We start from the raw sequence: 137473 nt of genomic DNA on the forward strand, positions 1-137473 counted from the left end.
AGGTGGGGCCAAATCCCTATGTGGCTGTTTGTGAAGCACAAGTCTGCTGCAGCTGACAAATCCTACCACCAACAAGGCCACATACGCTGTCAACACAGTCCTGTTCCATGCATGTTCCCTGACCCACTGAAGAGGACTCAGTTGCCCCACTGCGGAGGCCCCACACACTCCACCATCAAAGTCCCATGCCTCACCCACACCCTGCCCTGCAGAGGCAGACCCATTGGCCCAGCTTCAGAGGTTCCAGACACCTCACCTATGTGGGTCCACAAGTTTCCTGAGGACTTGCTGTTGCATGTTGTACTGTTCCTAGGCAGGCTGCCTGCCCTGGCTGAGCTGGAATAAATCAGTGCTCTAGTGGGTGGGGCAGACCCTGGGCTAACAGACCAGGTGAAGAAATCCAATGGAGTCTACCAGCATCTGTGTCAGCATGCTTGCACTAGGTCACAATAATGGCTGCCACCAATGTCTCAGCCCTGGGGAGGACTCACCTCTCACCAAGATGCACTCAGAGCCTATCAAGTGAGTCTCTTTTCACCAAAGGACTGTATACCTTTCTCTCTGGTGATATTAGGTTGCTTTCCAAAATGGGTGAATTTGTGCCTGGGGCATTTCAAAGCAGGCTTTTTTTCTCCTTATGTTCAATAGCTTTTCTGGGGGTATTTCTCATTGTCCCTTTTTTTCTTTTTGAGGAAGATTAGCCCTGAGCTAACATTTGCTGCCAATCTTCCTCTTTTTTGCTGAGGAAGACTGGCCCTGAGCTAACATCTGTGCCCATCTTACTCTACTTTATATGTGGGATGCCTGCCACAGCATGGCTTGCCAAGTGGCACATAGGTCTGCACCTGGGATCCAAACCAGCAAACCCCAGGCTGCCAAAGTGGAACACGCGAGCTTCACCACTGAGGCACCAGGTCAGCCCTTCTCATTGTTCTTAATAGCCAGCAAAACCAGGTATTATGACACTTGTCTCAGTTGTGCTGAGTTCAAAAACTGCTTATTGTGGTAATGCTCCCCAACTCAGGTCCCCCACTGCTCCAGGGAAGGCTTCATACCTTAGGATTGCTCATGGCCAGCCGTGAAGTACCGCAGCTTGGGGGTGGCTTTTTTCTCTCCAGAAAGGAAATTCTGCCTCTTCCACCTCAGCCAGCCCCGTCCCTTGTTGTGAGGGCACTTTTTACCTGGTTTTCAGTTCTCTCTCAGGAGTAACTGTTCCAAGAGTAGTTGTAAATTTGTCGCGCCCATGGGAGGAGGTGAGTTCAGAGTCCACCTATGCTGCCATCTTGACACTGTCCACTATCATGACTTTAATACTGTATTACACAGAAATCCCACTCAAGAGACAGAGAGAGAGAGAGGGAGACAGAGGGAGAGAGGAAGGGGAGGAAAGAGATTGGAAAGGATAAAACAGAACTGTCATTGCTCACCAAGGATACAGTCGTCTCTCTAAAATACCTGAGAGTGTCTACAACCCTGATATTAGTACTAATAAGAGAATTTTAGCAAAGTTGTATATAAAATCAATATATAAAAATCATCAGTGTTCTTATAAACCAATAATTAAAAAATGGGAAATATAATTTTTAAAAGAGATACCACTTGCATCATCAACAAAAACTATAAATTACCTAGGAATAATTCTAACAACAATGTACAAGACATTTGTGGAGAAAATTATTTAAACAATTACTGAAAAGAATTTAGATAAATTTAAAGAACTTTTATATAAAGACTATATATCCCCCAAATTAATGTACAAAATCAATAAATTACCAATAGATTTTTTCTCACATGATTTTTCGTCTAATTCTAAATTTAATATTTAAAAATGTCTAAAACACTTTTGTAGATAAAGAGATTATAAAGAATTAATCTTACCAGATAGACTCACTAGAAAGTCAGGTGATTAAATGAGCATGATATTGTCACAAGGATAGACAATAGACAAATGAAGAGACAGAGAGCCCAGCCACAGATCTACACATATAGAGAAGCTTGGTATATGATGGAGGCATCGTTACAATCAGTGAAAAATGGCTACTCAATGAATGATGCCTATCCAGAGGGGAGGAAAACTGTATCCTTGCCTTATATGAGGCACAAAAAAGTACCATCCAGAGATGTTAATGTTTTGAAAAGAAACATTTAAAACCTGTAGAAGAAAGTACAGAGAACATTAAAAACACAAAGTGAAAGGAAAAGCCAAAAAATGGGAAAAGATTTTTACAACACATTATAACTAAAAAAAGATTAATATCCATAACACATAAAGAACTATTTAAGTTGGTAAGAAAGACGAACAAAGGATATTTACAAACAATTCACAGAGAAATAAATCTGAACAATAAATATGTGAAAATATGCCCCACCTCACTAATAAACAAAAAAATGCAAATTAAAATGACAGTTAAATACCAGTTCACAGCAATTAGATTGCAAAACATTAAGGCTGATAAGACTCTCATTCACTGCTGTCAATTGGTACACTATGGAGAGCAGACTGGCAATGTCTATTAAGTGAAAGATATGGATACGAGCAGACACTAGCAGCTCTGGGTGTCTGCTCTAGAGATACTCGCAAACATGCTCCAGGAGACATATATACAAGCATCTTTTCTAGATTCTCAGTGTCTAAACTTTCATGACAATTGCCTTGATATGGGTCTTTTTTCATTCATGTGCTAGGTCTATAGTAGACTTTCTTAATCTAGAAATTAACGTCCTTAATTCTTGGAACTATTCTCATATTATCTCTTTGATAAATTCCTTTACTCCAAAGACTTACAAATATACATTCGTCAGTAACAAGGCCAGGTCCATGCCTGAAAACCCTACAATACATAAAGTCCACCAGCTGATAATCTTACCCACAGTTTCCAATCAACTACCTAGTGCATCATTTATATAGAAAGGCAAGGATTATGGATATTTGAGGAAAGTCTCCAACATGAAAAATAGAGACAAACCAAACAAAGAAAAGAAGGCAGAAGAAAAGAGACAATGCAGGAGGAAAAAATAAGCTCTTCCCCTGGCAGCCAGTGAACTGGGAGCTGTGCATGGGACTTGGGGTCTGTATTACTCAGGGTTCTCCAGAGAAATGGAACCAATAAGTTATATCTATACATCTCCCATATACATATATACTGGTTCATCCAAGTGTGGGGCTGGCAAGTCCTAAATCTGCAAGGCAGGCTGGCAGGCTGGAATTCCAGCAGGAGTTGATATTGCAGTCTTGAATCTGAAAGCAATCTGGAGGCAGAATTTCTTCCTTTGTGGGGACCTCAGCTTTCTTCTTAAAGCTTGCAACTGATTGGATGAGGTCTACCCAAATTATGGAGGATGATCTGTTTTCCTCAAAGTCTACTGATCGTAAATGCTAACCACATCTAAATGATACCTTCACAGCAACATCATGACTGGTGTTTGACCCAACAACAGGGCACCAGAGCTTAGCTAAGTAGACACATAAAATTAATCATCACGGGGTCTCACTGTTGTTTATGTTCCACATCTCAAACACTTATACAGCACTTACTCTGCATTAGGCACTTTTCTAAGCACTTTATAAATCCTCCTAGCAAATCATGGAGATATTTACTATCATTAGCCCACTTTTTAGATGACAAAACTGAAGCACAGAGTGTTAAGATTATACAGCCGGAGTTGCCAAAGGTCCAGAGCGCATATTCTTAACTTTCAGACCATGATTTCTCTACTGGTGTCAGTCGGCAATTTTTTTTCTCTAAAGGGCCAGGTAATATATATTTTAGACTTTGTAGGCCATGTACAGTCCCTGTTGCATATTTTTCTCCTTCTTCTTCTTCTCCATCTTCTTTACAATCCCTTAAAAATTTGAAGCCACTCTAAGCTTGTGGTCTGTGCAAAAAACATGCCCAGGGCTCACCCTGTGAATATTTTAACCTAGAAGGTGTGGGTACCTGGCTGTTACCTGTGTTTTTAACGTGCTCTGCAGTGATTCTGGAGCATGCCAAAAGTTGCATGGCAGCAGGCAGTCCTTCTTTCCTTCAGTCATTCCACAAATATATTCTGAGCTTCTGTTTGGGACACACAAAAGTGAACAAGGCAGACGTGATCCCTGCCTTGCAGAGCTTTCAGCCTATCAGAGAGACAGATAAACCAGTGCTTTAAGTATTCAGCAAACTGGAGGGCCTTTGTTGGTGAATAGACCTGGAGCTTCAGGGAAACACCTTCAGAAAAGTAATCAGGCGAGAGGGAGGCTTAGCCCAAGCAAGTTGCATTTCTAAGGTGCGAGGGTCATCTCCAGGCTGAGGGGATTTCCCATCTCCCAGTTGTCTACACATGGACTCTTCCAGCTTTCTGCTGGTCTCCTGTGGGCTTCATATAGTGATTTAAAGCTATTATTTTAATACATGGGGTTCTCAATTTTTCCTTTCAGCTTTGCTGTTCAACTTGATCTCCATTTCAAATCTGCCTTAAGCCCAGAAGTATCATGGTATAATGTGAAAAGAATTCACTACGGGGGGAAGTAGTGAAATGGCTGTCTCAGTAAATTCATAGAAAATGTAGAATTTAAATTAGAAATACTTCATTTCTCCTCCTGTAACTTAACTTCCATGCCTCTTTGAAAGTCCTTATATTCTTATCCCTTTTCTTTTGGTTCTGAACAAACCAGGTAAAATGACCCATCACAAAGCTGCGTGAGGGTCTTGTGAAGTTGGTGTCTAAGCAGAGGAAAGCTGATCTGCTTTCCAAGTATCTGGTTACATGTTTCTAAACCCCCTGCTTTCCCCAAGCTACCCTGACACTGGGGTCTCTAGAGGCAAGCTTTGAAAGTGACCAGCTGCTCTTTTCTACTGTTACGTGTTAATTAGAGTCACCTCTTAGTCTCATCCAACAATAGAACAGAAAGCAGACATGGAAAATTATTTCATTTGACCTCATTTTAACAGATGTGGAAAGTGAGGCCCAGAGACAAAAGTGACCTCACTTTCCTGGATATATTTCCTAAAGAGCTGTGTGCAAATCAACTTTTTCTCAACTAAGTATTATTTTTCCCTTGACTTCAGAGTGTTGAGCTTACCTTATTCTTTTATATTACTGTAAAAACTATGAGTGGTAATGACATTTATCATGGCCCAGCTGCGTCATAGAACCTGGCTCCATTTGGTTATCCCTGTGACCTGACCATTTATTCTTTCATCTGTAGTGTTCTCTTGGCCATTAGTCAGAAAGAACAACCCCAGGGAAGGTAGCCAGTGGCAAATGCAGGACACACTACATCTATCGCATGTTACTTACTTAACATACCAGCTATGAAGGAGCCTCCTTTTTGTTCTCCTCTTCAGCCTTGCTGCTTCCGTAGTAAACACCACCAAGGAAGTCTTTGTTCCATCTCACCAATTAGACTTTCAAGACTGTTGGCTTTTCTTCCATATGATCTCCTCATTCTCACCTTTTCTCCATCTTTTACTGTGACTACTATTGCCTGTTTTTCTCAAAATCTCAAATTTCTTTACAGGTCTACTCTTAAAGCCATCTTTTCTCAGTTCAAACCATGCCTTTCTCTTGCCTCAACAGCCTTTGCCTTCTGCAAGAAAAAAAATAAACTTTATCAATGCGTGTATGTCTCCTCCCCTTCCTCTCCCTTCCAATTTCTTCACCTTTCTAAACTGTTCATACCTGAGCCTCATTTGTTCCTTCCATTTTTCTGATCCCCAGTTACAGAAAAACAGACAGACTCTTAGAGCTGGAAGGGAACTAAGAGATTAGCTGGTTCAATCCCCTTATTTTACAAATGAGGAATCTGAGGCCCCAAAATAGTTCATGACAAGCACAATTTTAGGAAGGTAATTGGTGGAAGCAGGACCAAAATTCCAGTGTGTGTCCTGACTGCTACTCTGTCCCATCAGTGACTGTATTTAGAAGGGTAGGATGCACTGGGTAAGTGTGGGATGCTCTCTCCAGATGCTCTTCCCACACCCCTGCTCAGAATCATTGACCATCTCTAATTTATGTCAATACTACTTTTCTCTTTTAGTAGAAGGGGTCACTGTCACCTTTTCCCATTCATTCATTCATTCAACAAACATTTCCAGGTACCAGGACAGGCTGTTGGTAAATAAAGATGAATGTGAAAAATGGCTCCTACTCATAAACAGTTTACAGTCTTGGTGAAGGTTAGGAGGAGGACATAGACATGTAAACAAATAATTAGGAAACACAGTGGAGCCCAGCAGGTATGTAAGGCAAGCCAAGTATCTTAACAACCAGAAATTGAGAAACAACTTAGGCCTGAAACTACAGGGAGTGTTCCAGGAACTGCAAGTAGTTTTGTGTGGCTGCAGAATGGGCTTCCTGAGGAGCGGACGGGGTGGGAGCAGATGTAAACCTGGGAACGGGAAGAGGACAGATTACAAAGGCCTTGTGGAGCATGCATAGGAATCTAGACATTATCTTGCAGGATATCAGGAGCCTTAAAGGTATTTAAGCTCTGGAATTACACGTCCAGATATGTATTTTACAAAGATTACTTTGGGGGCAGAGTAAAGAATGAAAGGGAAGGAAGTGAGACAGGAGGCCAGGAAATAGATTAACAGGCTACTGCAATAGTGAAAGATGATAAGGGCCTGGATCAGGGTGGATGTGACAACCAGCAACTGAAGATATATTTAAGAACAACTGAAGAACTTGGTACGAATTTGGATGTGGAAGCATAATAGGGAGAGAGGAGTTTGGATAGCTCCCAGGATTTTGATGGGTGGATGAGTGGATTTTGGTCTTAATCACCAGAAAGCACAGAAGGGAGGACAGATTCAGGAGTAGGAATGAGGAAGGAAAAAAATTGACTTCAAGCTTGAGACACCTGTGGGACATACAGGTGAGGATATGCCATTGATATCAGAGAGTCTCTCAAGAGAGTGATCCTGACTGAAGACGCTGATTTGAGAACCTTGTAACAAAGACGATAACTTAAGCCATGGAGAATGAGACTATCCAGTAGAGAGAGGACTGAGGCTGAATCCTAGAGAATGTCAATATTTAATGTGCTGATAGCAGGAGAGAATTTAAGGAGGAGACTAAGAAGCTGTTGCTAGAGAGTGAAGAGAAGAGCTAGGACAGCACGGGTCATGGAGGCCACAAAGAAGAAGTTTCAGGAAAGAGGAGGTAGTCATGATGTTGTGCACAGCTGAGAGGCCAAAGAAGAAGAATAAAGTCACTCAGAACCTCAGAGAGAACTCTGACACTGAGGTGTTGGGAGCAGAAGACCAAATGCAGTAGATTTTGGAGGGGTGAGAAGTGAAGATAGAGAGTCTAGACAAGTCAAGGAACTCAGCCATTAAAAGGAGAAATAAGAACACTAGCCAGAGGAGTGTACAGGCTGTGTTAACAAGTATCTCTTAAAGCAAACCCATGCTCTGTCCCAGAAAAATTGCCCTAAGATCTGCATTTCCCCAAATCACAGACACTTAACTAATGATAAAGACAATTGTGGCTCCCATCATCAAATGTAATGGAACGTCACAGGTCTCTGAAAGGCTAGTAGTATCCCTTAAAAACTTCCCAACAGACAATGTTTGAAATTCCCATTTAAAATTTGATCTTTACCTTCTTTTAAAAAGAAATTACTCTAGTTTGATCTACGGATCCAAAGAACTCCCAGTCAAAATCCCAGCAAGTTATTTTGTAGATATCAACAAACTGATTCTAAAGTTTATATGGATAGTCAAAAGACCCAGAATGGCTAACACAATATTGAAAGAGAAGAACAAACTCAGAGGACTGATACCTAATGATATGAAGACTTACTATAAAGCTACAGTAATCGAGACAATATGGTATTAGCAAAAGAATAGACAAATGGATCAATGGAACCAAATAGAGAGCCTAGAAATAGACCCACGCAAATATATTCAATCAATTTTGGACAAAGGAGTGAAGGCAATACAATGAAGAAAAGACAGTCCTTTTCAACAAGTGGTGCTGGAACAACTGGATACCCACATGCAAAAAAAATGAATCGAGACACAGACATTACTCTTCCAAAAATTTAGCTCAACATGGATGAGAAAACGAAAGTGCAAAACTATAAAACTCTTAGAAGATAACATAAGTGAAAATCTAGGTGACCTTGGGTTTGGCGATGCCTTTTTAGATACAAAACCAAAGGCATGATTCATAAAAAAAATAATTGATAAGCTGGACTTCATTACGTTTAAAAACTTCTGCTCTATGAAAGATATTGCCAAGAGAACGAGAAGACAAGCCACGGATCACGAGAAAATATTTGCAAAACATCTCTCACAAAAGACTGTTATTCAAAATATACAACAAACTCTTAAAATTCAACAAAAAGAAAATAAACAGCTCGATTAAAAATGGGCAAAAGATCTGAACAGACACCTCACCAAAGAAGACTTGCAGATGGCAAATAGACATATGAGAAGATGCTCAATGTGTCATTAAAGAATTGCAAATTAAAACAAGATTGAGATACCACTATCTCATTAGATATTACAATGGCAAAAATCCAAAATACTTATGACGTGATATGCTGGCAAGGATGTGGGGCAACAGAAACTCTCATTCATTACTGGTGGAAATGCAAAATGGTACAGCCACCTAGGAAGACAGTTTGGCAGTTTCCAACAAAACTAAATACACTCTTATCGTACTGTCAGCAATCACACTCCTTGATATTTACCCATAGGAGCTGAAAACTTGTCTACACAAAAACTTGCATGTGAATGTTTATAGCAGCTTTTTCATAATTGCCAAAACTTGGAAGCAACCAAGATGTCCTTCAGTAGGTGAATGGATAAATAAACTGTGGTACATCCATATAATGGAATATTATTCAGCAATAAAAAGAAATGAGCTATCAAACCATGAAAAAACATGAAGGAGCCTTTAACGCATACTACTAAGTGGAAGAAGCCAATCTGAAAAAGCTACATACTGTATGATTCCAGCTATATGACGTTCTGGAAAAGGCAAAGCTATGGAGACAGTAAAAACATCTGTGGTTCCCAGGGGTTGGGGGCGGGGGGAGGGATAAATACGGTGGAGCAGAGAGGACCTTTATGACAGTGAAAATACTCTGTATGATACTGTAACGGTGGATGCATGTCATTAGACATTTGCCAAAACCATAGGCTGTGCAGCATCAAGAGAAGACGTGAACCTTAATGTAAACTATGGGCTTTGGGTGATAACGACGTGTCAACGTTGATTCACCAATTGTAACAAACGATGTGTCAACGTTGATTCACCAATTGTAACAAATATAGCACTCTGGCGAGAGTGGGGGAGGCTGTGTGTGTGTGAGGGGCAGGCAGTGCATGGGGACTCTCTGTAGTTTCCACTCAATTTTGCTGTGAACCTAAAACTGCTCTAAAAAATGAAGTCAATTTTTTACAAAGGTAAACAAAAATTTGAGAATAAGTCAATATTAAAAGCAATTACCTGAGCCAGCCCTGATGGCCTAGTGGTTAAAGTTCAGGGCTCACTGCTTCAACAGCCTGGGGTTCACTTTCTGGTCGTGGAACCACACCACCTGTCTGTCAGTAGCCATGCTGCGGTGGCAGCTTACACAGAAGAACTAGAAGGACTTACAGCTAGGATATACAGCCATCACTGGGGCTTGGGGGAAGAAAGAACAAAAAAGCAGTTATCAAGGGAGTAGACAAAATGGTAGAGTTATTTTGTCCTAAGTGGTTGAGTTAATATTGATTTTCCAACTTCTCTATTTTCCTAAGTGTTTTTGTTTTATTGAGGTACAATTGACAAATAACATTATATTAGTTTCAGGTGTACAACACATGATTTGATATTTGTATATATTGCAAAGTGATCATCACAATAAGTCTAGTTAACATTCATCCCCATACATAGTTAAAAAAATTTTTTTCTTGTGAGGAGGACTTTTAAGATCTCCTGTCTTAGCAACTTTCACATTTATAAGACAATATTATTAACTATAGTTACCACGCTGTACCTTACATCCCCACAACTTATTTTATGGCTGGAAGCTTATACCTTTTGACACCCTTGACTCATTATGCCCACTCCCCGTCCCACCAACCTGCTATTCTCTTTATCTTTGAGTTTGTTTTTTGTTTTTTTTCTTTGATTCCATATATAAGTTAGATCATACGGTATTTGTCCTTCTCTGTCTGACTTATTTCATTTAGCATAGTGCCCTCAAGGCCCATCCATGTTGTTGCAAATGGCAAGACTTCATCCTTTTTTACACCTGAATAATATTCCATTGTGTGTGTGTATGATATAAATATAAATATATATACACACACATATACAGACATATATATATATCTCTCTCACACAGATTCTTTATCCATTCATCCATTGATGGACACTTAGGTTATTTCTTGTTATATTATATTCAAACCACATGAAAACAAACATCCTCTGGGAGAGATAGCAAAATTAGTCTCTTCAGTTATGTGTCAATACAAATTAGCTAATGGGACCATTCCTGGGGAATCAGGTTTGATTTGGAATAGGAGATCAATAGCAGAGTGACCTGCCAGAGATTACATGTTTTATTTGTTCCTCTTTTTTGGCCAGAAAAGCTCCCATGAAACATCTGGGACCCTCTGATGTTAGCTTTTCCTGGAGGAGGGTGGAGCACCTGAAATAACCAACAGTCACTACACACAGAATAATAGATACACAGGAAATGGCCCCATTTTTCGGGGGGAAAAGGTGTGGTGGGACCTCCCTGTCCCCCTTAAAAAGGCAAAAGCCTCATGGAGTGGCTGAAGGGACCTCAGATGGGTGGGTGAAGGAAGACTGGTCTCATTATCCGAGGAAAGCAGAAGGAGACCCTTCTTATTTCAAGAGCTTAAAGAAAAAAGATGTCTTTGCTCAGAGGGAAGACTGGGGAAGTCCAGGTTTGAGTCTCTGAAGTAAGTGCTTTATGCTCCAGCACAGCATTTCAGAGCCCAGATCAACAGCTGGAATTGAGGACTCAGACCCATGGTCTCGCTCTGGGACTGCCTCTCCCGATGTCTTCTAGGCCACCAGTGTACTCCTACCCAGGCTACTCCTGAGACAAAACATCCTCACACCTTCCCTCTTGTGCAGGTCTGATGCCTGACCTGTCTTGGGGCAGCAGACATGACTAGTCCTGGTTAGTTTCTGCTGCAGGAGACAACCTGCTCGAAACAACTAGAAACCCTGGTGAGCCCCACAGAAGCGTTCCTCAGATACATTTTCTGGAGAAACTGACTCTCGAATACTTTTTATCAACTTTATTGAGATATAATTTAGATATCATTTTTAAGTCAATCACACTGAGATGCAAGTTAGATACGATTATAGTAACATAGTTTTCATTCTGTGCTTTTGTTTAGATGATTTTCATTTTGATGATCGCCTGGGTGTAGCTTGTGAATGGATACCGCTGCATGATCCCAGTGGTCACGCTGTGTTTGTGTTCACTTTTGGAAATCTCCATGGTGCCTTATTAATTGCCTCTCATCGCCCATCAGTTAAAATCAATTTTGGAAACTAGACAAAGGGACCAGATTGGGATTCAAATACAATGCTTGCTTTAAGCAGAATGAATAAGTCTCAGAAGCCCTGTCTTGGGCCCCGTAATGGGGAGGAGGCTGGTTTCGTACTTCCTGGTATTACTGATAGATGGGTGGGAGGCCTGAGCACCCACACTCTGAGAACAGATGTGGCACTTTATTTCCACTCTGAACTGTTGTTACACTTGGGGACACTCTTCGGGATCTTTTTAACTTGGGAAACTTTGTGCAATGCAAAACTTTTTTTCACCATCGGCATAGTAAACTCCATCTCTAAACTGGAACTAGGGCTATCATTACTATTTGGCTCTCATCATTAAAGATAGGCCCTAAACTCTTAGTCATTCATGCATTCATTCATTCGTTCATTCATTCAATAAAACATTATTAAGAGCCCAGTATGTGTCAGGGACCATTCTGGGTTTTGAGGATACAATGGTAAGCAAAACCAGGCAGGATTTCTTACAGTCTGATGGGAGACAGAGATTAAGCAAATACACAAATGAAAATATAATTGCAAACCACATTAAGCACTTTGAAGGCAAGAAAAAGAGCAGTTAAGAAGGGGACATGATCTTGTTCAGGGAGTCTGTGCTGGTTTCCCTGGACTAGTAAAGTCTGAGCTGAGATATGAAACAAGAGTAGAATTTAACAGGGAAGGCAAAGGAGGGAAACAGCATCCCTGGCAGAGGGAGCAGCACGCACAGGGCCCAGTGAGGGAGCCTGATGCTTTCAAGGTGCTGAGAGAAGGCCAGTATTGTGGGAGTTCAGGGCGAAAGGGGGAGCTGGGAGAAGTGGGAACTGGAAAGGGAGGCCAAGCCAATACCTCCAGACTTTGTAGTCCATGTTAAGGAATGTCCTCTCCTAAGAGCAACTGGAAACCACGGAAGGGTTTTAAGCAAGAGAGTAATGTGATCACCCGGGTTGCAGTTTGGAGAGTAGATTGCAAAAGGGAAAAAAAAATAGGTATAAGAAGCCCGGTTACACAGCTACACAGAAATGCAGCAAAGAGAAATGGAGTTTGAAAGAACATGTGAGACAGAGGTCATGTACGGGATAAGGAGCCGTAGGGTGTAGAAGGGTTGAGAATGCTTTCTGGGATTCTGACCTGTGTAACTAGATGGACAATAATGCCATTCGCAGGGCAAAGCATAACCTACATTTATTATCTTTTTTTCAAGAAGGAAAGAAGACCAAGTTTGGGAGAAAATTGTGAGTTTAATTTTAATATGTTGATTTTATGATACTTTTTTTTCCAGTAACTAAGTGTAGATATTGAGTAGACAAGTGGATTATATTTGAAGTTATGGATTTTTATGAGATGGATCAGGGAGTCAATATAGATTATAGAGAAAATAGAGAGTGTATGTAGAACCTAGAGAGATGCAAGAATTTAATGGTCTTGGTAGATGAGGATAAGTCTGCAAAGGCACCCAGGAATAAGATGACACAGAGGGAGAGTGGGAGAGTGTGGTGTCATCAAATCCAAAGAGAGAGGACTCAGGAATGAGAGAATGGTCAAATACGTGGAAAGGTCAGGTAAGATGAGGACTGAGAGTTGTCCACAGGCTTTAGAGACATAAAAGTCATTGCCAGCCTTAATGAAAACTGCTTCAATCAAGTGGTGGAGTAGAAGCCAGATTGGAGTTAACTGAGCAATGAGTGGGAAGGAAGGTAATGGAAGCTGTGAATACAGACCACTCTTCCAGGAAATATGGCTGGGGAAGGAAAATGGTCAACAGCTGAAGATAAAGGTCTATTCAGAAAGGCTGCTGGTTTCTTAAAATGAGAGAATTGATATTTAAATACTTATGAGATAGGTTTCTGTCTCTGCCCAAGATGGAGTAACTGACCAAATTTACTCTCCCGCCTGAAACAACAACAAAATGTATGACAAAAATATAAGGGAAAATATATAACAACAAAATATAGGAAACAAGGACAGAGAGCCCTGAGAGATGGAAAACAAATGAGGTGAGCCATATGACTGCTCCAGTTTATGGCCTGGAGAGAGTTTCCAGGCCGTGGTTCAGGGATGGGGAATTCAGGCACCATCAGGTGGACTCCCTAAGTTGAAGAGACAAAGCAGAGATTCAGGAGAAACAAGGCAGCTAGAGCTGGCACGACAGAGTACTAAAAAAGAGAATGCTGTCCGGAGGGAGAACTTCAGGAAGCTGCAGTCTTCCCCCTTGGGTGTTCAGTAGAATACTGATTATTTACAACAGTATCAGAATTATGAACTATTTAGGGATAAATCTGACCAACAATATGAAAGACTTGGACGCTAAAAATTATAAAATATTGCTGAAATAAGTTAAAGAAGACCTAAATAAATGGCGAGATATACCTTGCTCATGGGTGGGGAGACTCAATATTGTTAAGATGTCATTTCTACCTAAATTGCTCTATAGATTAAATGCATTTCCAATAAAATCTCAGCAGATTTTTCTTTTGAAATTAACAAAGTGATTTTAAGATTCATATGGAATTGCAAAGGACTCAAAATAGCAATAAGATTTTGCAAAAGAAGAAAAAAGTTGGGGAGCAAATGCTCTCTGATTTCAAGACTCATTATAAAGCTGCAGTAATTAAAACAGTTTGATATTGGCATAAAGATAGAAAATGGATCAATGAAAGAGAGTAATGAGTGTAGATATTCATCTGGATATATATGGACAACTGATTTTTGACAAAAAATGTAAAGGCACTTCAGTGGAATAAGGAAAATGTTTTCAATAAATGGCTATAAAATAATTGGATATCCATATGTAAAAAAGAGAGAGAGAGAAAGAAAGATTAAAGAAACGACAAAGAACTTTGATCCATTCTTCACATTTATACAAAAATTAACTCAAAAATGGCTCATAGACCTAAATGTAAAATCTTAAACTACAAAATTTCTAGAAGAAAACATAGGAGAAAATCTTTGTGACCTTAGATTAGGCAAAATTTTCTTAGATATGACACAAAAAGCACAATCTATAAAAGAACAAATTGATAAATTTGACACTGTCAAAATTAAAAGCTTCTGCTTATTAAAAGACACTGTTAGAGAATGAAAGGACAAGGCACAGAGTGGGTAAAAACATTTGCAAAGAATATATCCGATAATGGTCTTGTTTGTAGAATATGAAAAGAACTAAAAAAAAAAACCCCTCAATAATAAGAAAACAAACAACCCAATTCAAAATGGGCAAAAGGTTTGAACGGACATTCCACAAAAGAAGATATACAGATACCAAATAAGCACACGAAAAGATGCTCAGCATCATTAGTCACTAGGGAAATGCATATTAAAACCACAGTGAGAAACCACAACACACGTATTAGAATGACTAAAAGCGAAAAGAGTGACCATCGCAAGTGTTGGTGAGGATGTGGAGGAACTGGAACTCTCACACTGCTTGTGGAAATATAAAATGTTACAGCCACTTTGGAAAACAGTTTAGTGGTTTCCTGAAAAATTAAACATAAGCTTACCCTATGATCCAGCCTTTCCTAGCTATTCACTCATAAGAAAAGAAAGCAGAAGGCCACACAAAGACTTGTACATTAATATTCTTACCACCTTTATTTGTAATAGCCAAAAACTCAAAACAACCCAAATTGGTTGTCCACCAGTTGGTGAATGGATAAACAAATTTTGGGTTTTACACGCATTAGAATACTGCTCAGCAATACGAGAGAATGTATACACAACATGGATGAATCTCAAAATAATAATGCTGAGTGAAAGCCAGACAAAAGCAGAGTGCATACTGTATGGTACCATCTATATAATCTTTAGAAAACACAAACTAATCTCCAGGGACAGAAGGCAGAACAGCGGTTGCCTGGGGGAGAGGGGCAGGGAGGGACTGGAGGACAGGATTAGAAAGGGGTGTGAGGAAACCTTTTGGGGTGATGGACATGTTTACCATCTTGATTGTGGTAATGGTTTTATATGTATATATGCATGTCAAAACTTGTCAAATTATACACTTTAAATATGTGAAGTTTATTCTATGTCAATTATGCCTCAATGAAGCTATTTAAAATAATATGTGACAGATGCAGAGATTGCAGAGGAGGGAAAGAGAAGGTATAATCTATATGATAAGTATCTGAAAGCTGGAGGCGGGGCGTCCAAAACACAGGTCCAGGAAGTAATTTTGCAGCGGGGTGGGGATCCTTCTTCAGTAAGAGGAGGAAAAAACGAGGCTGGGGACATAGATGTGTATGTTTGGTAGCAGGGTGTTGGGGGTGTCCCATCTGATGGCTTCTTTTTTAATGGAAAGTTGGAGGCAAAATCATCTTCTGAGAGTGGGGTGGAGATGGTTCTAAATAGTCACTGTAGATGAAAACAATGTGTCTAGGAAAAGGAAGAGTGGTTTCCAGAAAGTGTTGAGGACATCGCTATGGTCACTCAGCATAAACGAATAGTGGTACCCCTCTGACCTTCCATGGGATTTCCTCCAGCAGCAATCTGATGCCCTCATGCAGAAATGGAGAAAGTAAATAGTTAATAAGTTCACACGGGGCTAGAGATTTTGCTAGACAGCAATGGCAGAAAGATAAATAGGGAGGAAGTTCAGGGTAATGGAGCATGAGATCTAAGGTGAATAAAGAGTGAAAGGAAGAAAGGAGAAAGCTAATATTTTCTGAGAAAATAAACCTATGGAATGGAGGTTCTGATGGCATCTGAGAATAGTTGCAGGGGACATAGTTGAATTAAGAGTGTGAAGAGTTTAAAGCTGTGATCAGAAGGCCAGAAAGTAAAATTCTTGAATTAGTCATTTTCAAGGTAGGTATGTTTTGGACAGTGACAAGGTTCATGGTGTGACTGTTGAGGCAGGACACTGAGGGTGACTTGGGGTGGAAGTTAAGAAAAGTCCACCTGGTGTGTTACTGGGAAGATTGTCTGGATTTTGCTGTTTGCATAGCTGGAGCATCATTTAACGTGTTCTCTGTCTCTTTATTTCCTGTACATTGATAACCTGATGTAGAACCTTGATCGGATTCTGGTTTGATTTCTTTTTTCTTTTGCAAGACTCTTTCATAGGTAGGGATGTGTATTTTATCAGGACATATATAATATCTGACTGTGTCTCTTTCTGTGATACTGGCATATATTGGTGATCTTCACCCAGATCCATTAATTCGATGAGGTTCTGAATGGTGACATTCTAATCAATTGATTTGTTGTCTATTTACTATCTTCTACAAAGAGAAACATCCCTCATCAATTATTCAGTTACCTGGAGCACAGTTCATATAAGATAAATGTTTGATGTTTTCTCTTGATCAGTTTTTTAAATTGTGAGTTAGTTTTCCAGTAACCCTCCAAAGGTGATGGATTAGTTATATTTTTAAAATTCTGAACACACGGATTTATACATATTTGACGTGCTTTGATCCACTGCAATTATTATTCTTACTGTCATTCACATTGTCCCATTTTATTCAGTGGAAGCCCCTTCACGTCAGCTCCTATGTCCCCTACGTTCTTTGACACGATCTTGTGGTGTTTGATAGTTTCACTGCTTTCTGGCTCGACAAGACAATCCAAGCCAAACTTAGGCAGCTCCTGCCCCAGACCAGGAACGAGCCATTTCCAAAGTGTCCTGGTTCCTTTTAGTGGGAAAGAGAATTTAGAGACCATCATCTAGGTGCCCACAGTTTTCTCTGCCGTAGGGTTAACCATTGTTTCTTGGTCTTTTCCAAACGCAGAGCTAGGAAACACTTTTTTTTTTTTTAAGGTAGAATACATCATGAATTCATACTGATGCCAATCACTTTAACGTTCAGGAAATAATATGTCAATTTACAAATAAATTGCAAGTGAGAAAAGAGATGGAAGGTAAACCTCTAGATAAAAACAGACTTAGTGGTTTTACCAGTTTTTAAGCTCAGACTTAATGCCTTGATTTCAGCCAAAAAACAGCAACACTTCCCTACCTGGTCTTCCAGAACCGAGATGGCTGCTTCTTAAAGTCGAGAAGGTCAATACAAGAAATTAAGAATCAAAATATACTTACCAAACCTACTAAATTTCACTCCTTAATTTTATTGACACAAATATGATACAGAAAATATTGAGAATCACAAGTGAGACTGGTTTGAAGAACACCGGAGAGATTTAACTGGATGAGGAAGGCCAACGCTGAACCTGGCAAGCGGAAGACCGAAGAGAGGTGTAAATTTATCAAGCATGGCTTAGGAGACATGGACACCCAAAACTCCACCTTGGAAATAAAAAGAAAAGATTTCACCCTGATCTAGAATTTAAAAAAATAGAATGTGGAATGGAGACTCAGTTTTCACTTTGGTTCATTAAATCTAAAAGGCTATGAAATTATTAGATAGTATGAAAAGCTTCCACGTTTCCATTTACGTGTACGGTGGAAGGAACTACTGTTCTGCTGTCAATCCTCTGCCTACTGTTTCAGCAGCAGTAATTTAGTGTGATGTACTCGAAATCAAGTTTTCCACTGCTGAGCCTTCACTGTTCTCTTGAGAACTAAATTGTTTTCTCCATGGTTTTGCACTTGACTTGCTGAAAGTAACTGACACGTGCCGGGGTAATGATGGATTGGAAATTACCCAAATTCCAAGGATAATTATTAAATCTTGCTTAAACGCTAAAAAGGTTAAAAGCTGGGCATTTCTCTTCATGTGTTCCCATTCACCGAAAGAGAGTCAGATTCTTTTAGCTATGAGAATGTGACCGCAAATAACTTTAAATTGGTGCTGTTTATTTCAGCATATGTAAAATAATATGTAAAAATTTGAAAGATCCATTTTGAGCACATATTTGCAAATCTTGAAAAAAGTCAAAAATAAGAGAAATTGAACATTGGAAACTCACGAAAATTTTCTTATGCTATTTCTATAAATACATTTGTTTCACCTTTCTGAATAAAACTATCTGCCTTTGGAGCACACTTTGTATCAGCTGGTGTTTTAAACAGTTAGAACCCGACACTCAGTCTAAAACAGGCTGGATTCTGGAAAGTAAGTCTTGTATAGCTGTCTCTGTGCAGAAGCCTTTTTTAGAAATATGCACTCATTGCATTCTTTGATTGCCATGACCACACAAAGGTGTTCTGGAGTCCAGAAGGGCATAGCAGCCTTGATAACAAAAGTAAATGTTTGCCATCCTTAGAAAGCAATACAAAGCAACCAGCTTCAACACATCTCAAGCTTTGGTATGTGTGAATGAATACTCCTTGCTTCATAGCTGCATGCTGAACATCTGTTTTGATTGTACATTGTATCTGTGCTCTGATTCACAGTGACTTTCTCATATTATGGAATTTATTTGCATTGAACACAAACTGTAAATAAAAAGAAATAAATGGCTGGAAGAGAAACCAAGGGGAAGACGAGGAGGGAGAAGAGCGGGAAAAGGAAGACTAGCTCTGGGGTCTCTGAGGGGCGCCAGTAAGATGTTCTGGATGCCAAGCCAGCGCTCCAAGGCTGGCTTAGACTTCAGAGGTCACTCTGAGAACTGCTGAAAAACAGCAGCATCCATGTTCAGGGCTAGATCAGAGGACTCCGCCTTCCAGGCAGCTTCGACCAGGGGTCAACCAACTTTGCTTTGTGCCCCTCTCACTCTAGGGTGGAAGCCAGTGTCCCCTAGCACTGCTTGCCACTCCATAGTGAGGATGCTGTCCTGTAACTGTGCTTCAGACATGAGCTTCCCTCTGAGTCTCCTCCAGATGCTAGCACCCCTTTCCGAGGTCACTGCACATGATAATAGTCTCCCACACCCCCGACTATTCCCGAGCATCTGGACACACAATAGAAAAGGTGGGAGGGGGACTGGAACTTGTTGCTGGCATGAGTGGGTAGATGGAGGGCTTGAAAATTCACACTCGAGGGGTACACTGAGGTCTATCATCTGCACCCCACACTGTGAGGGCATGCTGTGAAAGATACCCCAGTTTCAGCTGTGTGGGAGCAGGGGCAAGGGCATCTGCACGGAATTTGAGGGACCCAGGGGCCTGCCTACATTCAGATCCGGCTAAGTCAACTCAGCCTTCTTCTAAGTAAGCACAGGCCCAGTTTGGGGAGGAGATGTATTCCCAGCCATGTTAGTTAACTGAGTTACTTCACCACATTCTCTCAGCTTCCCCATCTCTGCAGTGGAGATGGTAATAGTGTCTACTTCCTAGAACTGCTGGGATGATTAAATATGATGATGTAAATAGTCTTTATTACAAGGCCTGGTGTATGGTCAGAGTGCATAAAAAGACACCGAACTAGGTCTTGCTGCCTTCAGCAGAGCGATGTGTGTGTTTAAGGAGCCGGGTGCTTAGGAAGAAATGCCACCTGAAGAAGGGAAGCCCTGGCAGAACCAGGATGGTTCAGATCAAGGATGCTAAGCGAGGATCCCAAAGGGGCAAGGACTCAGCAGCCCGACATGCCTTCAAGTTCTTGGCAACCATTTTGAGCAGGTGCACGGCCGCCGCTCAGCCTGCCCCAAGCGGTATGCTGTCAGCAACTGAGACAAAGCAATGAACTCTAGACCCCACGGTCCTGCAGGAGAGATGACACAAGTCTTGACGAACACAGTGAATTCAAGGCAACTCTGAAGGCCCTTGTTACATTCTTGAGCTGTGGGAGAGGCCGCTGCTTGGGTTTCGGTTGTTCTTGGCCTCCTCACTGACCTGGGGCACTATTTCCTCCTCCTCTCCTCTCCCCAATTCCTCCTTACCTTCTTTTTAAAAAATGTTTAAAGGGTTTTCTCAGTGAATGATCTTATTCATAAAGCAGGCGTGATGACAGTTCGCAGAGCTAAACGGGCACTTAACTGTGTGTCTAATAAATCTGCAACAAAAATAAACAGAAGGGAAGAGGGTTCGGGAAAGAATGGAGGTCAGGTATGAAAGGAGCCTGTCACGGTGATTTACCACGGCCCCCTCAGCAGGCAGAGTCTGCCCCCTCTCCTTCTGGTCGCTGCCGACCTGGAGATACCAGAGGCAACAGCAGAGCAGCCAGGTAGCAGTGGCTCCAGGGCACAGCTGGATGGGCTTAGGCGGGTGGGGGGAGAGGAGGCAGGGAAGGCCACCACATCCACTGCCCAACCCTGAAGCACGGAGGTAGAAACAGGCTGGAGCCGCTGCCCTTCAGGATCCACACCCAGATTACGAATGGTATGACCAGGATCTTTCTGCCCTCCCCAAACCACCCTCCACCCAGGATTTGGGTGACAATCTGGGATTAGAGGCATATTCAAGTGAATCTAGCAAACACCTGTTGTCCCAGTGCTAATCTCCCTTCCAGGGGCACAAGGGGCCTACCTAAGACATTAACCCTGTCTTAGCAGCCGAGCCTGGTGGGGACAGGCTTAGGGATGTATCTGCCATGACTCACCTTCCTTGCCCTGAAAGAACGCCATCTCACAAGGCAAGGGCAAGCGTAAGGACTAGAGAAACCTAGCTCCCAAACTCGCTGAAGTGTCAGTTTCTTCAACAAGATTTTGTGAGGGTGGGGACATATTACTCCCCGCCACCCCTCCCCCAGCACTAGCACAGTGCTAGTCACAGACAGATGTTGGGGAAATACGTGTTGACTTGAACTGTGGCTAACACTGCTCATGGTGGTAGAAGTCCCAAGGACTCTGCTTTCCAAGGGCAGAGGACTGCACTGGCTTCTGACCCTGCCTGGCTTGGGGCCCTCTCTCAAGTCACTGTCATCTTTCCCAGTGTCCCACTCTGCAAGTGGGAAGGATGTCTTTGGCTACTGCCCATCCCAAGGTTTTAGATTTGCCTTCCACCCACAAAGCTGAGCCCCCAGGTATGACTATGAGCTTCCCACCATTGCCCTCCCAGCCATTCATCCCAGCCATGAAGGGATGAACTCATCTCCCTTCAGCCACCTCCTAACATCACCTCAGGAACCAGGCCAAACAGCCTCATCAGCACACCACTAGCCACCAAATAAGATTTTGGCTTGGATAGGATTTTAGTTTTTGTTTTAGACAAATGCCTCAGTAGGAATGGTCTTCCTCCCAGGCTGCCCATTGCAACATTGCCTGTGATGTCCTTGAGGGAAAATCTTCTGAGGACATCTTCTTCGGAGCCCTGTTAATACCTTTTCCCAAAAGGAATTAGCAAAATGGGGGAAAATTGACCCTTGGCCACCAGAGCCTTCAAGTATGGGCTCCCCATCACCCTTTGCTCTCCTTGTCCCTGGGGAAACGGGCCCAGCAGTGCTTCCATCGGGTGTTGGGAACGTTTCCACAGATGACAAAGCTATTTTGCTCTGCCTTCCCTCTTGCCTCTGAAAAGTGCTGGCAACCCTAAGCCCAGTAGCCAAGGAGTGTGGTTCTAACAAAGGTCAACGACCAGGAGAGTTGCTTCATGATTTCGGGCCTCAAGGCTTCATGACAGTAAGCTGTACCCGCCACACTTCTGAGAACTCAAAACCTCTGGACGCCTAAGAAAGATGCCAGCAGGAGACCAGGAGCATCCCTCTAATTGCCCGTCTACAGACCTTTGGAGCTATGAGCACAGAAAAAGGAGCTCAGAACATGTAAACTGAAAAACAGCCTCAAGAAATCTACACTCTAACAGGGAAACAAAATAAATCCATTTCCTCTCTGGAAACACAGCAGGACCACAGTGATCATGACAAAAGGTGCATGAAGAGGAGGAGGTGAGAGGAGTTAAGAGGCTGGCCCGGAGAAGAGGGGAGGTAATTGAGGAACGGGCACAGGTGGTGGCAAGCTCTTATGCCGAGAAGCGTAAAGGATGGGGAGCCAAGGCAGGTCGCAAAGGGACGTTGTCTCCTGGACACAGAGCAGGCTGGGTGCAGGCTCGCAGAGTGGGACTGGAAGAACCAAGAGAGGAGGGAGAAGCCTCTGCGGCTGCAACAGAGATGACACTTGGCAAGGGCAACCGTGCAGACAGTGGGGAGGAGTTCTGCAGGGGCTTAGTTACCCCGAGGAAGAGCAACAGGCGCTCCTCAGCCTTCAGGCAAACACAGGCAACTCAGCGCACAGAAATCCTGAGAAGCAAGTTGTGTGTGTGTACAGCACAGTGCAGCTCTCTAACCCCAACGCTCCCGCGCATCAAAGGCTCCTTCAGATGGGGTGAGGACAAGACCTAGGCGGCATCCACACAAAACTGCCAGAGGACCAGGCAGTCACCTAGCGGCTGACCCAGGCAGGAGACCCCAGGGAGAACCCCTGGGGACTGTCTGTAACCCAGTCCTGCGAAGTCCCTGCTCCTTTTCTGCTGAGCGACAACACGCGACCAGGCAGCAAAGCACACTCAGTGGAGGAAAGAGCTTCCTAGCTTCCAGCGCAGCTCCAGCCCAGCCCGGCCCTGGGTGTGAGGAAGCCTGGGTGGAACAAAGGTGAAAGGTCGTGAGAGGGGCAGGGGAACTCTAAACACCTGTGGAGGGGAAGGGGGGGTCACAGACGTCCCCACACCCCCTCTCTGAGACAGTTCTAGAACTGACCAGTCTCTGAGAAAAACTTGCAACCAGCCTAACTCAGGCTGGTTCCCGATAGAGCTGCTCAGGCTCATTTGAGGGCTACGGGCTCGCAGCATGAGATCCATTAGGTGACCGAGTCAAGCTAGGTCTGAGTGTGTGTCTCAGGAAACATTTGGAGACTATGTAGAAGCAAGTCAGAGGGCACAGTGACCCAGAACACGAGCCCATTGTTAGGCAGGCACACCTGGACATTTCCTGAGTGAGCAGTCCAGGACCTGCTCCAGAAATCCTTCACCTTCTAACACAAAGGACGCCAGTGGTAGGAGCAGACACAGCTGCTCCTGGTGGCCTCACTTTGTGTCCGCAGGGAAGCCCTCGCCCCCCCGACATCCCTGCAGGAGGACAGAGCTGACGTGCAGGGAGCAGATTGCTGCTGAAAGATTTTCCACCACCAGTGACCACCCCCCTGAAAGCCGCAGACTTGTTTCCAGGGCAGGAGAGAAGGCAAGCTAATGAGAAAGGCCCTCCGCAGGGCACCCAGCCCCTGGGCCTGGCTCTCAGTGTGGCTCCTGACCAGCTTCGTGATCCAGGGAAAGACACTTAACCTCTTGCTGATTAATGGGCTTCCTGTAAAACTGGAAGAAACAGCTCATTTCATAGCCTGAGGGGGCGGCATCAGCTAAAAGTGCTCCAATCCTCACAGAGGAGAGATGTTGCAAAAGAGAGGAGTGCCAGAGCCTCCGTGTGGTCAGCTTTATTATGTGGTCAGTCGGCCTCGGCCCTCTCCCTTCTTCTGGAAAACTTCAAGCAGCAGCAGGTGAGCAGATCCTAAAATAAGACCCTGACTGCTCAAAGGTCACCATCCTGAATGTCAAAGAATGCTTTTGTTTAGCAAGGCCCACAAAGGTGGATGGCCACAGGTGAAGGACGGTCCCAAGGCCTCCAAGAAAGAAGCTAAGTGAGTGAGGAAACAGCGCGCCATGGAGAGAAACCCTGGGCGTCGGATCACTGGGGAACAGAGCGACCTCCTAGTCACCACAATCCACAGAAAACGTGCAGAGGCGGTTTCTGGATGCCTGTCCCGAGTCTCCAGAACTAGAGGGAAAGGAAAAGATGGAGGTGGAGGGAGAGCAGGTCTTGGCTCTGATTAATGCCCACTGCATGCAAAAGGCCCAGCCCTGACCCTTCTGTAAGTCTCAGGGCAAAGCTACACAGAGCTGAGGCCGGAGGACAGGCCCAGGGCATGTAAGCGGAGGTGACCTTGGGCTTGGGGCTTTCAAAACCAGGGAAAAGATTATTCAAGGTCTTAAATCCTCCACTGAAATACCTTCAACTCCTAGAAACAATGCCAAAGATGACAGACCAAAACCTCAGGGCTGGTCAGGGCTGGGAGTCAGAGACGGCCTGGAACCCGGGCTCAGGAAATCCACACGTGATGTGCATGTATATGTGTGCACGCATGCGGGCACATGTACCTGTGAGATGATAGTCACCATCAGACACCTCAGAAAAAGACAATATTCTTGAGAGCCCAGGGCAAGAGATGGAAAGCAGCATCCGAATGAAAGGCCTTTCTAGGGCAGATGAATAGGACAGAACGGTTCCTCAGGAGTGAAACTAAATTGGCACAGAAACACCTGCTTACTTTGGCCACTTCGTACACTCTTTGGCTCATTGTGACGCCACCTGGCAGGCAGGTCATAAAACTGTACGTGGGGCGGGCTACAGGTGAAGGAGACAGCTTTCTACATGCACTCAGGAAATCTCCACAGACGGCTGGGTGTGGTCTGCACAAACTGGTTCTTGGAGGCGAGTCCTTGCCTCCTTTGTTCACAAGGTTAACAAAAAGACTGCATTCTCAGTGCGGATCTCAAAGGCAAAAGGAACAAAGACACTGCCTTGGCAAAGTCAAAGCTGCAGTCACTTTGACTGTCTGTGTTAACGAAGGGGAAACAGGCAGCCGCATTATTAAAACCATGCAGGCCATTCCTGTTTAACTTTGAAAAGAATTGTATGATTTGTTTTTACAGACCTAGTAACAGGTTCTACTTCCTAGCTGAGGCCATTGTAAGAGTCAGTTTATATCACACTAGCCCACAACTGGGCAGAGTGACTGTGGACTTGATCATTGACAGTCCACATGCACCAGAGGGGCCTCTGCCCTGGAGGACGCCTCAAGCAAACGTGCGAGGGAAATGTGACGAAGACTAGCCGTAGGAGGAGGCCTCGGGGCCAGTCCACACGACCATCAGACAAGAAACCGGGGCCCAGTTCTCACTTTAGGAACTCGGGCGCCCACCTCTTTCCTGGTCTTATTAAAAGTGGGACAGCATTTTAAATTTAAAATCACGGAGCACATTTAGCCAAGTAGTTCTCAAATTTTCTTTTATTAAAAGTTACAGAGCCCATCATCCAAATGGCTACTTAATAAAAAACAAACAAAACCAGTAACAATGGTTACCTATAGGGATGGGAGTTTGGAGGGGGTCCCAGGGGTGGGGGCAAGACTTCTTTCTATATAGTTTGAGTTTTCAAACATATAAATTCATTCTTTCTTCAAAAAAGTGAAAAGATTTTTAAAGCTGGAAGCCCACAGTGTACAAAGGCTGACAGTGGAGCTGTGGGGGGAGAAGGCGGCGGGAGTGGTGATGGGCAGAACCCAGCTACGCCGCTCCTCCCTCACCCTAAACCTTCTCAGTGCTGCTTCCTTTGGCTCTCCGCGTTTGGACACCAACGGCTTGGCCCCATCTTTCATTTTAACAAATAGAAATGGCCAGCAATAGGATATATTGGAGTATATGAGGAAGCCATTTGGTGTAAACCTAATTCGGCCTGATTTTGTTTTTCCCAAAAGGGCCTGACCCTGGCCATTGAGCACGCATTGCATATCTGCTTTAAACATTTCCTATGGTCAGAACAAAGGCCCTTAAGATAAAGGTGCAACTTTCCCCCACATTGGCATTTCCTTAAGGATAAGCATCTTTCCTTAGACTAAGAACTGACTGCTGTGCTCACCTGTGACCACCCAGCTCACCTGTGACCACCCAGCTCAAGAGAGCAGACCTGCCACCCTGCTGTGTTCACCAAGAGAGCAGACCTACCTGCTGTTTCCATCAATCACTGTGCCGACAGAGCAGTCTTGTGATATTGTGAAAAGGACATTTCAATCATATGTGAAACACCCTCTTTGGGCGTATATAACCACTCTGTATACCCTACTTCTTTGGTGCCCTTCCTTCCTTCGGGAAGAAAGGCCCCGGGCCATGGTCCTCACATTTTAGCTCAGAATAAACTCACTCAAATTTTCATTTATAGATTAGTTATGGATTATTTTCGTCGACAATTTTCTAGCTGGGGAAATTAAAGTGCAGGGAGCCCGGCTCTCTCTCCATGGGACATATTCAGGAAGAGCTTAATACCCTCCCCAGATGAATTAATACACCAAATCCTTTTGAAATATTTATTTTTAATTAAAAAATAAAAGTTATCTTAACATATCTGCATGGCAGCTTCAGGGATGGCAACTTAATGAAGCAAGAAAAACGAGGCTTATCAGTTCTTGGGTCACCTGACCATCTTATAATGGGGACAAAGGCACACGTCTTCAAACAAACCAACCTTATTCAGAAACAATTCTAATCACTCAGAACTCCCTTCTCCCAACTCCTTTTTGCCCACCCTCACCCCCCCCCCCCCCGCAACAAAACAACAACCAAAACATTAAATTCTCTTTTAAAACTATAGAAATAAGTGCTGAGTCAGCAAGGAACCTGGGCGTGCTGCCCAAGCTGCTCTGCCTCTCTCTGCTTTGAGGACTGGTGGCCCAGAGGCTGGCAGGGAGAGAGCCAGAGTGATCCTCCACCGCGCCACGGTGGGCCTTATGACATGGACGGGCTTCTTGTACCCAGCCCCGCAGCCATCACCCTAGCTGGGGCAGGCAATTCCAAGGCACTGTCTCCCTTCCTCGAGGGCATCCCGTGGCTAAAGCAGCCTTTCAGGAAGAGAAAGGCCTAAGGCAGGCAAGTCTTCCTCAAATGCTTGTGAGGAAAAGGCCAGTGAGACCTGTGGGAGGCAGGGGAACGGTGGATCTCTTCTCTCCCAGTTAAGCAGGCTTTGGGAAGCTTCTCTCTCCCTATTCTCCCTGCCTTCTCTCTTTCCCTCCTTCCCAGTCTCCCCATTCCCCCAAAAGAGTTGTATTTTAGCTTGATGGCGGGGGTTCCGTAGAGGCTACTGGCAACTCCTGGGGCTGGCCTGGGGGCTCTGCTGCCTCTAAGGGGACGTGGCATGCTTTTGGTTCCTGTGTGTCACAGAGCTCCTCTCCCTGGAAGGGCTCCAGGTGCTCCTGCCTCTGGGCCTGGCTGTTCATCTTCTCTTCAGCTTCAATCTCTTCCGATGTGGGGATGGAGTTCTTCTTGGGACGACCTTTGGGTTTTGTGGGCGCTTCCTGTCCACCTTTAAGAACCTATGTGGGGAAAAAAACGGTCATTAAATCTAGGAAATAACTCCCTCCCTCCACTTTGCTGCTCACACAGCATATAAGCCATTCTTTCCCAACAGCGAAGTCACGGGTTTTGGCGAAAAGTATTCCCGACCAGTCAGCTCCAGTTGACCAAGACGCTCTCATTCTTTGAAGGCTCAAAGCACTTTGAGTCCATATCACACACACTGTCAGTAAATAAAATGATCATAAACACATAGAAAATCCAACTTCAACAATAAGGAAAGAAATGAAAATTAAAATATGAATGCGATATCCAGTTGACAAGTTAAAAGAAAAAGACAGTATTTGTAGCAAGCTGGAAAATAAGCACTCAGACTCTAGTGAGAAAACGTAATTGGCAAAACCTTTTCAAAAGACAATCTGAGAATTCAAATCAAAAAGTCTTAAAATGTACATACTCTTCGACACAGAAATTCTACATAATTTAGCCTAAGGAAGTCATCATAGACTGAGACCATGGCTGATCTGCAAATGTGTTCATCACAAAACTGGTTAAAACAGCAAACACCGGGGAAAAACACCCTAAAGTTTCTGCCATATGATTGGGTAGATAATTATCACATATGCCAAAGAGAAAATACTTGATAACCATTGCAATTACTATAGAGGAGAATGTTTAATGACATAGGAACTATTATTAATGTGTTTTTGTGAAAAACAGGTTATAAACCAGCTTAATTCCATCTGGAGTCTAGACGACTAAACACAGCCCTGTTTGCAGTATCAGGATCTCGGATAAGTTCTAAGCATTTTTCCTTATGTTTTTTCTGTATTTTCTAATTTTTCAACAGTGATCATGTATGAGTATTTCTGTAATCAGAAAAAAAGATGCTACAAAACATATAGTCTTGTATTGTTCGAAGAAGCCGTAGAGCATAGGAGAAAGTGTTGCAGCTCGGAAAGCAGAGTAACTGGATTAAACCCTAACTCTGCTACCTATCAGCTTTGTCTTTGGGAGAGTCCTATAAAGACTCTGAGCCTCAGTTTCCTAATCTGTAAAATGGGGATAATAATACCTTAGCTCACCAACAGCTAATTTATATGAAAATTTATATGAAAGGGCCAGAACTGTTCCTGAATGGCAGATTTCTTCTACCCAGAACAAGCCTCCCAGCCCTCTCACCTGGTTACGTCAGCGTGGACAGTGCTTCTCCCGGGAGCCTCCCCTGGTCGCCCAAGTCTAAGTTAATTGCCCTCCACACGTGCCCTGTGAGCACACTATCCTCTCTCCATCAGAGCACTTTTCATGGAAGGTCGTCACTGCACGTTTACATGCCTGTCCCTCCCACTCAGTCCCTGGCACAGACCAGGCATTCACCAACCGTGAGCAAGCGACGTAACCTTTCTCAACATGCCTTTCCACAGAATTGAAGAAAGATATAAAGCAAGCAAAATAATAGGACCCCAAGTGGCCTTTGCTGATTTCAAGGGCATTGCACATTTATTGTCCCACTTTGTGACTTAGACAAGAATCCCATGAGGTAGGCAGGGATAATTTTTAAAATATTTACATGTTGCTTTGCAATATAACAGACACTCCTCCATTGGCTCTGAACCCTGGCTTGGTGTACTTGTTGGTTTTCTGGGCAGCTGGTGAGAAGGGCTTCAGGACGACTCAGATTAGCACAGATAATTAAGAGTGGGATATATTTTTGCTGCTTACATACCTAGCTTAATATTATTTTCCCCATTTGAACACAAGCTCCTTGAAGGTAAATCCTGCATCTATCCCTTGCTTTTTTGCTCCAGTCATTTAACTTCCAACTAACTTTATATGCAGTTGCTAAACATTTATTGACTCCATCTCCTTCCTTTAAGAGCAACAGAGAACCTCCAGGAGCTAAACTGTAAGAATGAATGAAGTAATTCAATAAACCATAAGTTCTTTATTTAAACAACTTTATCAAGATAGAATTCACATACCATACATTTCATCCATTTATAGTGCACAATTTAGTGATTTTTAGTTATAGTCAGAGAATTGTGTAACTGTACCAGGATGCAATTTTTTTTTAAAGATTTTATTTTTTCCTTTTTCTCCCCAAAATCCTCTGGTACATAGCTGTATATTTTCAGTTGTGGGTTCTTCTAGCTGTGGTATGTTGGAATGCAATTTTAGAAGATTTTCATCACCCCCAAAAAGAACCCTCATATCCATTAGCAGCTACTCCCCATTTCTCTCCTGGCCCCCAACTCTAGGCAGCCATTAATCTGCTTTCTGTCTCTACATATTTGCCTATTCTGGACATGTCACATGAATGGAATCATACAATATGTCGTCTTTTGTGACTGGCTTCTTTCACTTAGCAGTGTTTTCAAGCTTCATCCATATTGTAGCACGTATCAGTACTTCATTCCTTTTTATGGCCAAAATAGCCATCATATGGATACGCCACATTCTTTTTATCCATTCATCACCTGATGGAGACTTAGGTTGCTTCTACCTTTTGGCTATTGTGAATAATGCTGCTATGAACATGGGTATGCAAATATTTGTTCAAGTCCCCGCTTCACTTCTTTAGGGTATATGCCCAGAAGTGGAATTGCTGGGTCATATGGTAACTCCATGTTCAACATTTTGAGGAACTTCCAGACTGTTTGTTTGGGTTTTTTTGCTTGAGGAGGATCAGCTCTGAGCTAACATCTGTGCCAATCTTCCTCCACTTTATATGTGGGTCATTCCCTCAGCATGGCTGACGAGTGGTGTAGGTCTGCTCCTGGGATCTGAACCTGCAAACCTCGGCTGTTGAAGCAGAGGGCACCAGACCTAACCCATATGCCATGGGGCTGGCCCCTCAGACTGTTTTTCAAAGCAGCTGCACCATGTTACATTGCAATCAGCAGTATATGAAGGTTCCAGTTCTTCACATCCTCGCCAACACTTCTTATTATATCTTTTTGATTACAGCCATCCTAGTGGGTGTGAAGTGGTATCCCAATGTGTCTTTGATTTGTCCTTCCTGATGACTAATGAAGTTGAGCATCTTTTCATGCGCTTAGTAACCAGTTGTATATCTTCTCGGGGATATGTCTATTCAAATCCTTTGTACATTTTTAAATGTGGTTGTCTTTTTATTATTGAGTTGTAAGAGTTCTTTATAAATTCTGGATACAAGTCCCTTATCAAATATAAGATTTGCAAATATGTTCTCCATTCTGTGTGTTCTCTGTTCACTTTCTTTCGTTCTTTCTTTCAGTTTTTGCTGAGGAAGATTTGCCCTGAGCTAATGTCTGTACCAATCTTCTTCTATTTTGTATGTGGGTCACTGCCACAGCATGGCTGCCAATGAGTGGTGTAGGTCTGCACCCAGGAACTGAACCTAGGCCACCAAAGCAGGGCACACTGAACTTCACCACTAGGCTATGGAGCCAGGCCCTTCTTTTCACTTTCTTGATGATGTCCTTCACAGCACAAAAGTTTTTAATTTTGAGGAAGTCTAATTTATTTTTCCTTTTGTTGCTTGTGCTTTTGGTGTCATATCTAATGTTTTTCTAATCCGAGATCATGAATATTACTCTTACATTTTCTTCTATGAGTTTTATAATTTTAGCTTTTACATTAAGGTCTATGATTCATATTAATTTTTGTGTATGGTGTGAGTAAACCCTAAGTTTTCAATAAACACCTCCTTTTAGCTGGGAATCTGCTCAGCCACTGTGGTTTCAATTCAAAAGCTGACAACAGACATGAAGGGGACCTCAAACAAGGTATGGATGCTGACAGAATCTAGCTCTGGGGAGAAGACGTCCCTGTATTCCTTTTCACATAAATCAGTATATCTGATTTTGATTTCAGTCAAATTTTGAAATTTTGATTTCACTCAGGCTGTTGAAAGCACCCAAATGTGCCAAGATGGAATTTATATGTTGAAAGCAGCTCCACTCGGTATGAAAGAGGTTATACAAACTGAGTTGCCCCATGTAGTAATCAAGTTAGAAAAGGGCAGGTATAAGGAAGCCGCCTAATTGGCAAAAGAAAGTCCAGCCCAGCAATTAGAGAACACCACCCACACAGCTTGGATAGACCCCACCTGGCTGTTTTCCTACAGCAGGAAAAAAACTCAAAACAATCAGACCATTTTCTAAATGGAATAAAACATTCCAGCCAAGCAATAATTAGGAGATAACTACACTCTTGGCTGCCTTCCGCACTCGACCTCTGGCCCCTGCCTTCCAGCACACCTGAGACATGCAATTATCTCACAGCTACCCCACACCAGGAGCTGCCCATTCGCATGCACCCTGTGGCCCTTCTCCCGGGACCCCTCCTCCTCAATTATTCCTAGGGCCAACTTAGTCCCCTTGGTCCTGGGAGGCCAGACAACCCATTGCATGCAAGGTCACATGCCTCTTGGAAAAACAGCCAGCACACCGTCGACCTTTATTAGCCATGCCTGCTGGCAGCCCTCTTCCAAACTCTCAAACTAGATACTCCAGTGTCCTACTGCTGAGGACGTCAGGACGAGGCCTCTGCTTCCTTCCCGAGCTGCTCAGGAGGACAGGCAGTTAGACTGGAGAGCCCGGCCCGTCAGCGCACAGAGGAACATTCTGCCTCCCCCATTTTTTCAGAGAGGAAACTGAGCAGGCAGAAGTGGTCCGTCCTGGTCATGAGCAAGCCAAGGGCAGAGCTGGGCTTTAACACAAAATCCCTGACCGTTCAAATCTAACACTTCCCAGCATGCCATTGTGCATCGTGTGCGAGGGGTTCGTAAAATGTGCCGCTTTATTTCTGATTCCAATATTTATCTGCAATTACCCAGTCTCCCAGCAAACCCTACGTCATAGACTCGTTAACTGGAGTGTTTTTTACCCTTTTTCTCTATCTTTATCTGCCGCTCTGTGGAACAATGAGCGCCATACCACTGACGGCCGCTTCCACGAAGCTGAGAAGCAAGTTTGGATTCGCCGGCATGAATCTCTTCCCAGCACACTGTTTGGCAGACTTTCTCCACCCGAAGATGGGATGTCCTTCTAGACCACAAGCCCAAATGCTAAGGCACTGACGGGGGAAGGCTGGCCAATGGGGAGCAAGGAGGGACAAACAGCCAGGACTGCTCTTAACCAGAGTCCCAGAAACCTGAAGAATTCATTTTCAGCTTCTCTCTCCTGGCCTCCGAAAGCCTGGATTCTCTAGAGACATGAATTTTGGGGATAGGTAAGTAATTAAAATAATAATAAGAAGAAGAACAGCAGCTAGCATTGCTTGGCCCTATACCATGCAGCAGGCACTGTTCTAAGCTTTACAGGGATAAGCCCAGTTAATACCACAACCCTGTGAGGGATGTATCAGGCATGTATGATGTGGAAACAGGCACACTGAGGTTAAGTAACCTGCCCAAGGTTACACAGACTAGTAGCAATTTGACAGAATTGCTGATTATCTGGAGACTTTCAGTGTGAAAGACGATGGCGTGTGGTGTGTGACCCACCCAATTCTGTGACCTGGAGAGAAGGTGGTCTCCATGTGGACCCTCTCCCAGAACAGACCTGTATTTAGAGAGCTGAAAAAGACCTCTGGATAATGAGGCACTTTCAGCCTGCTGGACAACACTGTGGGTCCTACTGGAACGAAAGCCAAATAGAAATGGAATGGAGGGTGAGTGTCTCATCTAATGTGCAACATTAAATTTACCCAACCCGCTATAGGTTACAAATGCTGACGGGTAAAAACTAGTCAGAGATGCTATCTTGGTTTTGGCAGCGCTTTCCTTGGCAGCCGTGTGAATAACTCTGTGAATCAAGTGCTAATCTTTTTCCAGTTCCAATTAGGTTACTAGCCTTGAGACATCTTTATTACCCAATTATCTTTTTTTCTTCGTCCTCAGTACCTGAGGAGATAGCCTTCAAAGAGTAGTACCAGGGAAATACAGTGAAGCAATCAGGATCCCAGGAATGTCTTTCTGTGCTGGGGGAGGCAGAATTCAGATCCACAACTGAACAGCATGCTCACATTTTAGCTCCAGACATTCTGAAGCACTTCAAGCGCCCCAAGCACTTCTCTCCCTTCCTTCCACTGTGACATACTTCCCGTCTTCACTGGCACATTTCTACTCATCCACTGAAACCAGTTTAGATGGCACCTCTTCTGAGAATGGCTCCCTTCTCTATACTGATTCTGTGCCCTGTTGTTGCCCTGATCACTCTGTATAATGACTAGTTTAGAGGTCTGTCTCCCTCACTTGACTGAGTGCCTTTTTAAATTTTTATTTTTAATGGACAGGTTCATGTCTTGTCTTTGCATCTCCACCGCCCGGTGAAGGTAAGTGCCCAATCAATGACGGCTAACGTGAGCTGAAAGCCTGGCACTCTTGTTTCCTGAAGGGACCTGAATTTGGTTGGCTTTTGGAATGCTCTCTGAGGTTAAATCTGCTAAGTTACTTCTATTTTGTTTTATACGATGTTGATAACCATCAATAAGCAGTCCACCATTGTGCCAGCAGCACAGTGGCTGGTGAAAAACAAGTGACATCAGAGGCAAAGGCACACGCACCGCCCAGGCATTGGGCGGTGCTGACAGCGATGGCAGGCTGTCAATTCCTTAATCATCTGACTCACGAGAAGATTGCTGATAACCAATTTAAACAATGCCTCTGTCACTCAGGAGACATTGATCTCGATGATGATGACTGACGAGGAAGGAGGTGGGTGGTGGAACTTGCACAGAAAGCAATGAAGGGACTTGCCCAAAATCAGCCAGGGAGGGGCAAGCATGGGAATGTGGTCCAGCGTTTCTAACTCTCAAATCTGGTTCTTTTAGAGATCAACCCCCCAAAAGGTTTCCAGCATAAGTTTCATGGGGGTCTTAGCATTCTAGAGGTTTTGGAGTGAGTATATGTGTAATTGAATCCCATCTACCCTTCAATTTCAACTACTCCCTGTAACCTTCCCTATTACGTCTCCCCTGAACTCTTATGGGGTTCCAAATCTATAAATCAATGATCAGGACTTAGTTATAATGTGCTCCCTACCTGCTTCCTGGGCCTTGATTCTCCAGCTAGATCATAAATTCCATGAAGGCAGGGTTCTATTTTATTTCATTACTTCCTACAGTGCCTAGGACAAGGCATAGCTCACAAGAGACACTAACTATATCCTGGTTGATTCATGCAGCATATGTGTGTTTGTATACGCAACTGGCATCTCCACCTCACTTCGAGGGCACTTCAGGAGCCAAGCCACCTCCACCTAAAAATCCTTCCATCTCAGGGTCAGATCACCCCAGAGGAAATGATGAGATTTGCCCACAAATTCCTTTCTGGGAATATAATAAACGCTGACTTGAGTTTTTTTCTAACTTTCCCACTAATATTCATCGGCAATTCACTTATTTATCTTTCTCACTGTTAGCAGGCAATAGCAAGAACTAAAGTTCTAAGAAAAAGATTATTGGACAAAAATACAAAATTGAGAAAATGTCTCAATATCTATTAAAAATTATCTACCAACTTTTTTTTTTCTGAAAACTTAGTTCCATTTGGTAATTATGAAAAACTTCATATTCCAGCCCTTGAAATCACACCAAGAAATGTGGCTTGTGACCAGATGGGTTAGCAAATTAAAATGTCATCCAGGCAGGCCTGGCCCACCTGGTCCAAATGAGAGACGAGAGGGTCAGGATGATTCAGTGGGGCTGTGCGAAGGGCCCACATCAGAGGCTGTGGTGAGGCCGGTCTCTAAAGAACAGAGCAGGGCTCCCTCCCACCCTCATCCCGCCCCTCCTCTTTGTCTTTCTTGCCCCTTGTGGTTTACAAAACTGGAAATGAAACACTCAACTACTTTGGAAAATTTAGATTTAACAGTACTTTTTATAAAAAAGGGGGGTGAACTATTACGAAGCTGAGTTCCTCAAAATGTAGAGATGTTTATTCTGGTTCTTTTTTTTAGAGATATTTATTCTAATAAGTTCCTTTAAAAACCAAGGATAGAATGGTCATGAGCCAGGCCCTAGAGCAGCGTTAGGGAGACTGCAGTCATTATACTACGTGCCTCAGAGGGACCGGGGTGCTTGCTGACACACACGTTCCCAGCCCCGTCCTGTGACAGAGAATTGGAATCCCGGGAGGGGCCTAGAGTTCTGCATCTTACCTGCTAGGCAGATTACTCTGATGCGCACACAGTTTGAGAATCACTGCATTAGCGGACACACAGCTACAAGAACAGATGCGCCCTACATGCCATTATAAACAGAGGACTGACTTCTATTCTTAGCTGTCGTGGGAGGGGGAAGGAAGTGCTTTGAAAAGGCTAGCAGGTGGGATTAAAGCTAGCAACTGAGAAGCTTGTGGGCTTTCTTTTTCTTTTATTTCTAAGGAAACTGAAAAAGAATATCCTTCTGGTCAGGAAATCCAGGTCAGGAGGAACGGCTTATCCTTCTGCTCAGCCTCCCTCCCAGCCAGCATCTTAAGAGGCCTTCCAGTCTCTGGAGCCCAAACCACCACACGGTCCTTCCTGCCTTCTTCCCAGCCCTGTAAGAATTCTTTTGCCGTCATGATGGGCACGTGGATAGACTCACTCTCCTCTTTCTTACCATTTTCTTCCATTTCATCCTGCGGTTCTGATACCAAGTCTTCACCTGCAGTTGAGTGAGTCCCAGAGACTGGGCCAAGTCCAACCTAGAAGGCATGAGATACAGAGGAAGGATGAGGAGGAAGGGAAAGGGCAGGAGGGAGGGGTCCTGCTGACTAGCTCCAGGCACTGCTGCTACAGCTTGGGCCCCCCTCGTTAAACCAATTCTACCCCCAAGAGCTTTGCTTTCCTTCCAAGAATCCCACGGATGAAACTCTGGGAAGCTAAGAAAGAGATATGCACGCCCAAGGACTGTCTACATTGGACCTGCAAAAGATTTCTGAGCCTGCACTGCAAAATCCTTTTCCTGTCCTGACAGTCCTCACTCTGATCCTGTACAAAATGAAGACTCTGACCCAAAATCCAAGCTGAGAAGGACAAGCAAAGCCATATTTTCCTTACTGGAATCTCACTCATCACTCCAGATCCAGCTCAAGTCCCATTTCTTGCGGGTGAGCCTCTTGGGCTCCCCCAGCTCACAGAGATTGTCTCCTCACACCCTCCCACGGGTCAGCCATCACCCGGCTGGCTCCATGTTCTCAACTGGTCTCATTGCTTCACATGAGTTATTTATGCCTCCCTAACTCAAATGTAAGAGCAGAGTATGTCTTGTGCCTCTTTTATAATCACAAAAGTGCCTATCACGTTCTAAATCCAGAACGAGGACTAAAAAAACATTTTGATGGATTGACTCATTCATTGTCGCTGCCCTAAATTATTATAATGCTGGGTTCCAGAAGAAACATTAAATCTGGGGCCCCTCCTGCTTCCCATTCTACTGCTAACTATAGTTCTGCATTTCTCTGTAGCCTCTGAAAAGTCCTGAATGTCAAAGCCATTCCTGGCAAGTGTGCAGTTGGAGGTAATTCCAACAACACGGTAACCTTTTCCTGAGCAGCACAGCCTCCCAGGCTATGTGCTAGGTCCCTGATGGCTGCTCTCTTCTTTACGCCTTTCACAATGCTGTGAAGGAGGTGTAATTATTCCCATCTTACAGATGAGAGATCTGAAGGTCAGAGAAATTAGCTCTCTCAACAACCAAGGCCAAATCCTGTCTACTACGTGTTTTGGTAAATAAAGTTTTACCAAGACACACTCATTCGTTTACATACGTCCATGGTTGCTTTCATGCTACAACCTCAGAGTTGAGTAGTTGGGACCGAGAGCATACGGCCCACAAAGCATAAAAGGTTTACTGTCTGGCCCTGTGCAGAAAAACTTTGTTGACGCCTGGAGATGATCCTACAGTAAGAGGTGGAGCCAGGATTCAAATCCACTTACATCTGACTTGTTCGCCTCCCTCCTGTATAGGAGCTCACCTCCACCTACCACATTTTTGAACAAGTTAGATCTGTCCAAGGGAAGCTCCTGCTCAGGCTTTCATGGAGAAAATGCACGATGCTACACGACAAGGAGTAGCAAACAACCTGAGTGGAGCCTATGAAATGAGAAAGGGAACCAGGCTTCAACCTCAGTCTCAAGACTGTAAGCGTTAACCCATGTTGCCAAGAAGCCCAGGTCTACCTGAACACTAACTGAAGACCATCTCCTTGAGCCAACATCAGCTGCCTCCCTGTGGTTCCAACCCTGGGCACTGAAGCAGTGTGGACTTCTAAAGCAGCAACTTCGGACAAGCACCCTTGATACAGCTCGAGCAGTGACCACCACTGAAGGTCCCAGGTTTCCGAGGCTCGCAATCTGTGGATCTAAGGTCCAATATCTCACGCAAGCCTGCACAGTCACAAACCTGAGCCATGGGGACTCGCAGGTGCGAGTGCTTAGCTGCAACTTTCTCTACCTGACGAGAAACGAGCAACATCTCACCATCAGGAAGACCGATGGGTAGAGGCAATGAAGGTTCCAGGTGCAGCTGGCTAGCCCCCTGCTTTGATGAGAGTGCACAATTTAAATCTATAATCATAAAAATAGTCTTCCTTCAAGGGACTTCAGAACCTGTCTTAAATCTGCATTCACATATATCTGGTTGTCCAGTAAAAGGGCTACTGGGAGCTGACAGTTTTATTGAAAGTGATTCACAGACTGAAGCTAATAAATTCCCAGCGCCAATAGCACTTAGCTCTCCCCACTAACGAAGTACTTCTTCCCAAGCAGCCATTCATTAAGAACCAAGAACCCAGGGGGCTATCCCACAGACTTCTGGTCTCCCAGGTCTCCCTGGAGACAGGGCCTCCCCAGGGTCCCACTGTGCCTTCCAAGCCTGGTTCACCTGAGGCCATCAGGTGCATTAGTCAATGGAAGTTTCAGTTCACAGCTCTGCCACTGTGTTAGCAAATGGTGTGAGCTCACTTGGGAAAAATGCACCCTTGACTCACTCTGGCTACAGAAACACGCTTCACTGTCATCAGCTTTCTCTCATTACCTGCCACCGTTACAAATTCTCACTTCCCTGCATATTCGCTTAAATGGGGTCACCTAGGAAACTGGAGAAACAAACAAAGAGGAAAAGGGAGAGAGCTGTGGGAGGAGGGAGCGCTCATGGCCCTCGTCACGTACAGAGGTGAGGAACATCTGAGAGGGCGGGTTAAGGTAGCAGCTTCATGCCAGCCAGATGGTGTCCTCCTCCCCAGGCAAGTGAATCAATCCTGTGTAGGTCACCTGAGAGGTGCCTGGGCAGGTAGCAGGAAGCACCAGGAGGTTTATTAGGAACTAGCATTTCTGTTAAAAAATTCTCTGACTTCTAGAAAATAAGCTTAAAATTTTGCCCATGCACGTTGAAGCTTTTTGATATATCACCACAAAATTCATAAATCATGCCCACTCCACCTGGTTGCCCAGGTACATGAGGTTCTCCATTACATGCTGAGGGCACCAAAATAGCCGTTTAATACCTAGAGATCTCATCTACTAATCCCCAATTCACAGACCTGTCTCCACTATCCCCCCGAAGGCACCCCAAATGCTCAAAAAAGAACTCACTCTTTCCTCCCCAAACCCACTGCGTCCTCAGCCTTCCAACTTCAGTTAATGGCATCCTATTCATCTGGTGGCCCAATCCAGAACCACAGAATTCTCAGCTCTCTTCTCTCTTCCTCATGCCAATGTCAACTCTGTCCGTTCCATCTTCAAAACTGTTCTCCCATGAATTCTCTCCTCTCTATTCCCACTGTCACTATCTTAATTCAGGTCTTCAATGACTCCCGCTGGATTCTCTCCTAACTGGTTTTCCTGCTCCATTTCTTCCCTCTTTGATCAATCTTCTATGGTGCCACCAGGGCGAGGAAACTAAAATGTAAATTCTGGCCATGTTGCATCCAGCTCTTAATGGCTGCTGATGGGTGGCCTAAACAACAAAGTCCACATTCTTCAGCCAAGCATACAAGGCCCTTCCCACCTCTGCAGCCTCATCGCCCCCCACACTCCAATTCACGCCTGAAGCTGGAGGTGTCCTGACCACCTGCAGTTCCCTGCATATGCCCCGCGAGGATGCTTCTGTGCCTTTTGTATGCCATCCCCTCTGTGGAATGCCCTCTGCCTGCTGGAATCAAAGCTCTTCTTAAACACTTCCTCTTCTGAGAAACCTCCCCGTACCCCATCTGACACACTCAGCAATATCTTTGTGCTCCTACAGCCCTCGGCAACACACCAGCCCAGTGCCCAGCTCCCCGCGCTGTCGCTATTGCAGTCACCGCCTTCCCCACGGTCTCCTGTAGAGCAGGACTCTTGTCTGTACTTTCCAGACCCATAATCCCTGCCACAGTGCCCGGCACGCAGAGACCCTCAGCCAACAGCTGATGAGTGTTTAATTAATCAAATCAGCAAACAAATTCCCGTTTAGTCAGTGATTTGCAGGCTCCTCTCACTTAAATTTTTATCAAACAGCTAATAAAAAGTGGAAGAGATGTGTCTGAGTTTCCGTCCCTTCTTGTTTAATAGGGCCGGGGTCAAACCTGATGTAGACAAGGCAGTGAGCAAAAGAAGAGGAAAAGTACCTGCAAGACCCTCCTAATAAAGAGATCATACATTCCTCAGCCATCTCCAAAGCGAGTCTGAAGGAAGAAGGTAAGACACACGCTCTTGCATATTTTGCAGTTAAGATACTAAATTAAAGAAAGAAGGTCTTGAATTGAGGCCTGTGAGTAAAGCAGGGGTCACAGCCGCCCTCATCTGGATCTCAAAAGGGTTTAAAGAAGGGACTCTCATCCAGGTCCTCCTTGATCTCAGCCAAATGGTTCTGACTTGAGACCCATCAAATTCACAGGACATCTGACAGCTCCTCAACCTGATCAACCCAGCCCTTTCAGGCAGGAGCCAGGCCGGCAGACTGAGCCGGCTGGGAGCTGGAGGGTAGCGAGAAGACTGAGAAGATCGTGGGGCTCAACTCCAGACCTAGTCCCACTGCATCTGCTCCTAAGTGTAAGTGGCTTTAAAAACCAAACTCGTTTCCCAGCTGAGAGCCTGGGAAGCCATTTGCTGACCTTTACCTTGCTTGTTAGACTGGAGTAGTTAAATTAAATTAGGGAGAATCAGAGAGGAGTCTAAGCTCAGCAACAGGCAGGCTCCTGGAGCGCCATGCGATGAAGTGGTGAGGGCTGGGTTCTGTTACACCAAGGCTGAGCTTACGTGGGCCAAGGGATAGATTCCTGCATCTCTCCCACTGTCCTGGTGGCTATACATCCCACAGCGAGAGCCAAAGGAATCTCTTCTGCCCAAGGGCCTCACCTGCGGACGGTTCCCTCCCCGTGTCCTCACCTGTCTGGGGTGGACAAGTACTTCTGCTTCTGGAACTTCTTCTCTAGGCCCATGAGCTGCAGCTCAGTGAAGATGGTGCGACTCCGGCGGGGTTTCTTCTGCCGGGGCGTGGGCTGCTCTGTCTCCGACTCGCTGCTGCCCGCAGCCTCGCCGCCCAGGGCCTCAGCAGAGGCAGCCTTGGTGGCCACTGGCTGACAGGACAATGCCTGGGCGATTCCCGGGGTGGCAGGGACCAGGTGGGAGATGACCGTGGGCTGTCGGGTGATCACTGAGAGGAGAGGATATGCCCGAAGGGAAGCGGGGCCTGGAAGACAAACAGGGAGGCAGGTCACACAAGGAGCAGGGGTGGAAGGAGGCTGGCGGCCCTCGGAGGACCACTTTCTGAGACCTGTCTGACTGGCAGGGGCTCCTGATCTCAGGAGGTGCAACGCGAAGAAGGAGAATAAGAGGCAACTCAAGGCCTATAACGGCTGGGTGGGCAGGAAACAGGCAGACGTGCTCAGCCTGGTGTGGGAGAACATTCAAGTCCCCCACTGCCAGACAGGTTCCTGCAATTCCTCTGGCTGTAAGTGAATCTTTCCCCATCTCTCCCTTTTGAGCCCCGAAATTCTGGTTTCAGAGATATGGGTCAATGGGATTGATCAGATAAAAAGAGGTAGTCAGATAAAGCTAGTAACACATAAGAAATCCAAAATAGATTTGTAATATACAAAGTGCCTCAGAACCACCTATGATCTTCATAAAAATACATGGTTGCAACTATAAATTCTTCCTGAGAAGTCTATAGACCTTGAAATCATAACATTTTTCAGAACTGGAAGGATGCTTAAAGGTTATTTAATTCAGCACCCTCATGCCAGAGACAAGGAAACAGTCCCAGGACGGTTAAGGGACTTGCCTAAGATCACAGACTAGGAGCAAGCAGATTCAGGAGTCCGAGGAAGTTCTTCCGGCTTGAAGCCCAGGGCTCTTCTCACATCATGAGCCACATGAATACATCATGTAGAAGAGGGGGCAAAAGGATTTTAACCCACATGAAAACTCAGATCCAGTATGACTAGCTGCTCCAGCACTCTGTTAAAGAGGAATCTGAGGCTGGGCCAGAGCCTGGCTGAGGAAAGAGAGCTGTGGTCGATTAACAATGTCTGCCACGGCACGCAGAAGGGAAAGGGGTATGGGGGCATACACACTAGTTACGTGCCACTCCTGCTTGAAGAATTTCAAAGCAAGAGTACTTTTCTGTCCGAGAATCTGTTATGTCTTTAAAGTTCAAATAAAAGAGCTCTTCTCTTTCATTATTCAATAGTATCAGGTTTAAAATGTCATGATCATCATCTATGAAATCATTTTCTCTCTCTGGGCCTCAGTTTTGTCATTCATATAGTGAGTAAAATAGATAATTTTGAAGAATCCTTCAAACTCTAAAATACTGAGGCCACAAAAGTACCTCTCATCTCAAACCCATCTTGATATCGGATGAAAAGAGAGAAGACTCAAGGGCTGCCCTCTGGGACTCAGTCCAGCCCTGACAGCTCACTACAAGGGCGAGGCAACCAGCACTCACACCGGTTCTCGGTGAGAACTGACCAACATCAGAGAAGCCCCAGGTGCTACTTGTGTTCTAGCTCTCTCCTCTGGGTTGGCATTTCTCCTCTTGTTCAGTCCCATACTTCTGTCAGAGTTATTAATTAGAACAGGTAACTTCTCTCGTTCTTTGACTATACTTCTAGAAAAGCCCAGTAGAAACCACAAAGTTGCTAAATAATAAATCACCAAGTGCTATGACTTCCATGAACTCTCCAGCCAATGCTAATGCTTGAGGTTTTGTGTTGTGGATTCTTTTTATGAAAAAAAAAAAGAAAAGATCTTGGAATGATATTTTATAGCAAGAAAACTTAGGACACCTGGGCCAGTGGTTCTGGCTCCCCCAGCAGACATTATGAAATGCTACTTCTTGAAAAAAAGTATCTGAAAGCTTCTCATACAGGCATAAGATATTTCTCATTTCACGTTGCTTTACTCCTTTAATTCTGCCATTTCTTTAAAAAAAAAAAGTCTTTCTTTAGTCAGCAGGCTAACTTATACTCTAGAAACCAAGACACTTATCAATATAGGAAGTGACCAGTTACCTACCCATAAGTAAGGCTTTTAATCACCAGAGTTTGAGCTTTCTCTTTTGAAAGAGAGTCAAATATTCTTTTGCTTAACATTGAATAATATTTTGGAAGGGTGGTAACATCTAGTGTTGGCAAGGAGATGAGGAAATGGGCACTCATATATCATTGGTGAGAGTGTAAGACAGCATAATCTTTTTGAAGGACAAACTAAGCAGTATCTATGAAATTATTGACCAGCAATTCCACAATTCGAGACCCATTTGCCTATGTGCACAAAGATATATGTATAAGCATATTCACTGCAGATTTGTTTATAATAATGAAAAACAGGAAATAATCCATATACCTATCATAGGAAAAGGGTTAAATAAACTGTGGTTCATCTACAGGATAGACTACAGTGTAACTGCTAGTGAGAACTCTCTACATAAACTAATAGACAAACGACATATAAATTAACATGAAAAATATCTAAAATGTATTACTGAGAGAAAATTAAGGTATAGAACAATTTGCACTATCATAAAAAAATATGTGTGTCTGCATTTATAAACGCATTTCAAAAAGAAGTCCAGGAAGTTAGTCACCAAGCTATTAAGTGATTACCTCTGGAGGAGTGGGCGTGAAAAGGAACCTACATGTATTAATCTAATCCTGTGTTCAACCTTGCTATAAATGTTTATTGAGCATCTACTATGGGCTGTACTCTGCTCCAGGAGCTGGGAATACAGGACTGAATAATATGAAGTCCCACCTTCATGGAGCTTACATTTCAGTCAGGGAGGCAGACTGCAAACAAATAAGCAAATAAATATATGATGTCAGGTAGAGATAAATTCTACGAAGAGAAATATAGCAGATTGTGAAGATGGGGCAGGTAAGGAGGAGGGCAGGTATTCAGACAGGGGAGTCAAGGGAAGGCCTCTACAGAAAGGGCGATGCTTCAGCAGGGAAGTGACTCAATGGAGAGGAAAGCTTTGAGAGGAGAAAGGAAGAGCACCCCAGGCAGAGAACCAGCTCATGCAAAGCCCTAAAGTGGGAATGAGCTTGTGCTCAAAGAACAGCAAAGAGGCAGGGTGAGCAGGGGGGAGTCACACTCTGCTGCAGTCAGATCATAGGGGGTCTCGGAGGCCAAAGCAAATAACTTGGATTTTATTCAGAATGTGATAAAACCCCTGACCAGACTCGAGCTGGGGAAGGATATGATCTGACCTATGTCTTTAAAATCCCTATGGTGACTGTGTGGAGGGCAGACTGCAGGACGTGCATGGAAGCAGAGAAATAAGTCAGGAAGTAAGGCAATATTCTAGACCAGAGGCAACCATGGCACAGGGGCAGAGAGGCAGCAGCCGCAGGAGCGAGAGGTGGTCAGGGGTTGGGGCGGACTTTACACCTAGGGTTCAAAGAACTTGTAAAGGACTGGATGTCGGGTCTGAGAGAAAGAGAGCTGCCATGTGATGCCTGGGTTTGGGGCCTTAGCAAGTAGAGGAATGACAATGTCATTTACTACGATGGGAAAGACTGGGCGCAGAGCAAGATTAGGTGGGAAAACCAAGATTTCTGTTCAGACATGGTGGATGTGTTGAAGAGGTATGGGATAGACCAGTGTGGAGTTCAAGATGAGGTTGGGTTGGAGACACAACCTTGACTCATGGAAGTACATGCGGCTTTAGACTATAGGATTGCAAGAGGTCACCCAGAGAGTGAGTGGAATAAAGAAAGAAACAGATCCAAGGACTGAGCCCTGGGGCACACTGACGTCTACAGTCATAAAGAGGAGGGGAAGCCGAGAGGATGGGGAAGAGGGGATGGGATGGGGAAGGAGAGGAAACCACTCTCCCACGGCAGCCCAACACCTAGACAAAGCTTCCGTGGTACTTAACGTTTCACTACAAGCATGTGTCATTTTTGTAATTTAAAAAGTAAGAGTTGGACTAAATAAGCTTTAAGTTTTGCTCTCATTCTAAAGTTTTAAAATATGTTCAAATTTTCAGAAAAGAATTATCATTTATTGACCCTTGAACTCATGAATAGTTAAAAATTCTTCTAAAAAAACTGGGCAACCCAGAAATCCCAGCAATGCAATATCAAATATGTTTGCTTTTATGATGCTGCTAGTAAGACAAACACTGTGGGTATTCTCCCGAGCAGAGGGGACTCTCTCTCAATCACCTCTGAACCAAAGGGTCTAAGGAATTTTCTCCCTTTGTGATAGAAGATGTTTGAGTGCTCATGCTAGATAGAATCATATTCTTTCTTTTAAAATAAAAACTGTTCAATATGGAGAAAGGTAGCCTTTTTAATAAGTGGTGCTTGAACAACTGGATAGCCATACGCCAAAAAAAAAGAGAGAAGAACCTGACCTATGCCTCATAAACTTATTTAAAAAATCAAGTCAAAATGGATCATAGATCCAAATGTAAACATAACCTATGAATTTTTAAAGAAAACACAGGAGAAAATCTTTGGGTTAGGCAGAGAATTCTTAGCTATGACACCAAAAGCATGACACATAAAAGAACGAGGTGAAAAACTGGTCTTCATCAAAATTAACAACTTTTGCTCTGCAAAAGATACTTTTAAGGGGCTGGCCCCGTGGCCGAGTGGTAAAGGTCACGCACTCTGCTTCAGGGTTTCACCAGTTTGGATCCTGGGCGTGGACATGGCACTGCTCATCGTGCCATGCTGAGGCAGCGTCCCACATAGCACAACCAGAGGGACCTACAACTAGAATATACAACTATGCACTGGGGGGCTTTGGGGAGAAGAAGAAGAAGAAGAAGAAGAAAGAAGATTGGCAACAGACGTTAGCTCAGGTGCCAATCTTTAAAAAAAAAGATACTTTTAAGAAAATGAAAAGATAAGCTACAGGATGGAAGAAAATATTTGCAAATTGCACACCAGACAAATGATTTGTATCCAGAATACATAAAGAACTCTCAATGTTCAACAATTAAAAAATAACAATAAAAAATGAGCAAGGGGGCTGGCCCCGTAGCTGAATGGTTAAGTTCGCGTGCTCTGCTTCAGCACGGACATGGCACCGCTCATCAAGCCATGCTGAGGAGGCATCCCACATGCCACAACTAGAAGGACCCACAACTAAAAATGCACAACTATGTACTGGGGGGCTTTCGGGAGAAAAAGGAAAAATAAAGTCTTTTAAAAAAAAATTGAGCAAAAGTTCTGAACAGACACTTCACCAAAAAAGATATCACATGAAAAAGATGCTTAACATGATTAGTCATTAGAGAAATGTAAATTAAAACTACAATGAGATACACCACTACACATCCGTTAGAATGGTCTGAAATTTTTTATAAGCTGACAGTACTGAGTGCTGACGAGGAGGCAGGGCAACTGGAACCCGCATACACTGCTGGTGGGCACGCGAAAGGGGACAGCCTCTGTGGAAAGCAGTTTGGCAGTTTCTGGTAAAGTTAAACATACAGATACCATATAACCCTGCAATCTCCCTCCTCTAGGTATTAATCCAAGTGAAAAGAAAACATAGAAACCTATATGCAAATGTTTATAGTGGTACTATTAGTAATTACCAAAAACTGGAAACAATCCAAATATCCTTCAACTGGGGAAAGATAAGTAAACTGTGGTACATACACACAACGGAATACTATTCAGGAATAAAAAAGGAGCAAACTATTGATACATGCTACCTCATGGATGAGTCTTGAATGAATTATGGTAAGTCAAAGAAGCCAGACTCCAAAGGCCGTATAATTCCATTTATATGACATTCTGGAAAAGGCAAAACTAGGGATGGAGGGCAGATCAGCGGTGTCAGAGGTGAAGGGGAGGGGAAGAATTTGACTACAAAGGGCTGACACAAGGAAATCGGGGCAGTGATAATGGGACAGTTTTGTATCTTGACTGTGGTAGTGTTTTCACAACTTTACGCATTTGTCAAAACTCATAACCAAACACTACAATAGTGAATTTGTACTGAACATAAATTACAAATAAGTTTTTTGTCAATAAAAATTTTAACTGCTATTTTGTTTTTATCACCAAAGTAACACAATTTCTTATAAAAGAAATTTAAAACAATTCAGAAGTCCATAAAGTAGAGGTCTCCCCTCACAGCTTTCAACCCCAAATCTTAGAGACAAACTCCCACAATTATTCCTATGTCTATACAAACATACATATGTTCCAAATCTAGTAAGATGTGTGCTAATCTATTGATACATACACAGTTACAAAATGTTCATTTTGTAAAATATAAATATCTCTTTATTTTTTCTAAATGGATAGCCAAAAATCCCCAAACCATATATTGACTAGTCCAGTGACTTAAAATGCCAGCTTTAAGATACTTTAAGTTCGCAAAGAAGTGAAGTTGGGATTTGTTGTTCATTAGAATTCTGGGAGTTGGCTGGGCAATTTTGGTCACCAGTATTCTGAGAATCCCCTGTTCTCTAGAAAAGCAGCCAAGCAAAGAAGTGCCCCCCGAGGGCCGCCCTCTGTGGAGGTGGTCACAAGTATGGAACAACAGTGTGCTGCTACGTGAAGGCAGTGGGTGTGCAGGGGGAGTAGGGGCTGAGAGTTGGGGAACCATGCCGATCAGGGGAGGGCAGATTTTCAGAGGCTGCCATGAGCCTGCAACTTTGGGGAGAGTGAAGGCTCTTTAGAGAGGATTTCTGAAAAACATTTTAGGGGGTATACTGTGTAAAATCCAAGAATAGACTTCTTTAAGAAAAACTAAAGATCTTCATGTTCAAGGTTTCTGTAGTCAGATTTTCTTTGTTGTCTTTGAATATAATTCTATACATACACTGAGCCATATGGAGCCCTAGAAATAGTTGGGTTATATTATGTATACCTGTGTCTGTTTCTGCACTCTGTTCTGTTCCACTGAACTAATATATGATCCTATTACAGGACCATTCCACTGTAATTATTGGGCTTTTTAGGGAGTTTATTATCTAGTAGAACAAATCTCTCTTTATTCTTTTTACAAAATTTTCTTGGCTAGTATCACTAATTTATTTTTCCAGTTGAATTTTAGAATCAACCTGTTAGTCTCTAAAAATCAAATCCCACTGAAAGTTTATTAGAATTATACGAACCTTATAGAGTAATTTAGGGAAAGATGAGATTTTTTTTGATGATTCTGTCCTCTGGTAGGTTGAAAGCAATTGCTGTTATTTAAAAACGGCTGTTGGAGATTTATGCAACTTGGTTCTATAAAGCTTAAACCTAATGAAAACCTTCATTTAAAACAAAAACAAAAACAAAAAACTTCTGAAAAATGGTAGTGATTTAAGGCAGCATCCTAGTCACCGAAGTCTATAGTTCAGGAATCCTGCTCCAGTGTTCTGGTGACAAACTGCACTCTCCACTGCTGGCTGAGGGCACCTTCTCGTGTTGGAAGCTCACACGCAAGGCCACTGTGATGCTGATAAATGTTGGCGGGTGTCAGGAGGATCGCCACGATAAATAAACATAATTGCAGCGAAGCACTGTGTTGAGTTTTTGGTAGTTGATGCGTGTCTCTGGTTGGGAAGGAACAAGCACGGGTGGAATAAGAGCCAGGGCGGGTAATGTGTGTGCTGCAAAGGCAACACAACGGGGAGCAGAGAAGTGAGACAAAATATACTTTAGCCAGCTGCTTGCTGTCTTTTCTTGTTTTAATATATGACCTGATTTTCAACAAAATAACATTGGCCCAGAGCTTTAATTTCACAAAGCACTTGCACACAACCATTTCATAATTTCACAAAAGTAACGTGAGATAGTCTAGCCAAATATTTATATTTTGGCTAAAAATCAAATTAAGGTTTTAAAAATAGGGGAAAACATAAATTAGCACATACATTAGGGAGCACTTTGGTTACTGAGAAGGCAGATAATGTACAACACTATGTATTAAGTATGTCTTTCTCTTTTCCTGAGAATTATCACTATGTGAAAATGTTGACTGAAGACAGCTGGCCTGTACCCTGGATCATTTACATACACTTGTGAAATTCAAGCACATTATCTGCTACTGAGAGGGAGTAATGACTGCAATAAACCAAAGACATTGTTTAAACAAACAGACTTTAATTGATAAAAGAAGTATAAACATGACCATAATGAATGCATTTTCTAATAGTTGTTTCTCTTCAGCCAATCCCCCGCACCAATGTTTTGCTGTAGGATGGATATCACATAACTGTGCGTATTGTATACTTAGAAATAGTTCCCTGCCAAATGTTTGGCCACTTTGAGAATCTGTTTTTGAATTGGAAAATCTGAGTACATGAGGGGTAGGCTGATATGGAGGGACATCCCAGAGAGCTTGGGGAGATATGGAACATTTGCAGGCTAAACAGAGTATTCTTCCACCACACTGATTCTGAAAACTGTCTGTAGGCTCATGCATGTGAACATGCTTGGGCCAAGCACAGGCATGGTCCAGGGTTGCTGATTCCAGGCACATCTCTCAATGTAAGTCCTCCTTCATGGCAGAAGCCAGTCCCCTCCAGCTCCAGCTGTACCAGAAACTTAAGCGCAGAACCCTCAAAGGACAGTCTTTGCTCATACACATCTGTGGGCTTCTCTTCCATTCCTCCAACATACCAGTCCCCAAATTGACTCTCCACAGCCACATTTCCGGTTGACACAAGCAAGGGTCAAAGGTCTGAGTGGATAAGAATCTCTAAGCTGCCTGCCTGACTGATTTACGTTCCAGGAATGTGTGACCCATATATCCGCAGAAAGCTTCAGAGGGACACGAGCACCACACACAAAGACATGAATACAGACGTGTCCAGCTAACCTGAAAGAGAGACTCAGTGGAACAACTGGGTAGCTCTGGCTGAATTTCCTGGGAAAAATCATAAAACCACCCACACCGAATTATTCCCATAGGCTCACATACCTACAAATTGGCTGGTAATTTTGGGTAGTGGAAAGAATAGGACCTCTACCGTTGACTTGTGGAGTGACCTTGAGCAGCTTACCACAACTTTCTTAATTTCAATTTCCTCTTCCATAAAGTCAGGCTAATAACAGTTCTCCCTTACAGATCATTGTGAGGATTAAATGTATTAACATACGTGAAGTGTCCAGTGGGCATTTAACTGCTATTAGTCCCCTTCCTTTCCTCCTTTCACTTTAGTTGGTTGATGCTCTTCTCTGTGAGTGAGCCAAATTAAAATGTGTGAATTTTCTTATCAAGAAAGCAGACCTACTTGTGAACTAGGCATGTATATCTTCTTACTATATGTGCATTCATATGCAAAGCAAGGTTCAGTGAACCCAAAGTCTAACAGTTTCTGTGTGCCAAATGGAGGTTTTCAAATGCCTTCAGCTATGTACTGAGACTGACAGCAACAAGAGAGCTAAAGGAAATCAGTGAAACAGCTAAGCTGGCCAGACATCCCTCTAAAACTATCAAGACTCCAGAAATAACTACTTTGGATTTGCAGAACTGTATAAAAAATTCACAAAACAGCTTAAGAGTCCCGAAGCCTAGCCCTTTCCCAGGTCAGTCATAGGCAAAGAACGATGAAGCTGGCGAGACACAAGACAGGACCAAAGTCAACTTCTGAAAACCGCAGGGAAAACAGACATGAGGTGGTTAAAATGACTTCACCCTGTGTTATGCTGAAAGTGGGCTAAGGAAGGACTGAGCTGAGGGCAGGTGGTAACCAGACATGAAAGTTCAGTAATCCTTTGTCTATATGGATAATCTGTAAGCATGCAAAAGAAGGGCACAGAGGGAGGAAAGGAACTAGAAAGAGGCTCTGAGCGGCCTTTTAACTTTGTGATACACTAAGTTTCTAGCCCAGCAAGAGTTGATGAAATAGATCCACCCTTTACAGGTTATGGCTCTGTATGGCTAAAGAAAAGAGAAAATGTTTTAAGAGGCCAACTCAAAGGCTGATACAATGTCTCAGCCATTAACTACCTTATTAAAAGGGGGAGGGGCATTTTGATGAGTTAAGTGTAAATGAATTAGAAACATATGGAATAAACTTATTCCAAAATCCATAAGAGCCTGCCATAATGTAGTCTCTGGAATAGGCATCTAGCTAAATTAAAAACTTAAGAAGTTTCATAGAGGTTGAAAAATAAAAATAAACAGATGGAGTGGGAAGAAAACAATTTGTGGATCTGGAAAAATGAAGAAAGTCTGGCAATAAGCAGGGGACATCAGAGCAAACCTAGTAGGCTGACTGCATCACACCATCTTTTCAGATTCTTGATTTTGCAAAGAGACAGGCTCAGTCTTATCACATTCAACCTGCAATGTCATCAGAACTGTAGACGCCCACAAAAGTGCTGGGCTATGCTGGGAGCTAAGTGAAATCAATTAAGCTATCCTGGCAGACAGGTTTATGGACCTTCCTATCCTGCCTAAAATGTCACACCACCCAGATGTGGTCACCATGCACCCTCCAGCCATCACCACTCCTTATCTCCTTCAGCCAAAGAACACACTGGAAATGGCAATGTCTTTCTCCTCCTGGCCATTCTATTTTCTACATACACCCACACCTGCTTTCATCCATACCTCATAATCACTCCCTGGTGGAAAGTTTCCCAGAGCAGCTGTTGTTTAGGACAAAGACCGAATTAATCACTCCTACCTTCATGCATCCCCAGCATTTTGTTTGTGTCCTTATTCATCTTACTTAATTCAAACCTTGGAGTAAGAGTTAATTTGTTTACCCATCTATTTCTCACTAGATTGCAAACTTCTTTAGGACAAAATCAAAAAGTGAATCTTCCTAGTGTTTAACTAACTACATGCCTTACCTTGAACTACTCTTAATCTAGAATCAGAAGATGAGGCCTGGAGAGGTGGTTCTGGCACCTTTGGGCTCTATGGCTTTGGTCAACCACACTTCTAAGCTTCCGTTTTCTCTGCTATAAAATAGCAATAATAATATTTCTCCGCAAACCTGTTGAAGGATAACATTGGATAATGAATATAAAAAATATTTTTAAACAATGAAGAACTATATCGAACATGGCAGTAATTTTTTCAAACAGCCAAAAAGCACTAATTTTCCATATTTTAGAGATGCCTCTCTTCACTAAGGAGTCATAATACTGCTTTCTTGTGCTAACCTAATCCATCCCTTTGCCTCGAAACCTTGTGTTTCACAGTATCTAGTTAAGGTCCTGGTGTCACAGGGACAGAGTCCACACAAGGCTGACCAGGAGGAATCCTCCAGTCCACTGTCACCATCAGCAGGGAACTCTACCAAACAGCTACTCAGCTCTGTGTGAACTGCTAGAGACACGAAGAGAAACTTCAATTCCTCATCTTTGGCCTCAAGAAGCTAATCATCTAATTGCAGAAATGAGACATTAAAATAAAAGGTAAGTAAGAAAACAAGGAAACCTGTGGCAAATGCTGCGTGGCATAAGAATGGCAGGAATTCAGGACGTATTGCTGTCCTCTAGAGAATGCAGTGCCTTGTCGTGGAAAGAGGAGGGGCTGCGTTATGAGGTGACAGGAAGGAACAGATTCCAGATGCACCACCAAGGAAGAACCAACAGGATCTGGGAAACTACTGGATTGGGGCGAGAGAGGAAGGGCAGAAGGCGTAGGAAGACTCCAAGACTCTAGTGGTAACTGCTGGAATTGCAGCACCACCGGCAGAAATCTGATGTCTGCCATGTGAGAATGTTCTGGGAGAAAAGACAAGGCTATGTTATAGAGGCTTCCTTAGTCTGAGGTGGCAATCAGACACCCAAGTGATGACACCTTGATACCTAGTAGGCAGAGAGAGTCAAGAACTGGAGCTCCCCAGCAGGGTTCCGAGATGGATACGTAGATTTTACACAGAACTAGAGTTGAAGGATTGAAAGCAGAATTCGTCTCCCCAGAAAAAAGACTTAAGAACAACAGAGGATGAAGCACCGGGCCTTGGAGTACATCCCTCTCAACAGGGCTGGAAAAGGACATGGAATCAACAAAGGAGATAGACGCTGTAGCCTAAGAAGCAGCAGCAAAGTGAAACAGTACGGGGTCAACGGAAATGCCCAAGAGAACGGCAACAGCGGTAAGCTTCAGCAAGCTTACTCACCGGCAAATCTTTTGACGTAAGCTTTGAAACGTCCCCCCTTCTCTGACACTTCTGGACCTGTCTTCATGGTATAAGAATCTCCACCAGGCAGGCTGAGAAAATGTGCATAATGCCAGGGCGCTGGGCAAAGTTTCTAGAAAAAGAAAGTGATTACCTTTCTGCAAGTGGCCCTGTGCGTCCACACACAAGCTCTTGATTGCCCAGGAGAGTCATCTGCCAAATTTAAAACATCTTATGCCAAGATATAATTTTCTAAATCCAATTTAATTTCCTTCTTCTCCCTAAGAATTCTAATCCTGGCTTAAATATCTTCTCTATAGCTTGCCGTTAGTTGCAAAGAATTAGAAACAAAGTGGGATAAAAAAAAAATAAAATTCAATTCAATTTAACAAACTATGGAATACCTAACATAGATACTTTCCAAGAACTGGGGATAAAACAGTACCTAAGACAGACTGGGTCCTCACCCAGCTTACAGTCTGGCAAGGATGGCAGACAGGTAGGAAAGAAGCAGTTCAGGGTGCAAGAGAGCATTCAGCAAACGGATGTAACCAGGTGGAGGTGGTCAGCCTCCCCCTTGAAAGAGTGTCAGTTAAACTGAGATTTGAAGGATGAGGTTAGCTGAGATTCCAATCGGAGACAAAGAGAGATTAAAAAGAACAGATAAAAGTATACAAATTTGCCAAATACTAACTGTAAAGAAAAAATTTTTCTTTCAGAGCAAAAGAAAAAACACAGGAGTAGAGAAAACAGATGAAATGGCATTTGGGCCTTACTGAAGAGTAAAGAACTTCTGATGTCGACACCGGTTCTGCTGAGTGGGGAAAGTGAGAACAGGAAGGCAAGTCATTAAACTGCAGCACTCTCAGACAAACCAGTGTCTGGTAAGGCCCCAAAATATAGTCAGTGATCAGAATATTTCCCTTTGCTGTGACGACTGGCAGAATCAGGCATTTTCATCAGGATGTCTCGGCATCACACAGTTATAACATTTCTATGGTTAACTCTCCTCTTCCTGGTATCCCCTTATTTTCTGGTAAAAGTGTACCCTTAAAGGTTATGCAGCTAATGCACTCAGGGGACATAGAACTATGTTGCAAAAAGGACTCAAACTCTGGAGAAATCTGCCCCACTGAAGAGAGGAGGCAAGAGAAGCTCTGTACTTGGTGGAAGGATCTCGTTGGATGGAATGAAAGAGCTCCTCTGTCTTTCTCTTTTACTCAAGCTATTAAGACCCAACAGCAGCCAGTGTATCCCCAAAGAGTAGTGGGGAAATTATATAGCAGACTTCAGTATTTACTCATGTTTGAGTCTTGCTCTTACGGGCAATAAAGGATAGCAGTAATAAGGGATAATAGTAGGAATCACAGCAATAAGATTCTGCAACACAATTAACGTGAACCACGTGGACCATGGATACCCACTTGGCCAACTAGAACCAAAGACAGTGGCTCCCAACAGCAAGAAGGCCTTCCCCTTCCCTGCACTGAGGCAAATGTGTCACTCAAGATCCAGCTCTTCCCGCAACAATCCACTAAGCTTGCTTACCCTCCAGTCCACAGCGAGGTCTCTCTTTCTCTGAATTTTCCTCATCTGTAAATCAGGGAGTCAGATGGTTTCTAAGGTCCCTTTTTGGTACCAAGATGCAATAATTTTATGAGCAATATCACACTCAAAGACAGTGTGTCTCTGACATTTCTCAACTCGATTGTAGAGCCTTGGCCTCATACTTCTATCTCCCACAGTGCACTTCCCATACTTTGCACAGGACATCAACGGAACAAAGATTAGCTGAATTACACGAGTGTGCTAAGAACAAGAGTATTAATGCATGCACATAAACTTCTCCAGAACCACTAATCTTCTCGGTTCACAAGGAAGTAGAGTGATAAACGACTCATCTGAAATCCCCAGAAGTGATCCAGATCATAACTGCTAAAGGCAAAAGACTATCTTTGCATAAATCTCGCCATGCACAAGTAAGACTCTAGGTTATGTGATTTACAGTGAATGGCACATGCAATAACAAAACACAGAGATTATTTTTTTTTTTCTAACCCAGCCTTTGAGGGAGGAGGCAGATGATACTAAACAACGTCACACAGGAAGTTGATGTCTGAACTAGGACCAGAGCTCAGATCTCCAGGGGTAAGGACAAATGTTCTGTTCAAGTCACTATATTGCCTTTCTAGGCAAGAGCCACCAAAATGGTGAGTACTGTCTGGCCTCAGACACTTATTTTCCTCCTTCATGTGTTTTTTTTTTTTTTGGTTAACTCTTTTATTCTGCAATTGAGTTTTAAAAGTATCATGATTGTAATAATCTGAGAAGACATGATAAATATGACCTTGAAAGCTTCTGAGCTTTTGCACTTTCTTTTTTTTTTCCTCCAGCTTTATTGGAGCATGATTGACCAATAAAAACTGTATATACATAAGGTCTACAACATGATGATTTGATACACGTATACACTGTGAAATGATTATCACAATCAAGCTAACTAACATAACCATTACCTTAACATAATTGCCTTTGTGAGTGTGTGTGTGTGTGTGTGTGTGTGTGTGGTAAGAACATGTAAGATCTACTCTCTTAGCAAATATCAAGTATACATGATATTGTTATTAACTATAGTCACCATCCTGACCACTAGGTCTCCAGAACATATTCATCCTATAACTGAAAGTTTGTGCCTTCGACCAACATCTCTCCATTTCCTCCACCCATCAGCACCCCGTCATCATTGTTCTACTCTCTGTTTGTATGAGTTCAACTGTTTTAGACTGCACATATAAGTGAGTGCATGCAGTATTTCTCTTTCTGTGTTTGACTTATTTCACTTAACATATGTGAGTTCATCCATGTCATCACAAATGGCAGGATTTACTTCGTTTTTAAGGCTGAATAATATTCCATTGTATATGGAATATACAGTCATGTGTCACTTAACAACGGGGATATATTCTTAAAAATGTGTCACTAAGCGATTTTGTCATTGTGTGGACATGATAGAATGTACTTACACAAATCTAGATGGTATAGCCTACTACACACCTAGGCTATATGGTACTAATCTTACGGGACCATGATCATATATGGCATCCGTCAATGACCAAAATGTCATTATGTGATGCATGACTGTATATGTATATCCCATATACAAGGGAATATTGTATATATATATATATATATAATATCACGTTTTTGCTATCCATTCATCTGTGAATGGACACTTCTGTTGTTTCCATGTCTTGGCTATTGGCAATAATGTTGAAGTGAGCATGAGAGTGCAGCTCTCTCTTTGAGATGGTGATTTAATTCCTTTAGATAGGTACCCAGAAGTTGAGCTGCTGGATCATATGGTAGTTCTATTTTTAACTTTTTGAGGAACTTTCATACTGTTTTCTGTAACATCTATAGTCATGTGGTCCATTTTTTAGGAAACTTGAGTATATTAGAGATTAATGGCTAACAATCTCATATATTAGCAGACAATTTGAAAGACTTCTGCTTGGAAATTTCTCCTAATTCAGGCTAATACATGCTTAGGAAGAGAGGAGGAAAGTAAGGGTAGATCTCTGATTATATTATAACTTGATGGCCAGGAACATTGGCATTAATTTGTTCATTAAAAAAAATAATAACTCACCCTGTGGTAAGGGCCCTAGAAAGGGTCCCTTTCTCCAAAAGAAGAGAAGTTTGACAAGCCACTAAATCAATCTCATATCTCTTAAATTCCACCCATAATTTCAAGGCAATGGACAGACAGAGGGACAAAGGAAGGAAACTTATTGAGAATTACCACAGTCTAGACTTTGCACATACACATCTCTTTTACTCCTCACAAAAATTATCCAATGACTAGGGCATGTATCTGGAATCTGAACAGCAATCTGTTTGATTCATGGCCATGCTCTTTAAATTACATCATGCTACCTTCCAAAATTCTAAAATACAATTTACCAGACACTTCCTTTCTGATATTCTAGTGTTCCAGATAGTCAGTGCACATTCATACGTAGATAAAACCTTCTGCTTCTTCCAGGTTATGCTAATGAGTTATGCACTGGGTTGGCTCATATTGCCTAAGAATAGTTAATACTTATCTCAAGGCCCCTTAATTTTCATGACACAGTGCCCAATTCTCAAAAGAAAAAGGCAGGCAAAGGACATATTTTTGTTTCTTCTTAAACGATCTTAATTTTTTCCCAGTAGAAAGCAATATGTTTCAATGTAGAAAATTTAAATCTACAGATATATAGAAAGCAAAAACAGTTGTGTATATTCCCACATACAGAAAAAAGAGCAAAGTTCAAAGATTTCTGAAAGATCAAGGAGGTCTTATTTGGAGAGGCTCTGCTCTGCCTGGAAGAAAGATGGCACCATGGTTTCAGTCTAGGCAAGAAAAAGAGGATAAATAGTTGTGTTTCCTGGAGAACAGCTTGAGTTGAAACAACATATAACATTCTGAAATCCATCTAACACAGAAATAATGACCCTATTACCAAGACCAAAGAGCTGAGCCAAGCCATACACACAAAAGCAAAGAACTCAGATTCGTAGCCAGATGCCCAGGTATTTTCTCATTTTCCATGAGCCATTTTCCCACTGACCACGTGAGAAGTAGAGAGGCATTTTTATAGAACTTGCAACCATTATTCCTAGAGATACATCAACATTGCTTTGGGTTTCCCTTAATTAGTGAAATTTATTTCCCCAGCTGGCAACAAGTTAGCAAATGCTGTAGAAAAGTAAGCACAGAAACAAATAAACACTGCCTCTCCTCACTTGATTCTGAGCTCAGGATTACAGAGTCAAAAACTGTCATTCTATCAAAAGAAAAAAATATAAGGTCAATAAATTGCAGTGTAGAATTTTACCAAGACTGCTTTCAAAGGACAGATTTTTAAAATAAGTATATTTTTAAAATTTAGGATCTCTTCTGCCTACTTAATAAGATGGATATCAGAACAAGGTTTTGAAATTTAATCAGAAAATGGAAAATTAGGAAAATAATGTAATAATCAATATATTTCACTTTATATGTACTATTATAAACTGAAAAGGGCAACAACTGTAGGCTGTCATGATCATCTGACATGGGATCTCTGGGCTAGCCCAGTGCTTCCCAGAACCTCTTCCTTCTCGCTGTCCACCTTACAGAACCCAATTCCCACACCAAGTATAACGGAGACTCAATGTGATTCTGCAATAGGCCCACATCCCTCCAACAACTGTAATGTGTATTCATCTCTGCTGTTCAGATTAAGCACAGAAGAGAGTATTTTTGACAAAAGCAACTCAGGCCCCAAAAGAGAACAGCTTAAACATGCTGTTTGCCCTGTAGGCACATGCCCCTTTAATTGGGCCATGGCTCTCTTCTAGTGGCCCAATCCAGCAGGCTCTCCATCCACCTCCCCACTCTCGTCCTTTCAGGCAAGATCCTGCCTTCCCTTTCTCACCACACATCTAAGAGCATGAGACGAGAGCCACTCCAACAGAAGTGACTTCCCTGTCCTGGAGAATGGGGCTGAGAGTAAGTCCGAGCACAGCAGTGTCCCTCTCTGATCTGGCTGTGTCCACATTATTACCACACAACTCAGCCAAGGACTGGCAGAAGGCAGGAGTGTTGTAATGTCTTTTACAGTACAAATAAAGAAATTGGATAGATATACTTCTAAGATACTCCAAAATCCTCCAAAAGTAGCCTCAGACAGCAGCCATATTATACCATACCAAAATCTCAGTGGAAACCATCCATTCACAGAGGAGAGGAAGAACCATAGTTGGTCTTTTACATTTTTAGGCCTATAATGAAGTTACAAGAGTAAAGTTCAAGGTGTTACCTTTCTAAGGTGGCAATTAAATATAAACCAGTGGTGACAACTTGTTAACCTACTCACTTACTGATCAGGGCTTCTGCCTGGTCAGAGTTTGAGGGGGAAATAATCAACCCCAACATATCAACTCCAAGTACAGTTGATAGAGTCTACAATTTCCTATTATTCTTAGTTTCAAAATTCTTTGGGCACTATAGCCAAAGATAATCAATCAGCAGCACTGAGCCAACTTATTTCTCTTGAGTAATTTCTGAGAAAGTTTCTGTAGAAAGAGGCTGTCCTGCCAAATTTCTCCACATCCCAGCACTAGTCCTCCCACTTGTCGACACACTAACATTTGCTAGTCTTTCTTAAGCAACATTCCCACCTCCACCCCAACCACACCCTATTCTCCCCACAGCCACCACTGAGCGTCACCCATCTGTCAAGGCTGGGAAAACAACCCAGGACCCAGACACAGGCATGATTCCCAAACACTGAGAGGTGAAGTGGCAGAACTCACAGACTCACAGCATGAAGACTTAAATAGCACACTCAGCCTTATCCTCCGTCCCAGGCCCTGGCCCTGAAGCCACCTGCAGACCAAATGGCAGGCCTTGCATTTCAAGCGCCCACATAGAGAACAGCCAATCCAATCCTTCCCTTAAAAGACAAACATAAAACAAGGGGGGGCCAACCCCAGTGGCCTACATGTGAAGTTCGGCCTGCTCCGCTTTGGCAGCTCAGGTTTGGTTTCTGGGCATCGACCTACACCACTCGGTCTGTCAGTGGCCACACTGTGGCAGTGGCTCACATATAAAAAGAGGAAGATTGGCAGTGGGTGTTAGCTCAGGGTGAATCTTCCTCAGCAAAAAAACCCCAAAAAACAAGAGACGGGGACTTCTGAAAAATCCGCATCTCTGACACTGAATTAGTCTTTTTGGGCATGGACCCTGAGAAGCCTATGACAGGTGCTTAAGACCAGATCCCATAATAAGAAGTCTCGAGGAACAGCATCACTGGAAGATTCAGGGAAATTAGTGGGTCTTAAGCCACCCATTTATTTCAAAAACATCTAGGGTCATCTATGGCTTCAGACAGGACTTAAGATGGTGTGTTGGCATCTTTTCTTCAGGGGGAATTTATTAAACCAAGTCTTGACAAATGTCTCATCTAAATATATCTCGCACAATGAAGGATACGTTCATTCCTCAGCTTAAGACTCTGAACAATTTAGTCATAAGGGGCCAAAAGGTTCCAGAACCCAATGCTCTGTGATCTGGGAAATGGTTTTCAAGCATCTGGTCTTTCTTGGGGAGAAGGAAGAGATGCTAATGGTGACAGGAGACGCATTTAATATACAGGTTTTAACAAATGGGCTCAGTAGAGCAACAATATGCTTCCCTGAAATCTCTGGACAGCTGTAGGAAGAAAAGCTTGCTGCCTGGAATAGTTCTGGGGGAGCATTTCCCATGACATCCTGCAGGCTTTGCTAATAAGACAAGGTAAAAGGCTTTTCTGATGCTTCTAGGTCTAAAAGGGGAAAAGGCCATGAGGAGAACAAGTGGCCAGGCTAGCCCCACGCAATGCAGTCACAGAAAGCATCCAAGAGTCTCACTTCTTAGGCAATGCTAGCACACCTAAAACTTGTCATTATCATCATTAACACCATCAAAACATTTATTAAGAACCTAATTATGGGGCCTATCATAGGGAGTGAACTGAGCAAGTTACAAAGCACCAGAAACACACTTGCTCATAAGGTTTATAATGGGGCAGGGAGGCAATCATCTAATTTTAAATTAAGATAAAAGATGTAATATTAAATTAAAAGTAAAATAAAATTAAAATAGCAGTATTAAATAAAGGTATAAATGAACAACATTTTCCTACTTATCATGACTTAAAATGAAATGCTTAATGCCCTAGAGCCAAAAAGAACAATGAGCCCATTCATTAATTGCTCTCATTATTTGGGAACTTTGTTGACAGCTCTGTTGTTCACCCTAATTATTTTTGGCCTAAACTGTTTAGTCATCATGAAAATCATTAGTAATAAAGTATTTGAATTTCTCACCCTAGGTCAGGTAGCATCTTCACATACCTAGGATGCTCATCATCAAGGCACAGGGTCTTTCTTAAGCTAGCACAGGACAACCACCTCAACAGAGCGACAAGCAGGCTCTGATTCATCCCCATTCCTCCCTACCTCGGTCATTCCCAGGGAGCGCTAACACATGACTTGAGACACAGGTGTCAAGGCAGCATTATGGAAGCCCAGGAAAAGGATATGTGGAAGTTTCCCGTCCAAGACTTGGAGAAGGACTCCTTCAGGAGGGAGAGACCTCAGGTTGTTAAAGAAGATCCGTCCCCAACCTTGTAGCTGTAATGAACACTGAAGAAAAGAGAGCAGGAGAACGAGAAAGAAGGTTTATTGGCATGCTGAGAAATATTACCAGGGCCCTACGGTAGGATCAAAGATTGGACTTATGTAATTCCTTTATCTCAGCAGCTCTTTGATAAGCCACATAAAATAGCTTAGTCACAGGGCCTAAATTAAATAATATCCAGAACTGAACTGAATTGAAGGTCATACAATCCTGACAAGCCTAGAACTAATTTAGATAGAACTTAATTTCATAAAAATCGCCATTTGCCTTTTTCTTAAAAGGATATACATACATTCTCAACTCCCCACCCAACTGTAATGTAAGGAAATTCAAACTAATATCAAACCTAAATAACTCCTGAGGTATTTATTGTCCACGCTCACATGCCCTGCTATCTCTGGACATAAAGAACAGTCTTTCTTCTCAAAGGGTCCTACACCTTTCCCACCCTTTCCTGTTCTACCATCACTGACCTTGTTCAGAACCTTGAGCCTGGATGGCTGAGATCTTTTTAACTGGTTTCGATGTCTTCCTGACAAATACTTGTCATCACTGCACTTCCTGCTTCAAAAACCCCCAAGGACTCCCCAGTGTTCAGAAGTTAGATTTCATGAGATGGCAATCAAAACTCCTGATAAACTGAACCAGGCCCCAACTCACCTTTCCAATCAAATATCTACTCAACCTAACCTGCTACTTCCCCAACGTACAAGACACACGCTTAGCCCGCTCCGGCCCCCCTCTCCTGCTCACACTGCTCCTACAGATGCTGCTTACAAGCCCAGCTCAAGAGCCATACAGCCTGGTTTTGAGTTTAACTCCACCACTTAATAACTTGTGTGACCTTTGACAAATTTCTTCAACCACAACAAGCCTTGGTTTTTCTACCTGCAAAACAGAGATAATAATAACCCAGAGCTCGTAAGCATACTGAGAATTAAATGAGATAATCCATGCAAAGTGCTCAGCATGGTGCCTGGGAAGAAGTAGGTCCCCACTGTTTAGCTTTTAAATTATAAAATTAAATTAATTCTTTGCTGTTCTTTAAGGCAAAACTCAAATTCCACCTGCAACTAGAAGCTTTTTTCAAATATATCCAAGGACACCTCTTCAAACTTAGTGCACGTAAATTTGCCATCATAATTTAGCAGAAAATAACTGCTGTTTTCAAGCTTGTCATTTGTGTTTTCCTCTGTCTAAAACAGAAGTTTCCTGGGTGTCAGTCTCCTCGTATCTCCTTCAGAACTGATTTCATGACTGGGTGCACAACTGTCACTTAGTTAGGTGTCCCTAATATCCCAAGCACAGAAACATCCCCTATTCCACGCTCGTCGACATATATTTTCTAAACTGCTTATCTGGCACACCTTATACTACCACTTAAGTTTTCAGCATTGAATTTCAAGCTTCAATCAAGCCCTTTAAGGACAGGACTCCTATCGTACATCTGATTATCTTCAACAGAGAGTCCATGCCTATGAGTCTCAATGCCAGTTGCAAGTTACAATGACCTTGAGAGCTTTTAAAAAACATCAATTCCCAGGCCCCGCCCCCAAAGGTTCTAACTTAACTGACCTGTGGTGGAGAAGTAACTCATCACCAAGTGCAAACTACAAGCCAACAAATGCTTGTTGATTTACTGATTGACATGCTTGTGGACTATAATAAAGCCTCCCGCTCTGCCTGTCTCTAAGCCAATAAACCCATTTTCTCCGAACTTTGCCTTACATGAGCCGCATCCCAATTCTTAGAGTTCTCCAGCCCACTGGCCCACAATTCAGTTACAGAATTTCCATGTAAGCACAGCTCCCCAAAGACTTAAAGGGCTATTGGCTGAGCATAACTTCATCGTGCCCATATTATTGTCATTTATGTCCACTCTCTCTATTCTTTGCAGACTCTCAGCTCAACATGGAGAGCACCAGAGCACAACCAGAGAGCCTGTGAAAGCTGCTCTATTACAGGCCTATCCAAAAACGTACCTGGAAAGAATCTTGTTATAATTCAGGCTGGTCTATAACGTGGCCACCACTGTGGATTCTGGAGAGTGAATCAGACTCCCCTTTGGTTAGCCTGAGGGCAAGAAAGGTCACCGCCCATCTCTTAGGGTTCATGTTGAACTACATTCAATAGGTGTGCACATAGAAACCTTCGCATTGAATAGCACCTAAATATTTACTAAGCACCTATAGTAGACAAAATAGACATGGTCTCTCCTCTCAGAGAGCTTATAATCTAGAAAGAGTGTAAATAAACAAATAATATAAACAAACAAATATATTGTCACAATTTGTGATAACTACTATGAAAGAAATAAACAGGGTGAGTGACAGATAATATCTAGGTGAGGTCTGGTGGGTGGGGAGGCTGAGAGAGAGAGAGAGTCTCTAAAGAGGAGAACTTTTAGAAGAAATCTGAAGGTTGAGAAAAACCACTCGTAAAAAGAGTGTTTCAGGTGGCAGCACAGCATACGCAAAAGACCAGCAACAAGGAAAACCTTAGCATGTTCCAGGAACAGCAAAGAGCATGTGGATGAGGCACAACAGGAGTCTGCAGAGACAGGCGGGGGCCAGGCCGGGCAGGGTGGAGCAGGCTTCGTGAGACCACGCACGCACTGCTTGCTGACTGTCCTGGTTCAGTGTCGTTTAATGGCTCCCTTCCAGGGCACGTTAGGGTCCTCAGTCTCTGTTTTATTATTCTTCTTACAACATTTTCATCCAAAATTTGTCTACAAATGGAAAATGTATTCTTACCAAATCCTCTCATGTCACAGAAAAGTAATATGTTGCAGGACATAATCAGGATTTTTAAAGCTTGGAATGGGCTAAAATCAACAGATATGAATATATCCTTCGACGGCTTTCAGGACATAATCCAACGTCTTTCACACGGCATGCAAAGCCCTGCCCACCTCTCCAGCTTCCTCACTCATCATGGAACCAATCATCCAAGTCAGTCCTCCAAATACCCCCAGCCTGTCCACCCCCCAACCCCCCACAAATGTTGTTCCCTGTGCCCGGTTCCCCTTCTTCACCTGGTCATCTTTTATTTGTGCTCCAAGCTTTGACAGTGGTACCAAATCCTCCAGGAAGCCTTCTCTTGCCCTCCCCCCAGCTCGAATTCCAAGAGAGGGTTAAACGCCCCCTTTGTGATCCGACAGCATCTTGTGTACATTTCTATCACAGCACTTAGCACACTATATCAGTAATTTCTGTTTATTTATGTCTTTCCTACTAGGCTGAGCTTCATTCCAAAACTGCATCTTAGTCCAGAACTGTATCTTAGAAACAGTATCTAGTAGAGTGCTGAATATTTAGTAAATAACCAAGGTTTATTAAATGAGTAAACAAATTAAATAAAGATAACATGGAAAACACCTGATTTAACAGCTGTTTGTGGAGGGGGATGGGTGAAAGGCAGGACCTGAGTTGATCACTGTTCAAAAAGAGCCAAGCCAAGGCTTCCTTAACACAAGTGCAGAACACGGACTGTGCATAAGTGGGTCCAATTGTTGAAAGCTGCTGTGACTCCAGGAGAGAGTGAGGAGCAGAGGGTAAATAGAAACAATGTTGCCTGGGGGATTTCTAACAGAACTAGGCTGTGACCTCCTGGAGGGGAAACCTCTGTCTGATTCATCTTTGTATCCATCCCAATACCATTATACACAAAACTGGTGCTCCATTTAGGTTCCCCGACTGTGTTAAATGAAGATATGAGATGTTTGGTCCAATGTGGCTTTGCCAGGGTATGAGAAGCAGTCTTCAAACACCTGAGGGCCCTCACCTGGAGAGCTAGATGTAGACGGTGCAGGCCCAGACTGGGACATGAAGACTGAGTAGGCAGCCGGGACTTCCTGAGCACCCACAAAGGGACCGGCTGCTGGGCAGAGCAGCGAGCGCCCTCCCCCACGGGACGTGGTAGCAGAGGCTGCGACCACTGACCACCACTCGGATTCTGGGGAGGAAGGCCCTACAGCGTGTGGGAGGTTAAGCCAAGTGGCTTCTCAGGTCCCATCCAACAAGATTGAGCACTTGGAGAGTCTATACTTGAACAGCAGAAAGAACAGAGGTGTGGGGTGCCCAGGAAAATCCTAGAATATCATTTTGGTACACCGCTGTCAGTTTTTCTCGTTAGATGCCCTCTCACTGCTTCCTTAGGTTTTCTCCACAGCTTAGATACTTGAAAACAACAGAAACACACAGCTGCATTTTTTTTACCTGATTTTTAGAAAGTTCTCATAGACATTAGTACATCTTCAGCCTCTCCAATAGTCTCTCTGCCTCTCTCTCTCTCTCTCTCTCATCATCTATTTTATGTATTTTACAGACTTACCTATCACCTCTGAAGACATACAAATCCAAGAACTTAGGTAAATGCTGTGTTTACCATGAAGTGCAGGCTAACCTGAAGTAAGACCTTAAGAAGGAACAGCTGTAGATTCCATCTCTGCCGAGGCTGGTTCACCAGGCACACAGCGCAGCCGGGCGTCCATTCTCTCCGCAGTCCCTCTCAGACACAGCCCAGATGTCCCTGTGGGGTGCCCTTGCCAGGGCCCCTCCTCCGTGCCCCCACCTGCTTTCACAACAGGCCCCTCCTCCAGGAGCTATCTCACGGCAATGCAGCCATGGGATATACGTCCCCCGCTCAGCCTGAGAGCCCCTGGGAAGCCGGACCTGTGCTTCTTCACCCTGCGTCTCCAGACAGGACACCTGAGGGACAAGACAGCCCAGGAACACCAACGCCTATTTTGGAGCAGACCTGTACTGAATTATTTAATTTCTTTGTGCCCCATTTTTCTAAACTGTGAAACAAGGACAAAAGTAATAATTATGCCATAGGATTATTGTGAGAATTAAATGACATTTTTTGCAATTTTTCTTAATGAAGAGCTCCTTAAACATTTGTTTAAAATAATGGGCACAAAGACAGAGAAAGACAAATACTGCATGGTATCACTTATATGTGGAATCTTTAAAAAAAAGTTGAACTCATAGAAGCAGAGAGCAGAAAAGTGGTTGCCAGGGCCTGGGGGGTACGGGAAATAGGGAGAGGCTGGTAAACTCCCAGTCATAAGACGAATAAGGTTGAACAGTTAGTGTATAATATGGTGACTATAGTTGATAACACTGTATTGTATAATTGAAATTTGTTAAGAAAGTAGAAAATGTTCTCACCAGAAAAATAGAAGTAAACACGCAAGGTGAGGATGTGCTAATTAAGTTGATGGGGGAACCCTTACACAACGTGTACGTACATGAAGTCATCATGTTGTACACTTTAAATCTCTTGCAATTTTATTTGTCAACTGTACCTCAATAAAGCCGGGGAAAATAGTGGGCAAGCGGCTACTAGATGGATGCACGCGCCGTTATCATGGTTTAGTACCACCCACTTGTTTTCTAAAAGATTCACTCAGGAGTTACCATATGCAAGGCACTATGCTACACCCTGTAGGTTACAAATATGTTTAAGCAAAAAAAACCTCTTTTGTCCAAGAATTCATAATGTATAAGTAGATAGATAAGTAATATACATAGGTGTCTATAAAGGAAAGCATTCAATTAAATGTGGAATAAAGAATATAAGGGTTCTAGAAATTCAGTAGAGAGAGTGAAAACTGCCTGGAATGTTCAGGGAAGGAGATGGCAATGAGCTACGCCATGAATAACAGAGAGGATTTCCATCTGCAGCAGGAGTGCAGGCATTCTAGGCAGCGGAAGATCATAACAAACGTATAAAGGCCAACACATGCAAGGCAGGTTAGGGAGAAAAAGTCATGGAACATAACTAGAGGCTAGCAGTAGAATGTGTAACAGAGCTTCTAATCTTTTAACCTCTATTGGCTTTTGAAAGTCATTGTTTCATCTATCTTCTTCCAAGAGCCTAAAGGGTATATCTGAGCTTTCCATTTTATCACACGCATTACCAAAATGATTTTATTTACCATCTTTAAATGTAAACTTATATTATCAATTAGGAAATTCTTAAAATAGTCCTGGTGTTAATGGCCTAAACTCAGAGTGTCAGTGAAGAGACAGACAAAGAAGAAAAACTACACAGTTTATGGAGACCGATCAGAGTGGGCATTAAAGGCGACAAATCGAGGGTGCTCCAGAGCTCCATGCCTGTGAGCAGGCAAATGGTGACCCCATTAACAAATGACAGATGTCAGAGACCTCCTTGGGAGGGAGGGGCACAGGAAAGAAGATGAATTTGGTTTCAGACTTGCAGACTCTATCGACCAAGTGTAAATTCATCACCTCTACTAGACAATCAACTCAAGCTACCTGCCCTCCAGAGTGTGAGGGGCCGCGTCTTGGCATATGAAGGAGGGATGTTTTATTACACTTGCAATTATTATAGTTGGAATGTCTCAGAACCGCTCCATGTGGAAGGGAAAGAAATGCTTCTGCCCAAATGCTCTGAGGCCTTAAACCCCTTGGAGCATTAAGGGAGTGGATATCACTGCGTCCACTGGAAATCTCACTCAGATCAAGCGATGGTCACAAGGATGCAAAACATGGATCAAGAGGATATATGCATGAACGTATATATAACCCACATATTTTTTGCATACTTCCAAATTGCATTGTTTATGCAGCTGTTCACAAACTCAGCTTCTCTGTTTATTTTTGTCCTTAGAGGAAACAGAGAAGAGAGCTCTGCCTATTAGGCAAAGGGAGATCAAAGAGTCCCCTTCCCAGCCTGAGAGGGTATTCTGCTAAAGCCTCCATGTGAGCAAAGATCAAAACAAGCCTGGTGCCCTCCGATGGCTCCTCCACCAGAAAGCTTACAATGGCACCTGTTGGAATCCTCCTTTCATTGCTCACACCAAATGGACAGGCTTTGTGTTTTCCTGGGACTGAAACATGAAATAACAGCTAGGCTCTCCCAAGAACAAAGCATTTCCCACCAGATTTATTAAGACAACAGTACTCTCACAGAGCAGGTAGCAACATTGTTGTTTTATAAACCAAGGGGGAGAAGAGGCAGAAAGGTCAACTGGCAGACTTAAGTTATCCAGCAGTTTATAAGTAGACTTGGGAAGCAGGCAGATGCCAGACTTGCTTTCTCTCTTGGGCCAAGGGGAAAAAACTGACACCCTCTCTGTTATCTTTTCTTGTCTCTACTATGTGTCACCCTCTTAATTGGTTCTAATCACCTGAAGCAAGACTACAGAGTGACATCTATTCCCAGCACCATTTTAGTTGGCACATGAGACGGGCCCGCCCCTGTAACCTGTGAATGGGGCATTGTTCACCACATCAGCCTGTGGCCTCCCATGCTGTCCTCTCCAATCTCACTGGGGTTTTTACTTCAGGATGTGGCAAGAGCAGTCAGAACTGTAACAAAAATGGCTGTGTGTCAGCATGTGTGGCGATGGTTCTCAATAGTTCTCCTGGGAAATTTCAGGGTGAAATGGATACTAGATTGTCTCATGGAAGCTTTCATCATATCATTATTTAGAATGGGTTCCTGGTTCAGCACCTTAACTTTGTGCTGGTGTTATCCTTACCCTACTGACCTTTCTGTGTCTTCAGAAAAGTACAAGTTGCCTTTTGATCCAAAATCCACTTGCAGTGGAAGCAATCAAAGACTACCTCAGCGAGAAAAAGGGTGGGGACTAAGTTGCTGCTTTCATGTCCAGGCACCTACAATTCCACATCAAATCTACAGCAGGACATGCTGCTCAGTTATATGGTAAACATAACATGGACAGTTGTGTGTGGTAGCTGGGATATACCCTGCAAAACCAGCACCAGCTTGGAAAACACTTCTGTTGAGTGAGCATTGTGGCCATTGGCAGTAGGGCATGTTAGGAAATGGTGGTCCAAGAATGGAGGCTGCCATTGGAAGGCAGAAGGTTGAGAAACCAGTAGCAGCCTTATGGATGAACTGGGAACATCCAAAGGCAGATCCAGATTTCACACAGCCTTTAAATATAGCTCCTTCCGAGAAGACAATGCAGAAATCACCCAATGTCCATGATAAAAAATAAGTTTGCAACACTGCCCTGCTATATCCACTTCTATTTCTTCCACCACCTCCTCTGTAGGCAAGAAGTAGTAGAAAGGAAGAAGCAATCTACAAGTAAACGACTGACAGTGACTACCATGCCAAACAGCTAACTCCTAAGAAGCCTAAAGAGGCTGAGAAAGCCACTGGAGCTCAGAGCTCCATAAAGCAGCGGAGCTGCAGGCGAGGCCACTTAACTCAGGGATGGCAACAACTTTTCCCAAGGACACCTTTAGCAGTCCACCACTGGTCTTGGTATATGCCAATTTCTCCAAATGTTGTGCATTTGCATAAAGAAGTGATTTACAAAATGCTATCCTCCTCCTCTGAACAATTTCTTTGCTGCACACCATTTGAGCTCCCCTCTTGGCCCAAATCACGTCCTTCCTGGAATGTCTTATCTTTTGATAGACTTTAAGCTCCTCATGGATTTTTGGTGGTGGTGTTTGCTTGTTTGGGATCTCCCTCAGCGTCTAAAATGTTATCTTCCATACTTTAGACATTCAATTAGCAGTTGTTGACTGACTCACTAAACGATTTATTTTCTCCTTTAGAGGATCTACTAGGAAACTGTTACAAAAGGAGTTAACTAACCAGTTAATTCTCTGACCACTAAAATTTCAGTATTTACAATACTATGAAATGTTTCCTTCAACTTCTGAAACATTAAATTTCATACAAGTGTTTCATAAATAGCTCATTTTTCTCTTTATAAAATCCTATAAATGAGAGGTCACTATTATTAGCCCTTTTTCGCAGATGGGGAAATTGCAACATTCCAATATTAAACGGCCTGCCTAGTCATGCACTGATTTTTATACTAACTCACTTAATCATTCATTCAGACAGTTGTTGAGTGCTTATCATGTCTGTACTAGTATGAGACAGCCAAGGCTTTACATACACACTTTCTCATTTTGTCTCCATAACGATCCTGTGTAGTGGTATTAATATGCCTGTTTTAGAGATGAGGAAACAAATGCTCAGAGCGTCTAAATAATATGCCCAAATTTTCACACTTAATGGAGGGGATCTCAGAATTCAAGTCTCCTTTGTGCCTTAAAAAGCTGTAGACTATTGTGAATACACAATGATGCCTCTCGAAGACACCTTGAAACATAGAGCTTGAACTGAAGGCGAAGCCTCGTGACTCCAGGGCACCAATCCCTTCACTTCATCCCACACTACAGCAACTTGCATGTGCCCACGCTCTTCTATGTAAGGATATTCATGTCTTCTGCATATTTGTCTTCTCTTCATTCACCTTCCCTACCATAAACTTCAATCCTTCTACTTTCCTTTAAGCCAAAACTCAGGTGCTCGAGTCTCTGCCATGCTAAAAATGTGTTTTCTTGACTTACGTCTGTGCCTAACAATTTCTCTCTTTACACTGTTGGCCAAGTTGCTTGCAAGACTATATTATCTCCACTTTCTCATTTCACATTAACTCCCAGATTTGCTGCAATGTTGATTCTGTCCCGACCATTCCAATGAACATGATAGGTCAAGGTCATCAACAACCATTTCCACACCCAGACTGGGTCTCTGAAGTGGAGATCATGGATGTGCATTCCTAACAAGCTCCCTGTGTTGCTGGTGTTGCTGGTGCTGCTGGCCCACGCGCCACACTTTGAGTAGTGCTGCTGTGGACACTTCAGTCTTTAGTCAGTTGGATCCCTCAGCTGCATTTAACACTGCTGGTCTCTTATTCCTTTTGAAATTCTCTTCTTGACGCTCTTTTATCTTTTCTTTTACCTCTTTTTTTCTTTCATCTCTCTCACTGGGGTTTTGCTTAGGTTCCTGATTCTTTCCTGTCCTTTAATCCTGGGACTCCCAAGGCTCCATCCTTGGCCGACTCCTCCCATTGCCCTGTTTCATCATCTTTTTCCTGGATGATGGCAAGAGCCTCCTAACTGGTTCTCCTCCCTTCAGTCTTGTCCCTGTCAAAAATCATCCTCCAAATGATTCTCCCCGAGCCCAAATCCAACTGTTATTCCCTTGCTTAGACCCAAGCAGTGATTCTCCAGAGCCTACAGAATAAAACCTCCATGGCGTGGGTCCCCTTCCTTTCCAACCTCACTGCTCAGAACTTTCTCTTTACACTTCACATTCTACTACTATCGACCTGCCCGCAGTTCCCAGGCATGTCCTTTGCTGTCTCAAGCCACTTGATCTTTGGCCTTATTTTCCCCTCTTCCAAGAATGCCCCAGCCTCACTCCCAGGGGCCTCATTCTCCTGGCTAATTCTTATTCGTCCTTTCACATTCAGCTCAGCTCAGGTTTTCTCATCCATAAAACCTTTCCCAGCCTTTTCCTGCTGCCTCCTACACGGACTGAGCTAAATCCCTTTGTCTGTGCTCCTGCAGTGCCTCCACGCTCACCTTTCCAGTGCTCCCCACAGTGTTTAAGTTGACTTAATATGTTTGCAGCCCTTTACTATTCCGTGAGTTCTTTGAGGGGATAATTCACCCTTGTAGCTGCTCCCTCAATCTGGCAAAGAGCAGGCACTCAAGGAAAGTTTTCTGAACCAACTTCAACCTCTATTTCTCCTCTGCCAAATGAAGGTGCTTACTAGATGAGCAGCCACCAGTACCCTTTGCTTCTAAAGCCTGATGGTTCTAATCAAAGAACCAGCTCTCTAGATTCAAGAGAAGCAGCAGCTGCCTGAAAGTTGAACTTGCTCTCTTGGCTCTCCAGAACCACTTGTCCTCCCATTTTGCCCTCTGAGTCAATCAGAAAGTCTTCCCATGAGAAGAGTAATCCAAACGATAAGCTGCCTACTTAACTACACTCCAGGAGAGCCTACAGTGCTCTATGTGTCCCAAATGCAATAATGTTGGGCTAATCTACTGGGAGGCAGAGCTGACCCGGGGCCCATCGTCTACATACATCGCCCATCATAGAGGTAGTCTCTCCTGATGTTCCTTGAACAGCTATTGACAAAAGTGCTTATGCTTTTTCTCTTTCTGAAAATATCCCTGCAGTTGAACTACCAAAATGGCAGGTTAAGTAGGTAGAGTAGTCTAGCATGATTTCTCTGAGCCACTCTCTTATGAAGGAACAAAACAGAGTTATCCCAAGCCTCCTGAGGACAAGAAAACTCACAACTACATAGGCCTCTTCTCTCACAAACCCTACCACAATCACCTGGCTCTCTTGAGGTGTCATAAGCCAAGTATCAGAACTGAAATCAAACTCAGATTTTGCCAATGGTGCTGAACTGTGTCCTGTACGAGTGAACTAACACATTTCCTGAGTTCTCATGCAGATTCTCATGAACACAGTTAACCAAATGATGAATGAACCAGAATCAAAAATACTCACACACGAAGCTCTGAAACTGCAATAGGAGCAGCAATGATATATTTTTTTATACTTACCTGTTGTAACTAGAATTCTAACACTTTACAGTGAACTGTGAATGGTTAAATTCTCAATTAAATTTACTTCAGCAAACATATATTGAGCATCTGCTCAATGTGTACACAATCATATTTTGTGTTTTCCCAGGTTTCCTATCTAATATTTAAGAATCTCCAAGTACTTCACCAATGAGCATGATCTCTCCTGAAAAAGAGTTCAAAAGAAGTGAAATAACTTACTCATGTCACTCAAGGGGCTCATTACAAAATTAAAAGTAAACTCAGTATATCAAATGAGCCTCCACTCCTGGTAAAACACAAAGCCCTAATTTCATCAAGAGACATGGATGATATCCTGACCCTCCAAGGTAGCAATGATGAAAAGGGGGGAAAATAATGGATTCATGAAGCGACAATAAGTTATGATTCAAAAACGCCCAATTCACCCTAATGGTGTACATTGTCCTTCTACTATACAAGTATTAGGTTGCGTTTACACAGGCTTATTTTTAAAACACAACTTCTAAGGATGCCTTTCAGATAGTACTATCATTAATATTCTAAGATTTTATACAATGATATTTATAACACCATATGAATACTGGTGATAAAATTTATTAACCTGATGGTCATGAGATCTTCAACCATCAAGAAAATATTCAATTATATTCATTATAGCATTTACGTTCTGCCTCTGCTAGAGCTTCCTCTCAGCCTGCCTGTTCATCCTGCGGGTCTCAGCATAGAGGCTGCCTTCCAGGTCCTTCCCTCACTGCTACCCCACGTCCCAGGTCTAGGTGAGGTGCTCCTCAGCACACTGAGCTTCCCCCATCATGGAATTTGCCATACGATGTTGTACTGGTGACTTAGTATTACTTATCTGCATCTCCCACAAGAATGAGGGCAGGAACTTTGACACTTTGTCATCATCATATCTCATTCCTAGCACAATACCTGGGAGACAAATGGTCAATAATTTTTTTTGGGCGGGGGTGAGGAAGATTAGCCTTGAGCTAACACCTGTGCCAATCTTCTTCTATTTTATATGTGGGATGCCGCCACAGCGTGGCTTGATGAATGGTGTGTAGGTCCACACTCAAGATCTGAACCCATGAACTCCAGGCCCCTGAAGTGGAGCATGCAAACTTAACCACTACACCACTGGACCAGCCCCTCAATACATTTTTTATTAACAAACTAGTTGAAACAGTAAGGGCTGTTATTTTTCTTGGTTTTAATCAGAAAGTTTAGTGTGGATCACTCCATCACTTCAGGGTTAAATTTAATGAATAAGGTTTTTAATGTAGACATTGTAAATTCTGATAAACTTGTTTAGAATCTGATTTTGTATAAAATCCAAAAAGTCACAGTCATCTATACAATTTCCTGTGCACCAAAAGAGGTAAGTGAGTTTCTTAACAATTTTATTTCCAAATAGGTCAACACTCTTAAATGAGGCTATAATCATTTTTAGGGCAGTTTCCAGTATCTGCTAGCATAGGCCAGATTCTTTCATGAAAACATATTTAATACCCGTTATATGCATTAGGTGACTTAATTCTTTCAGTTTCTTAGGAATTCTCATGTCCAATGCTAAAAGGTTTTGCAATTATTTTGATCATCAACGTTACGGGACATGAAGGTGGCAAGAACTATATGTCTCTATTCTCCAGAAGTTTGAGGAAGATCGGGAGGAAGGGATGGCGTGTGATAACAGAGCGTGAAGCTTGCTGCTAGCTCCCCCAGCCTTCCTTCTGGGGCATTGCCGGCTAAGGGTTCAGGGGCTCTGGTCGTCGGAGGCAGAGTCATTGTCTACAACTGCAAGTTCAAACCCCATGTCCTGTAGCACTCAGTGTCCTCATCAAATTCCAGCATATTCTATTACTTCCAGTCCTTTTTCATGTTTAAGCCGTTGTGAGGAGTTGCTATGTACTCTTTAACAGCTGCCATTTAACTCCTGTCCTCCACCCAAATAGGTTACACTTTAATCTTGCAGATTAACTTGAAATGAACCATTAGCCCTCATGGTGAAGTACAATTATATGAATTTAGAGAATTAAAAAACAGCAGACACTTTAATATAGATAAGTAAGGCCTCAAATGTAAGGGTCTGCACGCTGGAGCAGACCATTCCAGATAAGAAAGTCTGTTAACCAAGTGTGACAAGCTGCATATTATAAATTCTTAGACAAAAAAAGTGGGGCAAGGGAGGGACAGAAGCAGCAACATCTGAAAACTGCAGGATAGACAGGAGAAAGTTCAATTGTATGGAGAAAGCAGGGGGAAGTTGAGCAAGAGAATACCATACTGCCTACCGTGAGAAAGTCACCGTAAAGAAATACCGCGCAGAGACAAATCTCAACAGTTTAGTAAAGTCAAAATCACACTGTTGGGGCCGGCCCTGTGGCTGAGTGGTGAAGTTCGCGCGCTCTGCTTCGGCGGCCCAAGGTTTCGCTGGTTTGAATCCTGGGCGCATACATGGCACCACTCATTAAGCCATGCTGAGGCGGCATCCCACATGCCACGACTAGAAGGGCCTACAACTAAAAATACACAACTATGTACCAGGGGGCTTTGGGGAGAAAAAGGAAAAAAAATAATAAAAATTAAAAAAATTTTAAAACGACATTGTTTTTAGTACCTACTATGTACAAATGATATGCTGGATACTAGGGACACAAAGATGAATAAGGCACAATTCTTGCCTCTTGGAAGCTCAGAGTCCCACAGGGGAGACAGTGAAATAAACGAGAAACTTCAGTACAGTATATCGACTAAGCTGGTGCTGCTGGGGCACAGGGGAAGCAGGCAGCTGGCGTGTGACAGTGGTGGGGCATGCTACAAGTCCAGCCGTCACTATTACCTCTGCTTCTGCGGCTGTGTTCCCTGGCTTTCTGACGAAGAAACATAAGAAACATGTTGAAGATAGATAGATTAGATAGATAGATAGATAGATAGATAGATAGATAGATATATTAATCTCCGAGGTGAAATCCTTTGTCCATGTAAGATTCAGGAGATTTAGCTCATGCAGTATCTACAGCAAACCCAGGAGCACTGGTATTATTATACTTATTTCCCAGTGGAGGAAAGAGGCGGAGAAACGCCCAAAGTCACCACGCCAGCAGCAGAGCCGGAAACTCGACCTTTGTGGTGTGGCTCCAAGTGCTGGTGTGTTCCTATCACCTTCTCAAAACCGATTTTAAGCTTTTAGAGGTTCTGCTTAAGAAGAAAGTCAAAACCCACCCCCCCTGGCAAATGCAGAGCTCACCAGCTCATGAGGATTAGAGGAGTAAATTTCTTCCATGCTGAACCATGGCTATTTCAGGATGGGGCAGAGGGACAGGGCTGCAGGGGTGTGACAGGAGGGCCGGGAGATTCCAAGAACATTAAAAGCCTCACACCCAACCCTAAATGCATGGAACTCACTGCCCACTAACCCAGTCTAATCCAAATGACCTCATTAAGATCTCTCTTGCAAAGCTGCCGCGTCCTTAGGAGGGAAAGCCCCAGGACAGTTTGTGGACGAGCTGTGGAAGAGAGGCCTGTGCCATTGTTTGTTGACATTACCGCAGGATCCTTCAAGCTTAGTGCCTGTCTTCGAACACCGCAATGGAAATATTGTCAATGCCAGAAACCAGGCTATGGGAACGAAATAAAATCTCTCTAGGGCCAGCCCAGTCGACAGGTGGAGAAAAGCAGTTTTAATAATCAAACCTCAAACTGTCATGATAGATTTCATTAATGATTTTATTTTTTAAATGACACTAAATAATTTAAGATGCACTGAAGTAAAAAATATTATTACGAAAAGAAGCTTGTGGCTTCTAATCCAGAAATGGAACTAGAGATTCCTACAGCTGTTTCAGAGAAGCTGTATTTAAAAGGCATACAGGCCTCGCTGTGACCTCTCTCAAGTCATGTAATTATTCTGGGCTTTGGTGTTCTTTCCAGGAAAAAAATCAGAGTGGACTATAGATTCTTACCTGCTTTAACCCTCTGTGCCTTTGCCTGGCTCTACAAATTACTTCAAAAAGTTTTTAACGTCTACTTTTTAAGTTGAAAAATAGTAAAAATAAAAATTTCTTTTCTAGTCTACAAATAAACAAGAGTGGGGCAAAGACCATCTTACCCATATAACCAATATTTTTTGTTTTTTGCTCTGGATGACAAAAGCTTATTTAATGTTTAATTTAGAGATGAAAATATTTTATATTCTAATTTAAATTATTTAGCATTTTCAAACATTTAATTAAAATACTTATAAAACTTTTACTGTAAATTGGGCAGACTTATTTTCCAGTGATTTTTTACAATAAATGTTTTGATTTGTTTAGAAAATAAAATACACAAATCATAGTCAACTCTGGAAAAAATTAACCCCAAAAGCAATTAAAAATAAACCTATTTAATATGTAGTACATGTTCCAAAATAAAAACTACCATTTATCTGTGCAAGGCATAGATATATTTTCATTAAACTGTAAGACCATCCTTTTCATAGAAAAACTATTTAAATGAGTCCTTCTAATGACTGGTTTTTAAAAAAGGAATTTAACAAGAATGTTCAAAGCAGCAATATCTATAATAAAAATCGGAAACATCCAGAAAGTCTATCAACAGAAAGTGTAATATATTGTGTTATATTTATACACTGGATACTATACAGCAATGAAACACTGAGTGAACCACAGCTACCCAGAACATAGATGGATCTTGGAAATGCAATACTACGTGAAAACACAAGTCACAAAAAGTGCATGCAGGGTGAGTACATTTATATAGAGTTCAAAAATGGGCACAGCTAAATATATGATTTAGGGATGCAAACACATGGTAAAGCTAGAGAGAAGCAGGGTACAGAGAACTGAGATCCTGGGCTACCTCTAATGGGGGAGAAGAAGTGGGCAGAGTCAGGGAGGGGCAGTGGGCATCTCTGAAGAAATGTTCTTTTTCTTAAACTGAGTGGTGGGTGCACAGGTGTTTACTGTATTGCGATTCTTTGTATCCTACATATATTTTATAAATATTTTTAGCTACCAACATTTGATCTTTAAAATATTAACAATATGATAAAGTTTATTTAAACCCTACCCATTCTGGAACAGTACCTAAGGCAGTAAAGCATAACGGACGAAATATTGAACTGCATCCATCATTAACTCACTTTACAAATTTGCACACTAACACATTCTAGGGACTTCAGCTATGGAAGCACTTCACTGCTCCTTGGGAAAAAATATGTCCTAATCATTCAAGGGGTAGTTTTACAGCCTAGAAATACAGAACTAGGTAAGGAAAATCAAATGAGTCATAACAAAAGAAAATTAGAAAAAAATTTTAAATATTGCCAGAGATCTACTCTGTACCCAGGACCACAGGTTTAAAAACAAGAAATTCTCAGGAATCTCAGCCCCAAATTAGGCAACAGAGTTGCCTCTGTGTGACAAGGTCTGGATTTCTCTTCTGCTCCTCCACCCATATGTTTTGAGTAGGCTTTTTTTTTTTCTATGTTACCATTGTCGAAATCAGAGATTATTCTTTAATGTAGTTAATCTCTATATGACCTAGAATGTTATTTCCGTCTCCTCTCCTCTTCCGTACCATCCCCTCCAGGGGGCCTCTCTCCTCTCCCATCTGCTTCCTCAGTCTGTTGAATGAGAAGAATAATAGCATCTCACATGACTGAGGAATTAGATAAGTTAATTCACGTAAGCAATTCAGAGCAGTGCCTGGTATGCAGTAAGTATTACATAAGTGTTTGCGATTATATTTATTTTTGTTTTTATATTTATTTTACTATTCTTGGCATTTTGTGAACTTCATCTCCGATTAAGAAAATCAGATGTAGCATGTACCACATACACTTCTCTTTGAGGTAGAATTTTATCTAGCAACATCAGTAATTTCTTCCTCTGAAGTTAATCTCCCTTCCACTTGGGCACACACCTCTCCAAGCCCATTTTAGTGTGAAGGGCTAAACCCAAAGGGTTCTCAGCCTAGTGGCAAACCCAACAATGGATAGAAGTTATAGCCAATGAACTCGACCTCTCCCACTTCCTAATGCCTTCATAAGCTCAAAGGCTGCCTGGGACACTTGAAGCCTCACCCTAATAACCCAAGCACCTAAATGAAAAAAAGAGAGCAACTGAGGCACTGAGTGAACGATGCTTCATCCTTCCTGAAAGGTCTGGTAGCTCGACCCTGAATAGCTGAAAATTCCAGCAGGTACATATAGACATGACCCTGAAGGGCTGAAAATTCCAGCAGGTACATATAGATGTGCATTTCCACAGCAGAATGTATGACTGCAATTAAGTGCTTTACCCTCTATGCAAACCCTTCTGGGTGGGGCTGTGTAATGTGACTAACTTTTATTTTTATTACTATTATTTCAAGGGATGGGCAACAAATTAAAGTCAAGTAAGAAGCATATAAAATATCACCCAAACCTCAAACTGAAAAATGTCAGTAATTTTGATACTCCCAGCCTCTCATAAATTGTCATCCTTGGATTTCCTCTGGGAAAACCAATGAGGGTTGGAACAGCAAAGTAAAGTCCCCAAAATTCAGTTGAATCCCAATCATGTTATTATAAACATATATCAGGTTATTATACATATATATATATTGGTGAGGAAGATCGTCTGTGCCAATCTTCCTCTACTTAGTATGTGGGATGCCACCAAAGCATGGCTTGATGAACAGTGTGTACATCCATGCCCGGGATCTGAAACCATGAACTTTGGGCTGCCAACGTGGAGTGCATGAACTTAACCAAAACACCACCTGGCCGGCCCCCTATTGTAAATATTTTTGATCCTTCTCTTAGTGCAGAAAAATCTTGTGTTAATTCTAGACAGGTTTAGAAATTTATCCAAGAGCCTGATCTCAATTTAAGAGCGTCCTTGCAAAATTCCCCACTAACCCCCCACTTTCAGGCCTTTCACACATCACACGATGACAGCAGAACCCTGGTCTGTGATGAATCAAAGGTGGTATTTTTGCGGCCTAGAATGACATCATATGTTGTGGATCAGCAATAACCTTATTTCACAACCTGCTTCCAAGACTCTAGTTCAAGGGTTTGCACACTTTTCCTATAAATGGCCAGAGAGTAAGTATTTTAGGTTTTGTGGGCCATACTGTCTCTGTTGAAACTAGTCACCTCTGCTGTTGAAGCACGAAAGTCACGAAAGACAGCATGTGATCAAACAGCATGGCTGCGCTCCAATAAACCTAAGGACACCAGTAGCTGGACTGCATATAATTTTCACATGTCAAGAAATATTATTCTTCTTTTGATTTCTTTTCTCCCATTTACAAGTGTAAAACCCATTCTTAGCTCATGGCAGTAGAAAAACAGGTGGTAGGCCCAATTTGGCCTGCCTCTGGTCTAGCTGTCTAGAAAAACACAGCAATATATGTAATTCCCCTGATACGACACAGCTTCCCTCACATTGTCTTTGCATGTTCACCTTATTTTATCTTTTCAAAGCATTAAATTAATATTCCTTGAGTAATCACTCTTCCCCAACACACTGGGGAGGTAGGTCTGTTTTCTCAATAGCAGAAACTGAGGCACTGAAATGTCACAGAACGAGTCAGTGGAGGGCCCAAGAGAGAGGTTTTCTGACAGGATTTCCAATTTGAACTCTGCTCCACACTGCCTCCTGACATCAAGCGCAGGCAAGGTCCTGCATGAATACCATCACTGTGCTTTAACAATAATGATCTCTTGCGACCCAACATGATGAAATTCTTTAATGCGTCATTAATACATATGATAATTAGGCAACTGGGCAGGCCATTGCCCAATCAGAAGTTATCGACTGCTGTCAGTTATGAGGAACGCCTCTGATTATAAGCACGTACTCACAGGGCAATTTCCAAAATGAAATATTCCATTCTCATTTTTAAATTTGCTTTCCTAATGGGACAACAAATGCCGAACAAGCATGTAAGGACCCACACTTCAGTCGAATAACTTGTGTCCTTACCCTGACTCTTCTTCCCAACTCGCCAGTGCTCCTTCCCCGTCGCCACGTCCCCCTCATTCCTGCCTACTCCCCCTCCTACAGGAATATAACATGTGCACCTTGCTTCTCTCAATTCATTGGTTGGACAGAATATTCTCAAAAAGCTGCCAAAGATCCATATCTTCAACTGAGTCCTACTTCAACAATAGTTCTGAGGAACCCAGGCGACCAAGTCAATCCTCTCTACACCAATCAGCACAGCTCCACAGCAGCCACGATGACCCAACCACACGCCCTGCCCCACCTGCTTCCACCTGGCCCTCACCCACCGAACTCGGATAACATCACTAGAGATTGCTAGCAAGAACCTTCATTACCAATGGTGGGACAGAGGTACCACCCTGTTCACTGGGGCTTCCTGCTCACCAGGGAAGGGGACGACTCATCAAGAGAATTTTCCTCACACTGTGGAGGGGATTCCCCAATTAAAGTATTTCATCAGCAGATACTTGACTTCCTAAGACACCAGTGACTGCTGAAACACAATTCCAGGAAACATTCATGCAGAACTCCTGTCCACGCAGCCCCTTCTTCACGATGGGCATCAGCACCACTGAGAACGCAACTGTGAATGAGCCCCACCAGCAATCTAACAGCTGTTAAACGGGCTTCATCAGCAACTCCCTCTGAATCACAGACCCAATAATATCCTAGGACGATGATTGTCCCCCAAACAAATAATTGTCCCACACTCCCAACAAGAAAAGGTTTCCATTGAATTATTTTTCTCTCTCAGTACTCTGAAATAAGAGAATAAGAATATTCTCTTTCTAAAAAAAAGATTATTCTTAACTCTACTCTTCAAAGAAGAAAAGAAATTAAACTTGTTGAGAAATTCTACCACTTTTCTAAAACAGTTCCTGAGATACACAGCTGCATGATGAGACATTTCCTAGGGGTAATTAATCCTGTGCAACTCTTGTAAAAAATAAATAAACAAAGCACATTTTGTGATGCTGTAGCACTGACCTGTTTGTGTCACTCATTTATAAATTTACAAAATTCTGAATTCACATTAAAAAACAGAAAGGTGGGGGCAATGAAACACACCAATTCATGAAGACTTGAACTTAAACAGCTCCCAGACCACCCAGGTTGCAAGAGGCCTTACGAGGCAGCTAGTCCAATGACATAACCCACGGCACGCCCCAGAGAGAAGTGGTTTTTTAAAGTTACTTAATTTTTCTTGAGTTTAATTCACCAAGAATAATGATCTTTCTCTAAAGAGCTGTGCTTCAGTCAACCCAGATGAGGTTATTATTATAAGATAATTATTTTTAATAGAAGCTATCAATTACTGAGCACTTACGTGCCAGGAACCATGCTAAGAGCTTTATAAACATTATCTCATTTAACCTCCATGACTAACCCTATTAGGTAGTCATTATTATCTTCCTTTTATAGATGAGGAAATTGAGTGTCACAGAGGTTAAATGACTTGCCTAAGGTCACACAGACAATAGAATGCAAATAAACCCAGGATTATCTGACTCAAAATCCATACACTAGGATCTCTCCACTAAATGGCTCCATATATTTGTCATAGGGCGTAAATTACATCAATCTCATATTTAAGCTATCTACACTTTAGTGGTTCCCAAACTTGACTTCTCATTATAATCATTATAATTGCTTTTTAAACACAGAGATTCTCAGAACCCAGCCCAGCCCGACTAGATATAATGTGAAAAAAATTACTCTCTTATTCTTTCGTTTAAGTGATGCCAAACAAATGGCTAACTTTTTTTCACTAAACTTAATAATATTTCATGAAAAATATTCCAAGTTTTAACTCTCACGGCAATTGACTGACACTGAGTTATTAAGCATTTTCTCTCTGGTTCACAATAATAAATGAATGAATGAATGAATGGGAATTCCGTCCTTGACTCCCATAGAAAAGCTTTATTCTGAGAACCACAGGTCATGGAACTACCTGACCAAAGAAGCCTTGGGAATGTCACACAGTTAAGGACCCTGACATCCAGAGGCAATGAGACGAATTCAGCGTCGCACAGCTAGAGGCAGCAGGTCCACAGTTTCCCAGCTACCTCACTTCCTCCAAAGACAGCACAGCCCCTTAGGATTGGTCTGGAATCATTCAGAAACCCAAACAGCACAGGAAACGACAGACGGACCAGCACACATTAAAGGATTATAAATATGTGTAAAGGAGGAATAGGTTCAGAATAAATTCCTACTGAGCTGGCATATTCACTGGACCTTGCTTTAGATACAGCATGGAGCCTGCATGGAAAGGGACAGATTCGACTTCTCGTCTACACACTTTCATATGACTATATATAGTACGGATCTTCATGTTGAAAGAGACAGACCTGAGTTCCAGTCTCAACTCTGCCACTTATTCATATGATTTTGTTGCTATTTCTTAACCTCCCTGAGTTTCACTTTCCTCACCTGAAAAGCAGTGATAATAATAAGTATTTCATATAGGGTCTCCATTTAGTTTAAATGCCTTAATGCAGACAAGTATCTTGTGCCTGGCACAGTTACCATTTATAAGTATTGTTATTTCTATTTTGCAGCTCTTGAAAAAGTGAAACACATTGTTTATGCAGCTAATTGTTCTAACTGCCAAGGCTCAATGTCCCAGTAAAAAAAACAAACACCAACAATCAGCACTCCAATAGGACGTTTCCCTATGCTGTGCTCTAAACTGCGGATTGAAACATGCTTCCAAGATACACAGCTGTCTAACGTGCTAAGAGCAATAATGAGTTGCCATGATATCCAGGGATAACAAAATTAACAACATCCTCCCAAAAAATCTCCCCTCGGGTGATTTACCAAATACTTCAGTAAAATTTTCAGTCCTGAAAAAGAAAGGACTTGAATGGGAACTTCATTAAAATATATTCCCCTCTCTCCCTCAGTGAAACTTGCTAAAAGTTACCATAAATATCCTAAACCCTCACTTGTCTTTTCCCAAAGAGAAGATCCAACGGGGATCCGTCAGATTTGTTGCCAGTGAACAGACTGTCACAGGTCGCAGGAGCAAGTCCTTCTGCGTTTTATCTTACTTATACAGTTGCACAACAGCTCTTCAGAACGTCTTTCTTGATGATGTTTCCTCCATTCACAGCCTCGAGCATAGCTGGTCCATTTTATGAGGAGTCAGATTTCACCGAAGAGATCCAGGAGGCCGACACAGTAAGACACAAGCGAAAGTTTCCGCCCGTGTGATTCACCCCAGCCAGCTCGTGCATCTCTCTGGGAAGATAAGACGCAGAAGGAGTTGCTCCTGCAACCTGTGACAGTGTGCTCACTGGCAACAAATCTGATAGAGCCACCGTCCTTTCAGTCATGTCCACTTGGCCACAATCCTCTAGATGTGGTCATTAATTCCTGCTGACTGTGGCTGCACTGCCAAGCACCAAAGAAGTACAACACTCGCTCTAGATGGTCTGGGTGGGCGTGGGCCCTAGGCGGCTCTGATGTATTCCCTTCTCTGCTCGTGTACGCATTCAGGCAGACAGGTGTGCTCTAGGAGGGGAAAGGCTCCAGCAAACTTGACGGTACAAACTAAGGAGCACTTTCTTTCCGAAGGGACACAGAAAGACAGAGCTCCCAGAGGGCTACATTTTTGTCAAAATGTCTTAAAGCAATATTTCTAAATCGGAACTATGTTGCAAAGAAAAAAAAAGTCTTGGCTGTAAAGAGAGGCTGAACAAAGCATCTGCCACCCCAGTTGTCATTGTAGAATCACGTGGTCCAGGTTAACTGCTCCAAACCACAGGATGACCATTTATTATCCCACACAGACAGCTCTCTGTGCGGTCACTATGGTAACGGTTCCATCCCTCCCTAACAATCCTGATAACACACATCCAATAAAGTTTAAAATCAAATCATGGTTACAGAATATAAAGAGAACTCAGCCAGCTTAGATGCCAATATCAACATTCTTCTTCCCTGCGAAGAAGCTACATTTTAACATTTTTAGATTCTTTGGTATTCACAGCTGCTCCTAGACAATTTTTTTAAGTTAAATTGTCAATAACAATGGATCACTGGTCAAAGGCCGCGGGTGATACAGCACCTCAGCAAATGCAGATGAAAGCAAGATGCAATCAAGGGCAATTTATTGTGATGTTAAAATTCGTTAAGAAGGGAAAAAAACCTAATGACTCTTGCTTGTATGATTATTGACGTATATTTGGAAAAACAAACAAACACACACTTCACCAGCAATTCCTTCTAGCTCAGACACTGTTTACTCATGCGCCAAAGCATTACTTGGGAGAAGAGCAGTCATCTTGGTGATAAATAATATCCCCACCCAGCCAGGGAGGGATGTGTGGGCCAAGAGCCAATCTCAGAAGGCACAGTATTGTTTTAGTGTGAGTTGTACACGTGTCTAATTATAAAGTGTTCTTACTTCCCCACTGTGAGACTGTGTACAAGCAGCTCTGTATTTAAAAGCTTCTGTTTTGGATAGGAAAGCTATTAAGAAAGCCATCAAAAGTTCCACAAGATTAAGAGTTTAATAGATACGTGGGGTCTCCCATACTATCATTTCTCAATGTTTATATTACAAAAAATTTCAAACATACAGAAAAGTACAAAGAATAATGTAACGAACAACTGTGAACCCATGACCAAGCTTTGTCAGCTCTTAATGCTTGGCCATATTTACATCAGGATTTTTCTTTCCCTTAATAAATGAATTATTACACAGGAAAATAAACACCTGTGGGTAGCCGTCCCCATCCCATGCCCTTTCCTCCTTAAACAATATATAGTATTAGTTTGCATGTTTTCAAGCATTTACATAAATGGTATCAGACTATAAGTATCAATCTACAACTTGATACTTATATTTCTAAAACCTTTTATAATTCTAAAACTATATTTCTAAAAACCATATCAATACAAGTAGATTTGGCTCATTTCTTTTCATCACCACATCGAATTTCATTGCATGAATATAGCACATATGATTTTATCTTTTTTCCTTCTGAAAGGCAGTTAGATTGTTTTAGATCTTTCGCTATCATAACACAGAAATGAGCATTCTTATACGTGTCCTTTTTGCACATATAAAATGACTTCTCAAGGCACAAACACAGAGCTGGAAGCACTGAGGTGCAGGGTACGTGCGTATCTGCAGCTTGACTGGTGTTGCCACACGGCTCTCCAAGGTAACTGCGTCAAATACTCCTCCCACCATCAGTGTGTGAGAATGTCTGTTGCTCCACATCCTTGTCATCAATCAACCCTCCTCTGCCATTCTTTCACTTTTGTCTATCTGATGGGTGTGAAATGGTTATCTCATTTTAATTTGCATTTTCCCGATTACCAGTGAGGCAGGACATCCCTTCAGGTTTAGTGGCCATCTAGATCTTCATTTCTATGAACTGCCAGTTTTTCTACTTGCCTTTTTCCTCATTGCTTTGTAAGAGATCTTTATATAGTCTGTGACTTTGGGAGAGTTACTTAACTTCTCAGCTTCCCATCAGTAAAGCAGAGCTAATAATACCTGTCTCTTTAGGGATGATTCAAAGCTGATCATAAAGACTTAGACCAGAGCCTATTACACGGTAGGCACTCAAAAAAATAGTCACTCTTTCTATTATTGTTAGGTATAAGAATAAGAAATTTCAGGGTGTAAAGTATTTCTAGCATTTCTGCCAAATTTGTAGCTCCCTTTGGGATAAGCATGCAGGTTTCAGGTTGAGGAGTCTCAGCAACTCTCCTTGGCCAGGCTATTTCCCCACAATACAGAGACATAATATTCAGACTCCATTGTTTTAAGCTACCATGAGGAAAAGTGGAAAACTGATTCCCCTAGATATTGCTTAAACAAAACATTGAAGATGCACTTCCTTCAATCCACAGGTGGCTGTCACCTTGTCTGTGAAATGACCAAGATCCTGAATTTCAACAATGGTTAAGTTACAGAGTGAAAAGAACTGCAGGGAGCGGGAGGTGGATGGTGGAGATGGCAGGTGCGTCAGCATTAGGGCGCTGGCGGGCGTTCCTGCGAGGGAAGCAGAGCCATGACTTTGCGAGATTCCACCAGGCCCAAGACCATTCCATTTCCCCACATGTCATAAGCGATCCTTGAGTAAGAAAAGCAAAATGACAATCATCAAACCACTTTTCACACACAGAAGTTGTTTTTCTTAATAATGGCCAAAAGTCCACTGACACCACCCAAGTGAAGCCAATCCTATTTCATGTACACTGTGAAAATACTTATCTACCCCCAGTATCCAGAAGAACACACTCCCAAGGACATGTTGGTAAGCTAGAGAGATGCAACAAAAAGGAACCGCATAAGCTTCTCTACTTGGACCCTTAACATATTTGGTCTGGTGTTGAGATCCTCCCAGATCGGCTTCTATTCAGTTGCATCCTAACCTTTTCTTGGAGAAAGCCCATGGTCATCTTTATGAACTCTGCCAGTGGAGTCAGAAAACATATATAGCTGTCCCCCAGGCCTATCAAGTAGTCCTGCCTCAGCTTCAACTGGTGACTGGCAGGGTCCCTTTTCAGATGTACTTGTATATCATCTAACATTCAGAATTATCTCCCTCCATATTTAATTTCAACTGGCACAAAAGAAACCAGAGATTAGCCTTAGCAACTAAAGAAAGACGCCCTCTATCCTCCTGACTTCTTCAGAGCAATAATGTATAAGAGTCGACTCCAGCCCAAATACAATTAAACCATCTTCTGATGTGTATCGGGGTGCACAGCATTCTTCCCTAAATGTGTGCCAAGTTTCCACTTTCAAGAAGTTAAACTGCCATATAAAAATGCCGCGGTGATGATGAGTAATTAGACGCTGTAATGGAAAATTAACTGTGTTTTTATTTAGAGCATTAATTTTAACAAGACATTTCTTTTTCTAACTGTTATTAAACTGCAATAAAAATAAATGGAATCCTGAGGGTTTGCAAAGGTTTTCTGGGTAAAAAAACAAACAAACAAACAACAACCCTGTCTTCCTGGAACCATTGTATTTATTTTGTTAATACCACCAACTTTGCACAAGGTCCTGATCTGAACCCCACTATTAATACGTTCTAATGCCAATTCTAATCTTGTCGTCCATGCTGTGGAGGAGGAAACAACCTTTCCACCCTCACAGGTAGCTAAAACAGAAGCAGGTCCCGGCCAGGCAGGACAGAGGGGCTTCACCACACATGGAGAGTTTTCCCCTGAATATCCTCAGTCTTCTCTTCTTGTTTTCTCTTTGTCCTGCTGCTTCCAAGAGAAGTGTGCCGCTGGCAGCAGGGCCGCTCGCGACAGTTCTGTGAGCGCCCGTGGGCTCCAGGAAGCTCTCAGTTAGAAGAAGGCCAACCCGGCCGTGGGTGTGGGGTTCACCTCTGGTGCCACACGAAAAACACCAGCTCCACGAGACAGGAAGGTAAAGAAGTATTCCCCAAAAGAGAACGTAAAACGAGGCTTGATTCTAAACATCTCATCCAAATCCTCTCAGCCCTCTAACCGTATTCCAGATAAGAGTTTGTCAACAGACTTAGCTACAGGGCCCAATTTAACGTCACTCTGGAGCAGGACAAGGCGCGGGTATGGCGGGGCAGGCACCACAACCCACACAAGTTCACAGGCTTCATACAAACGGGGAGCCTGGGACCATGTGACCCACCTAGCATTCATCTCTGTGCCTCTTCCTCCCTGAGCTCAAAAGAAAGTGTGAATAACAGCTAAAAATGCTTCTGGCTTACATTTATTCAGTCCTCCACAGTGAATGCTAAGTGCTGGGCAGGGCCAGGCTCTGGGTCTCTTCCCTTAAGGGGCCCCAGCATGTGTCCAAGTAAAAGCAGCGTTTTCACTCTCTGTGCCCTGACCGCAGACGTTCAGAAGGCACCTTTGTTCTGCCCACAGCCACGCTGAGGGCCACCGGGCTACGTACAAGCTGAATCGAGCGGCTTTGAGAGTTTCAAAGAAACCCACTCTTTTTCTTTTTCCCTATTCTTTCCTTCTTTTCATTTTAATCTCTCTTTACAATTTAAACAACACGTTACAGTCCTTGCTGCTTTTCATATGGATTCCTGGGATATATTAAACTCAACCATCTTTTCACTTAGATTCCTGAGGTGTGTTAAAATGAGCAACTTCATACCATCCAAGCTTGTATCGCAAATTCAGTTTTCAATCCACGGGTACAAGCGACAAGGACACTAGCATATCTGTAGGAAACTGGCTTCATAAAAGAGTTCCTATATATACAATTTCATTTGAGTTGTACTTAGGGAGGTGAACATGACAATTTTGCTGGTTTTACACCCTTTGTGTGGATTTTGAAGAGAAAACTCCGTACGGTGAGCAAAAGTATCAAGTTGTCACAGTGTTCCGCATCCCAATTCCAAAGTGCCTGTCGTGGGCTCCAGCGAACGACAAAGACAGGCTTGTGAGTGGTTCTACAGTTTAGAGAAATTTTTTAAATATCCCAACTGTTAGTCAAGATTCAGAATAAACTTAAAAATAATAGACACAATAACAATGCCATCACCAAGCAAGTGTAAATATTTGTTGAATGAAATTATTGAATGAAATGATGCTGAAGATTATAGACACTTGGAGAGGCACTTTAACTTGTGAACTAAATTTCTAGTCATTTTCTCATTTACTGTTAGAAAAATCAGAGCCAGAGAAGAAACTACTAATGAACTATTCACTCGTTAAAACTGACTCCTAGGGAATCCCTCAGCCTCTCTATTTACCAAAGGAGTTATACAGTTTAAGAGGCGATGAGACAACAGCTGGGGACCCCAAAAGAGCTCAGCTCCAAACATATTTTAATCCTAGCTGAGTCCCGTATCCTGTGCATCCCTCGATGTATTTACCCTTTGAATGGGAACAGAAGCTGTTATGAGTAATTGTAACAAAAGCCTATTTGCCTCTGGCAGAAATACAAATGCTTGTTGATAACGATCATTTTCCCAAACCCCAGTTTACATTTCTCCTTCAACATTCCAGGCCCAACTCCGAGGTTCCTAAGATCCTACAGGTTTCAGGCTCCCACAAAAGACCTTGCGAGCCGAGATTGGAACTCCCTGGAGCCCACTCCATGCAGCGGCAGCCGGCTCCCTGACTCCCAAAGAAGCCACTATATAGGTCCACACCTCGTTCCATTTGTCACTGGGAGGATGCCCAATCTTTGTGATAAAAATGAACCCAAGGACACCACCCCAAAGAACTAGTTTCTTGTGGACCCACCAAAGGATAAAATGTTCTCAATGCCACCTCCTAAGATAAACATCCTTCTCCAAATGCCCCTTTTAATTGCCTGGTTGATTATCCCTTGGGTGTGACTATACACTTGTCTCCCAGGTGTGCAACCCAGTTGGAAAAGTCCTCCTGAGTTCTGAGCACCCTCACAAGAAGGACAGTGGTGTAGAGCGTGGACTGAAACTATGTTCAGGCACTGACGTGACTCGAGCACTTAGCAAAAAAGGGATCTTCTACTTGGGGGGAGTCGTCTATAATCTCTGTGCTCCCTTCCAGCTCTGTATCTCAACAGTCAGCTCTGGAAGACTGGCCACCGAAGGTCACCAAGAGATTCGGCAGAACCACTCTGCCAGAGAAGGGGAGAGGAACCAGACTACAGGTTTTAGTGGAGTAAATAAAAGGCGAGTGCTGGCCACAGGCTGTAAAATGTCCAAATATCTACAATCGCCTTCCCTACGTGTATGTGCAAGGCCCGGGTGATTCCAGGTTGTAATTAATTACCCCAGGTTAGGTAAATTGTTACATCCTTGTTTTTGTGAAGCAAGTTACTCATTTTTTCCAAATACCTCTCAAATTTAGAAACTGCCTGTTTCTAAAGATCAAATTGAAAGAAAGATCCTTCAAAAATGACCGTGCCGATACATCTGCAATTTATTCTGTCCTGAGAAGCCAGGTTTTTCAAGTGACTCTTCTACCAAGAAACATTAATCGCAACCAGAAAAATAAAACAATGCACTTGAGAGGCAAATGGTATTTACGATACCATAAACTGTGCTGTATTTCTGGCCCTCAATCACTGTCAATGTTCCAGTGTTTATGAGAGATTGTTACTGATTTCTAAATGGCAATATATTTCCATTCTGAATGAGGATTACTGTTCTCAGATTTTTAAAAAAGACCAACATGTTATTACTAAATTAATTCTAAGCATATTCCACATCTCATTAATGGTCTGAATAACAAAACTGTTTTCAAATGGAGGCTCTCTTCAGGGTTAGTTTTTTAAATTTTATTTTAAATTTAATGGCAAACATTCCTTTAGTTTGGCTTAAAAGGAAAGGATTCCCGTTCTCAATGTCTGTTACATAATGTAGGAGATCTATTGAGAAACAAATAAATTTAGACAGCTTTGTAGATTAAAAGTACTGCATTTATAATAAGAAAGGGCCTGTCAACATGAGCAATTGTTTTGAAGATGAGAATTCCATCAAGGTTAGAGTGTCTAATAATAAATTACTGCTCAGGTGATTATTTGCCTGATGAAAAATGTTTCCATTTCTCAGTTTACTTGAATACATGCTCTCCTGCCTGAGGAGATTTGGTATCACACATTGACACTGAGACTGCTAAATCTAAACAACATGGATACTTTAATTATGTAGAGGCTTTTTAAACGCCCTAGCTTTCTTTCCACCCCAATTTTACGTACTTACTGTGCAGCATGGTAACTTTTATCTTAGTTTTCATTATTTTACCTGACCAAGTTCACTTCTATTAGTTATTTAAATCTTAAAACTGCAAACCAAAGGACGAGAAAGCTCAGGAATTTTAGTTTCAATTTATGCCTTTCACTTGATTGGAACTTTTTATGCACTGGTTCCACCAAAAGTGCTAAATATTTATCTCTACCAGGCAAAAAATATCTATGTAGTTTCATTATGGATGCCAGCAACTTCTTGCTGGTTTTTAATTAATAAAAAAAATACTACGTTCACCCAATCCAAGATTTTTTATCTTGAACATAACTGTTAAAAACAACAAAAATGCTTTGAAAGTATGGTATTTGCAAAACCCTTGAGGAGTCACTAATGGGATTCCCATGATCTGATACGTGTAAGGTTTGAACTGTAACCGTAAACCCACTGAAGGCTTATGATCTGAAAGCAGGGACTATTGTAGCCAGTTTTTATGGGTTTAATTCCACTGGAAAATCCCACTTTCTATGTTTTAAATCTCAACTAAAGCAAAATCGCAACACATTTGCAAAAAAACAATCTCAAGAAAGCCAGCACTGGAACGATGGGGCAAGAAAACCATCGCCAAGAACCACGCCCTCCCACAAACCATCGATGAATTTCAAAAGCTCAAGATCAAGCAAGACTTCTAGTTTGTGACATATGTGCAATTCACCGTTAACACTCACACAACTACATATGAATGATGTTATTTTCCTCTGATTTATTTCCCACACAAGGTTCAATTAAACACTGAACTTACTCAGCCTCGACTGATGACTGGATCACTGTTTTCTGAGGCTATTTATTACTCTTTTTCCAGTATGTTTTCTTCTATGATCCAATTCTGTGACTGCTCAAAGCCAGGAGAAGCGGCCTCAAATCAGTCAAAGCAGGGCAAAAGGCACTAGAACTTCTGCCAGCACTCCTCTGCACCTGTGCGTTCAGGAGAAGTTGTTCTCTTCTGTCCAGGGAACCTCCAAGTAGGCAATGTCTGAGCAGGGTGCATTGAGATTTGTGATTAAAGGGGATCTTCTCTTTTTCCTCAAAGGGATTCGAATTATTGTAGCAAATACTTACTTACGCTCAAAACAAGATTCAGCCTGCCTCCCCTTTCCAATATAAATGCAGACTACTCATCCGAGGTCTACACATAGACACAACTAAACGTAAAATATCAATGTTAAGGATATCGATCTTGTTTCTAAAACTTCTTGTTTGTTTCTTGTTTTGTATATTTCTTGGTTTTTAAAATTCAGTATTACGAGTCTTGTTACGAGCGAGCAGGCCTAATTCCACCTTATAGACAAAACTTATTTTACAAAGGTGCAACTGAATACAGTATATTTATAACCAAATACATGTAGAAACATCTTGGTTTTTTAAAAGAACTTTACTGTATGTGTTTACATACATATTCACTGATTGTCCTATAGGGACTATCAACAGAACCAACAGAAAATACAGGATTCCAAGCATCGTGCACGTGCACTAGAAGCTTTTGGCCTGAATGTTCCAAAAATGTCTTTCAAAGATACTGCCTAGCGTCTATACAGAAACTGAAATATAGTGATGTACACCTGAAATTTACACAATGTTGTAAGCCAATATGACCTCAATAAAAAGTTTAAAAAAAAACACTGCTAGTTCTTCACTTTATTTTTTCGATGTAAGTATAATTAAATTAATTTACTTCATGCCACCCATGCAACAAACATAACCTCAAAGGTTCTTTTGGTTTGGAAATACTAAATGTCTCCTTTAGTTGAAAGCATAGTCAATAACTTTTTTGATAAAAATTGCCTCAACTTCTATTTTTGCTATACCTACATTTTGATAAATCCTTAGAATGCCAGGACACTTTGAAATTTGTAGCTTCTCTTAATATAGTCAACGTTTAAAAAATATCTTTGGATTTATTTTCTGCATAAACCTAGGGTTTTTTCAATATATTTATTAAGTGCACTTTATCTTTATTATTGGCCTCATCTCTTGTGGATAAAGGAAACCAGATTTGAGGAATGTTTTTATCACTGTTGTATTTTAGTCACTTAAAAAAAAAACGGGGGTTGACCTCCTCAGCTTGCACCACAAGGCGACGTATTCCAGAACTACTTCTCCAGAGGGAGAGCCTTCTAAGTAAAGTTCAGTGAATTCAGGAGTTTGTTGAGAGCTTTAGGATACTGATTTACTTATAAAATTCCCCGTGGAGCCCGGAGGAGGTCGGACAAGTTAACTCAAGGTGAGAAGCAACGCTACTTCCTGAAACAATGATTTAGGCGCTGGCCCTGGTCGTGTTTGAACTTTTGGACTGAACCACTTCGGCGCTGGGAAGGAGGAAGTGGTCTCCGGCGAGCAAGATCAGCAGGCGTTGCACCAGCGGCCCACTCTTAGGGGCTCGCCGCCTTCACTTCATTTCCACCCTTGCCTTGGACACCAAGCCTGGCCCTTCCCAGGTTGCAAACGCCTTTGCAATCCCGCTGCTGACGAATCTAGTCCCTTTGCATGGGCACAGGAAAAGAATCCCCGGGCCCCTTCCTCTCGCCCTCGGGTGCGAGGACAGAGGCGGTGAAACGCCCGAAACGGACGGGAAAGCCACTGCACCCCACTAATCCCTCGGTACAGGAATGCAGGGCGTCTTACCGGTACAGGAATGCAGGGGCTTGGGTCGCACGACCAGCGACGGGCACACGGAGTAGAGGGAAAGTTTCTCAAAGTAGTCACAGGTCTCCTTGGAGAGAATCTCGTCGATCATGAAAGTCTTGTAGCGCCGCCTGGCTGCTTTGAGCTGGCCGGGCGAGCTCAGCCTCAGCTCCGCGTGGCAGTGCATGGTGAGCCGGGGCGAGCGCCCGCCGGCCCGAGCGCGGCTGCGAGTGCCCGGCCGGCCGGGGCCGCAGGGGCTGGCGCCCGCGGGAGCCTCAGCCCGGCTCCTGGGCAGCCGGGGAGGCAGCGGGGCTCGGGAGGCGCGCGGAGGGGAGCGGACGCCGGGCGTGCCGGCCGCGCGTCTAGACCCACCCGCAGATCAGCATCTTCGCGGAGCCTTTTTGGGACAGCGCAGCTGTCAATCAGCGCGCGCTTCCTGCAGGGCCCTGTGCGGAGTCGCGCCTAGGGCCGGCCGCCGAGGGGCGTCGGCGCCCACCCCGCCCTGCCCGCCTGTGCAACCGGGGCGCGGACCTGCGCGCCTCGTGCCCGCCGCTCTCGCTCGCCTCGTCCCGCCTCTCAGTGTCTCGCGCTCCTCTGCCTGCCTCTCTATTTTAAGACACTCGCTTTGGCTTTCCTCCCCGCCCCCCTCCTGGGACAAGCTCCAGGTGTGTGTGCAGAGTGTGCGCGCTCCTGTGTGCGCGCGGTGCGGGGAGCGCGCACCGCCCCCGCCTGCGGGCCAGGTCCTGGCGGACGGCTGCTCCGGGCCGCGTCCCCAGCGCACCTCCTTCATGCGGGTGTTGCCATTGCCGCGCCTCACTCCCGCCGCCGGCAACCTGGCAGGCGGGCACGTCCAGGTCTCCTACTAGAGAGAAGTCGAGTCCTCGCCGAGGCCCCCAAGACTGCGAACCACAGAGCCGGCGCCCTCCCAGGACAGTGAGCCTTTCTCCTTCCCCGCGTGGACCCCCAAGGGCCGTCTCCCGAGCCCCACGGCCTCCCGTCTCGTCCCCTGCGAGCCGAGCCCGCCCGCTCCGAGCATGGGGCGTTTGCGCCGAGCTTGCAAACTTGACTGCAGCACGGAGATCCCAAACCGTAAATGACCCTTTCCTTGTCCGTTATCCCAATAATAAACTGGTTTTTTTTTTTTGAAAAAAGTAATCAACAAAAGTGTGCGTTCTTTTTTATCTTTAAACTCTGTTCATAAACTTTTTCGTCGCCAGAAGGGCCAGCGCAGCGCAATCCAAGGTGCCAGTGGGCCCTCGGGCAGTCGGTCCCCTTCGCGGCTGCTCCCAGCGCCGGAGACTCCCGGCAGCGCGGCTTTCGTTCTCCGAGTCCTTCCCGACACGTAGGATTTGGGGAACCACGAAGGCACGTGTTTATTAGGTGATTTGCCTTCCTCCTTCTGGGCTCCTAACCTCCGAGCCTATTCCACTCAATATCTGCACCAACTTTTGTTTTCAACTGGAATTGGTGGACGAGGGGTACCCCCAGGCAGCCTCTGCTCCCGGGGCGGCTCGCGGTGCCTGCGTCCTGCCACAGCGCCCCGCGGTCGGCAGAAATCGCCCCGTGGCGCCGGTTTCCCACGATTTTGTCTCCGAATTCGTGTACATGGGGCCGGAAGGAAAATGCACGATAGGGAGGTTGAGAACTATAGACGCGGATTTCTCCGAGACCGATTTTGGGGCTGGCGACATCTCGCTCAAAATCTGGAAGCCTCCTGGAGTCGCGGCGGGATTGCTGCGGAGCCGCTTGCCCAGGAGCCTGAGTCGCGCGGAAGCAAGTCGACGCGTGCGCCTGGGCCGGGGGTTCAGCTCAGAGGGAAGGGGCACACCTGGAGAACTAATAATTAGGCACTTAGAGAAAATAGGCAGTAATAACCGAATCTGAGCCCAGTATTAGACATGGCCCCCAATGCATCTTGGAGGATCTTCATTACCGAAGGGTTTGTGTGTGCTCTGGCTCCCCTCTCCTCCCGTCCTCTCCTTTTAGCATTGTTTTCATTTATTCTCCTTCTCCATGCAGTGGCAGCTCGGGGGCCCGCGAGAACTGCGGCTGGATGACCCGGGCGCGCCCCCGCCTCTGGTGAACGGCCCCGGCGGTCTGTCCGCTGTCCCGCGCGGGCCGGAGGACCGCGCCAGTCTCGGCCGCAGCACGGCCGCCCGGCGCCTCGACCCAGGGCTTCTCCCGGGCGTGGGCGACGAGCCTGTTCCGCGCAGCAAGCCGGGGACGGGTCCCAGGGGCGCAGTGTTCGCGCCAAGGACAATCTTGGGTGGGGAGTCATATTTTTCCCCTGGCAAGTGCGGAGCTATTGGTAGCCGCCGAGAAACGGAGTGTTTGGCGGCATTCGAGAATGGCGCGATGTGGGCGCGACTCCACGGGCAGCGCGGACTTCGAGGCGTTCTCGAGCGCTTGCGGCCCAGAGCCTGAGCGACAGCCTCTCCGTTACACCGGGCGACCCTGAGTGTTACCCTTTTGGACTCTGTCAGGCCTTGCCGTGCTCTCACAAAATGCGCGCGCTCTCGGTCACTATTCGGGGCCCTGTCTTTGCTCTGCCCTCCTTTTCCTCAACCTCTTTTCTCCTCCTCCAGTCTTATTTTCTCCTCTCAGGCTTCCCAGTCCTTTCCCCGCCACTAACTCCTTTCCTCTTCTCCCTCCCATCTCTCCCTTCCCCCCACTGTTCCCGGCCCTTTCGGCCTCCTCTCCTCTGTCGAACTTCCCCCCTTCTCTTTTTTCTCTCTTCTGTCCTCCCTTTTCTTCTCCCCATATTCCATCCGAGTTTCTCTTTTTCTTTCTTCCCTTCTCTTTCTTTCCTTCTTTCTCCTCCTTCCCTCTCTACAGACCCGCTCTGGAGCCGCGCTCTTGTGCCCCCGTGTCGCGGCGCTGCCACACAGAAAGCTGCAGGCAGCTCACAGGCGGGGACAGCGCCAAAGCCCCAGCCGCCCGGCCGGAATCGGCCTCGCCTCTGCGCGCAGCGCCCTGCAGCCCCCTCACTCCTCACTCCTGCCGGCTTTCATTCGACCACATACAAAATTCGCTCAGACTCTTCTGCAGACTGTCCTTTGATTTGAAGTCTGCAGTGTTTTAAATAGCTAAAGAAGTAAAAAAACAGTTCGATTAAACTCCTTGGATTTTCCATCTTTACTATTTTCTACTACAGAGGCAGGAAGTCTCAGAGAGGGTCTGAGGGCCGGAGTCCCCAGGTGTAGTGAAGAGAGAGATTCCGGATCTTGGAGTCTGGGGCCTTGAGTTCTCTGTTGCTTATAAACAAAGCTGAGCCTCGGGTTTTTCATTTGTAAATAGTCATCAGAATACCAACTTCACAAGGTTGGCCTTTCATAATCCATGCCTTTACACAAGCTGTTCCCTTTGTGGGAATGCCCTCCACACCCTGTCCCCTCCCTCCTTCTCTGCCTGAAAAACTAGTTCAAGACCCACCTCAAATGTCACCTCCTCTCTGCAGTTTCCCCACTCCCCAAGGCTGTCCTCCGCGGCTCTTCTACCTGGATCTTAGGGGTTCCTTTACTGTGCTGTTGTCTTTTGCATGTTTATTTCACCCACTGGACAATGAACTGATGGCCCTGTGTGTTATTATTCAGCTAGTGTCACCAATACCAGTATATTAGTAGGTTCTGAGTAAATGCATCATGAATAAATGAATGCGTGACAGTTGGGATAATTATATAATCTGTGTGAAAGATGCAAGCCCATGGTGGGACTTCAACTCTTAACTATTCGTACTGAATTTGTCTTTCTCCTTGAATGAGTCAGTCTCTCCCTCTCTCCTTCCTCCATGCTTTATTTTTTAGCAGTGACATTAGCCCACTTCCCATTTTGCTTGTCGTCCTCTTTTCACTCTCTTTCTCTTGCTCTCAGGCTGTTAAGGGCTTCTGTGGGAGGAAGCACACCCCAGCTGTCAATCAAGAAGTAAGACTTTGGTCAGGAGTAGTCAGGGGTTTAGTTTCCAATATTAATGAAGTGCCTGGAACAGCAAACATCTGCCAAAGAGACTCAAACCTTTTCCAGCTGCTGGAGACCCACACACACTTGCCAGCCTCCTGTGACTGTAGCCAGTCAGTGTCTGCCTTTTCCTGGGAGGAACACTCCCCGAGAGGGACAAACTCATCTGCACTGAGCTGCCTTAGGAGGGCATGGAAAGGGAGAAAAATTCACACCCTCCAGGAAGCCTCAGGAGATCAGTGCACCTCCCCACGTGTCACACCCCCCCTCCCCCCCCCAACTAGGACCTCATTCCTGGGGATAGGGCCTGGCCAGAAAGACAGGGACAAGAACACTTTTGCAAAGTTAGGAGGCTCTGACAACCAGAAGCCAAAGAATCCCTCTTTCCTGTTTCAGCTCACGTCCAGTGTCTCCACTCAACCAGAACTCATGACATTTAATAGAACAAAATGGTTTTTAAAAAATCCTAGGGTGACATTCAAATTGCACCTAAGATCAAACCCTAGATGAACTCAGCTTGATTTTTAGTTTAACTCTCCTTTTATAATCTTGGGCTTTGTGTCGATGTAGATATACAGAAGAAGTCAGGACAGAAGTCTTGTAAGTCCCTTCATTCATTCCCAAACATCTTTTCCACCAAGAAAGGAGGGGGGAAGAAAAGCCCTTCCTACATTCTAGTAAAGTGTATTTAATAACTTGCATTTCAGTCGCTAAGTTTTGAAATAGTTTCAGACATGTAAAAGCAAAGTATGGAAAGCCTTGTAAGTTAATATTCCCCTGGGCCCCAGGGCCATGCCAAAACTGCTGTCTGTGGAGCCCAGCATGGCAGCCTCACGTCACAAGAAGTTGTGCAGGGAGGTCAACTTATTTTTAATGATGATATTAATTTACAAAAACTGCTCTCATACGTTGTAAAGCATCTTTTTAAAAGAGGGCACAAATGCAACCCACTTGACAAATAGGCTTGGAAAGGTCTGAATAGGTCCTTCCATCCTTTCTCAAAACATCTTTCTGGAGGAAAAGTTTAAACTGCAAAGAAATTAGACAATGGCTGTATCGACAGAGCGCCGGACATTTACATGAGGAGTGAAACTGCAGTAAATCATCCAAATGTTTCCAAATTTTCAGAAGCTTGGTATACAGATTAAAACCGTTTATTTTATTGATTGCATCCCTCTTCTAAAGGTGCTGCCCTGACGTCAAACAGCTCTTTTCTGCCAAGAGCTTGTGTGGCTCAGTTATCCCGACTGACATAGCCAGGAAAATAAAATTTAATCAGTTCTAGCTTTGTCAAAATGTTGTGAAAATAGATATGGAAGTTTGGAGCATCATTGGTTTTGAGATTCTTTTTTCTGTATGATATCCCACCATGAATGAGAAAGCTGCAATAAGAGAAAAGAATCACTTGCAAATACACAGTGGAGCGGTGCCCTGGCTGTCAGGGGTAACTGGAAAGAACCTTGAATCAGGCAAACCTGGGTTCCATTCCCAGCCCATTCACTCAGTAATTTCGCTGACCGCTGGTCTTTAACCATAACATGTGGGCGGTGATGGCCAACTCAGAGGTGTGCTGGAGGATTCCATGGAGCATTGCGTGCACGGCACCAACCCATGAAATGCCAGTCTTCCCACCGCCTTTGCTTTGACTTCAATAAAATAAGCAATTCACTCTCAAAAATCATCACAAAATAAAACTGCATTTTAAAAAGCACCAGAGCTTCTTCTGTTTTATGTGTGTTTGGAGTTGGTTTTTGCTCAATGTTCACAGCCCAGGATCAACGAAGAACTAAGGAGTGGGAGGAGCAGGCGTAGAAGTGCTGGGCTGTCGTTAACTAAAGGAAATGGCCGTGGCCACCAAGAGTCCCTAAGTGCTACTTAACATCTGGCACCTAGAGCCACAGACTCAGCACATCTGCAGGTGTCAATCATTCTAACCAGCACTTCCAAAGAGACTAGCTCATTTATAGTTGTTATGTTTTTTTGTCTGCAAAAAAAAAACCCCACCATGATCCTGCACCCACTGGGTGACTTCTCATCCAAATCATCACATTGAATATTTTTATTCTCTCCTTTGCCTCAGGCAGCCCTTGGTTAGGTTTCATGTGAATTCTCTGCAATCTTCCCTAATACAGGGCCAGTCAGCCACCCAGTAAGGCAGGATTTCAAAGAGAACAAGCGGTCAGTCGGTCATTCGCATCGCCTGTTATCAAGGACAAGCAGGTTCCTGTGTCAGCCAGCGCAGGGAAAGACTTGTGGAGCCAGTCTGCCTTCTGAACACATGAAGGAAAAACAACACTCGCAGAGAACTTTGAATGATTAAAGAAATTTGCTGGCGTAATTGTTGGTATGCTAATACAGAGTAATATTTACCAAGAGCACTGGGTACAGTATGCCAATCAGAGAGCATACTGGACTCTGCTCTCCAGGTTCTTAAGAAAAAGGAAGTTTGCACAAACTCCAGGACACAGGCATTAATCACCTACTTTGGTCTAAGTGTAGGGTGTGTGTGTGTGTGTTTGTGCGTGTGCACGTGTGCGCCTGGGCCCACACTCTGTAAACTCTTGTTTTTTTTAGGGGAGTGAAGAGGTGGTAGGAAAAGGGAATGGAAAACAAGGTAAAGGAGAGGCGTGTGAAAATCTTCCTTACTAGACAAATTCAAGAGAAATCCTGAATCTTAGAGGGGGAAAAAGAAAACGGAGCTAAGTGAGTCATCCAGCCCAGAGTCTCACGTTTGTACCATCTTTCCATCCCATGCTCAGCTGAGGGCAGCAGGCTGTCATGCATGGACAGAAATGTAGACTGTTTCCTTTTCTAAGAAATAAACCACAATTTGAAGTATTTCTCATGGTGATAGGCTTTTAAGAGAAACTTGACTTCTGTGAGCTATTTATAATGAATATTTTTATCATCAAGAGAGATTACAACACAGCAAATGTGCTCAGAGCGAAATGGAGAATCAAAAGATAACATGGAAAATCCTGGTATTAAGCATTCTTATATGAAATACTCAAAAACTTAGGAAAAATGGCAAATAAAATTTCTGGATAGAGTCAAATGAAATTTTGCTTAAATTTTTTCATCTGGGGATTTTTACGCAGAAAAATCTTTCATTTCACTTTGAGCAGACAGCCTCAAGCACAATTTTTATAGACTCTAATGCCAGAGCTTTTCCTTGCTTACTTTCAAAAGTTGCAGGGATACTCAGCTCTAAATAGGCTATATGTTACCAAAGTAAATGAATGAGACGGTGCCAATCTCTACGCATTTCAATTACACAAGCAGCCCGCCCTTTTAAATGGGATTTGAAGTCATCACAGAACAGAGAATCCCTAATTCTACTGCCAGTCCACATCCTGATACGTCTACTTAAGTCAATTATTGAGTCTCTTAGATTATGTCTACATAAGCTGCCAAAACATCTGGTCATTTCAATCAGTTCAATAAAACATACTGCCAAGCCAGGGGGGGAAATTAGTCAAATTAGTCATTTAAATAGGCAGAACAGTCGGTTGTTTTCTCAGAGTAGACAGTAAGTGGATATAGCTCAAAAGGTTTTAGTTTTCTCTTTTGAAATCAGAATACAGTTCATAGTTCTGAAGGAGGCTGTGATTTTTATCAGTTAATGTTTGGGAGGTGTTCTGACAGATCTTCATTCAAAAATGTCATGGGTATGAAGATGACTTAGCCACATCTCTGAGACAATTCTGTGCTCATTTGAATTCTATGTTCTCAAGGTTGGGACCAAGCCAGAATTAAGCCAGACAGGTGTTTGCTAAACATCGAAAAATAAAAGTAGCAGTACTGGAAATCACAGAGCGCGTTTATTTCCCCAGAACTTAATGGCATTCCTGTGTGCATGTGTCCTCCCTGTAAGGAAGCCTGACACATGGTTTGAATTACCAAATATAGGCGAATACAGCTTTTCATCTGAACTGTTCTTGCGCAAAATGCTTGTCTATAAAGTCAAAACAATATAATCCTTTTATTTCTCCTGTCTCTTATATGGTGGCTTCAATGGATATTTGCAATTTCAAATCATTATCTATATGGATCACGTAGAGACAGCCCCAAGGAGAAACAAATGTTCAGAAAAGGGGAGGGAGGGTTTCAGGATCCCAGTCCAACATTCTACTCATATTACCCCATTTTCCTTTCACATTAACGTTCTCACTCATGGACTAAAAATCCTTTGCTCTGAAACATTCTATAAAACGCTTTGGTTCAGAAACCTGTATTGGAACGCAAGCTCTTACTTGAATAAATGCACTGGAAGAGGAAAACATTTTTATAGTCATTTGAGGCAACATTAGTACAGGTAACCTACACATGTCTAATTTTATAAGGCTTTGTTCTCTGTGCATAGATTTGAAGTTTTTTTTTTTTTTTAAAGCCTTAGATAGTAAGACATATTGTTGCAACTGAATAATATAAGCTTTCTATTAAGGTCTGAGATGATGACTCACCCTCCTACTGAATAATTCCAGAGTACGTGATCTCTTAGGCCGATGTCTGTGTGTAACTTGTTAAACGTCTATAGCTTTATTGTTAAGGGTTAATTGTTAATGAATTAGTAAAAAAGTCTGTCTCCTTTAGATGGGAAAATAGCTGTTTACTTCAAGGATGGAGAAATTAAAAGAAATCCAGTTTTCTAGGGAGGAGGAAGATAATTGTTGAAAGAGAGTTTTGTTTAAAACTTCAGTATGAGGAGACTCTTGCTTTATGAAAAACTAGAAATTATAACTAATAGCTCAACCAGGCTAAGGGTAAAATCTGGGATACAGTAAAGGAATAATGTTCACATGGCCAAGAGGGAGGGTTTTAGTTTTGACACGGGAGATTGGAAGCTGGGAGGACCAAGACTTTCTGGAGAATTAGGCAGAAGGACTCTGGACTGAGAATAGCATAAACAAGGCGATCAGATAGGGAGGTGGAGGGTAAATCATAATTGACTTCTGGTAGAAAGAACTAGAATCTGTTTTCCATCTGTTAGGACTAGTTATGCAGAATCTATACCTTCATTTATCCAGTGTAATTTTAGAAAAGTATGTTTTTCAGCCCTGAAGACAATGGTTTGGAGACCAGAAAGGGGGGGGGTGTGGGGAGGGTGTTGAAGAGACGAAAGAGAGGGGGTATCATTGAACAGAACAAGCAGATAGGTTCCTGAGAACCTCAAAATGATAACATGCTTGAAGAAAAGTGCTCAACCTCAAATTCAAACTTTAACATACACATACATGCACATACAAACACACACAAGCTAAATATCCTGCTAGTAGGTTACTGTCCTGACGACAAACGAAGGAGTGATTTACAAGGTAATATTTTGGAATACAGAGAGACCCAAACAAAGAGCCTAAATCAGTCACACACTGTTTGTGGGAATATAACAGTAGGATGTTTCTGGAGGGCAGTTTGGCACCACGTCTCAGACGCAAAGTCGATCCAGCAATCCCAATCTAGGAATTCAAACTAAGGTTATGGTTCTCAGACATGACTGTGTACATAATCTCCTGGAAGAGCTTGTCTAAAACTCCCAATTCCTACGTCTCTTCCCCTAGAGATTAGTAGGTGTGAGAACTGACCTTTTTAAACGAGCAGCCCTCTTGATTTTGCTACTGTTTAACAAACAGGTGCTAAAGAGAGAATAATAAAGTGGAAAAAGCTGTAAGCAGAAGGAAATATGTTAGTTGTAAGATTCCTTAAAATTTCAGAAAATTGGAAAATCTGTTATTTCACCTCTCTGAACCTCAGTTCTCTTATTTTTACATTAAAAGTACATGCCCATGCCATTGTTGTGAGATTAAACTAAGATTCACCTAAACGGCCTAGCCAATGCCTGACACATTGTTAAAGAGTAATTACCAGTGAGCTATGATTACTGCAGCGTTGGGGGCGGGGGGGGGGGGGGGGGGGGGGGGGGGAAGGGGGAAGCATTTAAATGACAGAACGAACAATGCAATTCAATTTTTGAAACATTGTTTATATACATACGTATATATGTGCATGCAGAGAAGTTGGAAAGCATGTTCAAATATTAACAATGATCGTTTCTTGATAGTGGAATTTGGAGGGACTGACCGACCTTTTCACAGTTTTGAGTATTGTTTGGATGTTTTACAATTAACATTTATCATTTTTTCCAAAAAATATTGTGTGTAAGTTAAAAAATATAAAGTATACTTCAGTAATATCGTACATTTGCGTGACAGTTCCATTTACAGAAAATTTCCAGATACCTTTCTTCATGCGAGCCTCACACAGTCCGTGATTGAAATGTGAGATGTCTTATCGTTCCTGTTTCATGGATGAAGACACTGAGGATACGTGATTTACTTGAGGACACCGCACACAGCTAAAGTTGCAAATCCTAGTGTCAAACCTGGGTCTTTGGAGTCTAAGTTTACCATACCTTCTACTGGACAATGTTTCCTCCCTTATGCCAGTTATATATATGTATTTTTGATGGGATTCCTATTTTATGAATGTCTATTTTTCACTTATTCTCCCCATTAAAAAAATAGTAAGCCCTTGATAAAACTGAGATAAATTGAATATTAAGAAGTCTGATATGAAAACATTAAAATCAGGAAATATGACAATTCCGTCTCTGATAAAAACCCTAGCCATCTCATGTATCCCGCAGCTTTGGTGACTAGGCAATCCTCTAAATATAGACAGTCTCAATCACCTGTTAAAAGTTAACAGAAATTTCATGAGCAAAGAAAATGAGTTGATAATTGTGCAGAATGTGACTGTCAACGGAGCTTTCTCTGAGTCCTCACAAGTTTTTCACCTCCCAGCAATCAAGCCCGGGCGTATGACGAGCTTTAAGGCCAAGCGGGTGTGGCTTTCGCCCCTACCCGGAATCAGGAGGGCATATAATGGAGCAGCCGCGTCTCAGGGTTGCGGTGTGGCCGTCGCTGCCCTCTCCCGGAGGCAAAGCAAGCACAGCGTGTGTGCCGCGGAGCCAGGTCGCCCTCTGTTGGCAGGAAAAATGACGTCCTCGAAGACCGGCTGCGGCGAGACGCTGAGGGGGCGCTCCTGGCTGTCCGCGGTCTCAGTATTTTTTAGGCACAGACAAGCTCACGTGGTTTTCGGTAGATATCATTCGATTGGTATTCAATGCAGACATTTCGTGATTCCACCAATGGCTGACAGGTTCTGCTCTTCACTCTGAGAGCTCCTTAACCTCCATTCTGTCAGAAGTGTCACTAGACGCTATTCTTTCCTAAAATAGTTTGGCAGATCAAGGAATGCCTCTATCTTTTCTGACCATAATCTCTAGTTTTACTCCTAATATTCTCACTATCGAGGATTTGAATTCTCCATTTAAGATAATTTTATACAACTTAATTCTTCTACTTAGTTTAATGTGGGAGGACCTGAGAGCAGCACATAACACAAGTCGGAAGTCTACCACACGCAAACAAGATCCAGGACTGTGACCCCAAAACACGGTTTAAGAGAGAATGCAGCCCTAGTCCAGCCCAGGTTTGTGGATCTCACACAGAAGTAAAAGGCCCACTTTCAGAGTCAGTTTGTCTCAGAGATCTGATTAGCTTCCGGGGGTAGACCTCTCATATACTCAGCAATGTGTGCATACTTTTAGATTTTAGTTACACATGTTTCCCTACGTTAGATTATATTTTAATACAGCCAACTTTTATGGATTGGGTACCTGTGTAGCACTCTGGATTTATCCGTGACACCTGGTCTACTTTAACTGTGGTTGTAAACCCTCTTGAAAAACAAAAGTTGAGAGTCTGACTGAAAAAGGAACATTTTGAAGGGAAAATGTTAATAACATGATAAACAGAAAAGAAGAGAACTAGAAAGAACTCAATTTTTCCTACCAGGAAAGAAAGCCCTGATCCTATAAATTCTAAATTCAAAACTGCCAGTGACTTGGCTATTTTCTCATTAAAGACCTATTTCCTTATGCACTGTCTTCTTCCAGTGGATCATCCAGAGTAAATCAGTCTTGCCAGTATGAAAAACAAGTTAGAACATAACTACAGCAACCCCCTCCAAAGAAATTTTCAAAACAAAACTTCAATCCACATGACTTGCTGAAACTACCATGAAACTATGGACACTGATTAAGAAGCTGACTGAGGTGCTGCATTCCTGATGACTGCTTAGCCATCAGATAACTGAGTTTGGGGACAGGATATTGTTATATTTCAGGGTATTAAATACTATGTTCTTAACTGGCAGCATTTTCTTTTTTGTGTTGCCTTGTATTGCCTTAATTGTGGTAGAGCATTGCAATTTTGTGATGGAGGTAAATATATACAAATTAAACACATTTTCCCCACTATACAAAAGTAGAGTGTTCCTCACTTCCTAACACATTTTACAAGGCCAACATCACCCTGATCCCAAAGCCAGAGAAGGACAACACAAAGAAGGAATATTAAAGGCCAATATTGCTGATGAACATGGATGCAAAAATTCTCAAGAAAATATTGGAAAATCAAATTCATTACCTTAAAAAGATCATACACCATGATCGAATGGGATTTATACCAGGGACACAGGGATGGTTCACAATGCGCAAGTCAATCAATGCGATACACCACATTAACAAAATAAGGCATAAAAACCACATGATCACATCAATAGACGCAGAGAAAGCATTTGACAAGACCAAACACACATTTATGGTAAAAACTCTCAATAAAATGGGTATAGAAGAAAAGAACCTCAAAATAATAAAGGCCAGATATGACAAACCAACAGCCAACATACTCAACAAGGAAAAACTGAAAGCCATCCCTGTGAGAACAGAATCAGGACATAGGTGCCCACTCTTGCCACTCCTATTCAACATAGTACTGGAAGTTTGGGCCAGAGCAATTAGGCAAGAAAAAGGAATAAAATGGATCCAAACTGGAAAGGAAGAAATGAAACTCTCACTGTTTGCAGACAACATGGTTTTATATATGGAAACCCCTAAAGAATCCATCAGAAAACTATTAGAAATAATCAACAACTACAGCAAAGTTGCAAGGTACAAAATCCACTCACAAAAATCACTTGCATTTCTATACTCTAGTAACTAACAGAAAGAGAACTCAAGAATACAATTCCATTTACAATCTCAACAAAAAGAATAAAATATCTAGGACTAAATTTAACAAAGGAGGTGAAAGACCTATACAATGAAAACTACATGACATTATTGAAAGAAATTGATGATGACATAAAGAAATGGAAAGATAGTCCATGCATTTGGATTGGAAGAATAAATATAGTTAAAATGTCCACACTGCCCAAAGCAGTCTACAGATTCAATGCCATCACAATCAGAATCCCAATGACATTCTTCATGGAAATAGAACAAAGAATCCTAAAATTCTTGTGGGGCAAGAAAAGACCCCAAATAGCTAAAGCAATCCTGAGAAAAAGAACAAAGCTGGACGCCTCACAATCCATGATTTCAAGATATACTACAAAGGTATAGTAATCAAAACCGCATGCTACTAGCACAAAAACAGATACACAAATCAATGGAACAGAAATGAAAGCCCAGAAATAAAACCACACATCTACAGGCAGCTAATCTTCAATAAAGGACCTCAGAACATACAATGGAGAAAGGAAAGTCTCTTCGATAAATGGTGTTGGGAAAACTGGACAGCCATATGCAAAAAAATGAAAGTAGACCATTATCTTTTGCCATACACAAAAATTAACTCAAAATGGATCAAACACTTGAAGGTAGGACCTGAAACCATAAAACTCCCAGAAGAAAATATAGGCAATACACACTTTGACTTTGTTCTTAGAAGGATCTTTTTGAATACCCTGTCTACTCTGACAAGAGAAACAAAAGGAAAAAATAAACAAGTGGGACTTCAACAGACTAAAGACCTTCTGCAAGGCAAAGGCAACCAGGAACAAAACAATAAGACAACCCATCAACTGGGTGAAAATATTTGCAAATCATATATCTGACAAGGGGTTAATCTCCAAAATATATAAAGGAGTCACACAACTCAACACCACCAAAAAACAAGCAACCTGATCAAAAAATGGGCAGAGGATATGAACAGACATTTTTTCTAAAGAAGATATATAGATGGCCAATAGGCACATGAAAAGATGTTCAACATCACTAATCAGGGAAGTGCAAATCAAAACTACACTAAGATGTCACCTTACACCTGTTAGAATGGCTGTGATCACCAAGACAAAAAAATAATAAATGTTGGAGAGGATGTGGAGAAAAGAGAACCCTCATACACTGCTGGTGGGAATGCAAATTGATGCAGCCAATATAGAAAACAGCATGGAAATTTCTCAAAAAGTTAAAAATAAAAATATTATACAGCCCAGCTATCCCACTACTGGATATTTTTCCAAAGAACTTGAAACCAACAATTCAGAGACTTATGCACCCCTATGTTCATTGCAGCATTATTCACTATAGCCAAGAAGTGGAAGCAACCCAAGTGCCCAACTGATGAATAGATAAAAAAGATGTGGTATATATATACAATGGAATGCTACTCAGCCATAAAAAAGACAAAGTCATCCCATTCACAACAACACGGATGGACCTTGAGGGTATCATGTTAGCCAAAATAAGCCAGACAGAGAAAGACAAACACCATACGATTTCACTCATATGTGGAAGATTAGCTAACATACAGACAAAGAGATCAGATTAGTGGTTACCAGAGGGCAAAGGGGTGGAGGGTTGGGCACAAGAGTTGAAAGGGCATTCTTATATGGTGACTGACAAATAATAATGCACAACTGAAATTTCACAGTATTATAAACTACTATGACCTCAATAAAATCTTTTAAAAAATAAAAACATTAAAAAGTAGAGTATTCCTATAAAACCTTTCATAAGCCAAAATGACATAAAGCAAAGAAGGAATTATTATTAATTTATATAGGAAAAATTTTGGAATGTTCCTATCCCCAAAAATTCACCTACCAAATCATACCAAATCCATAAAACCTAAAATAACAGTAATGTATAGTAAGAGCAGGAATGATATGATAAATACACAGCCTGTATAGAATAGAAATAATATATATACAGTGTGGTTTCACTCACCAGAATTGGGAAGACAGTGAGCACACTGGAAGGCTGAGAGGTAGCAGTAGTGATGATGGTGTTAGGCTGAGTCATAGGAGGTTGGGGCAGTGGGAGGTATAGGAGACTGGGATGGAAGAGAGAGAGGAAGAGGGTCGTCTATTAACATCTCATTTTCATCTGAATCCATCAAGGTAGGCAGGTCACTGGCATCTCCACCTTCTTCTATGTCCGCCTGCCTTGATGTCCAAGGCCAAGGTTCATCGTCTGCTGTGGCTGATGTGACTGATATGGAAGGCTTGAACTATGACAGTACGCTTGACTGCTTAGTCTCTACAATAGCTTGATGCAAAACAAACACTGAACACTATTTTTGCTTTTTACCTTTTTTCGTAAAAGTAAAAATCCTCTTCAGGTTTCTTTCGGTTAGCGAAAACAAGTACTAACGTAGGTCTTTCGTAAAAGCAAAGTGACATAAAGTGAACTTTCAGATAGTGGGGAAACCTATACAGGGATCATTTATCCTACAAATATTTATTGAGCACCTGCTTTTCCCCATGCACTGTGATGGTTCAAAGAAATATAGTGGTGCACAATACACACTGTCTGTCCTCCAAGTAATAGTTGAGTAGTGGAGACAGACTGGTCAACAGGCAGTGATACCCAAGATTATATACTGGGAACTACGGGAGCACAAAAGAGGGGCAGTCCTGAGAGGGATCAGGGAAGGATTTCAAGAGGGACTCCCATCTAAGCTAAGCTCTGAAGGAAGAGTATGAGTTAGCAAGGGATAAAAGAATAGGAAGAGCATTCAAGGCCTAGAACCAGGTGAAAGTGTGTTGTGTGCTAGAATGCGCAGTAGTTGAGTGTGACTGAAATATAGATTTGGAGGGGAAAGTGTTAAGAGAGAGAGAGAGAGAGAGAAAGGTAGCGCCAGATCGTCAAGGATCTTTTAAGCTATGTTATTGATTTACATTTTATTTCAAAAACAATAGAAACACTGAATGGTTTATAGCAGGAGAATGATGTAATCAAATTTGTGCTCCTGAAAACCCTGGCCACAATGTTTATAGAGTACAGATCAGAAGAGAGCGGGAATGAAGGCAGGAAAAACAGGTAAGAAGTTACTACATTAATCCAACTGAGAGGTAGTGGTCTTCCAAAAGAAGTAATGGGGATAAAAAAAAAATAGGATAGACTGAAATTGTTTTAAGAAAATAGGATCCTTGAGATTCAAGGATTATTTTAATCTCGGAAAATAAAGAAGTTAAAGTAAATATATCCGGAATAAAAAGAACTCCAACAACAAAAAGATAAATGACCCAATTAAAAAGTGGGCTATAGTCTTGAGTAGCTATTTCTCCAAACAAGATATACAAATGGCTAATAAGCACATGAAAAGATGCCCAACAATATTAGTCATTAGGAAAATGCCAATTTAAACCACAATGAGACACCACTTCACACCTACTAGGATGGCTATAATAAAAGAAAACGGAAAATAAATGTTGGCAAGGATGTGGAGAAATTGGAACACTTGTACATTACTGGTGAGAATGTAAAATGGTACCACTGTTGTGGAAAGCAGTTCTTTGAAAAGCTAAACACAGAGTTGCCTTATGGCCCAGCAGTTCAGCTCCTAGGTAGATACCCAAAATAATTCAAAATAGGGATTCAAACAGATATGTATATGCAAATGTTCATTGTGGCCTTATTTACAATAGCCAAAAGATGGAAGAAACTCAAATGTTCAACAGAAAATTGGATAAACAAAATGTGGTATATATATATATAATTCAAATATTACTTAGCCGTAAACATGAATGAAGTTCTGATACATGCTACAACATGGATGAATTTTGAAAATGTTATGTTAAGTGAAAAAGCCAGACACAAAAGGACAAATATTGTATGATTCCACTTATATGAAATACCTAGAATAGGTAAATTCATAGAGACAGAAAGTAAGTTAGAGATTACCAAGGGCTGGTGGGGCAGGAGGAATACAGAGTTATTGTTTAATGGTTACAGAATTTCCGTTTGGGGTGATTAAAAGTTTTGGAAATAGTGGTGATAGTTGCACAACATTGTGAATGTAGTTAATGGCACTGAATTGTATGCTTAAAATGGTTTAAATGGCAAATTTTTATTATATATATTTTACTATAATTTTTAAAAATAATGTAATATACAAAAAAATTGAATTGTACACCTTAAATATGTGAATTGCATGGAATGTGAATTATACCTCAACAAAGCTGTTAAAACAAACAAAAAAAGAATGAGACCCAGATTTCTAACTTGGGCAAGTGAGTTGATGGAGCTGCTATTCATTAAGATCAGAGGGGAAAGTAAGCAGTTTGAGTGCGAAATAGTAAGCTCAATTTTGAATATGCTGAATTTGAGATGTCCACCAGACATACAAATGAAATGTATGGTATACAGTTGAATATATGGTTCTGAAATTTGCAAAAGAAATCTGAATTAGAGGTACAATTCAGAAGCCATCAGCATATATTGGTAATTAAATCCCTGAGGATAAAGTCTAGGAAATATGAAAATGAAGAGATAAAAGAATCAAGGAAAGAATCCCAAGGTTTATTGATATTTAAGGAGTGGGCAGGCAGAGACATCCGCAAAGAAGCATGAGGGCTAAGATAGGAAGCAAAGCAGTTTAAAGAAAGGACACATTGTAAGGGTGAAAGTGTGACCTTTTTCACATCTGCTACCACTGTAGATAACCATTTCCTTTATATTTAAAGAAAGAAAACTAACTACAGAGAAGATTTAAGTAAAAAGAAAGTTTATTCTTGCCTCTTGTCTTCATACCTAAAGTCCAAATTATTTCAAATTAGAATAAGGGAAACCTTGGGTTTGAAGCCTTCAGAAAAACTCTGCTATATGTATCCAAAAAACCTAACCAGTTTGCAGAAAGGGAGAGAGACAGAAGGACAAGTGGACAGGTCAGTATTAGTTGCAACTTAAAGGAAAAGGGGGAAAATGCTCTTTAATCTAAAAATCTCTCCCTTTTCTTCTCCTTGATGCTTGAAATCCCTGGAACAAAGGATAAAGTATCTTTTAGAGTTAGAATTAAGGCTTTAAAAGCAAATATTCAAGTCAAGGGACACATTATATGAAAAAATACTGGCTAATAATTTTCCAAAACTGATGAAATACATGATACCACAGATTCAAGAAGCTCTGTGAACTCCAAGGAAGATAAAACAAAGAACCACAAGTAGGCACACCATAGTAAACACTATGATAACACTAAAGATAAAGAGAAATGTTAAAAGCAGTCAGATAAAAAAAGACATATTACTTTCAAATAACCAATAATAGGAGAGAAAACAAACTTCCAAATAAGAAGAGACGAGGCTGACTTTTCACTAGAAACAATGGAAGGCCAAATGTTCTGGAATGACATCTTTAACGTGCTGGAAGAAAACAAATGTTAACCTAGAATTTATCCTACAAAAATAGTCTTCAAAAAATGAAAGCAACATAAGGACGTTTTCTGTAAAACAAAGCCAACAGGATTCACTGTCAACCCACTTGTACTGAAACAAGTATTAAAGCCAGTTCTTCAGGGAGGAGGAGAATGATCAAAGGAGAAAGACAGAAACTCAAAAAGATGCAATAGTACTGGAAATATATTTATACTGTTAGCTTAAATAAATTTGAAGCAATTAAATCAATAATAGTAATGTGTTGTAGGTTGAAAATACAGGCAGAAGTAAAAATAATATAGGACAATAGAACATAAGGAAGAAAAGGAAAGATGGAGTTAAAAGTTATAAAATTCATACATTAATTGGGAAAAATGTGTGACAGAAACTATTCATGGCCTGCTAGGTGTAAAATATTTACTATTTGGTCCTTTACAGAAATAGTTTTCCAAACTCTATTCCACCTAGTCAACTAGATCAAGATATTTGGGTTTTAGTTGTATTGTTCAAATTTTCTATAGCCTTATCATTTTTTCTGTTTTCTTATTCTAGTATTGAGAGAAGTGCATTAGAATATTTTTATTGAAGTATAGTTGACATACAATATTTTATAAAATATTTAAATGTGATTGTAGAACTCAACAACAAAAAGGCAACCTTATTTTTTAAAAGGGCAAAGGATTTGAGTATTCATTTCTTCAAAAAAAAATACAAGCTGGTGTCAAGATGGTGGCATAGGCAGACTCAGAACTCACCTCCTCCATGAGCACAACACATTTACAACAACTCTTGAAGAATTATCCCGAGAGAGAACTGAAAACTGGATAAAAAGTACCCCCACAACAAGGGACACTGCTGACTGAGGTGGAAGAGGAAGACATTCCTTTCTGGAGAGAAAAACAGCTGCCTTCATGAGCCGCAATGTCTCGTGGCTGGCAGGGAGCAATCTTAAGATATGAAGCCTTCCCTAGAGGAGTGGGGAATCTGAGCAGGAGAGCATTACCACAATAAGCAGCTTTTGGACTCAGCACAACCAAGACAAGGGTCGTAATATCCGGCTTTGCTGGCTCCTAACAACAATGGGGGATACCTCCGAAAAAGCTATTGGACATAAGGGGAAAAACTCCAACTCTTAAAGGGCCCACACACAAATTCATCCATTTCAGAAAGCAACTTAAAATCACCAGAGAGAAAGGTGCACAGTTCTTTGGTGAAAAAGACTCACTTGATAGGCTCTGGGCGCATCTCAGTGAGACATGAGACTTCTCCAGGGACTGAGACACTGGCAGCAGCCATTAGTGTGACCTAGTGCAGGCGTGCTGACACAGATGCTGGTGGAAGCCATTGGAGTTCTTTCCTCAGCCTGTTAACACAGGGTTCTGCCCCATCCACTAGAGCACTGATTTAATCCAGTTCATCCAGGGCAGGCAGCCCACCCTAGGGACTGGCCCCACCAAAAAGCAAGCCTTCAGGAAACTTGTGGGCCCACATAGGTGGGTTGCCTAGAGCCTCTGCAGTCAGGTGAATGGGTCTGCCATTGTGGGGCAGGGCATGCACAAGGGGTGGGCCTGCATTGGTGGAGTGTGTGGGGCCTCTGAAATGGGGCAGCTAAGTCTGCTTCAGTGGGCTGGGGTGCATGCATGGGGCAAGACTGTGTTGACAGGATGTGTGGCTCTGCAGGTGGGTGCGGGGGGCTTGTCAGCTGCAGCAGATTTGTGCTTCTCAAACAGCCATAAAGGGGATCAGCCCCACCTTGCAAAGCCTGAAACAATTGGGTGCTCCAATGCCTAGAGCCAGCACTACTCAGCTGCAATCCTGAGAGAGTTGACAACAGCCTTGCAGGACAGAGGCCAACAGCAATTGTAAGCCCCTGAGCCTAACAACCGTCCACGCTGGGGGCCAACTCACTTAACAGAAAAACTGCAAGAGGAATGTGCAGCCAACTGTGCTGGGGCTCCCCATTCCCAATAAAGTGTCTGAAGTGTCCATAGCAGCCACACACAGCTGACCATTACAGCCAGCCAGTTAGGGGGACAGCCTAGTCTCCCTGGGAGCCTGCAGCAAGAGCAGCCCAGCCACAACAGAAGGACACATGTAGCCCACTCAGGGAACACTCCTGGAACATTTGGAACTGGTGACAAGAGGTAACTAGACTGCTGGGCCTCATAAGGCATTTACTTAAGGCCAGCTCTCCAAGATCAGGAGATGTAGCTGACCTACGTAATACATAGATATAACCGCAAAGAAAGAGACAAAATGAGGAGACAAAGGAATAGGTTCCAAACAAGGGAACAGGACAAAACTCCAGAAAAAGAACTAAACAAAACAGAAATAAACAATCTACCTGACAAAGAGTTAAAAAAAAAATCATAAAGATGCTCACTGATCTTGAAAGAAGAATGGACAAGCTCAGTGAGAACAAAGAACTGGAAAATATAAAAAAGAACCAATCAGAAATGAAGTATGCAATACTGGAAAGGAAAAATTCACTAGAGGGAATCAATAGCAGAGTAAATGATACAGAAGCATGGATTAGCGAGCAGGATGAAAGACAAGAGGAAATCACCCAAGGAGAACAGATAAAAGAAAAAAGAATTTAAAAAGAATGAAGACAGTCTAAGGGACCTCTGAATAACATCAAGCGCACTAACAACTTTATTATAGGTGTCCCAGAAGGAGAAGAGAGAGACAAAGGGGCAGAGAATCTATTTGAAGAAATAATAGCTGAAAACGTTCCTAACCTAAGGAAAGAAACAGACATCCAGTTATCGGAAGCACAGAGAGCACCAAACAAGATAAACCCAAAGAGGCCCAGACTAAAACACATTATAATTAAAATGGCCAAAATGCAAGATAAAGAGAGAATCCTAAAAGCCGCAAGAGAAAGGCAACAAGTGACATACAAGGGAAACTCCATAAGGCTATCAGCTGACTTCTCAGCAGAAACCATACAGGCTAACAGGGAGTGACACAATATATTTAAAATGCTAAAAGGAAAAAACCTACAGCCAAGATACTCTACCTGGCAAGGTTATCATTCAGAATGGAAGGAGAGATAAAGAGTTTCCAAGAGAAGCAAAAACTAATGGAGTTTATCATCAAGAAAGGAGCCTTACAAGAATTGCAAAATGGACTTGTTTAAGTGGGAAAGAGAAGACCACAAATAGGAATAAGAAAATTATCATCAGTAAAAGCAATAAAATCACTGATAAAGGCAAATATTCAGCAAATGTAGCAGGTCAACCACCCATGAAGATATGAAGGTCAAAAGACAAAAGTATTAAAATTATCTATTTCCATGATAAGAGGGTAACAGATACACAGGCACAAAAAACGAGGTTAGGGCCATCCCCATGGCCAAGTGGTTAAGTTCAACGTGCTCCACTTTGGCAGCCCAGGGTTTCACTGATTTGGGTCCTGGGTGTGGACATGGTACTGCTCATCAGGCCATGTTGAGGCAGCATGCCAAATACCACAACTAGAAGGACCCACAACTAAAATATACAACTATGCACTGGGGAGACTTGGGGAGAAAAAGCAGGAAAAAAAGAAGATTGGGAACAGTTGTTAGCTCAGGTACCAATCTTAAAAATTTTTTTTTTAATTTAAAAAGAGGTTAGATATGATATCAAAAACATAAAATGTGGAAGGAGGAAAATAAAAGAGTAGAGCTTTTAGTAATACGTCAAACTAAAGAGACCATCAACTTAATATAGATGGCTATACCTATATATATGGTTATTATATATGAACCTCATGGTAATTGCAAACCAGAAATCTATAATAAATACACAAAAAATTAAGAGAAAGGAACCCAAACATAATACTACAGAAAGCCATCAAACCACAGGGGAAGAGAGCAAGAGAATAAGAAAGGAACAGAGTAGAACTACTAAAACACCCAGAAAAAAGTAACAAAATGGCAATAAGTACATATTTATCAATAGCTACTTTAAATGTCAATGGGCTAAATGCTCCAATCAAAAGGCATAGTATCACCAATTAGGTAAAAAAGCAAGACCCATATATATGTTGCATTCAAGAGAAACACTTCAGATATAAGGACACTCACAAACTGAAATTGAAGTGATGGAAAAGATACTCCATGCAAATGGCAAGGAAAATAAATCTGGGGTAGCAATACTTATATCAGACAAAACAGACTTTAAGAGAAAACTGTAACAAGACACAAAGAAGGGCACTACATAATGATAAAGGGAAGAATCCTACAAGAGGATATAGCACTTGTAACTATCTATGCACCCAACACAGAAGCACCCAAATATATAAAGCAATTACTAACAGACATAAAAGGAGAAATAAATAGTAACACAATAATAGTAGAGGACTTTAACACTCCACTTACACGAATGTGTAGATCATCCAAACAGAAGATCAATAAGGAAAGATTGGCCTTAAATGACACACTAGACCAGATGGACTTAGTAGATATATAGAACATTCCATGCAAAAACCACAGAATATACATTCTTTTCAAATGCACATGGAACATTCTCCAGGATAGGTCACATATTAGGGCACAAAATAAGTCTCAATAAGTTTAAGAAGATTGAAATAATCCCAACCATCTTTTCTGACCACAACAGTGGGAAACAAGAAATCAACTACAGGAAGAAAATCTGAAAGCCAAAAATATGTTGAGATTAAACAAAATGCTACTGAACAACAATTTGGTCAATGAAGAAATCAAACCAGAAATCAAAAAGTACCTGGAGACAAATGAAAATGAAACTAGAACATGCCAAAATTTACGGGATACAGCAAAAGTATCCCACAAGTGGGAAGCTTATAGCACTACAGGCCCACCTCAACAAACAAGGAAAATCCCAAATAAACAATCTAATGGTGCACCAAAAGGAACTGGAAAAGGAAGAGTAAAGAAAGACCAAAATCAGACGAAGGAAGCACATAATAAAAATCAGAGCAAAAATAAATGAAATACTAAAAAAGAAAAAACAGAAAAAGTCAATGAAATCAAGAGCTTGTTCCTGGAAAAGATAAACAAAATTTTCAAACCCTTAGCTAGACTCACCAAGAAAAAAGAGAGAAGCCTTAAATAAATAAAATCAGAAATGAAAGAGGAGAAATTACAATGGGCACTTCAGAAATACAAAAGATTATAAAAGAATACTACGAAAAGCTATACATCAACAAATTGGATGATTTGGAATAAATGGATAAATTCTTAGACTCATACAACCTTCTAAAACTGGATTAAGAAGAAATAGAGAATTTTAATAGAGCAATCACCAATAAGGAGATTGGAGTAATCAAAACCTCCCAAAAAATAAAAGCCCCGGACCAGTTTCCCTCATGAATTCTACCAAACATTCAAAGAAGACTTAATACCTATTCTTCTTCAACTCCTCCAAAAAATTGAAGAGGAGGGGAAGCTTCCTAACTCATTCTATGAAGCCAATATTACCCTGATACCAAAACAAGAGAAGGACAAGGCAAAAAAAGAAATTACAGGCCAATATAACCGATGAATTTTAATTCAAAATCCTCAGCAAAATACCATCAAATTGAATACAGCGATACATTAAAAAGATCAGATACCATGATCAAGAGGGATTTATTTCAGGGATGTAGGCATGGTTCAACATCTGCAAATCGATAACCTGATGCACCACATTAACAAAATGAAAAATAAAAATCACATGATCATCTCAATAGACGCAAAGCATTTGACAAGATACAACAATCATTTATGATAAAAACCGTGAATAAAATGGGTATAGAAGGAAAAAAACCTCAACATAATAAAGGCCATGTATGAAAAACCTACAGCTAATATCATTCTCAATGGAGAAAAAGTGAAAGCTAGAATAGGAACCAGACAAGGATGCCCACTTTCACCACTCTTATTTAACACAGTACTGGAAGTCTTAGCCAGAGTGATTAGGCAAGAAAAGGTTATAAAAGGAATCCAAATTGAAAGGAAGAAGTGAAATTGTCACTATTTACAGATGACATGATTTTGTATATCAAAACCCCTAAAGAATCCGCTAAGAAACTTTTAGAACTAATAAATGAATACGGTAAAGTTGCAGGATACAAAATCAACATACGAAAATCAGTTGCATTTCTATACATCAAAAATGAAGTAGCAGAAAGAGAAATTAAGAATACAATCCATTTACAATTGCAACAAAAAGAATAAAATACCTAGGAATAAACTTAACCAGAGAAGTGAAAGATCTGTACATTGAAAACTATAAAATATTGTTGAAAGAAATTGAAGAAGACACAAAGATATTGAAAGATATTCCATGATCTTAGATTGGAAGAATTAACATAGTTTAAATTTCCATAATTCCTAAAGATATATACAGATTCAGTGCAATCCTTACCAAAGTTCCAACAACATTTTTCACAGATATAGAACAAAGAATCCTAAAATTTATGTGGAATAGCAAAATATCCCAAATAGCCAAAGGAATCCTGAGAAAATAGAACAAAGATGGAGGTATCACACTCCCTGATTCAAAATATACCACAAAGCTATAGTAACCAAAATAGCATGGTACTGGCATGAGAACAGACACACAAATCAGTGGAACAGAATCAAGAGCCCCAAAATAAACCCACACATCTATGGACAGCTAATTTTTGACAAGGGAGCCTAGAACATACAATGGAGAACGGAAAATGTCTTCAATAAATGGTGTTGTGAAAACTGGACAGCCAGATGCAAAAGAATGAAAGTAGACCGTTATCTTACACTATGCACAAAAATTGACTCAAAATGGATTAAAAACTTCAATGTAAGACCTAAACCATGAAACTTCTAGGGGAAAACATAGGCAGAACACTCTTTGACACCGATCTTAGCAGCATATTTTCCAATACCACGTCTGATTGGGCAAGGGAAAGAAAAGAAAAAATAAACAAATGGTACTACATCAAACTAAAAAGCCTCTGCACGGCAAAAGAAACCATCAACAAAACGAAAAGACAACCTAACAATTGGGGGAAGATATTTGCAAACCATTTATTGGATAAGTGGTTAATATCCAAATTATAAAAATAACTCATACATTTCAACAACAAAAAAACTGACAATCCAATTAAAAAATGGACAAAAGATTTGAACAGAGTTTTCTCCAAAGAAGATATTCAGGTGGCCAAAAGGCACATGAAAAGATGCTCAACATGATTAACTATCAAGGGAAATGCAAATCAAAACTACAATGAGCTATCACCTCACTCTGGTCAGAATGGCTAAAATTAACAAGACAGGGAACAGGTGTTGGAGAGGATGTGGAGAGAAGGGCACTCTCTTACACTTTTGGTGGGAGTGCAAAGTGGTGTAGCCACTACGGAAAACAGTATAGAGATTTCTCAAAAAATTAACAATACATCTACCATATGATCCAGCTACTTCACTGCTGGGTATTTATCCAAAGAACGTGAAAACATGAATGCATAAAGATACATGCACCCCTATGTTCATCACAGCACTTTTCACAATAGACAAGACTTGGAGGCAACCTAGGTGCCCATCAAGAGACAAATGTATAAAGAAGACGTGGTATTTATACACAATGGACTACTACTTAGCCATAAGAAATGATGACATTCAGCCATTTGTGACAACATGGATGAACCCTGAGTGTATTATGCTAAGTGAGATAAGTCAGAGGGAGAAAGTGAAATACTGTATGATCCCACTCATAAGTAGAAGATAAAAACAATGACAAACAAACACAATAGCAACAGAGAATAGATTGGTGGTTACCAGAGGGGAAGGGAGGAGGGAGGAGAGAGAAAAGGGGTGATTAGGCACATGTGTGTGGTGACAGATTTTAATTAGTCTTTATGTGGTGAACACAATGTGATCTAAACAGAAATCCAAATATAACCACGTACACTCAAAATTATCTATAATGTTACAATCCAATTTTACCTCAATAAAAATTAATTAATTAATTCTAAGAATAAGAATAATAAAGGGGTTGGCCTGGTGGTGCAGCAGTTAAGTTTACAGGTTCTGCTTTGGTGGCCCCAAGTTTGCCAGTTTGGATTCCGGGTGTGGACATATGCACCGCTTGTCAAGGAATGCTGTGGCAGGCATCTCAAGTATAAAGTAGAGGAAGATGGGCACAGATGTTAGCTCAGGGTCAGCCTTCCTCAGCAAAAAGAGGAGGATAGGTGGTAGATGATAGCTCAGGGCTAACCTTCCTCAAAAAAAAAAAGAACAAATAACTCTAAGAAATACATCTAAAAAATTTAGAACTAATAAATGAGTTCAGCAAGACTTTAGTATTCAAAGTACATATACAGAAATCAATTATATTTATAAACATTTGCAATGAATAATCTGAAAATTAAATTAAGAAAACAGTTCCATTCATAATAATATTTAAAATAATAAAATACTTAGGAATACATTTAACAAATGAAACACAAAACCTATACTCTGAAAACTACAAAACATTTCTGAAATAAAGTAAAGATCTAAATAATTGAACAAACGTCCCATTTTCATAGATCTGAAAACTTGGAATGTTGTTAAAACAGCAATATGCCCAAATTGATCTTCCGTTCAATGCAATCTCCCACAGAATTCCAGCTAATTTCTTTGTATCAATTGACAAGCAATTCTAAAATTCATACGAAATTGCAAGAAACTCAGAATAGCCAAAATCCTGAAAAAGAGAAAAGCACGAGATCCTAGACTTCCTAATTTCATAACTTACTATGAGGCAACAATAATCAAGACAGTGTGATACTGGCACAAGTATAAACGTATAGATAAATGGAATACAACTGAGAATACAGAAATAAATTCACATGTCTGTGATCTGCTGATTTTCAACAAAGGTGCCAGCACCATCCAATGGCAAAAGAATTATCTTTTCAAAAAATGGTGTTGAGTGGGGAAAATGATGCTGGGACAACTGGATATTTATATTATATCACACTATATATAAAAATTAACTCAAAATAGATCAAAGTCTTAAATTTTAGAGCTAAAACCACAGATTTCTTAGAAGAAAACAGAGGAATAAATCTTCATGACCTTGAATTTGGCAAAAGATTCTTAGCCAGGACACCAATAACACAGCAACAAAAGGAAAATAAATAAAGTGAATTTCATCAAAATTGAAAACTTTTGTGCTTCAAAAGACACCATCAAGAAAATGAGACAATCCAAAGAATGGAACCAAATATTTTCAAATCATATAAGGGACTTGTATTAGAATATATAAAGAACTCTTAAAACTCAATAATAATAAGACAAAGAACTCAAAACATAGTGTGGACGAAAATAATCCATAACCAATCTATAAATGAAAAGTTGGGTGAGTTTATTCTGAGCTTAAATCTGAGGATTATAACCCAGGAGAGTCTTTCCACAGAGGAACAGAGCACTCCAAAGAAGTGGGGGTATACAGGGTGGTTATATACCCTCAAAGAGTATGTTTCACATATGATTGAAATGTCCCTTTTACAATAGTCACGAGGCTGCTCTGTCAGCACAGCGATTGATGGAAACAGCAGATAGGCCTGCTGTCTCAGTGAACCCCGCAGGGTGGCAGATCCGTTGCCTCCAGCTGGGAGGTCACAGTTGAGTGCTGCAATCAGTTCCCAGCCTAAAGAAAGATGCTTAATCTTTAAGGAGATGCCAACATTGGGAGGGGGAGGGAAGTTGCACCTTTATCTCAAAATGTCTAAGCAGATATACAATGCATGCTCAATGGCCACAGTCAGGCCCTTTTGGAAAAACAAAGTCAGGCCGAATTAGGTTTACACCAAATGGCTTCCTCATATACTCCAATATATCCTATTGCTTGCTATTTTTATTTGTCAACAGGCAAAAAGTCCAGTCCAACTTCATGACACAGGAGGCACCTGAATTTACCTCTTCCCACAGACATACAAAATTTACCGCTACGCGTGGAGCAATTCCACCTGAAGGAAATCCAGAAACTCTCTTAACAACCCTTACACATTGGGTGAACAAGAAAATACTCACATCAATATGGCAAGGAAGGGCTAAAGACATACTCTAGCCATAAACCCGATCCCCAGCACAGCAATGTACAATACATACTCTCAATTCCCAGATTCTACTTGAGGAGCAAAGGGTTTGGGCCAAGTGTCCAGTTCCCCAACTTTTAAGACTTCCATCTGAGGTACAGACCCCTGAAACACCAAGCTCTGAAAGTCAATGGGGCTTGTGTCCACAAGAATCACAAGATTATAGAAAATGAAGAAACAATTCTTAATGGGTTTATGAGGACTAATATGACTGTCCCCACAGGGCTCAGCATAGAGGAGGCAGACCAAAACACCCATCTCTCAGTCTTTCCCTAAACGAGGCCTATTTACATACTTTAAAAGCTGCTGCCTGAGAATCAGGCTTCTAATTTAGGACACATCTAGAAGTTGTCTGTGATCTTCCCTGAGGACTGTGCACCATCACTGCATTCTTCCTCTGTCCTGCTCCAGCATGCTGGTGTCTCCCTGGAAGGAACTTGTGCACATATCTGGTGTCCCAGCTTTTGGGGCTCCTGCCCAGGGGATGCACTGCTTGATCACTTGGCTCTTGTGGCCATCAGGGCTTGTATTCAGAGCCCCACAGGACTTTAGCAGACAAAGAAACAGTTCTTAACTGGATACTCAGTACAGGGCTCCAGGGCTCAGCACAGAAGAAGCAGACGTAAATGCCCATCTCTCAGTCTTTCTCTGAAAGAGGTCTATTTGCAGACTTTAAAAGCTGCTGCCTGAGGGTCCAGCTTCAATCAGCCTGCATCTGGGTGCTGACTGAGATCCTCCCTTTGGCACACTGAAAGGTCGTGGCATACCCTCAACTACTGGAAGCCACTAAGAACAAAGAGGGCCACTTGGACAGTCACAAAAGTTGAGAGACAACAAAGAGCTTGGGCCAACCTGAATGACAAAGTGTATCTCCTACATGAGACCACTCCATCAAGACTGAGAAAAGTGACTGTATTATCTGATGCACAGAAACCAACACAGAGAGTCAAGGAAAATTAAGAAACAAAGGGATATGTTTCAATATAAGAATAAAATAAAGCATCATAAAAAAACCTTAATAAAACAAAGATAAGTGATTTACCTGAAAAAAATTCCAAAATATGGTCATTAGGTGCTCACAGATCTCAGAAGAACAATGCATGAATAAAGTCAGAATTTCCACAAAGAGATAGAAAAATATAAGAAAGTACCAAACAGAAATCATAGGGCTGAAAAATATAATAACTGAACAGAAAAATTCAATAGAGGAGCTCAACAGCAGACTGGATGAAGCAGAAGAAAGGAGTAGTGAACTCAAAGACAAGGCAATGGAATTCACACCATCAGAGGAGCAAAAAGAAAAAAAAAACAAAAAAGAGTAAAGATAGGTTAAGAGATTTATGGGGCACTATAAAGAAGACCAATATTTGCATTATATGGCCCCAGAAGGAGAAGATAAACAGGAGCAGAAAGATTATTTGAAGAAAGAATGGCTGAAAACTTCCCTAACCTGGGGAAAGAAACAGACATCCATATCCAGAGACCCAGAGAATTCCAAATAACATGAATCTAAAAAACTCCACATTGATACACATTATAATTAAACTGTCCAAATTTAAAGACAAGAAGAGAATCTTAAATGCAGCAAGAGAAAAACTACTTATTATAAACAAGGGACCCCTCCCCCCCATAAAACTATCAGCAGATTTTTCAGCAAAAACTTTTCAGGCCTGAAGGGAGTGACACGATATATTGAAAGCACTGAAAGAAAAAAACTTCCAACCAAGAATGCTCTACCTAGCAAAGTTGTCCTTCAAAATTGAAAAAGAGATCAAGAGTTTTTAGACAAGCAAAAGCTGAAGGAGTTCAGTACCACTGGGCCAGCATTACAAGAAATGTTAAAGAGACTTTACCAGGTTGAAACAAAAGGAAGCTAATTCATAGCAGGAAAACATCTGCAAGTATAAATCTCACTGGTAAAGGTAAATATATAATTAAATCCACAATGCTGTAATGTTGTAATGGTGTTGGGTAAATCACTTATCAATCTAGAATGAAGGTTAAAAGACAAAAGTATTAAAAATAACTATAACTACAATAATTTGTTAACAGATGTGGGGTAAAAAGATGCATACTGTGACATCAAAAACATAAAATGGAGGGGGGAGTAAAAATGTAGAGTTTTACTATGTGTTCAAAGTTAAGTTGTTTTCAGTTTAAAATAGACTGTTATAAAATAAGATGTTTTATATAAGCCTTATGGTAACAACAAAGTACAAACCCTCAGTAGAAACACACAAGTTAGAGAGACAGGAATCTAAGCATGCCACTACAGAAATCATCAAATCACAAAGGAAGAGAGCAAGAGAAGAAGAAAACAACAAAGGAATTACACAACAGCCAGAAAAAAATTTTAAAAATGGCAATAGTACATCCATACTCATCAATAATTACTTTAAACGTAAGTGGACTAAATTTCCCAATCAAAAGGCATAGACTGGCTGAATGGATAAAAAAAAAAAAAAGAAGACCATCTATATGTTGCCTACAAGAGACTCACCTCAGCTTTAAGGGCACACACAGACTAAAAGTGAAGGAATGGAAAAAGATATTCCATGCAATTGGAAACCAAAAGAAAGCAGGGGTAGCTATGTTTATATCAGACAAAATAGACTTTAAAACAAAAGACTGTATTAAGAAACAAAGGCCATTATATATGATAAAGGGGTCAACCCAACAAGAGAATACAACATTTGTAAATATTAATGTACCAAAAATAGGAGGATGGAAATATATAAAGCAAATATTAACAGACCTGAAGGGAGAAATAGACAGCAATGCAGCAATAGTTGGGGACTTCAATACCCCAGTTTCAAGAATGGATAGATTATCCACATGGTAAATCAGTAAGGAAACAGTGGACTTCACATGTCAGACCAGATGGACTTAACAGATACTTACAGAATATTCCACGAAAGAGCAGCAGAATGTGTATTCTTCCCAAGCACACATGGAACATTCTCCAGGATAGATCATATGTTAGACCACAAAACAGGTCTTAATAAATTTAAGAAGACTGAAATCATGTCAAGCATATTTTCTGACCACAGTGACATGAAACTAGAAATCAATTACAAGAAGAAAACTAGGAAATTCACAAATATGTGGAGATTAAACAGCTTGCTACTAAACAACCAACGGGTTGTTCAAAGAAGGGTTCAAAGAAGAAATCAAAACTATCTTGAGACAAATGAAATTGGAAATACAGCATACCCAAACTTATGTGATGCAGGAAAAGTAGTTCTAAGAGGGAAATTTATAGCAATAAATGCCTACATTAAGAAAAACAAAGATCTCAAATAAATATCTTAACTTTACACCTCAATGGAATTAAAAAAACCCAACTAATCCTGAAGTTAGTAGAGGGAAGGAAATAAACATCAGAATGGAAAGAAATTAAATAGAGACTGAAAAGACGATAGAAAAGATCAATGAAATTAAGAACTGGTTCTTTGAAAAGATAAACAGAACAGACAAACCTTTAGTTAGACTCACCAAGAGAAAAAAAAGAGAGGATTCAAATAAATAATATTAGAAATGAAAGAGGAGACATTGTAACTGGTACCACATAAATACAAAGGATCATAAAAGACTACAGCCACAAACTGGACAACCTAAAAGAAATGGATACATTCTTTATTAATTAATTTTTTTTGCGGTAACATTGGATTATAACTTTCAGGTGGACATCATAATATATTTTGAATTCTGTTTGGATGACATCGTGTTCCCCACCCAAAGACTAATTACCATCCATCACCACACACACGTGCCTCATCACCTCTTTCACCCTCCTCCCTCCCCTGTTCCCCTCTGGTAACCACCAATCCAATCTCTGTTTCTACGGTGTTTGTTTGTCATTGTTTTTATCTTCTACTTATGAGTGAGATCATATGGTATTTGACTTTCTCCCTCTGACTTATTTCACTTAGTATATCACCCTCAAGGTCCATCCATGCTGTCACAAATGGCTGGATTTCATAGTTTCTTATGGCTGAGTATGATTCCATTGTGTATATATATCACACCTTCTTCACCCTAGGTTGCTTCCAAGTCTTGGCTATTGCAAATAAGGCTGTAATGAACATAGGGGTGCATATATCTTTATGCATTTGTGTTTCAAGTTCTTTGGATAAATAACGAGCAGTGGAATAGCTAGATCATATGGTAGATCTATTCTTAATTCTCTGAGGACTCTCCATACTGCTTTCCACAGTGGCTGCACCAGTTTGCACTCCCACCAGCAGTGTACGAGGGTTCCCTTCTGTCTACATCCTCTCCAACACTTGTTTACTTGTGAATTATACCCATTCTGACCAGAGTGAGGTGATACCTCATTGTGGTTTTGATTTGCATTTCCCTGATAGCTAATGATGTTGAGCATCTTTTCATGTGCCTGTTGGCCATCTACATATCTTCTTTGGAGAAATGTCTGTTCAGATCTTTTGCCCATTTTTTAATTGGGTTGTAGGCTTTTTGTTGCTGAGCTGTAGGAGTTCTTTGTATATTTGGATATTAATCTCTTATCTGATATATGGATTGCAAACATCTTCTCCCAATTGTTAGATTGTCTTTTTGTTTTGTTGATGCTTTCCTTTGCTGTGCAGAAGACTTTTAGTTTGATGTAGTCCCATTTGTTTATTTTTTCTATTGTTTCCCTTGCCCGGTCAGGCATGGTACTTGAAAATATGCTGCTAATACCCATGTTGAAGAACATACTGCTTACGTTTTCTTCTACCAGTTTCATGGTTTCAGGTCTTACATTGACGTCTTTAATCCATTTTTAGTTGATTTTTGTGCATGGTGTAAGATAATGGTCTGCTTTCATTCTTTTGCATCTGGCTGTCCAGTTTTCCCAATACGATTTATTGAAGAGACTCTCCTTTCTCCATTGTATGCTCTTGGCTCCCTTGTCGAATATTAGCTGTTCATATATGTATGGGTTTGTTTCTGGGCTCTCAATTCTGTTCCATTGATCTGTGCGTCTGTTTTTGTGCCAGTACCATGCTGTTTTGGTTACTACAGCTTTGTAGTATATTTTGAAATCAGGGAATGCGATACCTCCAGCTTCGTTCTTTTTCCTCAGGATTCCTTTGGCTATTCAGGGTCTTTTGTTGTTCCATATAAATTTTAGGATTCTTTGTTCTATTTCTGGGAAAAGTGTTGTTGGAGCTCTGATAGGGATTGCATTGAATCTATGGATTGCTCTAAGAATTATGGAAATTTAAACTATGTTAATTCTTCCAATCCAAGAGCATGGAATATCTTTCCATTTCTTTGTGTCTTCTTTAATTTATTTCAACAACGTTTTACAGTTTTTGGTGTACAGATCTTTCAGTGCTTTGGTTAAGTTTATTCCTAGGTATTTTATTCTTTTTGTTGCAATTGTAAATGGGATTGTATTCTTAATTTATATTTCTGCTACTTCGTTGTTAGTGTATAGAAATGCAACTGATATATGTATGTTGATTTTGTATCCTGTGACTTGACTATATTCAATTGTTAGTTCTAAAAGTTTTTAGTGGAATCTTTAGGGTTTTCTGTATATTAAATCATGTCATCTGCAAACAGTGACAGTTTCACTTCTTGTTTTCCAGTTTGGATCCCACTTATTTCCTTTTCCTGCCTGATTGCTCTGGCTAGGACTTCCAATACTATGTTAAACAAGAATGGTGAAAGTGGGCATCCTTGTCTGGTTCCTGTTAATAGAGGGATAGCTTTCAGTTTTTCTCCACTGAGAATAATATTAGCTGTGGGTTTGTCATTATGGCTTTTATTATGTTGAGGTATTTTTCTTCTATACCCATTTTATTTAGAGTTTTTATCATAAATGGATGCTGTATCTTGTCAAATGCTTTCTCTGCATCTACTGAGATGATCATGTGATTTTGATTCTTCATTTTGTTAGTGTGGTGTATCACATTGATTGATTTGTGGATCTTGAACCATCCCTGCATCCCTGGATTGAAACCCACTTGATCATGATGTATGATCTTTTTAATGCATTGTATTCAATTTGCTAGTATTTTGTTGAGGATTTTTGCATTGATGTTCATCAGTGATATTGGGTTGTAATTTTCTTTTTTTGTGTTGTCCTTGTCTGGTTTTGGTATCAGGATAATGTTGGCTTCATAGAATGAGTTGGGAAGCCTCTCTTCCTCTTTAATATTTTGGAAGAGTTTGAGAAACATAGATATTAAGTCTTCTTTTAATGTTTAGTAGAATTCACCAGGGAAGCCATCTGGTCCTGGAGTTTTTTTGGGGGGGAGGTTTTTGATTACTGTTTCGATCTTACTGGTGATTGGTTTATTCAAATCCTCTACTTCTTCTTGGTCCAGTTTTGGAAGGTTGTATGATTCTAAGAATGTATCCATTTCTTTTAAATTAAATTAATAAAGGAATACATTCTTAGAAACATACAATCTAACAAGACTGAATCATGAAGAAATAGAAAATCTGAACAGATCAATTACTAGTAAGGAGATTGAATCAGTAATCAAAAGCCTCCTGACAAACAAGAGTCCAAGGCCAGATGGTTTTACTGGTAAATTTTAGCAAACATTTAAAGAAGAATTAATGTCAATCTTTCTGAAATTATTCCAAGAAATAAGAGAGGAGGGAACACTTCCAAACTCATTTTACAAGTTCAGCATTACCCTGATAGCAAAATCAGACAAGAATACTACAAGAAAAGAAAATTAAAGGCCAACATCGCTAACGAACATAGATGCAAAATCCTCAACAAAATATTAACAACTGATTACAACAGCACATTAAAAGGATTATATCATGATCAAATGGAATTTATTTCAGGGATGCAAGAATAGTTTAACATCTGCAAATCAATCCATGTGACACATCACATTTCAAAAATGAAGGATAGAAATGATTGAGGGTTGTCTCAATAATTTAGAAAAAATATTTGACAAAATTCAACATACATTCATGCTAAAAAACTCTCAACAAACTGGGTATAGAGGGAACATACCTCAACATAATAAAGGCCAAATCTGACAAGCCTGGAGCTAACATCATATTGAATGGTGAAAAGCTGAAAGCATTTTCTCTAAGGTCAGGAAGAAGACAAGGAGGTCCACACTTGCACTTTTATTCAACATAGTAGTGGAAGTCCAAGCAAGAGCAATTAGGCAAGAAAAAGAAATTAAGGCATCCATATCCAAAAGAATAAAGTAAATTTATCTTTGTTTGCAGATGACATGATCTTATATATAGAAAACCCTAAGAACTCCACCAGAAAAACTGTTAGAACTAAAAAACAAATACAGTAAAGTTTCAGGATACAAAATCAATATATAAAAATTAGTTGCATTTCTATATACTAAAATGAACTATCGGAAAGAGAAATTAAAATAACAGTCCCATTTACAATTACATCAAAAAGTATAAGATACCTAGGAATAAATTTAACAGAGTTTAAAGATCTTTGCATTGAAAACTATAAGACATCCATGAAAGAAATTGAAGAAGACACAAATAAATGGAAATATAGTCTGTGCTCATGGATCAGAAGAATTAATATTCTTAAAATACCCATCACTAAAATTTTCTAAGGGGATATTTATACTTTTATAATTTTTTAGGTATCCATATTTTATAAGCTTACAGTTTAATGCCTGTTTCCCCTGAAAACATCAAATTAAATTGCATATTTATGAAAAGAAAATGCCTATACTACCCAAAGCAATCTACAGGGTCAATGCAATCTCTATCTAAATTCCAATGGCATTTATTACAGAAATAGAAAATAATCCTAAAATTTGGATAGAACCACAAAAGACCCCAAAGAGATAAAGCAATCTTGAGGAAGAACAAAGCTGGAGACATCACAATTCCTGATTTCAAAGTTATAGTAATCAAAACAGTATGGTATTGGTATAAAAATAGACACACAGATAAATGGAACAGAATAGAGAGCCCAGAAATAAACCCATACATATATGGTCAATTAATTTATGACACAGGAGCCAAGAATACACAATGGGGAAAGGATAATATCTTCAATAAATGATGTTGGGAAAACTGGACAGCCTCATGCAAAAGAATGAAACTAGACCCCTATCTTACACTATACACAAAAATCAACTCAAAATGGATTGAAGACTTGAACATAAGATCCCAAACCATAAAACTCCTAGAAGAAAATGTAGGTTGTAAGCTCCTCGACATCAGTTTTGTCAATGATGTTCGGAGTTGACAGTGAAAGCAAAAATAAACAAATGGGACTACGTCAACAAAAAAGCTCTGCACAACAAAGAAACCATCAACAAAATGAAAAGGCGACCCATGGAATGGTAGAAAATTTTTGCAAATCATACATCTGATAAGGGGTTAATATGCAAAATATATAAAAACATGCATAATTCAATAGCAAAAATACAAACAATTCTATTTAAAAATGGGTGGAGGAACTGGACATTTTACCAGAGAAGCCAATGAAAAGGTTCTCAACGTCAATAACCATAAAGGAAATGCAAATCAAAACCACAATGAGATTTCACTTCACATCTTTTAGAACGGCTATCATCAAAAAGACAAGCATAACAAGTGTTGACGGGATGTGGAGAAAAAGAAACTCTTGTGCACTGTTGGTGCGAGTGTAAATTGGTGCAGCCACTATAGAGAACAGTATGGAGGTTCCCCAAAATATTAAAAATAGAACTACCAAGGCGAGCCTGGTGGTGCAGTGGTTAAGTTCGTGTGTTCCACTTTGGTGGCCCAGGGTTTGTGGGTTTGGGTCCTGGGCACAGACCTATACACATTAAGTCCTGCTGTGGTGGTGTCCCACAGACAAAAATACAGAATTCCTCACCAAAAAAAAGAACTACCATATGATCAAGCAATTCTACTTCTTGGTATATATACAAAGCAAATGAAAACAGGATATTGAAGAGATATTTGCAGTCCCATGTTCATTGCAGCATCATTCATAATAGCCAAGACATGGAAACATCCTTAGTGTCCATCAATGGAAGAATGGATAAAGAAGATATTATATACATATGTAGATGTACGTAATATATATATACACACAATGGAATTTTATTCAGCCAGGAGAAAGCAGGAAATCCTGTTGTTTGTGACAATATATATGGACCTTGAGGGCATTGTACTAAGTGAAATAAGCCAGACAGAGAAAGACAAATTCTGCATGGTATCATTCATATGTGGAATCTAAAAATAAATGTCAAATTTATAGAAACAGAGAGTAAAAGGTGGTTGCCAGGGCCTGGGAGGTTGGGGAAATTGGGAGAGGTTGGTCAAAGCGTACAAACTTTCAGCTATCGGATGAATAAGTCCTGAGGATCTAATGTGTGACATGATGAGTATAATTGTTAACACTATATTGTATACCTGAAACTTTCTAGCAGAGTAGAACCTAAATGTTCTCATCAAAAATATATAGACAGATAGATATGTGAGGTGATGGATGTGTTAATTAGCTAGATAGGGAAAAATCTCTTCACAGTATGTACAAATATTAAATCACCATGGTGTACTCTTTAAATATCTTACAGCTTTATGGGTCAGTTACACCTCCAATGAAGCTGAAGCAAAAATAGAAAATAAAAAGCCTTGGCAAAGGATCTGACTGGACATTTCTCCAAGGAAGATACACAAACAACAAAAGCACAGGAAGAGGTGCTCCACTTCAGTGGTCATCAGGGAAGCGGAAGTTGAACCATGATGAGATGCCACTTCACAGCCTCCAGGGTGGCAGCCCTGCTCTACGAGGCCTCCCCTACGCGAAGGGCTTCTGAGATTCTGACGGCTTGCTCAAGTGCTCACAAATAAACTGGTCACTCTAATGCTCTCCACAGAGCTGGGCAGGCGATAAATCCAAGTGACGGGCAGCCTAGAAATAATTTCTCCGCTCATGAGGGTGAGTGGGATTTTCTTGTGGGGTCAAGAACATTGTGGCTGTTTTCTTCTTTCTCAGGATGATTTCCCTCCCAGGAAACCCCTTATAACTCCCCTGCATGCTACCCCTGGAGTACTGAAGTTCTGTTTGGCCTTAAAACCAGTTTACCAGATGCTCAGCACATTTGAACCCCAGCACTAGCCATAGCTCTGGTTCCCTCCCAGGACTTTCCTACATCCACATACAAATCATCTTCTGGCTTTCCTGATGCGTTCAGTCAAACAGGTTTCAATCCCATTTAGATACAAACTAAAATCCCCCTACTCATATTACTTTTATTTGCATAACTGATTATCTAATTTTATTCCTGTCTTTTCCAGGCTGTATTATGATTGTCATGGGTCTTAGGCAGTTTCACCTTTGTGGACTTCTTCCTCCTTAAAAATACTAAAAATTACATTTTAAAGATTTCAAAATTATGTTAAAAATTTACATTGGTATAAAGATGAATATGTTAGTTTTAGAATAAAACATCTTTTCCACCTAAAAGTTCATTTTTTTCTTATGATTTTAAGAGAAATTAAAGCAGTTTCATGGGCCCCTGAAACTATCGTGGACTCCTAGCCCTGGGCCTTCTGCACCCTGTGATTACGTTGGCCCTGGTCTCTCCATTTTTGTATCCCTAGCCCACAGCACGAGCACAACCAATACTCAAACTTTCATTGAATGAGGTTAATATTCTAGACTAGCCTACCCCCAAAAGTTGCTCAAGAGTCAAATGAGATAGCGGTTTCAGAAGTAATTTATAAACTGTCAGTTCTACGCAAATGAAAATTCGGGGGGACGGAGAAAGACATTAATTTGGTGAATGGAAGTCAAGATTTCATCCAGCGGAGGGGGAATGCCAGGCTGCTGGCATCATTGAAAAGCAAAGCAGGAGGAAATCAAAGACAATTTCTACTTCCTGCAGTATTTTGCAAAGACCTGGGCCTGTGTGATTCTCGTCCCTGAATTTGGACAGCTGTCAGGAAAATCAGCAGGAAGCGGGAACAAACATATGTCAAGACACAGGCACCATCAGACTGTGAAAGTGGAGCCGCAGGCCCCGCTCCACCAGATGGCAGTATGTCAACGGGGAGTCGGAAGGCGTGTTTCTAAGAAGCCCAGATTAAATGACCTTGTGCTGGTGCCAGAACTGGGGCACTGTTTGTTTGGATTATTGTTAATAATTTGTCTTCTCACTATCTAACAAGGATTTTTTTTATCAACAGTAAAGAATACCAAAATGAGTCCTTTATTATAGTCCTTGTCCACAATAAGACTACCATCAAGATAGTTAAGACATTCAAATTAACCAGCAATATTTATTGATAGTCACTGTATACAAATTAAATTATCATCATCATTATCAATTACAAAATTAGATTCATATCAAATTTTCATTGAGCTGACTTGGTGAAACTTCTTCTGAGTCTTGTGGATGGAAATGAATTCCTTGGGTGAGGTGGTAAGTTGTGTAGGCATGGCCCGGGATAATATTCATTCCAAGGGTAGTCCAGGGCTGGAGAAGCGCCCTGGTGTCAGAGGCCTCGCCCTGTGCCAAGCGCAGGCCTAGGCCTTCCCTCCACAGCTGCGGACCTGCAGAGAACGCCTGCCTGGCGTCACAGCCGCAGCTACTGACCTGCTGCAGTTGGGACACCTGTATTATTTCGCCAGGGCTGCTGCCAGAACCTACCACAGGCTGGATGACTCAAGCAACAGAAACTTATTTTCTCACAACTCTGGAGGCTGGAAGTCTAAGACCAAGGTGTCAGCATGTTGATTTCTTCTGAGACCTCTCTACTTGGCTTAGAGATGTCCATCTTCCCCCTATGTTTTCACGTGGTCTTCCTTCTGTAGGTGTCCATGTCTAATCTCCTCTTCATGTAAAGACATCGGTCAGATTGGACTAGGGCCCACCCTGATGACCTCATTTTAAATTTATTACCTCTTTAAAGACCCTATCTTCAAATATGGCCACATTTTGAGGTACTGGGGGCTAGGACTTCAATATACGAATTTTGGGGATATACAGCTCAGACTATAATAACACCCAAATTCTCATTCTGGTCCTCCCAACAAACTAGGCACTGCAGTAACCCTAAGCAAGTCACTCTCTGGGCCTCAGGCCTATTGGCTATAAAATGAGCTTGTTGGATTATGTTATGTCTGTGGTCCAGAAGCCTAGGATCACTATAGTCAATTCAAGTTTGGATTTTGCAAGACCAGGAGCAGGATGATTTCCAAACCAGCCACAAAAGACAATTGTCTGTGCATGGAAATCAACAAGTGTATGCACATAGGCATTTCTATATACTCTGGTATCTATAAAACCAGCTTCATCAACTTATAGAGGCCACTTTCCACATATACACATGCACTCAGTGCTTTCAGGACAATATCAGAACAAAACACAATAAGAATATATTTTCTCCATGTAAGTTGGTAATTTCTTCCTTTATTGCATCTTTGAAAGAAAAAAATGTGTTTAAGGAGCCTACAAATAATCAGTCTACTGTTGGTTTTCCATTCACCCCATCCTCTTTCAAGAGTCCTTGTCCATGTGTGTGATACTCTCTCTGCATGGGTTACACTCTCCCACACCCACTCCTGTCCTATTACTGCCTGGCAAACAACTAGATCAAGGCTCAACTCAAATGTCACCTCCTCCACAAAATCTTCCCAGCCTCCCCAGAGAGAGTCATCTGCTCTTTCCTCTGTGCCTATATAGCACGTGATGTACTTGTCTGTAATAATAATAATAGTCACCAACACATACTGTTGAACTTAAACAAATAGACAGTTATTTCTCTAGAAAAAAAGAGGTTTATTAGAGATCAACAAAGAACTGCAATTCAGGGTCTGCAATCACGGTGAGCCACATGCAAGTCCCTGTCAACAAGGAGAGAAGAAACTCACAGAAGGGAAAGCATGTTGGGAGGGCTGTTCTGAACAAAGAGTCCGTCGGCGGGACTGAGAGTTGGAAGTATAGTGACTTTTCACTGGCCGAGTTGTGACGGTTTCTCGTTGGCTAGGCTGTTGTTGGCAGGAAGAGGAAGTCTCCCCTCATCCTGTTGGGCTCTAGAATCATCGTAGGGAATGAGACCTCCCCTTCCAGCCTCCCAACTCCATTTAAAATGAAGCTTTTAATTTATTAATTTTCACATTTTCTCTTTTTCACCAAGCTCCTTCTCTGAAAGCATCACTGATTAAGAGTCAGGTTTTTCTGGTTTCATTGGCCTTTTGTCCCTTGAGGCCAGGAAGGACCTTTCCTGGGCGTTGTGTCCCACATTGGGGGGAAAGTGAACAGACTGGAAATCTATTGAGGTCACATTTGAGTAACAAGGAAGGGTAGAAGGGAGAACTCTCAGGCATTTCTCTTTTCTAAGGTTCATACGTTATCAAGATCATAAGCATTCAAGATCATCTGGAGTGTTACGGCATCATCACAGGTTGAGCAGACAAAATTCCAACAGGCCTGGCCTGAACATCTTGGAAAAGCTGTCTCATCAGATGTCGTCTGTTTTAATTCCAGGAAATGTTTACTTTCAGGTCACCAGATGATGTGCAGGTCCAGTCAGGGTTTAACGTTGTCTTCAAGTATATCGCCTGAATCCACCAGTCCCTTCCCCGGACTGTGGTGGCACAAGGGTTAGTTAACAGCACCTCACAGGGGCCTTCCCAGCAAGGCTGAACAGAGTCCTTCTGGAGGTGTCCTTTCTAGCAGATGAAATCTCCAGGTCGCAAAGTGTGATGCTTAAGGTCTTCGTCTTCCTGGAGCACACTGTGGAAGACTGCTCTACCAAAATATGAGTGTTTTTAATAAAAGCAAATAGGCCTTTACAATATTGGAGTATATCTCCTTGTATCAGTTTCAGGTCAAAAAAAAAAAAAAAAAAGCAGGAGCTGGGGCTCACCTCATGGCCAAGTGGTTAAGTTCTCACACTCCGCTTCGGTGGCCTAGGGTTTCACTGGTTTGGATCACGGGTGCTAGTACCTGACCTAGTACTACTCATCAAGCCATGCTGAGGAAGCGTCCCACATGGCAGAGCCAGAAGGACCTACAGCTAGAATATACAACCATGTACTGGAGGCGCTTTGGGGAGAAGAAGAAAAAAAAGAAGATTGGTAATAGATGTTAGCTTAGCTCAGGTGCCGATTTTTAAAATAAAATAAAATGCTAATCTGATTTTTTTTCAAAAAAGATAGGAGCCAAGGGTATTGGGTGTCCTGTGACTATCTCAAAGGTGAGAGTTTATGAGTTCCAAAGGGGGTGGATCTGAGATTTAGAAGGACCAGTGGCAATGCTTTTGGCCAAGGTGTTTGTAGGGTATCTACAAATTTTGCCAATTGAGTCTTAATAATGTCAGTAGTGCATTTGGCTATACCAGAGGATTGAGGAGGGTAAGCGCAGGGAAAGCGTTGTAAAACCAGCCCAAGAATGCAGAGTTGTCCAAGTGCCTGACCAGTAGAACGGGTTCCTCAATCACTATGAAGTTTGAAAGGAGTTCCCCGGGTGGGATAAACCTTTCCAAAAAGACTTTAGTCACAGAAGAGGCAGCACCCTGTCTGCAAGGGAAGGCTTCAGTGCAGTGAGAAAACATTCAGACCACAACTAAAACATATTTACATCCATGAGATGGGGGAAGTTTTATGAAACCCACTTGCCAAAACTTGAATGGTCCAGTAGGCAGTTTAACATGGCCGGGAGCAGTAAGAACAGGATCCCCTGGATTGTATCTTGGACAAGTGTGACAAGTGAGGTAGGCATTTTTTGCAGCCTTGTTAATATTTCCCCACCAATATTGATTCATGAATGCATCATTTTGTCAGTAGACCAATGGTTAAATGTGTATATAGTGGTTTGGAGTGGGAATTTTAGAGTCTCTGGCAGGATGGGATTGTTATTCGGTCCAAACTACAGCTTTCTCTTTTTGTCAAACCAACAATTGTTGAATTTCCACTCTTGCTTTTCTTTTTCGAAGGCCAACTGTTTGGCTTTTCTTGCCAGTTTTTCTAAGTTATCATTTAGGGAAATATCCCTTTGGACCATGACAGAGATTTAGCTGCTGTTGGTTCCTGTCAGGGTAGTATTCCTTGCAGAAGTGTCAGCAAGGTGATTTCCCTCTGCTTCCAGAAAGTCAAGTTTAGAATGCTCTGGGATCTTAATAATAGCTAAAGT

At 41.9% G+C, this 137473-nt stretch overlaps 1 protein-coding gene across 1 annotated transcript; it reads right to left on the reverse strand.

Moving 5' to 3' along the window:
• Positions 1–25330: 25330 nt before the first annotated feature.
• BARX2 (BARX homeobox 2) lies at positions 25331–94220 on the reverse strand. Its single transcript, XM_014864066.3, has 4 exons — positions 93849–94220; positions 40738–41041; positions 35990–36074; positions 25331–27423 (listed from the first exon to the last, which is right to left on the reverse strand). The coding sequence occupies exons 1-4, from the start codon at positions 94033–94035 to the stop codon at positions 27160–27162; spliced, it is 840 nt and encodes a 279-aa protein (XP_014719552.1). The 5' UTR covers positions 94036–94220; the 3' UTR covers positions 25331–27159.
• Between the last annotated feature and the right edge of the window lie 43253 nt (positions 94221–137473).

Source organism: Equus asinus, chromosome 20 (assembly GCF_041296235.1).
Source record: "Equus asinus isolate D_3611 breed Donkey chromosome 20, EquAss-T2T_v2, whole genome shotgun sequence".
Lineage (NCBI taxonomy): Eukaryota > Metazoa > Chordata > Mammalia > Perissodactyla > Equidae > Equus > Equus asinus.

Bases quoted from the DNA above. Each gene is read 5' to 3' on its own strand.
- BARX2 (XM_014864066.3), bottom strand. From the start codon at position 94,035: ATGCACTGCCACGCGGAGCTGAGGCTGAGCTCGCCCGGCCAGCTCAAA. The intron at 41,042-93,848 runs GTAAGACGCCCT...TTTGTCTTCCAG, and splicing joins GCCCCTGCATTCCTGTACCG to GCCCCGCTTCCCTTCGGGCA. The intron at 36,075-40,737 runs GTGAGGACACGG...CATGCCTTCTAG, and splicing joins TACTTGTCCACCCCAGACAG to GTTGGACTTGGCCCAGTCTC.